The sequence below is a fragment of the Mesoplodon densirostris genome, chromosome 17, assembly GCF_025265405.1.
Source record: "Mesoplodon densirostris isolate mMesDen1 chromosome 17, mMesDen1 primary haplotype, whole genome shotgun sequence".
Lineage (NCBI taxonomy): Eukaryota > Metazoa > Chordata > Mammalia > Artiodactyla > Ziphiidae > Mesoplodon > Mesoplodon densirostris.
This window is the reverse complement of record NC_082677.1, coordinates 62,784,108-62,906,912: the sequence shown is the minus strand read 5'-3', so window position 1 is coordinate 62,906,912 and position 122,805 is coordinate 62,784,108. Positions and strand designations below refer to the sequence as shown.

Here is a 122,805-nt window from a genome sequence, read left to right as displayed (position 1 = left end):
TCTCAACAGTTGATGTCCATCCTTACTGAGCCACTGTCAGTTTGCTAAACACACTCCAAGTTCTCCCCTCTGGGCCTATAGCACTTGCAGATTCCTCCTGCTGGAATACTTCACATATTCTACCATTCAGCCTCCACTTCATCTCCTTTTCTTACTTTACTTTCCCAAGGCACGGTAAGAAGCCTTTCTCAAACCTTCAAATCTGTGTTAGATACCCCTGGTACCAGAATCCCTTACTGCCCTCCCAGGGCAGTTACCACACTATTTTGTAAATGCCTATTGATTTATCTGAATCCCTTACTATATTGTAAGCTCCAGCTGGTCAGAGACTATGTCTGTCTTGATGAGAGTAGAAGCTCAAAAATCATTTCATGAATAAATGTATATAAATTATTTTCATTTGACAACAAGCTTTTATTACATATAATCAAGTTCTCACAACAGACCTCATCATTTAGAAAAAGAAATCTTGAGGGAACATTTCATGTATACCCAACGTTTTCTATATCTCTGGATGACCAGGAATAAACTGGAGATATTAATATATGAGATTTTTATTTATTAAAATATTTTATTTATTTTTAATTATAAAAGTAATTCATGCAGCTTAGAAAAAAATTCACAGTCAAAAAAGTACGGGGAAAAAAAAGTATGAAGTAAAAATTGAAGTCCTCATTTCCTTCTTTCCCTGCTCATACGGATACCCAAAGGTAACTCCTTGTTAATAGTTTAGGGTGGATCCTTTAAGACGTGCATTTACAAATTATGTGGTGTTTGCAAACCAAGGACAGGAATAAAATTGGTCCTGAAAAAAATCTGAACATTGGCCTTGAATACTGTGACTATTTCTTCTTCTCATTCTTCTCTTCGTAATCAACTTTGTTTTTCTCTCTCACTGAAGACAGGCTTCTTGATTCCTCCTTTCACTTGAATGAGTATAGCTACCAACAAGTTGCAAATTTTTATAGGTCCTCAGAGTTCAAGAAGAGCAACCAGACTATGCTAAAACCTTAGTCCAATTCCAATCCCAGGAAGAGGATTCAGTTAGCCTGTGGTGAGTCAGATGCACATCCTGTGGTCTGCCTGGGTGGGTCAACTTGGGGAGATGATAAAGGGTAGGGAAGTCTGGTCCGATAGAACCGTAAGCATTCAGTACAATATATTTTGGTCCTCATTCCATGTTGGTACATTCTTTTTAAAGGCTATATATCAGCCCATTGCATTGAAGAAGTGAGACCATACTAGTAGGCATTTAGATTGTATCCAGTTTTTCATTATAGCAATGAACATACTTATGGTTTTCGGCAATTATCTATATTATACATCATGAAAGTTGGGGATCATAGAGTGGTGTGTACATTTGAACTTTTCATGTATGTTACCACTTGGCCCCCCAAAATGGTTGTAACAAATGACACATCCACATATACTGGGTATTCCCATTCTTCTTAGACTTTACCAGCACATTATGTGGAAAACAAAAACAAAAAACCAAGAGATTTATTCATCTGAATAAACAGTATTTACTGATGGTTTATTCTGTACCTGGCCTGGTCCTGAAGCCTTGGGATTATAGCAGGAAACGAAACAAAGGCCTTACCTTCATGGAACAGTAACAATGAGCAATTCAACATAAATGTTGAAGATGGCTATGGAGAAAAATAAAGAAGGGTAAAGTGGCTCGGCAGGGATCGGGTACAGCTTGCTATTTTAACTGGAGTGATCAAGGAGGGACTCTCCACTAGGGTGGCATTCAAGCTGATACCTGAGGGTAAAAACTAGGCAGACATCTGAGGAAAGGGCACCCAAGCCCAAGAGAAGAAGCATGCCTGGGAAATGCAAGGAAGACCAAAGGAGGGCAGGGAGGCTGAGGCAGGGTGAGCAAGAGGGAGAACAGTAGGAAAAGATCTAAGGATAGGATCTAGGGAACATCTTTACCACGACTGCAAGCGGCCCGCACTGTCTGTAAATGGTGCCGACGAGAAAGTAAAAGGCCATTTTGCAATTCCAACCTTCTATCTCCACAGTTTGCAAGAACAGAACTAAGAGAACTGGAGTTCTCAGCTCAACCGGTGAGTAATCTGTGGAGATCGCTGTAGTTCAAGAATGAAAAGAAGGTAATCATTCCTAACTCCGACCACATGTGTAGCTAAGTAAAGCCTAATCTACGGTGGTGTCATTTGCCCCGGAACCTTTAAGACTCTGCTTTCCCAGCTACCCTAGTCACTCCAATCCTCCGAGGTGTTGGCAGAGAAGAGCTGCGCCTGCTCAGTGGCGCTACGCGGCCCGCACACCCGGGGGCCCCGCCCAGCCGTCAGTGGGCGGGGACAAGTCAGCCCGAGCTCCGGAAGCGACCGCTGCCTGCCCAGTTAACGTGTCGGGGGAGGGACACGCGTCGCAAAAAGTCGCGGTGGTACTTCCCTACGATCTACAAACCTGGCGTTTTACGGTTCCAGTCCCTGCTGAGCTGGGAGATGTCGGCTGCGGGACGGCCCGAGCCCTTGCGTCCTCCCGACGGCTTTGCGAAGCGGGTCCTGGTGACCGGTGGTGCTGGTTTCATGTAGGTAACGGCGCCGCTGGCAGAGTAGTGGCTCCCCAGAAACCCCAACCTTTCCCTGCGCCTCTGCTTGCCCTTGGCAACTTGGGATCAGCTTTGGGGATCTGATTGACAGGGGGAGGGTCTTAACGCACGACTAGGATCATCCCACCTTCTCTCCACTTCCCGGCCTGCGAAGACGTGCCGTGGCTCCTTTGAAACGACTTCTTTTAAACGCCTCCCAAACGAAGCAAAAGTGCTGTGGTACTGTCCACCTTTCTACCTGGCCCGAGAGGTACCTGTCACTCTTCTGAGCGCGCCCCCTTTGCAGTAAGCTTCGCACCAACTGCCCCAACCCGAGCCCAGGGCCCACGATACACAGGCCTTGGACGTATAGGCTCCATGAACCGGTTTTGGGATTATGATAAGGGTTTCATTTATTCAGCAGACTTTAAAAAATCCTCTGTCGGTGTTTTGACCTGCACTAGTCGTTTGAAGCCTCTTTCCCTCTCACACCCATATTTAATCAGCAAGTCTTCTCTCACTCCTTCCAAAGAGACCCCTTCTCACCCTCCTCCCCTGTTAATGTCTGCTTTTGCCTAGACTGCAACTGTAGCCTCCTGATGGTCACACTGCTTCTACTCTTGTTCCCTTAAAGCCTGTTCTCACGCACAAGTCAGTGTTTATTAGGTAAATAAGTGCGTAATTTCACTCCAAAGATTCCCGCTGGACTTAGAATAAAATGCAAACTCTTTACCATGTCGAGAAGACTCTCAGGTGTCAAAGCTCAAACCAGATCTCCTGTCGTTCCACCTCTTGCTTTTCTGGGCCTCTTGCAGTTCCTGGAACCCTGGAGGCTAGTTTCCCCTATTTTGAGGCCTTTGCACTTGCTTCCCCTTTGCTTAGGCTGTGTGCATCACTCAGTTCAGATGTTTACGCAGAGGTCACCTCCTCCCGGCCTTAGCTGACCACCCTATCTAAAATAGCCCCTCTCCCAACTAACACACTTATAACTACCTGAAACTGTTTTGCATATTTGTGTTGACTTGCTTATTGCCTGCATCCCAACCCTAGTATGTAAACCGAGTGAGGGCAGAGACTGTGGTTTTCTCAACACCTGGAAGAATGCTTCCCCCCCCCCGCCGGCATTAGTATATTAGATCACCTCTAACAATCTGACAGTGACTTGGAGGAGGGTACCAGGCAAGTTTCATTTAATGAAAAGGAGAGCATGGGCGTAAAAGGGTGGTACAGTGCTGGTCCAGGAAAGGTACGTCCTAGAAAGTTCTGTGAAAGGGCTGTCAAGTACAAACTCTGAATTCATAATTTGTTCCTAGGAGCCCAACGTTTTGGTGTATATGATAAAAATCTGGTGGATCATCTCACTGAGAGATGCCTCTGGCTCCATTTCAGGGTCCTTTAAAACCCACTGTGCCACTAACCTCAGGATGGTTTCAGCAGTTCTTAGCCTTGGAAACCTAGGTTTACCACTTTACACCACCAAATTCTCATACCAAGAAATAGCAATTGCAGTAGGCTACTGTGAACATGGACAACTCCTATGCTCATAACAGCTTAATTTTTACATAGTTATACCTGCAGTCTCTGAAAAGGCACATTGTCGTTGAAGTCCATCTGCAGTGAATACCACCCATTGTATTTATGATACTGCTTTACTCCCACGCTCAAAGGATGCATGGACAGCATCATTTGGTTAATTATTTTCTTATACCCAAGACCAGTAAATTCCCTCTTCACCATAGTGTAAAGGGAGTGTAAGACTTTGTATATCGATACTGTTGAGAAGATTAATGAAAAGTGTGGATGTGTGTATATTCAGCGTAGTTATATCATTTCTGTTATCTTGCAACAATTTGAAGGTATCTTTGAATAGTTTCCTAATATTCAACAATTTAGGATAATGTTTGAGAATTTAAGGAAAAGGTTAAATTTTCTGCTAACAAGATACGCTTTTCTCTATAGTGCATCACATGTGATTGTCTCCTTAGTAGAAGATTATCCAAACTATATGATCATAAATCTAGACAAGGTAAGTTTTATAAAAATGAGCTCTGTGTTTAAAAAAAAAAAAGACCCCTGTGTGCTGAAACTTATTTATATTTTTTTAAAGTATTAGAGTCCTGTCCTGCTGATATTTTAGTTTTTTATTTAGTCATTTTAGCAGCTTAGGAGCCTATATAGTCATGTATTCATACAGTTTTAAATCTTACATAAAGTCTTGAAACTTTTAAATTTGTTATGATAGCCCATAACGTAAAGGTTTTAAGTGCAGTAATTTTACTAAAAGAAAATCTTCACTCTGAATTCAGTATTTAGTGTAATCTTGTGATTATTAACCTTTATTGGCATTGAGATACTCTGATTATTTTATTATATGATTTTATAACTGCCACCTCCTGAAAATTATATATTTATTTTAAAAACTAAAGTGCACATAAATTAATTTAGTTTTGAGAATTTTTCTGTAATAATTGGAAGTTCCCTGGAGATTCTGAAAGCCATGATTGGTAATCACTGTGTTGTTGACTTTAAACACAAGATACAATAGTTACCTTAATTTTATAAAACATAATAGTAAAAAATATATAGAGACAAAAAATAATCTGTAAGTCTTAATAATTTTTGCTTGCCATAATATCATGGGCAGTAATTTTTTCCTCCATCTGTATACACTGATTTACCAACAGTTAACTCAGGGAAAAGCATAATGAGTTACAATATGTGTAACACAGGTGTAATTGTATTCAATCACTAATTCCTTTTCAGTAAGGAATGGTGAACTCTTACAGCCCCCAGTGGCTGAAGGCAAATCTGGGCAGGAAAATTTTTTAAAGGGGGTTCTTATAAAATTTAATTTTTTTGTATTTGAAAAGGTAACAAAATTACATATTTTTGTTTGTTTTTTACTTTTAAGATATCAGTAACTTCTAAAAACACTGAGAGCAAACACTTAAAGAAGATGCGTTTTTGTGTTATCAGAAACCTATAGTATTTTAAATAAATTGATATTTTATAGGAAAAGCTATTATCACTTTTTGTGTTGTTTTTCCCCCATCCTTACTTATTTTAAGCTGGATTACTGTGCAAGCCTGAAGAATCTTGAAACCATTTCTAATAAACAAAATTACAAATTTATACAGGTATGGAAGTATTCTTATAGTTATATAATTATTTTATACTGTGCCTCTTTAGTCATTTAGACATTATATCTTTCTACTTTGTACACTTGTGTAATATGGGCTTGGAAGCACGCTTATTAAAGACCTTTTTAATTTCCAGAAGTACCATGTGCTATAGAGAATATTACTTGTAGATTGATACTGCATATAACGCTACATGTTATTTTTGGTGCCTTGGCAGATCTGTGAGTAGCTGACTGAAATTCCATGATGTGTGATTTTTAGGTCCTCACTAGCCTTTTTCATAAGGCCTTGCTGGTATTTAAAGAGATTGGTATAAAGTAGGGTATTACTCAGGCCAGTCAGTAGTCAAAAACCCCACGATACAAGCCCATGGTAGTTCAAAGTATAAACCGAGCAGCCAGGTCACTCATTCAGAAAGGGAAATTTTAATGTCAAATGAAACTACCTTATGATTTATGTTTTTTAAGTGATTCTATAAACTCTCTTTTTAACCACAAATCTTAAAGAATATACTAAGCAAACATTTCATAATTTTTTTCTTTTATCTGAAAGTGTCTCCTTTAGTCACTGAAGAATTGTTGAGAATATGTGTTTTTAGAACTAAATGTACATATAACATTAAAAATACTCATAAGTTTACTTAGTTGTGGTGAAATCCATCATTCCAGTTGTTATACTTACTTTGAATATATTTCAACAGTGGTTATCTCAAACTTTTAAAAGTATGTTTAAATTTTTTCCTGCTAACATAGTTACCTTAGGTTGGCAAGAATGTTAAGAAAAAAAGCTAGCACAGTCCACAGAAGTAGTTGGTGCTCAAAAAAATACTGTTTTAGACACTTATTTGCAAAAACATAATTTGAATTGAATATCTGGTATCCTAGGATGCTGAAGAAATACCTCATTACTGTATTCGACCCCTCAGTTGAATTTTCAAGATATTCTCTTTTATACCTGGGGGGGGATTAATTTTTTTTCTTATCATGTTTTTGTTCATGAAGTAAAATGTTTATTATGGTTGGGAGTGCTCAATGAAACTTAGTTTTTTCATGTTTGTTTTTTTATATAGGGTGACATATGTGATTCTCACTTTGTGAAACTACTTTTTGAAACAGAGAAAATAGACATAGTACTACATTTTGCTGCACAAACACATGTAGGTAAGCGTTGTTTAATGATGGGCAAATGTTTTTTTCCAGTGGCTAACTAGCCAAAATCAAGGTCCAATAACGGGGTTGAACAAGTAGGTACTTAATGTATGTGAAAGAACATAGACCATGTTTTACCAGAAAAGCCCGTAGTCACTCTGTCATCTAGATACTTGGCGCCATTCAGATCCCTTGTGTTAGCGTAGGGTAAAATGCAACCTTGAATGTTATCTTAAAACTGAGTTTAGCCAAATCCAGAATAGTGATGACTTCTGGGGAAATGGGCCTTCAGCTGTATTTTTATGTTGTTTTTCTTAAGGTGGGTGGTAGATACCCAGTTGAACATTATATTATTATCTGTACTGTTTTGTCCTAAGATATCTTCTAATAATTTGTCTAACATTTTATATTGTGAAATGTAATATATATTCAGAAGAATTTAGAAGTAAGGTTAAATGAATAATGATAATGTGAATACTCATGTAGCCATCACCTAAACAAAAGAATGTTGCTGAACCCTCTTTAGTAGGAGTATTACTACTGCCTTATTACCTGACTTTTAAGTTATAATTTCCCTTGGTGTTCTCTGCAGTTTTACTGTCTCTGTGTTTATCTCTAAACAGTATAGGTTAGTTTTGCCTGTTTTTAGATTTTATAAAAATGCATATATAAAATAACATGGAGGGTTTTTTGTCTTGCTTTTTCATCCTTGTAGATTCATCCATGCAGTTGGGTGTAGGTATAATTTGTTCCTTGTCAGTGACATACACTATTCCATTCTAAGTACATACCACAATTCCTGTGTCTGTTTTACTCTTGATGGACATTCGGATTGTTTGCACGTTGGAGCAGTTTTGAACAATACTACCATGAGCGTTCTTACACATGCATCTTGGTACACATAAATACACATTTCTCTCAATATATAACTGGAATTGTAAGATCTGCACACTTCAACATGGAGATAATTTCCAACTGTATTCCAAAGCAGTTATACCAGTTTCTTCTCCTGCAGGAGTATATGAGACCTTCTGTTACTCTAGATCTCACCAAAGCTTAGTTTTGTCAGTCTTCCATTTTTGTCAATCTGAGTAGTGTGTAGAGTGGCATCTGATTGTGGTTTTAATTTGTATTTCCCTGATTACTGATGAAGCTGTGTACTTTTTATATGTTTATTAATAATTTCAGTTTCTTCTTTTGTGAAATGCTGTTGAAATCTTTTGCCCATTTTAAAAATTTTAAATAAATTCTCATTGATTTGTTGGAATATATATATATGTGTGTGTGTGTGTGTGTATACACACACACACACACACACTGGATACTAGTCCTTTGTTATGTGTATTATATATATCTTCTCCCACTCTGTGGCTTATTTTTTCATCTTTTTGCTAGTGTGTGTTGATGAACAGATGTTCTTATATAAATTCTCAATGAATTTATATATCTTTTATGGTATGGTTAATGCTTTTTGGGTCTTAAGAAATTCTCTTTTACCCCAAGGTCATGAAGATATTCTTCTGTGTTATCTATGAAAAGCTTTATAGTTTTGCCTTTCACATTTAGATTTGTAATCCATCTGAAACTCATTTTTATATGCAGTATGAGATAAGAATCCAATTTCATTTTTTTCTATTTGAATACCAGTTGGACCTCTACCACTTATGGGAAAGTTCACCAGTTTCCATTGCGCTGTCATGTATCAAGCATCTATATGAGTATCTGTTTCTCAACTCCCCATTTGTCTATCTGTCTCTGCCTGTGCTGATCACACAGTATATTGACTAATGTAGTGTTTTCATATCTGGTAGAACAAATCCTTCCCCTTGGTTAATGATAAAGTGGTTTTCCTTCCTACAATTTATCAGATGCTTACCAGTACTTCCTGTTGTCAATCTTTGGTGGTTTTATTATATTTTCCCTGATTATTAATGATGTTAAAAACCTTTGCATTTGTTTACTGGATATCCTCCTCCCTTTCCTATTTGTATATCTCTTTAGAAAGTTCCTGTGTAAGTCTGTTTACCATTTTCAAGTGGGTTGTCAGTTTTTTCCTTACAGATTTTTATAAGTCCTTTATATATTCTGAATTCAAACCTTTTCCACTACCTTTTTTCCAATCTGTGATTTGCCTTTTCACTTCCTTTCTATTTTATTTTATCTCATCTCATCTCACCCCACCTCAACTCACGTCATCTCACCTTACCACACCTCAGCTGTGTTGTGCGATCTGAGTTCCCCAACCAGGGATTGAACCCAGGCCCTTGGCAGTGAGAGTGCTAAGTCCTAACCACCAGACTGCCAGGAATTTCCCTGCCTTTTCACTTTCTTAATGATATCTTTTGATGATTTGAAATTCTTCATTTCAGTGTAGTCCAGTTTATCAGCCTTTTCATTTATGGTTAGTGCTCTTTGTGTTCTGTGTAGGAACTCTTTTCCTACCTCCAAGGTCATGGAGATATTCTCTTATATTATTTTCATAAAAGTTATTGTTTTGCCTTCTACATTCAGATATTTTCCCCATGTGAATATCAGTTTGACCCAGCACCATTTATTGAAAGAATCAACCTTTCCCCATTGCCACCTTTGTTGGAGATCAAGTACCCATATATGCGTGGTTCTGTTTCTGGGCTCCTGTTCCGTTCCATTGGTCTTTGTCTATCCTTATGCCATTACCACACTGTAATTACTGTAACTTTATAATAATTCTTGATACCAGCAAAGCAAACCCTCCTACCTTTTAGTTCCAAAATTTTTTTAAATTTAAGAGCATTTTGAATTTTAGATGTATCATTTCTTTTTTGAATTAAAAACAAAAGTTTCCTGCAAGTATAGCACTGATAGTTTTCTAGGTTCTAAGAATTCACATGTACTGTGTAATTTGGGCTTAAAGAAATCATAAATAGCAATGCACCTTATGTTATTTTTAACACCGTTGCAGTTGTGGTGAATGAAGAAAAGTGAATAGAGCTTTCCTTAAGCCTGAGTCTACTGTTTAGTATTTGCTTTGTCCCTTGAGCGGAATTCTAGCTTTTTCTTCTTTTTTTTAGATCTTTCATTTGTCCGTGCCTTTGAGTTTACGTATGTTAATGTTTATGGCACTCACGTTTTGGTAAGTGCTGCTCATGAAGCCAGAGTGGAGAAATTTATTTATGTCAGCACAGATGAGGTCTATGGAGGCAGTCTTGATAAGGTGAGCTTAGAAAATGACTGTTTCAGACTTCCCTGGTGGTGCAGTGGTTAGGAGTCCGCCTGCCAATGTAGGGGACACGGGTTCGAGCCCTGGTCTGGCAAGATCCCACATGCTGCAGAGCAGCTAAGCCCGTGTGCCACAACTACTGAGCCCATGCGCCACAACTACTTTTTTTAAAAAATAATTTTTAATATTTATTTATTTATTTTTGGCTGCATTGGGTCTTCGTTGCTGCACACGGGCTTTCTCTAGTTGTGGCGAGCGGGGGCTACTCTTTGTTGTAGTGCGCGGGCTTCTCATTGCGGTGGCTTCTCGTTGCAGAGCACGGGCTCTAGGCGCGTGGGCTTCAGTAGTTGCAGCACGTGGGCTCAGTAGTTGTGGCTCATGGGCTCTAGAGCACAGGCTCAGTAACTGTGGAGCATGGACTTAGTTGCTCCACAGCATGTGGGGTCTTCCCAGACCAGGGATCGAACCCATGTCCCCTGCATTGGCAGGAGGATTCTTAACCACTGAGCCACTAGGGAAACCCTGCGCCACAACTACTGAAGCCTGCGCACCTAGAGCCCTTGCTCCACAACAAGAGAAGCCACTGCAATGAGATGCCTGCGCACCGCAACGAAGAGTAGCCCCTGCTTACCGCAACTAGAGAAAGCCCGCGTGCAGCAACAAAGACCCAACGCAGCCAAAAATAAATAAATAAATTAAATAAATAAAACAGATGTTATAAAAAGAAAATGACTGTTTCACCTACTTACCCTGCACCACCATACAAACCTGTCTTATGAAAACCTACTCTTTCACCTTCTGATTATACACACTTATGGGACTCCCCAGAATATTATTCCATTGTGTCTTCTGTTCAAATCAAATAATACCACCCCAGATGGGGAACCACAACCTAGTCTGGTACAGATTTATATATGTAATTTGACCAACATATTTTGCAAGCGAGCAGCAGCTTTTCCCTGATCACCCAGTCTTACATCATGAATGTCATTCCCATGGGCCAAAGCATGTGTAAGTTACGCTGCAGCATAAGGCCTGTCTCCCTTCTCTTCTGCTCAGCAAAGCATATTGTACTGTCAAGGAGTGAGTGTGAAATTGTTGTAGAAACTGGAATCTGTTCTCCTTTGTTAATCATTTGTAAACATTATACTTTTTATGCAAAGAGAGACTCCATTCTCCAGTCTGTATTTTTCATAGTCAGTGTTTTACAATGACCTCATTTTGTTTTGTTTTATTTTTTAAATGCATTTATTTACCAAAACACGTACATAGTGGAAAAAAAGCCAAGTAGTTTGAAAAGACTTATAATGAGAAAAAGCAGACCCTGACCACTTCTCAGTGCCCAATCCCACTTCTGAGGAACAGCCATTTGCAAACTCTCTTTGCAATTTTTATCAGGTAAGCTTCTTCCTCCTTGTACTCCTGTCAGCCTACATCAGATCTGACACAGTAGCCAGAATGCTTTTTAAAATATAAGTCAGATCATGATATTACTCTCATCAAAACCCATCAGTGTTTTGACAGTGGCCTTCAAGGTTCCACATGCTCTGGCCTCTGGCTTTCAGACCTCATCTCATATTTCTCTTCCCTCACACTAGCCTCCTTGTAGTTCCATTGGACACAGTCTGTCTCAGGGCCTTTGCACTTGCTGTGCTGTCTGCCTGCCTTACAGGGTTGTTGTGAACTTTAAAGAAGTCACTACATGTAAAGTGCTTTGAAAAATGCCAGGCACATAGTTGGGTTTCAATAAATTTTTTTGGGGGGGTGCTGCATTGGGTCTTTGTTGCTCTGTGGGCTTTCTCTAGTTGCGGCGAGTGGGAGCTACTCTTCCTCGCGGTACATGGGCTTCTCACTGCGATGGCTTCTCGTTGCAGAGCGTGGGCTCTAGGTGCACGGGTCTCAGTAGTTGCGGCACGTGGGATCAGTAGTTGTGGCTTGCGGGATCTAGAGCGCAGGCTCAGTAGTCATGGCGCACTGACTTAGTTGCTCCACGACATGTGGGATCTTCCTGGACCAGGGATCGAACCTGTGTCCCCTGCGTTGGCAGGATTCTTAACCACTGCACCACCAGGGACGTCCTCGATAAATGTTTTTTTAAATGTACTGATTTACATTTCAAGTTTGTAATATGTTCTCCAATTTTTCTACTTAGAAAGTATACATAATACTTATTTTTTAAATATATCTTTTTAAAATTAGGAATTTGATGAATCTTCTCCCAAGCAACCTACAAATCCTTACGCATCATCTAAAGCAGCTGCTGAGTGTTTTGTGCAGTCTTACTGGGAACGATACAGGGTAAGAACTGACCTCAGAAACTCTAGAATCATTTTTCTTTGGACTTTGGTGTTAAAACTCCAAGTTAGCATTAGCAACGTTTCATTTTTAGGATGGCAGACATAGATTAAGGAAAGTTATATACTAAGGAATTTTAAAAACTGATTTCCAATATCGTGTGGACAAAGCAGGGAACTACTTCTTCTATTCCAGTTCATCATTTAAAGGAATAATTTATGTATATGTTTTTTTCTGCTTCACTAATAGGTAGAGTGTTACAGCCAGAGTGAAAAGCCCTGTTGGAATGTCCTGATTCCCAGGAGTCCTCTGAGTGAAGGAAGGGAGAGGGAGGGCAGATTCCCTTACCAGCCGCTGCTCCTCTCGGCCCCTCGTGAAAGGGAGATAGGTTTACCCCAGTGGCTGTGTCAGTGTCCATGCAGGGGCCTTGCCCACTATGAATCATCAGCTGGAACCCCTGCACTTGGCTTCCCACCGATCTTCCAGAGTTATTAGGGACTGGGTCAGAAAGGCGAGCCAAGGAATTGCTTCAGCTTCTCTAGCCTTTTGTGTTCCAGTAGCATTGGTCTTTTCCCTCCACGGATGCTCTTTTTATTTGTAAGGGTTGGTCCAAGAGAGAAAGCCAACTTGAAGTTTAACATCTCAGGTGGTCTCTGAAATAATCAGGTAGAAACGTCCTTAATTTCCTGCTATCAGACCTAGAAACCCGCCTCCATCTGTATTCATCCTTCCCTTGTCCCAGTGAAGAGACTATTCCTCTTCTTCCTTTTGGAACCTCTGCCTTTATCTGAATCCCGTCCTCTCCTGTCTTTTCAGGAACCTTACATTAGAAAAAAAAAATCCCTTTGCTTCTGTCCTTAAGGTGTGTGGAATTATGCAGTCAAAAGTGCCCATATGGGGCCTCCCTGGTGGCGCAAGTGGTTGAGAGTCCGCCTGCCGATGCAGGGGATACGGGTTCGTGCCCCGGTCTGGGAGGATCCCATATGCCGCGGAGTGGCTGGGCCCGTGAGCCATGGCCGCTGAGCCTGCGCGTCCGGAGCCTGCGCGTCCGGAGCCTGTGCTCCGCAACGGGGGAGGCCACAACAGTGAGAGGCCCGCATACCGCAAAAAAAAAAAAAAAAAAAAAAAAAAAAAAAAAAAAAAAGTGCCCATATGTTAAAACTGCTTATCTTTAGATAATCATTATTATTGGACGCTTCCATTACCTTCATGTTGAACTCTCTCTTAAGTTTCCAGTTGTCATCACACGAAGCAGTAATGTTTATGGACCACATCAATATCCAGAAAAGGTACATTTTACTTTTGAATTCCTGATGTGTTTTAGTGATTGTAACTTCTCATTATTTAAAATAATCTCTCTTCAGTTATTTGTCCAAAGAATTTATGTTGCAATTAACCGTAATTATAAATGCTTTATAGGCCACATACAAACCTCATCATGTTTAGAGTTTGAAAACTTGAGTCTAAGTCTCAACTTGATACTCACCAGCTGGGATGACCTTAGGTCCTTTGAGCATTGTCTTTAAATTGACGGGTAATGATAATACTTAGGAAGGATTTTGAAGAGTCCAGTGAGATGATGTATGTGAAAATGCCTTGTACTTTGCAGGATGCTAAAACACTATAGAGTGCTCCCATCACTACTGTCACACCAGTGAAGACGCCTTCCTAGGATGCAGTCAGACCATATGTCAGGCTGTACAGAAACGTAGACGCTAGAGAGTGATGCAGGAAGCTTGTACATACACTTGTCTTAAAGGCAGCCGATTAGCTGTTCCCCAGCTCCTCCGTATTGTTGCAGGCCTGAATGTCGTCCAGAAAGTAGTTTAGCAAATAAAGAAATGTAGTTAAAAGGCTGAAAATGTGTGTGGTTGATTCTGTATCATTAAGCCCAATGTTAAGTAACTACTAGTCTCACTGCCTAAATTTATTTATTAAAATTTTTATTGGAGTATAGTTGATTTACAGTGTTGTGTTAGTTGCAGGTGTACAGCAGAGTGAATCAGTTATACGTATATCTCACTGCCGAAATTTAGAGCTGGGTTTTCTCACTTCTTAGCCGCTGGTTGCCTTGATCTCTCTGCCCAAAGGAAAGGGCCATATCATGATCTGCTGATATTAATATATATTTGGCTTAATTTTTTAACACTTATTATAAATTTAATAATTTCTTATCTCACCATGTTTAGCATAAATTTTCTTTGAATCCAGTGGCACTGGAATTACTTTTTATTAATTTCACAAGCAGTTATTGAATAGGTGCTGTATGTAAAGTAAAAAGTATATGATTCCTGCTCGTATGAAATCAACACAAAAGTGAGCTTGCAGTGAGAGCAAACTGTTCAGGAAGATTTTTTCTGAACTTTTTCACTATTTATATCATTTTATCTTCATTTTTATCTAGCAAATAACTGGTATTTGTGAAATAGGAAACAATCTTACAGTTCTTTTACTTATCAAAATTATAATAAGTGTTTCTTGAACTCCTGATAAGAATTAGAATTTGCCCATAAGTGTATTTCTTAACAATAATAATCTTTTAATCTTATGATGAGTTCAGGTTTATATTAATGAATGAATTTCCAAAGTCTGAAATGATAATTTAAATATTCTTTTAGGTTATTCCAAAATTTATATCTTTACTTCAACACAACAGGAAATGGTATGTTATTTACCTTTGTACCCATGTTTTTCTGGTATGCTAGAGTATTTAGTGTCAGTCTTTCTTGAAAATCATGAAGTGTTAGAGTTGGAGGCCTTAGGATTTAATGTCCCAACAAATTTAAGAATTCCTTCTACAGTCAGTGTAATAGTCTTAAAAATAATTATAATGTATAGTTCATCTTTATAAGTTGATTACTAAGATAATTTTAATTCTTAAATAATCCATCCTAAAACTTTGAGTTATAGCATTAAAATTTGTCATCTATCTTTATATAATTTTACTTTTTCAAAAGATTTAACTGAACTGTACATAGTCTTCAAAGTGAACTTAAGGTACAAAATTGATGAATAAATATTTCTGCAGGGGTCACTTACATGTTTGCCACTTCCTAGTGAGCACCCACAGTGGGTTTGGAGGTCAGTTAAGAATTATGGATAAAATCTGGAAGTTGTGAGAATTTGTATTTTCAGTAAGAGATGTCTAGGATCTTCATGGGAATTGCCTTCTCTGGAATTGTACCCAATCATTGCCTTACCCTGGTTTGGGAGAGCTTACTTTTTTTTACACTTTATGATTCCCTTTCATTTCATCTTTTTAGCTGCATTCATGGATCAGGGCTTCAAACAAGAAACTTCCTTTATGCTACTGATGTAGTAGAAGCATTTCTCACTGTCCTCAAAAAGGGAAAACCAGGTGAAATTTATAACATTGGAACCAATTTTGAAATGTCAGTTCTCCAGCTTGCCAAAGAACTAATACAACTGGTATGTATATATTATTAAAGGGTAGTATTTTCAAAATTGGCACTACATTAGTGACAGTAATCACTAATTTTGTCAAAATCAACAATTTACAGTTTACTCATTTGATAAGTGAACCAGTAAAAAAAGGAACTTTATAATTCCATATGTATGCTGAGATGTGTCATTATTTGAAACTGCATCACTCATTTAGTCACAGCTTTTCAGGAAGAAAATTCCACAACGTTAAATGTGCATACCCATTATAAGACATATTCAATTTCAGAACATCGAATGTTAAATTGTGTGTCCTGGAATCAAGGAACATTGATATATAGATAATAGTTATGAGTGTTTTTATTTACTAGTGAGCATCAACTATAAATCTCAGGATTCAGTAAAAAGAGCGACTGAACGAATGGAAAAAACTTGTTTTCCTTTACACTACTCACAGAACACTCTGTCCTCCAAACATGTGAGTTTTCCACGCCCAGCAATTCTCAGACACCAGCTCGGTGTCCTACAATTTAACTCAATTCTGACATTATCTGTCTGGAGATGGTGTCAGATCCCACAGGTTAAGGGCTCAGTCTCACAAGACTGCCCTCACTTCACATGTCAACCCCGAGACCTGGCTGTCACCTGTGCTTTTGATCAACGAGGTATAAGTCTGAGGTTATTTGCTACAGGGGCTCACAGAACTCAGGAAAACAGTTTACCCTCTAGATTACCGGTTTATTACAAAGGATGGAGGAGATGCATAGGGCAAGATATGAGGGAAAGGGTGTGGAGCTTCCTGCCCTCTCCGGGTGTGCCACCTTCCCAGCACCTCCATGTGTTCAGCAGCCTGGAAGCTCTCCTCTTGGGTTTTTATGGAGGCTTCATTAAGTAAGCATGATTGATTGAATCATGGCCACTGATAATTAGTCCCACTTCTGGTCCCTTTCCCCTCCCTGGAGGTGGGGGCAGGGAGGCTGAGTTCCATCTCTCCAATCACATGGTTGGTTCCCTTGGCAAGCAGTCTTCATCCTTAGGCGCTTTCCAAAAATCACGTATTAACCTGAACTCTGGTGTGGTTGAAAGGAACTTATGAACAGCAAAAGACACCTTTATCTCTCATCACCAGGAAATTCCAAAGGTTTTAGGAACTCTGTGCCAGGAGCAGGGATGAACACCAAATATATATTTCTTATTTTAAATCGCAATATCACACAGTAATAACCAAAAGCCAAAAAAATTCATTTTCTCCTATAGTTTATATAATGTGTATTCTCTCTGAGCTTCAGATGGAATTCAGGTTATAAAGTATGGAAAGTGTTAATAAAATGCTATTCATCTTAGCTGTCTTCCCCACTTGGAGGAGGTTGTTTTTCTTGTCTTTTGAATCAGTTGTTGAATACCATTTTATTCTCTGGTCTCACTTTATAATTTGACTTGAAGGTCTTCTCCATTTTGACAGATCAAAGAGACCAATTCAGAGTCTGAAATGGAAAACTGGGTTGATTATGTTAATGATAGGTGAGTAACAAGTTAAAACATTGGGGAAATGTTGTGAAATCTTAGGTACTTATAAGATTATAAAATGTACGGACTTACCCAGAAAAGTTTATCTTTTTTGAGTTTTCTGCTAAAATGTTTTTTCCTGATTATAAATGTCATAACAATAAACTGTAGCATTATTATTAGCTGTGTGACTTAAAGAAAGTTATTGACCCTTTCCAAGTCTGAGATTTCCTTGAGTGTGAAATAGGGATAATAATATCTTGCTTATGGAAGTATTTTAAAATTTAATTTGTAATGTATATAAACTACCAGACCCAGGGCATGGAACATGAGTCCTAACAAGTTTATGTGTATTTATTCATTCATTCATCAAACATTTAGGTATGAGACATTGCATTCATACCTAGATTGTGGTTGAAATGAGAAAAAGATAAGCCACAGTGAGGGTTAGGCTTCTGGATTATAAATGATTTTTAACATATACTTTATTTTACAAATATATAAGTGTGTCACAGGGAGAATTTTTTGAGAGAAAATTTGAATTATGGACACACATTATTTCTCTTAGTATTTAAATTTGTAAATAGGGAATTTCCTGGTGGTCCAGTGGTTAGGACTCCACGCTTTCACTGTCGAGGGCCTGAGTTCAATCCCTAGTCTGGGAACGAAGATCCCTCAAGCCGTGCAGCAGGGCCAAAAATAAATAAATAAATACATTTGTAAATATATATCCACAGTATCATTGTAAATCTGTTTTGTTTTCCAAGACCTACCAATGACATGAGATATCCAATGAAATCAGAAAAAATACATGGCTTAGGATGGAGACCTAAAGTGCCTTGGAAAGAAGGAATAAAGAAAACAAGTATGTTATGAATTGATCCTTTGGGGGGAGAGGGAGAATCAGAAAAATTTTAAGGCACAGGAATTTATTTTAGGACACTACAAACAGTGTCGTGGTGAATCACTTTCACTTTTCAAACTTTTACATTTAATGTATTTCTAACGTTAGTAATTAAGTATCCTGAATTTCATAGACTAACTTCTGATTAGGCTTCCTTTGTCTTACTAGCATTTATCAGATACCTATCTCATTGATTCTCAGATGCACATTTTTTCACATCCTTGAGAGGTATGTGTTTTACAATCACTAGTGTCTTATAATTACTATTTCAACTTTTTTTCTTTCTTTTTCTTTCTTACTAATATGTAAAGTAATGGTCCATCTTAAGATCAGGCATCTGAGATTTGGTGAAATAGAGACAGTTGCCGTCTTTGAGCATCTTGAGTCTTTTTATACTGAAACAAACAAATAAGAAGCAAATTTAGTATGTGCAGAAATAGTCATTAAAATAAGTGTATATATAGTCTGTGCATATGTTAAATTCTGTTTAGAAATGTACTCAAGAGAAAAGATACCCAAGTGTAGGAAAAAGTCTCAGTTCAGAGCTTGACATACAAAATATTTGTATTGAATTTTAAAAAGCAAATTCAGGGACTTCCCTGGTGGTCCAGTGGTTAGGACTCCATGCTTTCACTGCTGTGGGCCCCGGACAGGAAACTAAGAGCTTGTAAGCTGCGCACATAGTGCAGCCAAAAAAAAAAAGCAAATTCAAAGATAATTTATTATTTTTCAACTAAAAAAACTTTATTAATAGGATAGCAACATAAAATAATTTTACATATTAACAAAAGGAAGTTGACATCATCTCACTGTGCCTATCATGCAGCCTTGTGATGTTTACATGAACAAAATACTACACTTTTTTCCCCTATGACTTTAAAACCAGTACAAGTGACTTATCTCCCTTTCCCCCTGAATTCCCTAAAATTAGAATGTTTTAATACTTGTACCAGCAAATTCAGTATTGAAGGACTTTTGAAGTTAAAAAGAAAAAAAATTGTTGATTTGTAAATCTACGTTTTCAGGTGATGAAATATCTTCTGATTAACATCATTGGTTTGTTCAAAATCAAATTGTTTTCATCATTAGGCAATCCTTGCCTACACATTAGCTGATGGGCAAGGCTTTTCTTACTTAGCAGGAGCTCAGTAAATATTGGTTAACTGATGTTTAGTTTTTTATTTTTGTCTTTTTGTTTTATCAGTTGAGTGGTACAGAGAGAATTTTCACAACTGGAAGAATGCAGAAAAGGCATTAGAACCCTTTCCAGTACAATCACCGTTTGTGTAGTTGGGACAGTTTTCAGAGAAAGAAGAAACTTATCCTACCTCAACAAATGATATGAAATCAAGCAACCATGATATGAAATCAAGCGATGTCCATTTGTATACTTTTGTATACTTTTTTGTATACTTTTTTGTATAAAATTCAAATGTAAAATGCCTCAGTCTTTAGAAGAGGTTCAGTATTAGCATAGGATTTAAATATCAAAATTCTTTCAGAAACCTTTTCTCCTAAAAATTAGGAACCAGTAAGCATAGAAAGACTCTTCTGTAGGTGTGGGCCAGGAAGGAGGAATCTCCTGGTTCTGAGAACAAGGACAGGTAATAGCTCTGGGCAGATGACAGCCTTCACTGGCATTGAACTCAGCTTCCCATCCTTTCCCACTGCCTAGACAGTCTGAAGTTTTTTAGGCAGTATAGGATGAGCCTTTTGCCCTAATTTATCTTTTTAAGGTCTGATGTGCTACAATTGCTTTAAAAATGGAACAAATGGAAGGATATCTAGCACTTTTTATTTGATAATTTTGTACAATTAAGTTAAATATTTTTTAAAAGAAGGATGTAGTTTTTATATTTTCAAAATTGGTCATTGAACTATGTAAGTAATCTTGTATCAGAGAAATTTTATCATGTATTTACTGTTTAAAATGATTTTATTTATAAACTTATCAATACTTTATTAATGTATAATGTGGCTTTTTTAAAAGTAATGTATATTTTTGTTTTGCTGTAAAAAATTTTTTAAAATACTTGATTATCATGTATTTTTAGTTCCTCTCTTCCCTAAAGACTTTAAGATGATTTGAAAAGGTAACTGATTGGATATTACATTCAGAAAAGGAAAAGGGTCAAAGACTATGCCCAGCTTTCTGGCCTCAGTGTGTGACTGGTGCCTTGTTTTCTCTGGAGTAGGAAGCAAGGTTATTAACTCCGAGGTGGTTGAAGGAGGGCTATAGGAGTAGCATAAGGGCCTGGGGCATGTGGAGACTGGGAAAAGTGTAGTAAGCAGATTGAAAATTAGTAAGGGGATTTGCCAAACAGGAGTGAAACACAAACTGAGGCCAAACACTGTAATTGCAGAATTCTGCTGTGTCGAAATAGATTGAGCCAGAGCTGGGCTCAGTGTGAGTCCCAGGGACTAGAGTTGAGTGAGATCGACTGAAATGATGGTCCCCTGGTCTTAGGTGTGTAGGGAAGAAATGCTTCTTGGAGGTAGCCTGTAGCTCTAGAGAAAATGGAGAGGCGAGAGGGCCGAAGGGAGCAGGGGTAAGATCTCAGGGAGGCAACTGTAGGAAGTTACAAGCAGAAAATGGGACCAACTGAGAGCAAATAGTCTGTGATGGAGTTTGGTCATTGAGGGTAGCTGACAAAATAAAAACACTTGTTCTGTGTCATTTGTTCTTGCACATATTTTTGTGATCTTTCAGGCAGTGAAAATACCCTGTATGATAATATGATGATGTCCATATGTCAATTTACATTTATCCAAACCCACAGAATGTATATATAACACCAAGAGTGAACCCTAAGATAAACTATGTCCTTGGGGTGATTATGGTATGTCAATTTGGATTCATCCTTGGTAAAAAGCACCATTCTGGTGAATGATGTTGATAATGAGGGAGACTATGCATATGTAGGGACAAGGGAGTATATGAGAAATCTCTGTACCTCCCTCTCAATTTTGTGATAAAACTCTAAAAAAATTGTCTTAAAATTAAAAAAAAAAAAAGAACAACCTTAGAAAAGAAATCGGCTAAGTTGAAAGCTTTTGGTCTCCAAGAGCCCTCTGAAAGCTGCCCTTTCCTCCCTGCTCTATACTCAACTTGCCGCCATCTGCTTCCATTCTGCCTCCGCTGCAAGAATTATCCCTGTAGTCGCCAGCCTCAGAAACCCTCCTAAGAAGTGTCATCTACTCTCGCTTTAATTACCATCTTTTTTTTTCCCCAATTTCAATTCCTTATCTCTATACCAGGATCTCTTTTCTGAGCTTCTGATCTCCAGTTTGAAATCAGTTTGATAGGGCCTCAAAAATTTAAACATAGAATTACCATATGATCCAGCAATTCTACTCCTAGGTATATATCCCAAAGAATTGAAAGCCGGATCTCAAACAGGTATACTTGTACTCCAATGTTCACTGCAGCATTATTCACAATAGCCAGAAGGTGGAAAGTACCCGTATGTACATCTACAGATGAATGGGTAAATAAGATGTGGTCTATACAAACAGTGGAACGGTATGATTCCACTTGTATGAAGTACCTAGAGTAGGCCAATTCATAGACACAGGAAGGATAATAGAGGTTTACCAGGGCCTGGGGGAGAGGGGGAAAGTGGGGGGTTATTGTTTAATGGGTACAGACTTTCTGTTTGGGATGATGAAAACATTCTGAAAGTGGATAATGGTGATGGTTGCACAACACTGAATGCACTTAATGCCACAGAATTATACACTTAAAAATAGTTAACATAAAAAAATAGTTAACCTGGTAAATTTTTTAATGTATATTTTAGCATAATAATAATTTTAAAAATGTGTACCTAGACCAACAGCATTTTTATCAGTTGTTAGACCTGCAAATTCCTGGACTCCATCCCAGACTTACAGAATCAGAAACTTTGGGGAGAGACCCAGTGATTCTGATGCACACTAGTGTTTGAGAACCCTGCTCTATAATATGGGGAGCTGAAGCCAGAGAGAAATGTGGTGGCCCAGTCCTGGATGGCCTTGTCTGCCATGAAAAAAAGTGCTTCGATCTCATTCTGCCAGCAAAGAGTTAACTCGGGATTTTAAGGAAGAAATCGACATAGTTAGATTTGTGAGATTTATCTAATTCCTATTTTCAAAACTAATAACGTGCTCATTACAGAACACTTGGAAAATTAAATCAATAAAAAACGCACACCAGCCGTTGTCTACCACTGGAGGATAACCCCTGCTAATGTTCAGATGTATGTTCTTCATTTCATTTCTTGAAACATATATATACATTTTAAAAAACCAAAATGGGGGGACTTCCCTAGTGGTGCAGTGGTTAAGACTCTGTACTCCCAATGCAGGGGGCCCGGGTTCGATTCCTGGTCAGGAAACTAGATCCCACATGCATGCCGCAACTAAGAGTTTGCATGCCACAACTAAGGAGCTGGTGAGCCACAACTAAGGAGCCTGCCTGCCACAACTAAGACCTGGCACAACCAAACAAATAAATAAATAAATAAAAAACCAAAATGGGATCTTAATGGACGTACTGTTTGAGAGCCTGCTCTTTTTCACTAAGCAGTATATCAGGAACATTTTTACATGTTATGAGATCTTTTGCCATTTTTTTTGACTGCAGAATTTTACGTGTTTGATAGTTCATTCTGGCAACAGTATGAAAGATAAATTTAAAGGAAGGCAAGATTGAACTCCTGCAGGGATCCAAGTTATGAAGTTATTGCAGTAAATCAGGCTGGTGATGATAAGGCCTGAAGCACAGCACTGCAAACAGGTAGCATCGGCGACAGACGTGGGAACTCTTTAGATTAAAAAAACTCGTTGATTGATGATACGTGGGAGGTGCACTTTCTTGGGGGGTATTTTAAGGTTTTGAATATCGAATTGGAAAGAGTGGAGAATGGTAAGTCATATTTGGGGGATGGTGAGCTTTGGGGATCTGTGGGATATCCAAATGGAAGTATTTAGCAAACAAACCCAGGAATCTGATGTTCAAATTGGTGGGCAGGGTTTGAGATCTACAGATACATATTTGGAGTTAAATGGCAATTAAAACCCTAAGAGTGGTTTAAACCCCCCGAAAAAGAACATACAAAATGACAAAGTTGATGGTGGGTTGCATGATTCATAGGCAAGCCATGAGAAATACAAAGGTTTTTTTTGTGTGTGTGTGGTAGGCGGGCTTCTCACTGCTGTGGCCTCTCCCGTTGCGGAGCACAGGCTCTGGACGCGCAGTCTCAGCGGCCTTGGCTCACGGGCCCAGCCACTCCACGGCATGTGGGATCTTCCCGGACCGGGGCACGAACCCGTGTCCCCTGCATCGGCAGGCGGACTCTCAACCACTGCGCCACCAGGGAAGCCCCAAAATCCCTTGTTAATTAAAAAAAAAAAAAAAAAAAAGCCAGAACCAAGAAATAAATCAGTCTCTTCCTCTGCCCCACTGAAGATGCACAAGATGGTGTTAAGTGACCAGAAAAGGAGGCCACAGAAAAGGAGGCCACAGAGGCACCTGTGCTATTTGGTCCTATGGCCCTCCAACCTCCCAGGTGCCTCGCACTCTTGACTCTCCCCTGCTTCCATCCACTTCTCTAGTCCTGTTTGTTGTATCCTTACACCCCCAACTCCGTGTCCCAGCACTGGCCACTTCCTGACGCACCTCACTCGGGACCCTTGGCGACAAGTCAGCTCTTCTCTACCCTTCTTCCCTGTCTTCCTTGCACACACAGGCCGGAGTTTCTCTGGAGGACGTTTGTGGGTAGGAGGGATGCAGCTGCATCATAGAACCCAGGCAAAAAAGGGAGGTGCTGGGAAATGAAACGTGGCACTCGGGGTCATCACGAGGATGAGGAAAGAGGAATGACTGAGAGGGCACGTCTGCGAGGAGGCCGAGGAGTATGGGAGCATCATCGCACAGGCAGTGCTGCTCAACTGGGGGTGTTTTTGGTCCCTAAGGGGCATCTGGCAAAGTCTGGTTGTCATAACTGGGGGAGAGGGGAGAGGCCAGGAAGTTGTTAAACCTTCAGTGCACAGGACAGCTCTACAACCAAGGGAATAGACAGTAGAATAAGAAGCCAGCAAGACAAAGAGGGGGAAACTATGGCTTCCCTGGTGGCTCAGTGGTTGAGAGTCCGCCTGCCGATGCAGGGGACATGGGTTCATGCCCCGGTCCAGGAAGATCCCACATGCCACGGAGTGGCTGGGCCCGTGAGCCATGGCTGCTGAGCCTGTGCATCCGGAGCCTGTGCTCCACAAAGGGAGAGGCCACAACAGTGAGGGGCCCGCGTACCGCAAAAGAAACAAACAAACAAAAAAAACAAAACAAAAAAATGAGAGACAAGCAATTAAGCTGACAGGTATTTAAAGAACGCCCAAGCCTCTGAAACTCAAGCTCTAGAGTTCAAGTTTTCTGGCCTTTAGGGCATTGTTCAAAATCCACATGGTTAGGCGTTTGCATGATGGATGTGGGAGGATTGGATTAGCACATAGGAAAAGCTCTCTAGGTTGTTCTTGAGTATAATTTACTTAATTGTTTCTGGCCTTGTAAGTATACCCGGAGGCTTAATATTGATGTCTGTGATTCAGCAAAAACAAAAACCAATAAAGTCTTTATCGACTTGTGGTTTAATGGCTTTAAATAAATTAAGTTCTTTTCGATCAATTCAGCATACGGATGATATTTACAATCTATTACCTTTTTTACACTTCTCCCCTAAGTTATAACTTTAATATATATGTTTTGGAGAAATCACTATCTATCCGCCAAGAAAGAAATTATTTCTATACACAGAGAACTTCAAAAGGCATAAACATGCCCATAAAAAAGCATGTACAGAGCTTCCCTGGTGGCACAGTGGTTGAGAGTCCGCCTGCCGATGCAGGGGACACAGGCTTGTGCCCCGGTCTGGGAAGATCCCATATGCCACAGAGCGGCTAGGCCCATGAGCCATGGCCGCTGAGCCTGTGCTCCGCAACGGGAGAGGCCACACCAGTGAGAGGCCCGCGTACCGCAAAAAAAAAAAAAAGCATGTACAAGAAAAGCTGAGCCCTAACCCCAGATTCCAGGTTCAGATTTAGGCTCATGCCAATTTTTCATTGAAATGGGGTCTTTCTTTTAAAAAAATTAAGAGCATTTGGTGGAAGTTACAGAATATGCTTTATGGATCAGTAGTCCGTTCTGCACCAGATTAATTGTGTAACTGGTGTGGACGGAATTGTGTTCTTCCTCCACTTCACGTTGAAGCCCTAGCTGCCATTGTGACTGAATTTGGAGAGAGGGCTTTTAGGGGGTAAAGCTTAAGGTTCAGGAGGTCATAAGGGTAGAGACCTAACCAGATAGGATTGGTGGCTTTATAAGAAGAGGAAGATAAAGAGAGAAAGATCTCCAAGCGTGTGCACCAAGGAAAGTCCGTGTGAGCACACAGTGAGAAGACAGCCATCTGCAAGCCAGGAAGAGAACTCTCACGAGGAACCTAATCTTCAGGCACCCTGATCTTGGACTTTCCAGCCTCCAAACTTTGAGAAAATAGATTTCTGTTGTTAACATGCCTCACCCCACCCTCGCAATGTCCATGGTACTTTGCTATGGCAGCCCGAGCCAACTAAGACAGTGACCTTAAGCAAGTTGCTTATAGCATCTCTAGGCCTCAGTTTCCTGACATGTAAAATTTGTGGATCAGGCAAAATAAACCCCATGTTCTCTTCCATATCTAGCACTACTAGGATTCGAACTGAATTTGTCTGGTCCCAGAAGAGCAGCAAACTTAAAAAAATTTTTTAATTCTAAGTTTCCAATTTTGATAAAAGTTACAGAATGGTACAGACAAGTCCCAAGTATGTTTTACCCAGATTCATCAACTTTTATATTTTCCCCCATTTACATTTCCATATCCTCTCTGTGTGTGTCTGTTTCTCTCTGTGTTTATTTGCACACATATTATTATTTTATTTTTCTGAGCCATTTGAAGGTAAATTACAGATATGATATCTCTTTATCCCTGAATACTTTGGTATGTATTTCTTAAAACAAGGATATTTTCTAACTACAGTTGCCAACTGCAGGGAATTTAACACTGATATGACACTTTTATGTAATCTACAGGCCATGTTCCAATTTCTTTAATTGTCCTAATAGTATCCTTTAAAACATTTCCCCTCCCGAATAGAAACCAGTCCAGGAAAACATATTACTTTCAGTTGTCATGTCTCTGTAGACTCCTTCCACCTGCAACAGTGGCCCAGCTCTTCATTGCTTTCATGACCTTAACAGTTTTGAAGAATACAGGACAGTCATTTACTAGACAGCCTTTATTTTGCGATTTGTTTAATGTTGCTTCATGACTAGATTCAGGTTATGCATCTCTGGCTGGACCACTATGTAAGTACCAAGTTGTGTCCTTTTGAAGGAATCACATTAGGAGGCCCATGATGTCTCAGTGTCCTTCATTGGTGAGGTTCATCTTGATGACCAGATCAAGGATTTGTCCAGTTTCCCCACTGTATAGTTTCAATTTCCCCCTTGCAACTATTAAGCAATCTGTGGAGAGATACTTTGAGACCATGCAATGATCCTCCTCATCATACAAATTTCCCCTCATACTTAGCATCCATTGATGATTCTTTTTCTCGCGGCACACGGGCCTCTCACTGCTGTGGCCTCTCCTGCCCGTGGAGCACAGGCTCCGGACACGCAGGCTCAGTGGCCATGGCTCATGGGCCCAGCCGCTCCGTGGCATATGGGATCTTCCCGGACTGGGGCACGAACCCGTGTCCCCTGCATTGGCAGGCGGACTCTCAACCACTGTGCCACCAGGGAAGCCCCATTGATGATTCTTGACTGAACCAGTCTTTACTATGATGCTTGGAAAATGGCTGTTTCCAATGCTACCACCCCTTCCACATTTATCAGTTGATGACAGTTATCACCTGTAAGCCAGAACCCTCAATCTCATTGTCCCTCCATTATTGTACTCATAGATTTTTATTTTATTCAAGGGGTAAATAATCTATTACTTTTCTTATTCATTTTGATACTGGGATTATTCTAGATTTGGCCAGTAAGAGCCCCTTTAAACTGGCTCCTATGTCCTTTTGATATATTCTCATCTTTTTAACACTTCTGAGAAATACTGATTGAAATCAGAGGCCAATAAAAATAAGTGCTATTTTTTTGGACTGTGGGGTCCCAGGAGCAAAGTTCAGGATAGATTATCAATTGATAGCTGTTCAAAGATCTATTAGTTACTACAACTACATACAACATATTCTCTTCAGTTTTGTTATTCTTAGATCTTCTAGTTAGTTCTCATAATTAGTCTTCGTGGTTCTCATAGGTAATTAGACTGGAGTTGGCCAGAATCCTTGGACTAATTTGGAAGACAGGACTACAGCCAAAGCTTCTTTTCAACATGGAGTCCTTCTTCAACATCCTTTTCCTGACTTGAATGCCAATTTCTTTATCATCTGTTCCTTCCGACTGAGAGTGTGTTCATAGATTTTTCACTTCACTTTAGCCCTTGGCATTTGGTCTCTGTGGAAGTTCTGATGGCTCTTCTTGCCTCTGTAATCTTGCTGAACAAAGAAGATTTTCTCACAAACTCAGTAATAATTTTCATTCCTGCTGTCAACACTAAGGTTCTAAGCTAGAGGTTTCCAAACCTTCTCTGTTCATAAAGCTCTCAGTGTCTCAGTAAGTTTTTCCAGTGCTCCCAGGCCAAAAGAAATACAGAACAGTTCCTTTTATGAAGTACTCAGGCCCAAACAATTTATTAAATATTCATGTCCAATGACTCTGTTTGGAAAAACTTATATACATAAAAGAAAAGAAAGGTATATTTTTATTTCATTCTTAAACAACCAACATTGCTTAGCAATGGGCTGTGTGTACCTGTGTGTACGGGGAGTGCACAGTTTCTCCAACCTTGGAAGCAGATTGGGCACCACTACTCTTATTTCCTGTTACACATTTATTTTCACGTGCACTTGCTTTTTATCACAACTGCTGAAAACCTAGCTTTGCAAAGAGATGACATCATTGAAAGAACTGTAAAGTGTTGCAAATGGAGCAACTGACAGAGGATTAATCTCCAAAATTTATAAGCAGCTCGTGCAGCTCAATAACAAAAAAACAAACAACCCAATCCAAAAATGGGCAGAAGACCTAAATAGACATTTCTCCAAAGAAGATATACAGACTGCCAACAAACACATGAAAGGATGCTCAACATCATTATTCATTAGAGAAATGCAAATCAAAACTACAATGAGATATCATCTCACACCAGTCAGAATGGCCATCATCAAAAAATCTAGAAACAATAAATGCTGGAGAGGGTGTGGAAAAAAGGGAACACTCTTGCACTGCTGGTGGGAATGTGAATTGGTACAGCCACTATGGAGAACAGTATGGAGGTTCCTTAAAAAACTACAAATAGAACTACCATATGACCCAGCAATCCCACTACTGGACATATACCCTGAGAAAACCATAATTCAAAAAGTCATGTACCAAAATGTTCACTGCAGCTCTATTTACAATAGCCCGGAGATGGAAACAACCTAAGTGTCCATCATCGGATGAATGGATAAAGAAGATGTGGCACATATATACAATGGAATATTACTCAGCCATAAAAAGAAACGAAACTGAGTTATTTGTAATGAGGTGGATAGACCTAGAGTCTGTCATACAGAGTGAAGTAAGTCAGAAAGAGAAAGACAAATACCGTGTGCTAACACATATATATGGAATTTAAGAAAAAAAATGTCATGAAGAACCTAGGGGTCAAACAGGAATAAAGACACAGACCTACTTGAGAATGGACTTGAGGATATGGGGAGGGGGAAGGGTAATCTGTGCCAAAGCGCGAAAGAGGCATGGACACATATATACTACCAAACGTAAGGTAGATAGCTAGTGGGAAGCAGCCGCATAGCACAGGGAGATCAGCTCGGTACTTTGTGACCGCCTGGAGGGGTGGGATAGGGAGGGTGGGAAGGAGGGAGACGCAAGAGGGAAGGGATATGGGAACAGATGTATATGTATAACTGATTCACTTTGTTATAAAGCAGAAAATAACACACCATTGTGAAGCAATTATACTCCAATAAAGTTGTAAAAAAAAAAAAGAACTGTAGAGCGATCTATTGCTGAAACTATGAACTACCTAGCAGTTTGTGCAGTGTCCCACAGCTGTCCAGTATTACTGCGTTTCCCTCAAAAATCTAAAATATTCTGCAGCCCCCTGTGAAGGCACTGCAGCGTCCCAGGTTGCTTTCCTGCACAGAACGGAAACTATGACACTAAGTCCTGAAAACTTTCAGTCCCCTTTGTAAAACGCCAATGACAAATATTGAGTTGATTGTTAAAAATCTTTTCTCTTGTGGTGAAACTGGTAGAGTTCATTATGTAGTCCCAAGCTGTGACTCTTTTTCATAGTTTATAAGTTGGGTGATCACATCATTGATTTTCCCTTCATTCTAGGATACTTTTAAGAGTGAAAGGGGTGCTACCATGACAGGATTCTGGGAGGTAAACAGCGACTGTCCTGGGCAAACCAGGCTGTGTGACCACCCAGTTAATTCATGACATATGTCATAACACTTCTATTCTGAAATCCACCTTTAGTCAATGAATGGTCACTATTACGATGTAGTTTCTCTTATCTTGTAATTTGCTGAAGGATCTTACATTAAATTCTGACACATGAAGTTTATTGGTTGTGCTCTTCCTTCTCTTATCTCTCCAGTCCTCTTCTTTCCATTTCCCTTCAGACCCTGGACCTTTTCCTCACCCCTACCCGTACCCCAAATCCCATCAAAACTTAACTTTCCTAGTCACCCAGGTTCAAGCCTTGCCTGCGGTATTTTGAGAATGTGAAAGGTAGCTACATTCACGACACACAAGAAAGGCTGTAAAAGCCCCCTTTCCCCATCTCTTTATGTTTGACCCGCACAAGGCAGCTGCTCCAAGTTGCTTCTTCTTCCACTCCAACCCCCCTGCCCCCAAGCCTACACAGAACTCTGTTCATCCCCAAGCTCTCTTTGGTCCCTTTTCCTTCCTTAACCAATGACTTCTTTTAAATCTCAAGCTCTTCTGTTTGGATTTGACGCAACAAAGGAATTCAGAAAGGGACTCTACACCTTAGAGATTGCAAACACGTCCCATGTTCAAAACTTTTTTCTTTTTCTTTCATATTCGTATGCATGCATGCATCCATCCCTCAAAACTGGCTGTGAAACTTCCACTTACTTGGGTGAAAGGGCGGTGAGATTAACACCCCTGCCTTCAGAGAATTACAACTTAATTGGAGAGGGAAAAACAACAACAACAACAGACAATAGGATGTTCAGACATTGCAGAATGTCTGTGCTTGGCAGGTAGTTGGTGCTTCAGAAATATTCGTCAACTGGTGTAGGAAGCAGTATTGACATTGGATGACAGTGAGCTCGCCAAGCTTTTACGGTGTGCCTATCTGGCTCTGTGCCAAGTGGTGGTGGGATAGGGAGCATTTCGAGGACCCGGGATCACAAGGAGACTGCAGTCCTGCCTCCATGCCCTGGTCCACTTCTTGTCCACCTTATTCGTGAAAAGTGAGAGGTCAGAGCGGGAAGGGCCGACTCCTTGGGCAAGCCAAAGGGACCACCCCGCAAGGGGATCGCGGGGAGCAGCTGGGGGAAGATGAACCCGCGCCCCGAGGAGCCGCGGAGCCCTGGGGGCGGGGAGTGGTGAGCTGGGGGCGCGCAGGCGTCGCCCCCAAGCGCTGCCGCCATCACTGCTTTTCACTCTCCGCCGGGGCTGCGGGCCAGTCCAACCTCCGCCCCCCGAATCCCGCAGCGGGGACACCGGGTCGTTCACGACGCCTGCTGTCGATGATTATACCAAAGGTTTGGATTATACTGAAAAAAGTAAGTAACGTACAGTGCACTCTAAGTGCACTAACGTACAGTGCATTCTAAGTACAGTGCACTTAGAATGTTGATACGTATAACCATTAAATTTATTTTTCTTTTTTCTTTTTAACATATAACCATTTAATAGGACAAGGGAGAAACGCTGTAAGTGATTACTAGGAAAAGACGGAAGGGGCGGACACGAAGAGTTCAGTGATAGTTTACTCTAAACGCAGCAAAACAGGCGCCGAAATAGCTCAGTTGGGAGAGCGTTAGACTGAAGATCTAAAGGTCCCTGGTTCGATCCCGGGTTTCGGCAGAACCTTTCTTTTTCGATTGGAATTTCTCGTAGGAACCCTTATTTAGAGTAACCTGGCTCATTAATTCCACCCCAGGTAAAAACTGGGACTTGAAGGGCGAGCGAGAAGTGGAAACAGCCATTCTCAGTCACCCCTGGGAATGTGGCAGCTACTCACGGCTACTTCCCAGGCGCCACCGTCGGAGGCGCTGCTGCGCGTGCACAGTGGGACGCGTGGGGGTGGGGGGGCGGGGCCAGAGACGCCCTGCTCGAGATCCGGAAGTGCGGGGTACCGCGCTCACGCCCGGTGGTGAGAGGGGGCAGCACGCTGGTCGAGGTGCCAAAGGAATAGGTCTGTGTCGGAGGGCGAGAAACAAAACTTCGTCCCAAATCTCATTCCCAAAGCATCCCAATTTGAAAAGCAAAACCCTGCTGTTTAATCAAATGGTCCCCCTCTGGCCTTGCCCGAAGAGGGAACCGGGCAGCTAGGTACTTTTGGTTAGAAGCGCACGAAGCGCGGCCCCGGGGGTGGCATAGCCAGGGTTACTTAAACAGTGCGTAAAGGCATGGCAGCTTTACAGCTCTGTAAAATTAGTCTTGCATCGCAACAACTTTAATTAGAGTCTAGATCAGTGGTTCGCAAAGTGTGGTCCCAGGACCACCAGCAGTCACGGCTTCACCTGGGAACTACTTGGAAATGCAGATTCTCGCCCGTGCTTCACATCTACTGAATGGGAAACTCGGGGGGGGGGGGGCAGCCTTAGGTGTTCTAACAAGTCTTCAGGGGATTCTGAAGCAATGTTTGGGAGCCACTTACCTAGACATTCCTTTCAATGTTTAAAAGAGCCCTTTCCTAAGACCGTTTTTGTGAACAAGCTTTTATCTTGTGCAGTCTTTTGTCCTGCAAGTCTGAAATAAAATTTTGACACGTGCTCGGGATTAATTTTTCTGAAAATTTTTGCTTTCATGGTGAGTGTGTGTGTTGGTGGTGGGATGTGCTGGGGCATCGACTCTGGTAGCTATCTGTAGGACCCACACCAAGGCTAACCTAGGCGCTGTGGAGTAAAGAAAATGGAGCCCAGGGGCCTGATTATATATTGTGTTGGCTCCTGGGAGCTGAGCCAGGACCCAGAGGTAGAAATTGAAGGATTAAATTAAATTTAAATTTAATTGAATTGAATTAAAGAAGGAAGAAATTTCAGTCTATTTTGGAGTCACTAGAAAAGGGAAAATTTAGTTTAGTGAGGTGATGAGTTGCTGGTCAGCAGATGAGAGACAGTCACGTGGGATTTATGCATTAAATCTTGCATATATTCTGCTTCTGTTGGTTTGAAAGGGAAGGCCGCTCACATTTATGAGGTCTCGTGTGCCCTCAGGGTATTAATTCACTCATCAGTTGGACCTCAGTTATGTGCCTCCCGCTATGTGCCAGGCATTATGTGATCTTTGTAACTACCCTATGAAGTTACCTATTATTAGCATCTTCATTTTACACATAATAGTCCTTGTAGGAACGCAAGTATTAAACATATGTCAGGCATCTAACTTCTGCCACGTCGTAAACGTTATGAAAAGTTAATAGTTATTGGGATGTTTGTGTGCATAAAAATGAGAGTAGTTTTAGGAGGAAATAAAAGCTTTTGCTGGTGAATCAGAAAAGGCTCTATGGGCAAGAAGGTCTTGACTGGGCCCTCTGAGGAAGATTTCTTGGCAAGGGAAAAACCAGACTGGAGTGCAACCAGCCATCCACGTGTTTTGGGGTTCTTTTTCAATTAATTAATTAATTAATTAATTATTGGCTTCGTTGGGTTTTCGTTGCTGCACGCAGGCTTTCTCTAGTTGTGGCGATCGGGGGCTACTCTTCGTTGCTGTGCACGGGCTTCTCATTGTGGTGGCTTCTCTTGTTGCGGAGCACGGGCTCTAGGTGCGCGGGCTTCAGTAGTTGCAGCCCGCGGGCTCGGTAGTTGTGCCTCATGGGCCCTAGAGCGCAGGCTCAGTAGTTGTGGCACATGGGCTTAGTTGCTCCGTGGCATGTGGGATCTTCCCCGACCAGGGCTCGAACCCGTGTCCCCTGCATCAGCAGGCGGATTCTTAACTACTGCGCCCCCAAGGAAGCCCCATCCACGTGTTTAAACGCGAGGGGAATGGTGTGGGTGCCGGCAGTGAGAGTGACTGTTCATTTCAGGCAGCCTGAGGCCTGACTACCCCGTGGGCAGACACAACAAGACCACGTATTTGCTATAGGAATAGGGACATTTGTATGGGGGGAGGCTAGAGGCACACACCTGGTTAGAAGTCTGAAGAGGTGTTAAAAGACAAATTTTAACTGAGTAAATGTTAAAGATCGTTTTGGTTTTCTTCAAAGATTCAGGAATCAAGTGGCAGCCCATCTAGGAAATATAAAGGGGCTCTGAGGGGCTGTGCAAAAGACTTTTAGAGGCAGAAGGGGGCAAGACAAGGAAGTTATTCCAGCCAGCGGTCCCCAACCTTTTTGGCACCAGGGATCAGTTTCGTGGAAGACACTTTTTCCACGGACGGGGAGTGGCAGATGAAGCCGCCCACCTCCTGCTGTCAGCCCGGTCCCTAACTGGTTGTGGACCGGTAATAGTCTGCAGCCTGGGGGTTGGGGACCCCTGATTCTAGCAGAGAGCTGATTGTTTCAGGCAAGGCCACCTTCCTTTGGGGGGCAAGAGGGGTCTATCAGGAGGATTACCTCTGTGGGGGGGGGGGGGCGGGAATTTCCCCCCTACCCACCTTGAGTTCTTGTGGCTGGACTAATAATAAGATTGGCACAAGACACATTAACAGGAGAAAAAGAAACAAGTTTTAATCCATGCTCATGGAGGTCCCATAGAAACGGGACCTAAGAAGTGGCCAAAGCAGGTGACTTTTATATTTTTTAGATAAAGAAACAATACATTTGTGAGGAATTGACAGGACAAAGAAACTTAGGCTTTGGGCACTTAATTAGAGAAGAACCTAAGTGGAGTTTGGGCTTGGGGTAGTAAATTAAAGAAGTAACAAGGTTTGTTCATATAGGCTTCTTGGTCAAATTCCCTCTCTCTGGTGATAAGGGTGTCCTTCTACTTTCAGATGCAGGGAGGGCACCTTTTACAGGAGAGATAGCTTTTTCCTGCTTCAGGGAGATTTAGGACGGTCAGAGTCCCTCTAGCATCAGCCATTTCTTAAGTAACTTCAAAATAATCAATATGCCACTGAGGCACATTTTGGGGTGTCCTGCCCTGGGCCCCAGCACCTCACTATTGCTGACCAGGTAATGCCAGACTGATTGGAAGATTATGTTCCTGGAAGAGTCTGAAGCTGCAATTAGGTTAGGTATTAAGTCTCAGTGAGGTGATGGGGGACCTAGCACAAGTGACTCCATTTTGGGCCTGGTATCTCTTTTGTAGCAAGGGGAAGAGGAAGGGGATAGTTTGGGCAGACCTCCACTGGACCTGTGTTCGTAAAGGGTTTTGCTGACTATGTGGGTGGGAGGAATGATTAGGAAGAAGGTAGGCAGCATTTAAAAAAATTAAATATATATCTTATTAAAAAAATAATTACATATATACATATATTTTATTTAAAAAATAATTATACATATATATATATATATGTAACTTTTTAACCTTAAGATGTAAAGTCTAAAGATGTAACCTGATCCTGTTTATTGCCTATCACTGACTTGTGACATGCTCTGATAGATGTCAAATGCTGTCAGTTTCCAGGAGTGAAGGCTGAGAAAGACTGAACATGCATTGTCTCCTAGGAACCCTCTGATGCCAGGCAGCTCCAGGACAGCTCTTTATAATTTAGATGGGGTGTTTAGCTCTTTATAACCAAGAGGGGTATAAAGAGTGAAGAGTAAAGTGTGGAGTCAGCCTTTACTTTAGAAAAGAAATGCTTTCAGTGGGAAGAGCGCTACCAACATTAAACATTTATAAGAGTTAATGCTCAGCCCAGCTCTCTGCTGTCAGCAGAAAGGTTGTGAATATCTCCTCTTACTTCAAGCCATTTATCCTGAGGGGCAGGGGGAAGGCATCTGCTCAAGTCTCCTTGGTGAGCCTTTGGAAAGAAACCTGGGACCTCTGGCTCATCTGACAAACGTCTAAGGTGACATGCAAGCGTATTGCTAAATGACTGTTTATCTCTTAACTATTCCGGATACTATATTCATTTTAAGTCAGAACTAGGATATAATGAAGCTGTTACAATGGTTATATACAATATGATACTAGATGAGCATTTAATAATTTATTGGGGTCTTTTGTATAATCGATGTGTATGTTCATTAATGCCCATTATATGAGTCTTAGGTCATATTTCTACTTGTTTACATGTATAGTGGTTTATAGTTGTTTAGTTTCATGTTATATTATTTGTCACATCTTAGACTTATCTGATGTTGGTCAGAAATATAACTCCTGTTGGATTTACCTCCAATTCCAAGAATGTATGAATCCTGCACAGTCATCCTTAATAGGTGATGTCAGAAAGGAATACTTTGTTTAAGCATAGCTCACTTATCTAACTGGAAATCTTGGAGGGTTGTTTGCAGTCCCTAGCTTTTGGAGTGTAATGTTTGGGAGAGGGCCAGCATGCAGCCTGGGAAATGAAGCAGGACAGTTTGCTGAGGGGCAAGGCTCTTCATAACAGACATCCAGGTCTCACAGGAGTTCCATAAGTTGAAAATTTCATATAATGGGTTGGCTTAAAGCAGGGTGTGCAAATATTTGACTATTCACTACCTAAATATATTCTACAGTACATTTGGGGCAACCCCTGCCCCTACATACTTCACTGACTCTCTAGTCCAGAGGATAAAGAATGACCAGAGTTGCCATTTCTGGAGTGCTCTCTATGTGCCAGGCATTCTGATGAGCACACTTTATACATAATCCCATCAAACTTGTCAATAACTCTTCCGGGTAGGAGGCATAGTTGAATGTGAATTTTTTTAGAAGTTGCATAGTAGTGCAGTTTGAAAAGGCAGCATAATTCTGAGATGTATTAAAATGGAACATGAGCCATAATAATAAAGTAGCTCATTTATACATTGTGTTACTGAGGTCTGTGTTAGAGCATTTTGTTCAGTTTTGACTAACTCAGTTTAAGAGGAAAGGGTTAACAAAGAACAAAAACATGAGTAAGGAAGAGGAGATTTCTTTCAAAAACGACAATAAAAGGATACAAATTAGATTTGACGAGATAGAAAAGCTGAGAGTAACTTTATTACTGTCTTCAAATTATTGTTCTTCCAGGATATATAATTTCCAGGGAGATGCCAGAAGAAGAAATGGGTTTAGATGAAGGTGGGAGAGATTTCTGTTAGATAAAAAGGAATTGTGATAAGATACTTGATCTAGTTTTGTGATAGAAAATTGTCTGACCGAGATTGGTTAACCTAGAGAATTGCTGTTGAATAGATTTGTCAGTATTTAAGAGGACTACTAGCCAACTCTTGGGATGTAGGGGAGGAAAAAAACTTTTCCCCACTACCCTCCTAGGTTCTGGGCTGGGGACCTGTATATAAGATTGAAAAAAGATTAACAAGAGAAAAACAAACAGATTATTAACATGTGTATTGCGCATACATGTGGAAGTACCCAGTGATGAGTAACCCAAAAGAGTGGCTAGAACTTGGGTGTATATGGCATCCTACAAAAGAACAATGAATTTGTAGAGAAGTAAAAGATGAAGGAAGAAGGCAAAGTTTCCAGGGTGGCAAACTGCAGGAAGGTAACTATACGGGAAAACTAATGGTAAATAAAACTAGTTAGTAGGGCTTCCCTGGTGGCGCAGTGGTTGAGAGTCCGCCTGCTAATGCAGGGGACACGGGTTCGTGCCCCGGTCCGGGAAGATCCCACATGTCGCGGAGCGGCTGGGCCCGTGAGCCATGGCCGCTGAGCCTGCGCGTCCGGAGCCTGTGCTCCGCAATGGGAGAGGCCACAACGGTGAGAGGCCCGCGTACCGCAAAAAAAAAAAAAAAAAAAACCTAGTTAGTAAAGTTTATTACATAGGTTCTTTGGGTGCCAGTTGTGGGCTGATCAGGGTGTACAGTTGTCTCTGGGGATTACCTTCTGTCCTTCCTGGTAGAAGGGGAAGGAGGAACATCTTTACAAATTTATGTCCTGCTTTTAGGCAAATGGGGGAGGGCAGAGAACTTTTCTTGTATCTGCTTCTTCTCAATTGCCTTTAGCTCAAAATAATCCTTTTACCAAAGTGGCATATTTTGGGTGGCATATTCTGCTACCCTTTCAAAAAAAATCGACTAAAAAAGAAATCTCCTGAGATGTGGTTTCTCTGTTGTTATTGTTGCTGCTGAGTTCGGGAAGGAAGAGGGTGGAGTGTAATGAGGTGTGGACGTTGCTGGCAGAGACCATACAAAGGGTGGTGGCCTCAGTGGGATGGCTCTTATCTCTTAACCCTAAGTATGTCTAGAAGAAATACCTGTCCCTGCCTCAAAATGTTAAAAAGCACTTTGCATCCTGAGGTAGACCAAGACAGCCCCCCAGAGAATTACCGTCTGTTTAGAGTCTTCATTATAAATGAAACCATGAGCCTTTCCTGAACGTTATTGGCTCTGCATCAAAGATAATTTTATCCATGACAATCTCAGTATTGATGTCTGAAGGTATGTGGTGACCTTTGTAGATAAAATACTCTGACAAAATCACTGTTTTCCCACTATGAACAGACTAACTATAAGCTTGGTAACACTGCTCATCTTGTATATAGATGTGGGTGTGTTTTGATATTTTTTGGGTTTATTTCAGAGTTTCTTGTTTGTTTTTGTTTTCTTTTTAAGCTAGTCTTTTAAAAACTTGGATTTCTGTATTTAACTTCTTAGCAAGTAAACTAATTTTCTTTTCCTCTAAATGCTTTTCTCAGAGCAATGTTAGAAAAGAAAATAAAAACAACTCAATAGAGTTTCAGGCAAATAAAAACATGGGGAGGTGAATGCAAGAAGCACGAAAGTGTAAGAGGTGAGAGTTCAGAAAAGAAAATTGCCATCCCATCCTTGATGGGTTTGAATAAAGGGAACAGGACAATGTAAAGCTGGAGTGCCCAGGAATTCTTGGTCATTGTGAAGACCTGACTTATTGTTTCAAGTGCTTACATAGTAAGGCACACACTTAAATGAGCTTGTGGTGCCCTGTTAAAGAGGGGGTGGGGGGGGGGTCTGTATCCTGCCAGTCTGTTTCAAGTAAGTTTCATGACTGCCTGGAGGGAAATTTGATAGGTAAGCAGTAGTCCATGATGTTAATTATCTAGGAGATGAATCGTCATATAGTTACATGCATTTACTTGTGTGAAGGCAAATGATGAGGTTGGTGATTTTCTAAAATCCAGAGATCTGTGTCTGGCATACCTTCCAGTGTGAAGACAAGGCAGAGCCCCTTTCTCTTTACATTCGTGTGGTTCTTCAAAACCCATCCTCCCACAGTCTTTCTCATCTTCATAAAGTCTAAATATCGTTGACTCCACTTTTCTAGTCATCTCCTAACTGGGGAGCCCAGTCCCAAGAAAAATGTCTTTCAGACACGAGGACAACGTGAACACAAGTTTGTTCTCTTTCTACTTCCCTTCCCTTCTGGAGCACAGCATCTATTCTACAACTTCTTCCTTTTTTTCTTTCCCATCTTATCTTCTTTTTCAATCCCTCTCCCAACTCAGAGAGTCTATCCTCATATTTAAAAGTTGGGAATTTGAGAAAATGTTTTTAAAAATTTAGTGTTTTTAAAGAATTGATTGTTGAAGTCAGTGGTGAGGAATTGAAACAAAAAAGGAGGTACACAATGAAAAGTACATCTCAGGTTTAGCTCTGTGCCTAGTTCCCTCTGCAGAGACCACTATTCGTAGCTTCTAGTGTATCCTTCAGTAAATAATTGTTGTATATACAAGCACGTATGTCTGTGTCTCATTTTACACAAACAGTATCATTATGCACACAGTTGTAAAGCTGTTTTCTAAAGATGCACATTACTTTTCCTTTTCACATAACACCACACTTTCTTCTTTTTCTTTTTTCCTCAAATGACTGTAAACCTGAGCTGAACTTTTAAACCATATTTAATATCCTATAAAGTATTCCAGATAATCTCACCCAATAGCAATGATGTTTACATTCCCTAATTGAATCGAACTCTAAGGGATTTTAATATTAAATCCATAAACTGTATCAGGATTTGAATGGTCTGATCTCTTATGCTAGGAACAAATATGAACAGAAAAATTTGGTTTTGTTCCTTTTACAAAATGAAGGTCCGAGGTACAGGTACGCACAGCATAGAAACATCTCCCTTGTAAGCATTTTCTTAGGTCAAGTTGGTAAATTGCTTGGAGAAAAATATCATCAGGTGCCTGTTTATTCCACATCTTATTCTGTTAGTGTCTCCTCAGTTCATGGCCATCTTTCGAGTTCTCTCTCAAGCTTTGCCTCCTCTTGAAACCTTTCCCCGCAGGCTGAGCTCCTGTTGATCTCGCCATTTTGACCGCCCACAGCGCTCTGCGCTCTGCACTCACTGGGCATGGGATTCCGTCCCATCTTTCATTATCTGTTCTGAACGTGTGCTCATTTCCTTACGGCACAAGGCCACCTCCTCAGAAAAGGTGGTTTGCACGTCAGGAAGAGATACTTCAGAGTCCCCATGTTCCAGCGGGAACATGTAGTATCGAGGAGTGGGCGCTGAAAGAGGTCACGGGACCGGGAATGGCTGGAGGGATGTGAACTGATTCCCGGACAGGGTGTAGGAGGGCTGGGCTCACTGAACAAAAGGAAAAGGACAAAGACGACAGAGAAAACCAGGCAGGCTGGAGTAGGGGATGTCAGACCCTTCCCGCAACGGCATGGGAGTGAGGGTGGAGGTCAGACGGGCAGCTGGGACAGTTGCTCTCGCCCCTGAAGGCGGGGAATCCTAAGAAGACGGCTTTTATCCCAGACCTCGAGAGAAACTTCAGGAGGGCCTGAATGCAGCTCTATCCTTTTAAATCTGACTTCTCCATCGCGTTCGTGGTAGCAGTGGAGCGCCCGTCACCCTCACCCAACCCGGCTGAAGGATCTGAATTGAGAGTCACTGCACCAGTTTCTGGTTTATAGCCTTGAACTCTCACATTGTAAAAACAGACGGACGGCGCACCAAAGCCATGTGCTTTTTCCTAGGCAGTGGGTGGAGAGGAGGAACGCGGTCCAGCAGGAGGCGGAGAAGAAGGCTGAAACCGCGGCGCGGGCCGCTGCTCGGTGTACGCACGTGGCGTGGCGGGTGGCCAAGAGCACAGCCCCTGCAGGCAGGCTGCCTGGGCCTGAGCTCCGACTCCATCTGTTGGCTGTGTAATGTTCATAGGTTCTAGAACCCTGAGGTTTCAGCTTCTAAAAAATTACTTCTATTATAGGGCTCTTGGGAGATTTAAATGAGGTGATCCACGTACAGGGCTCAGCCTGTGGCACAAGGCATAGACTTCGTGCTCAGTTAGCGCCCCCTGCGGGCCGCTCTCTTCCTTCAGGAACGGGTTCAAGCATCAGCTTTTCCTGGCTCCCCAGGAAATCTTCCATGTTCTTTCCACGTGGTACTTCCCGCACCTCATCCGTTTATCCATCTATAGTTCCCGACCGGCTCCTGTCACCTCCTTAAGGTCTCCATCCATTCTATGTATACATGGAGCTGATTCATTCCACTGTACAGCAGAAATTAACACAACACTGTAAAGCAACTCTACCCCAATTAAAAAAAAAACTATCCATGTGCAAAGCAGAGAGCACACAGTAGGTGCTCAATGCATGTTTATCCAATGAATGATAACACTCCTCCCTTTTCATCCTCTCAGTGGTGGCTCATCACCACTGTCATAGCCTTTGCCTATACTTGTTTTTATTATGCTCGCTAATAAGACAATGAACTATTTTGAGGGTCTGGACTGAGATTCCTATTCCTTTTCTATGCCTTATGTCATCCAGCCCTGTGCCAGAAACGTTTTAGGTTCTCAAGAAATGCTTCTCGGGCTTCCCTGGTGGCGCAGTGGTTGAGAGTCCGCCTGCCAATGCAGGGGACGCGGGTTCGTGCCCCGGTCCGGGCAGATCCCCCATGCCGCGGAGCGGCTGGGCCCGTGAGCCATGGCCGCTGAGCCTGCGCGTCCGGAGCCTGTGTTCCGCAACGGGAGAGGCCACAACAGTGAGAGGCCCGCGTATCGCAAAAAAAAAAAAAAAAAAAAAAAAAAAAAGAAATGCTTCTTGACATCTATTGATTTGTCAATAAGCAACTCTTTCAAAAGAACTAAAAAGGGTTTGTAGTTAATTTAAAATTCTGGATGATTTTTAGTGTTTTCTTTTCTGTTCATGTGTTAAAATTTTTTTTTCCGCTGGCATTATTAAAAAAAGGATGAAAAAGGGGCTCTAAACCTCCTTCAACATAGGAGAGCAGGAAGCTGGACCTCTGAGTCAGTGTTCCAGAAAGAGAACGGGTTGTCTTAGCCTAACAGAGACAAGTTGAAGCCTTTTGAGACCAGGATCCACCAGGGCACTAACCCGCATTAATGCAGGTCATAAACCCATGAGGTGGATCACAGTCACACATTACATGGTTGACATTCAATAAATGTCTTAACAGCAACAATAACATTCTGTTCATCTTTCAACTTCCTTAAGATGTTCTGACTGCTATTCTTAAGTGAAAGATTTACATAACTTTCTAGAGAAACAGGTTTTAGAAAACCTTCCAGATATAACAGAGATTAAGAGCTAAATAAAGGTTTTGTGTTCTGAGAGATATAAAGAAAACAAACAGTCCAACACAAATAGAAACATGTCTTAATAATGGAAACGTTTTACTTAATCCACCAATTATGAGCTCATTCATTCTTGTGAGTTATGAGGCTGTGCAGGTGTTGGCCTTCAGTAGGTGTACTTGGGAGGGTCCCCCCCCCACTTTTTTTTTTTTTTGTGTGTGTGTGTTACGCGGGCCTCTCACTGCTGTGGCCTCTCCCGTTGCGGAGCACAGGCTCCGGACGCGCAGGCTCAGCGGCCATGGCTCACAGGCCCAGCCACTCCACGGCATGTGGGATCTTCCCGGACCGGGGCACGAGCCCGTGTCCCCCGCATCGGCAAGCGGACTCTCAACCACTGCGCCACCAGGGAAGCGTGTGCAGTGATGCTTTTAATTATGGAGTCACCTGAAGGTGTTACAGCCCACTGAACTTCCAGTGCCTCTGAGGAGCTTTGCTGGGCTCACCACAGCTTCCACGAGAAGTGAGTAACCAGTAGTTCTTGGTTACAGGTTGCGATCTTCTATGCCCCAGTCACAGCTGGTTTTGAGGGTCTTTCCTGGATAGAAAAAGACCCTCCTACAGCGGAGGGTCTTTCCTGGATAGAACAGTCTGGAAGGAAATCATCTTGTCCTGGTATAAGGGGGGAGGGGTCAGCTCATTGTGCTGAATTTATATCCACAGATGGATTCCAACCCCCTTTTTGCCCTCCCTCTCCGCTTCTCCCAAAGTGGTTTCCAGCTTTTGTATACACATCCATACACACTAGAGTTGGGTCCATGAATGGTTAGCGTTAACAAGTGACTCTGATTTGGGCTTGGGGGAAATGAAAAATGATTTTAAAAAATGAAGTTTTTAGAACATTTTCTGAAAACTAAAATAATTTGAGGTCATTTCTGCCTAGTCAAAGGGGTAGGAAAATTTACAAAACAGGAGGGAGTAGGCTACGTACAGTTTGCAGCAAAGCTTAGGGGGTTCAACTGGGGGTGTAAATACAGAAGAAGGAACTGATCCCTCCCCCATTGGGGCCAGGGCACATACGTGTCTGCTCACAATGGGGCTGCTTAGAAATGGCCTAGTTGTAAAACCTCAGAGAGGGGCCTGGCCAGGGAGATATGACGATGGAACACTTAACAAAGGGACCATTGTTTTGCTTCCTCAAGGAATGGGTCAACCCCTGTAGAAGCTGTGATACATTCAGTTTGAAGTTGGAAAGCTAAAAGTTGGAAAGCTAAGATCCTCCACCCCTGGCCGTGTGGTCGCTGGTGACTGCACTTGGGGGGCAAATAGAATTCATGGAGAAGATCTTTTATCTCCTCTCCGCTCACTCCAAGGCACAAAAAATGTATCCTAGGCTGTGGACCATTCACACACCCCTCGGCATGGGACAGGTTGATGCTCACTGCAGCTCAGCTGTATGAGGAAAACCAGGGATTCTGTTCAGAAGGTCTGAGTTTGAGTCCCAGCTCTGCTGGTAACTGCGTGGGGACATAATCTTTGCTAAGATGTCTGATTTCTTTGGGCTCGTCTATAAAATGTACAACAATGCCTGCCACCCAGGATTGTTGTGAGCTGCAGATAAAATCACTCCTGCTCAAATGAAATCACGTGTGTCAACACACCCTGCCAGATAGAAAGCTCCTCTATGTGGGTGATGGTTGGTACTATGTGTTATTATGCTTTTATTATTTAGCACTGAATTTACAATTATTCCATCAAGGAATAATAGCAATGGGTAAGCGAAATGGAGTATATCCACGCAAGAGAATATTATTCAGCCATAAAAAGAAATGAAATCCTTATATATGCTATAGCATGAATGAACCTTGATAACATGCTAAGTGAAAGCAGTCATTCACAGAAAGACTACATATTACAGTAAGTCCCCTATACACGAACCTTCGAGTTGTGACCTTTCAAAGATGCAAACGTGGAGCTTACTAATGAAGACCTGGTGGAATTGGAGGCCTAGAGAAAGGACGAAGAGAAACAAGAAGAACAATTAACTGAAGAACTGAGGAGATTCACGATGCAGGAAATGGCCAAGGGATTTTCTTTATTTGAGGAGGCACTGTTAGTTTTTGAGGCACAGGACCGGAACGCGGGACAGTACATGAAGGTTGCAGCAGCCGTTCAGAATGTAGTCCAGTGCTACCGTGTCATCTATGATGAGAAAAAAAGAGCCACTACCCAGACATCACTGGATCCTTTTTTCAAGAGCGTCGATAGAATTGAATCCAGCAGGGAACCAGCACCTGTGCCATCCGCGTCAGGCGTGAATGACATTGCAGCTTGCCCTCTGTCTCCTGTTGCTGACGACCCTTCAGCTCTACCATCTCCCACCTCCTCTCCCTCCTCCAGTCAGTAACTCTTCCTGCCTGTTCCCTCGATGCCAGCCCCTGGATGCCAGCTGTTGTACTGGACTACTGTACTTTTCAAGGTACTGTACTGTAAGATTAAAAATGTTTTCTTGGGCTCCCCTGGTGGCGCAGTGGTTGAGAGTCCGCCTGCCGATGCAGGGGACACGGGTTCGTGCCCCGGTCTGGAAAGATCCCACATGCTGCGGAGCGGCTGGGCCCGTGAGCCGTGGCCGCTGAGCCTGCGCGTCCGGACCCTGTGCTCCGTAACGGGAGAGGCCACAACAGTGAGTAGGCCCACGTACCGCAAAAAAAAAAAAAAAAAAAAAGTTTTCTTTATTTTTTGTGTTTGTTTATTTTTTATGTAGTATTTATGTGAAAGGTATTATAAACCTATTACAGTACAGTACTATATAGCCGATTGTGTTAGTTGGGTACCCAGGCTAACTTTGTTGGACTTATGAAGAGATTGGACTTACGAACTCGATCTCGGAATAGAACTCGTTCGTACGTAGGGGACTTACTGTATATGATTCAATTCATATGACATATTCAAAATAGGCAAGTCTATAGAGACAGAAAGTAGATTAGTGGTTCCTTAAGGCTAGGAGGAAAGGACGAATTGGGGAGTGATAGCCAATGGCTATGGGGGTTTGTATAGTAAAGAAAATGTCCTAAAGTGGATTGTGGTGATGGCTGCACAGCTCTGTGAATGTGTTAAAAACCATGGAAATGGACACTTGCAGTGGGTTCATTGAATGGCATGTGTATTATGTCTCAATAAAACTGTTACCTCAAAAACAAACAGCAGCAGTTGGAATCACCCAAGGGTTCTGAACATGAAACAGTATCTTTCTCTTTATGTACTCATTAAAGGTATCTGGGTTCCTCTAGCAACAATAGTAGCAGCTAACCTTGATAAGCACTGTGAAGGGCCAGGCTCTCTGTTTCATCCTCACAACACAAGTTTTGGTCCCCAGTTTAGAGATATGTAACAAAAGCTCAGAGAGGTGAAGCAGCTTGCCCTAGATCACACAGCTAGTGAGTCGCCATGCTGGGCTTTGAAAGCAGGCAGATGGACTCCACAGCCTCCATCCTGCCCCTCACCTCCTCATATCTTCATTGAGAGCATATGTTGAAAGGTTTGGGACTCTATTTTGTCTCCACAAACTTTCCACTAAACTTAGATGGTTTTGGCTAGTCCTATCTAAATATTTACCATGTAATTTGCCATCTGGGAGGGAAAAAAAGCAGAGTCTAACTCTTTTGAGGAATAATTATTCTAGAAAGGCATAAACTCAGTACCAGTGACTCCATCTGACTTTACTGCCGGGCATATATTTGATCTTGAGATCATGCCAGGAAGGTGTGTGTTTGTTTCTCAGCCTTTTCTTCCACCTTCCTAGAAAGCCAGAGCTTCATATATTATTAAAAGTGTGTGTATGTATCTGTTTTCAGAGAAAAAAAAAGGGGGGGAGGTTAGGTCAATTAACTGGGGAATCGCTTAACATTTTGGTAAGATTTGGAGGCCCAATATGGTTTTGTGATCTACACTGTCGTGAACCCGGAAGGCTATCGGCCAGGCGTCTGCCATTCCCCACACGCTCCAGATGACTTTCCCCTTTGACGCAGGGTCGGAGGCTGTTTCACAGCACTGTGGCAGCCCTTGCCACTAGAATAGATTAATTTTGTCATTACCCTTTCTCAATTTCTGCCTTTGACCAGAAAAAAAGAGGTTAATTGTGTGCCATTTCTCAGGAGAATGAGGTATCAGCATTTCAATTCCTGATATTTTATGAATTGTGGGTAGCTAATTAAAACTTAAAGATTAGAGGAGCTATTTTGGCTGAGGCCTTTTGCAGGATTGTGAAATGGAGAGAACAAAGGGCTGTCTTTTCTTTTTATTCGGACAGCTTAAATGAAACTTCAGGCTGAAATAGAGCCTTGAATTGTTTTACAAACTGAGTATTCATTGTATTGATTCTAATTTTAATTTGCAGCGAGTGGTGTGGTATCTGAAAGCTGTGGACGGGTGAACGCTGAGATTATTGGGAAAGTTAAACAGCAGGATGTGTGTTTGGAGGCTCCGTTTGATCCTTCTTGACTTCTGAGAGACATCTTAAAGTCAGATAGGAACCACTTACAGATTCTATTAGATGTCCTTAATTGCCGTCTCAGAACTCAATAGGAATTTAGATCTCTTCTGTTGTCCCGCACAGTTAACTGTTTGAGTTGCTCCATGGTTGATTAATGGATCTGCCACAAGCATTGGAGTTTTCTTGGTTCCTTTACTCCCTGGTTGGCTTTCAGGCTATTCCATTTGTTTGGATACCACCACCATCACCGAAAACCTACATCTTTGGCATGTGAATCAAGGAAGCCCCCAGCCCCTACCCTACTTTGTGCAAATTAGGAAGGGCACATCTTCAGCTGATGCAGTCCCCACAGACGCGTAGCTTGGAAAGTCAAGTGTGGCTGGATTTTAGCACCTACCCACCTCCTGACTATGTTCCCTTGAGGCGGGTAGAATGCACACAGCAGATTACAGTGGTCATGAGTCAAAGGACTCTTTCCATATTAAATTTCTTAGCCATGTGTCTCAATATGCTTCTTGATGTAAAATAATTTCTTCTCTTTGAAATGAGATCAGGTTAGATGAGATTGAACAAGTGTCCAGATGCGAACTCCTTAGATGCAAAACCAGGCTGTGCTCATTTTTCATATCCCCGACCTTCTAGTTTTTTCCTTCTATCCAAATTGAATAAGCAGCTACTAGGGCCAAGAAATAACCAGATTGGGGGAGGGAGTGACGATGGGGCAAAGGAGGAAGGGGTTTCCATCCAATCAGAAGAATGTGGGCAAAGACTCTGAAGCTGGAAGGAATTTGGTGCATTCTAGGAATTGAAATAAGACCAGCAAAATCGAAGCTTAGAGATCAGGAAGAAGCACGAGGCAAGAAGAAACTGCAGGGAGGGGAAGAGGAGAAATCATGGGGGGGCTTTGAGCCCATGCTAAAGATTTGGGACTGTATCCTATGAGGAACTGGAATCTATCCAGATACTCAGTTTTAGGCACAGACATAAGCTGGTCAAACTTGTCTTTTAAACAATAACACTGGTCATGAAAAATGAACCACCTGGAAGGGAGCAGGACTGACTATGGGAGATCTGTGCAGAGGTCATGGCCCCAGGTCAGGCAACAGACCCTGGTGAGTTGAACGTGGCATTGGTGGCAAGTAGGGGAAAGTGAACAGTTTTAAGAAACCTGGAGAAATTAAAATCAACACGATTTGGTGATGGATTGACCAAGAGCACCAGAGGAGAAAAGCGCCGAGGGTGACCCCCTGGTTTCGGCATGGGTGACTGGACAGTATTAGTGCCACATCTTGAACTGTGGAACCCTGAGAAGTAGGTTTGGAGAGTGAGATCCTGAGATGGGTTTTGGATGAGTTGGATTTAAAGTCCCTGTGTGTCCTCCAGGTTGAGCTGGCAGTTAAATACATATGCTCTGGCATGTGACTGAGGGTAAGTAGTGTGGAAGGCCCGGTGGAGGCTCGCACCAACAATTTTTGGTGGCGTCAGTCTGCCTGGCTGAATCGTTGTTTAACAGTTGCTCAGGTGCTGGCACAGAGATGGCCAATGGTTAGGTTAATCTAGGGTGGAGAGTAAGTCAGCTGGTTATGGAAAGGGAATTATGAGCATCTGCATTATTATAATGATGGAAAATGGAATTTAGGGTGGATAAAGAGGGAAGAGAAGACAAAAAGGAAAGTGAAGAGGGCAGGGGGAAAGCCAGTAAGCCAAGGGTCTGGCGGTCCCATAAGACTCATGTAACATCAGGTGACAAATAAAGGTTAACAAACATAAATAAGATGACGTTTATGGGTTCCAGGGCTTAGAACCTGTTATCTTTGGGGGGCATTACTCAGCATACTACAGAGTACTCGAGCAAGGAAGCAGGAAGGATGGGAAGTTGTGATCACAGAATTGGGTATTTACATGTTTTCAGGACTTCACCTCCAAAATTACAGAGTTGTCATTTTTGGAAGCGACACAGTTTCAAGTGATACTAAAGGCAAGAAGAGGACCATGAGGGTGGTGTCTAAGCTAGAGGAAAGGAGGAATATTGGAGATGAGGTCAAGGAGATGAGAGCCCGGATACCAGATGGGCGTTCACACAGACCTTGAGGTCACACTGGATGATGGTAGAAATGGCAGCGGTCAATGGTCAAGGTCCTCAGAGAATGAGGAAACGCTATTATAAGTCAGAAGAGGACAGAAAAGGAGATGTTGGCAGGTGGAATAAAGCTAAAAGAGCAGAAGAGAAATTGTCTGGAAGCTATTTCCAACCTATATCATTCCCCTTGATCCCCTACTTCACCACTTACCCTCTTGTGATTTAGCAAATGATCACATTTTGGGGGGAAACTTTACAAACTAGGTAATTAGCATGCCTCGACATTTACTTGCAACAGCGAATCTTTGTATAAACTTTGCTTTTTTGGACATACTTTCGATATTGGTTTATTTTGCCTTTCTTTGAATGAGCTCATAAATTACTTGGTATTAACATGGATCGCTTCTAAAGATTTATTCTTTTGAAAAGTTTTTCGTTCCTTCCACTGCAAATGACGCAAACCATGAAATCTTGAGCACAAAGAAGCATTGCTTAGTTCCCTCAGCTTGAATCATGTGGTTTTCATCAGACATGTTTCTCCTCTGGGCGGCAGTTTTAGGAGGGTTTAGATTTAATGTAGAAAATAGTCGACCCAGCTTGTACCTCAAGCCCTAACTCGGCCCGTTTTCCTCTTCACCCACCCACACTTGACCATCATCTCTTCCTCCTTTGAGCTAAGCCAGGCTCACAGTACCTGGCAGGAATGCTAAATCAGCACAACCCTTCCCATACACAGGCCTGGTTAATAGGAGGCTTGGGAGCTCCTGGGACCAATGGAATCTGGTTCCTGAGTCCTGCTCTGTGAGATGAAGGTGCTCCCGTGGTTAGGGTGGGTGGACGGCATCCAAGAGCTTGGGTCGCTGCGTATCACTGCCTTGTATTCCAGCCACCGTGGATGGTGCCCTATTTCTCATTTTCCTCTCTATACTCTCTCTCGGAAAGGCCACTTTTTAGCCCTACAACTCTCAAATCTGTCCTTTAGTTCAGAGCTCGTTCTTGTGGTCTGGATGCATAGACCAAACATCCCACCAGGAGACCACACAGCACACGCCAACTCAACTTTTCCTTCCCCAGCCAAGCTCCCAGGTGAGCCCCTGCTACCACATGCTCTGGCTGTGCAGCTACGGGCCACTTCCCGGGCATGACCTGCCCTGGTGCTGCAAGCTGAGGCCCAGGCTCTCCTGAAGTTCTTGAGATTTGAAGTAGCTTCTCTTCTGGGTTGCAGCTCTAGAGCTTCCTAGAATCACTGCTAACCCTTCTGGAGATTTTATAAGCCTCTAGTTCCTTGTGTCCAAACCTACCATGCTTGGAACACAACCAGGAAGCTTCTGTTTCCGGAACAAGTGGTCTCCGAGGCAGTAATCGGTAGGTGGCCTCACCATCTACCTGTTAGCTAAGCCTTCACTGTGGGGATGGTCCCTCACCATCCCATGCCACACCTCCCACATCCAGCTGGTTTCCAAATTCTGTTTATTCTTTTGAAACTTCTTTACACAGTTTGAATCTATCCCATCCTCTTCATTCCCCAGTGTTGTCAACTTGGTGTAGAATCGTATTTATTTAACAATTGGATTATTGCAACATTCTCCTAACTGATTTTGCTGCCTTCTGTATCCTCTTGAACTCAGTCAGTGTTTACCACACTGTTGCTGGATTAATCTTTTTTTTTTTTTTTTTTTTTTTTTTTTTGCGGTACGCGGGCCTCTCACTGCTGTGGCCTCTCTCATTGCAGAGCACAGGCTCCAGACACGCAGGCTCAGGGGCCATGGCTCACGGGCCCAGCCGCTCCACGGCATGTGGGATCTTCCCGGACCGGGGCACGAACCCGCGTACCCTGCATCGGCAGGCGGACTCCCAACCACTGCGCCACCAGGGAAGCCCTGGATTAATCTTTTTAAAATATAAGTCTGGTTCTGTTACGTCCTAGCCTGACATCCCTCCAAGTCCTCCCTTCCTTCAGTGTAGCATCTACGCTTCTCTACTTGCCACATAAGAGCATCTGTACTATTCCACTTCTGCCCTCCCCCCTCACGCCAGCCACACTGAGGGTCTTGAAAGCACCAGGCTTCTCATTGCCTTTTTTTTTCCCTCTGTGGTCTTCCCTTTGCCTACCCACTCCCTGCTCTGCCTGGTTAACAACTGTTTATCTTTCACAAGTAAGCACGGCCTCTCCTGACCCGGCCCTGAAGTCTGGGTCACACGCCTCATCCTGTGCTACGGCAGCCCCGGAACATACCGAGCCTTCCAGTGGCTCTACCAGCCAAAGGAGCCCCAACAAGTGGCCTCCAGGGCTGCTAACTGTGCTTGTTTCACTTAGACTGCAGTGGTTGGTGCAGCCTGTGTGGACAGGCAGTGAAACAAGAAGGCCTGGTTCAGAAAGTGGGCTTGAATTCAAAGGCAGTTTGCCCCATCTGCCTTCCAGGTTTGGTGGTCTGGCCTGAGCGCCAAAAGTTTTCCATAGAATTCGTATTTGACTATGTCCTCTTCCTCAGGCAGCCCTGGTCTCTTCCTGTATTTTATCAGGAGGGAAGTGGAGAAAGTATCCTTGAGGCTTGTACCTAGATGTGCCACCTCCCATCCTTGACCTTTTTATCTGGATCAGGAGGCAAGATAGGTATAACCAGGGACATACTGCTTTATCCTCCAGCCTGACTCCCAGGGAGCTGGGTAGAGTCTTCAGAGCCTGCCTAGTCCCACGTGGTGGATCTGGGGTCAGGCCTCGCCCCCGTCCTCCCCCACCCCGCTGGTTTTACCACCCTGTAATGGGCCACACCTGAAAAATCTCAGAGGTCTACAGCAAGTCCTCAAGTTCTACCCATCATTTCACATGTTATTTCTGAAAAATTGATGATCGGGGGTTGCTGTACAAATTGCTTGGTGTGCTGAAATTTACTCTAAGCTCAGGATTATTCCATAGATGTCCGTAAAACTGTAACAGACCATAGATATCTCCCCATATGGTAAATCCTGGCCCTCTGAATTTATCAAGCACCTGGAGTGGAGAGAGTAATTTACATGCCCAGGTGGAACCAGAGCAGGAACCCACCAACCAGCAGTAACGTGGCGCGTGAGCTGGGACGACACAGCCTGGTCGCGTCTCAAGGGCCCCGAGGACCTAGACAGCATCGTTCTCATCTCTGACAGTGCCGTGTCCTTGGGAATGACTGGTGCTCATCAGAAAGGCACATTCCTTACCCCGTGCCACAAAGGAGACAAAAAGCACAGACGTGAGGCAGGAGCAATGAGGAAAACAGCCCTTCGCGTTTTTTTTTGTTTGTTTGTTTTGTTCTTGCGGTACGCGAGCCTCTCCCGTTGCGGAGCACAGGCTCCCGACGCGCAGGCTCAGCAGCCATGGCTCACGGGCCCAGCCGCTCCGCAGCATGTGGGATCTTCCCGGACCGGGGCACGAACCCGTGTCCCCTGCATCGGCAGGCGGACTCTCAACCACTGCGCCACCAGGGAAGCCCTATTTTTTTTTTTCCTTTGCATTTTTTAAAGACATGAGTAAGAATTCGACTTGGCAGAGATGTCAAACCAGCGGTCCCTAAACGCGCTCCTGGCCTCTCCATGCTTGTACTCCCCTCCACCTGGGAAGCCCTCCTTCCTCCTTCCTGTGCTTTCAATCCTCCCATAACTTCCTCTTCAAATCTTCCTGCCTGCATGAAGGCTCCCTGCTTACAGTGGTCCACACTAACCTCTCCCTATTCTGTTCTACTGGATTGGATACTTTGGCTGTTTTTGTCTTAAATGTTTCATGTTTCTCTTCTATCTAAAAAAAATAAGATATTTATTTTCCTGTGTATACACACATTAGTGTATGTATGCGAACGTGTATGTATATGCATATGTACATAGCTATATATTTAGGGAAATATAATATTCCTTGGAATTTTGTACTATAAATTTTGCATAGATCATTAAACTGATAAACTAACGTGAATTATTTAAGATTGGGTGGGGAGTTTCCCTGGTGGCTCAGTCGTTAAGAATCTGCCTGCCAATGCAAGGGACACAGGTTCGAGCCCTGGTCCGGGATCGCACAGGCCACGGAGCAACTAAATCCGTGCGCCACAACTACTGAGCCTGTGCTCTAGAGCCCACGAGCCACAACTACTGAGCCCATGTGCCGCAACTACTGAAGCCCACGTGCCTAGAGTCTGTGCTCCACAACAAGAGAAGCCACCGCAATGAGAAGCCTGCGCACCGCAACGAAAAGTAGCCCCCACTCGCCGCAACTAGAGAAAGCCTGCGTGCAGCAACAAAGACCCAATGCAGCCAAAACTAACTAACTAAATAAATAAACTTATAAGAAAAAAAGCTACCCATTAATTCTGACATGAAGAGGGCCAAAGACATAACTCTGGAGAATGGTATGGATAATAGGGGAGTAGAAAGAGGAGCTGGAAAAGAGATTGCAGAGAGGCCAAGGAAGAGGAGGGAGCCAGTCCAGAGTGGTAGCTTAGAAAGCAAAGGGGGGAACTTCAAGGAGGAAGCTGCCACGAGTGAATATTGTTCAGTGGATTAGCACCAGCTTGGGATGCATCACTGATATTCTTGTCAAAACAACTTAATTTACTTTTTCAACAAACTTTTATTGAGTGCCTGCCATTTGCCAAACCACATGGTTCCTGATCCAATGGAGCTTATAGGGTAATTATAATAGTAGAAGACATTTTTGAACATTTACTTAGAAGCTAGGCACTGCTTAACCACTTTCTGTGCATTAACCTGCTCATGTGATTCCCATAGCAACTCCTATGAGATGGGTGCTGCTATTCTTCCATTTTATGGATGGGAAGTCTGAGGTTGATAGGTGTTAAATAGCTGGCCCAGAGTGTGTGTATCAGTCAGGGTAGGTCAAATTATGCTGAAATAACACCTAAGTGTTTTAAAACAACAAGAATTTGTTTCTCATTCACACAGTACATCCATCGTGGGTGGTCGGGAGCGCTACACCATCCTCACTTTGAGACCAGGCTGCACATCACACACTGGCTTTACAGCTTTCACATCACTGGCCAGAGTGAGCCACATGGCTTCCGCCAAGTGTGTGGTGGTGGTGGTGGTGGTATGGGTGTCTAATTTTACCTTGAAGGAGAAAAGATCCGGAAATATTTGGGTGAACAGCAGCAGTGGCCGCCACAGTCAGGAAATGGGAGCCAGGATTTGCACCTGGGCAGGCTACCTCCAGAGCTGACCTCTGACTCACCACACTGCCTGGCCTTCCACTTACAGGTGGGGGCTGACCAGGACCACTGGGGAGAGAACCTCACAGAGGTAAGGGTCTTTCAAATTTTAGACCTCATGTAGGTCTCTTTTGACTCTGAAAGACTTTGACATCAATCCACTGGTTGTCTAAGTTGGCCTCTTATCCCCAAACACGTATTCACTTTGCTTCTCTACATTCAACATAGAAACAGACTAGAGCTATGACACCAGAACAGGGAGCTGGGAATTGCCATCTCTCAAGAGGGTTCATCCACTGGCAAAGTGGAAGCTCAAAATTCCTCATGGAGCATCTTGGCTGGAAGAGACTTTCAAGGTCATCTAATTTAAGTACCAATCCCCTGCTTTTGTTCTTCTTTGAGAGTTGGTCATCCAGGTTCCTCTAGAGCCATCTCCTGGGACAAGGAGCTCACCAAGTCCTCAGGCAGCCTCGCCTGTAATTGGGCTTCCCGGCTAGAAAGCATTTCTTCATAATGAGCTGAAATGTGTATCTCTAAACTTCCTTCTCAGACCGCACACAACAATTCAGATCCCTTTCTCCCAAAAGCCCTTCACATTTTTAAAGATGGCTTTCATGTTCCCCCTGAGTCTTTCTCCTCCAGTTTGAAACTTTTCTCTAATTTAAAACACATTGAACTGCAAGTTTCATTTTTGTGACAATTGAGATTCTTCATGCAATTTAAGATGTTTCTTCTCTTCCTCTCCTCCTTCCTTCCCTCCCTCCTCCCCACCACACCAATTCTAGCAGGGTAATAATCTGATTTAAGAGATAAATAAAAGGGGACTGATCAAATAATGGACACAGGAGTGGCAACTCGGTCACTTCCCCAGGTCAGAACTTGCACGGACCCAGTGTTCACCCACCCAGCTCTTTCTCTGAAGCCAGATATTACAAGCGAATGTATGTTTCTGCCTCATCTGTGCCTACCTCACTGGGCTACTGAAGGATTAAAGGGAATAATCCATAAAGTGGTCTGCTCAGTGCCTGATATATATTAAGAATAAAATGTTAGTTGTTACAAGTAATTAAGGCAATGTTAGATAGCTTCTACCACCAACATAATACATACTGATTAGTAATAATTACTTTTTCCTCATATCATTATGAAATGTAGCATGCTATGTACATTTTGGACATATTTGCAAGTCACTGAGGCTTGACTATGTAAGTTATGTGAAAAACATGTAAAAACATGACTAAAGAGCAGTGTATGGGGCCTTGAAGTGCCTTTTTCTTTTGCTAGTGATTTGAATTAGCAGTTCCTTCAGTCATGAATGATGTGAAGGACAGAGACTAAAAACCTGTAGACTCTTGACTCTGTTAAATTAGAAGAGACTAATTAAAACTGAGCTAATGTTTTCTAGGGATTTAATTCAAAATAGTCAATATAGCAGAAGTGCAAATTCCCCCCGTTGTTCAAAAACAAGGCGTCCTTGATATGGTATGGTACTTATGTGTCATCCGAGAAGAGACTCTTTTATAGCTTAGATCAAAAGTCTCGTGCGTGTTAAATTGTGGTGGGAGGCTAAAAGACCATTAGATCCAGTCGTAGAATGCCAGGTGGAGTTTTTAATTTTCAAACTTTTTATTTTGAAATAACTTTAGACTTGTAGGAAAGTTGCAAAAAAGAGTAGAAAGACTTCCTGAGTAGCTTACCCTTATGTAACTATCTTATAGAACCATAGGAAAATGATCAAAACGAGGGAATTAACATTGATACAATGATCCTAACTAATCTGGAGAGCTTATTTGAATTTTACCAGTGTTCCCTCTAAAGTCAGATCCCATATGGCATTTAGTTGTCATGTGTCTTTAGTCTCTTGTGATCTGTGACAATCCTCAGTCTGTCTTTGCTTTCATGCCTTTGACATTTTTGAAGAATACTTATTTTCCAGATAAAGAAACCAAGACCCAGAGAGCACCATACAGTAAGGTAATAGTAAAACTCTCAATGTGTATCTGTCTGATTTTTTTCATAAATAGATAGAAGTTAGGCAAGAATTTTTGGCAAGAATACCATCTAAGTAATACTGTACCCTTCTCAGTGCATGATATCAGGAGGTACATGATGTCGGTACGTTTTGTCTTATCGTTGGTGAAGTTAAATTTGATCACTTGATTAAGGTGGTAGCTTATATGTGTCCCAAGTTTTATTTTTGCCTTTACACCAAATAAATATCTTCTAGGAAGGATATTTTGAGATTATGTAAATACACTGTCTCTCATCATGCAGCAAAAGCTACTGTGGAATTTGTCTAGTAGTTACTTTCTATTTGCATCATTCTTTCTACATTTATTGGGGCTTCCCTGGTGGCGCAGTGGTTGAGGGTCTGCCTGCAGATGCAGGGGACACAGGTTCGTGCCCTGGTCTGGGAGGATCCCGCATGCTGTGCAGCGGCTGGGCCCGTGAGCCACGGCCACTGGGCCTGCGTGTCCGAGGCCTGTGCTCCGCAACGGGAGAGGCCACGTCAGTGAGAGGCCCGCGTACCACAAAAAAAAAAAAAAAAAAGACCACAAATAAGAAATGTTGAGGATCTGGAGAAAAGGGAACCTTCGTACACTGTTGGTGGGAATGTAAATTGATGCAGCCACTGTGGAAAACAGTATGGAGCTTCCTCAAAAAAACTGAAAATAGAGCCATCATATCATCCAGCAATTCCTGGATATATATATATCCAAAGGGGAAAAAAAACCCACTAATGTGAAAAGACACATGCGCCCAATGTTCATAGCAGCGTTATTAGCCGAGATATGAAAGCAAACTAATTGTCCATCAACAGATGAATGGATAAATAAAATATGGTGTGTGTGTGTGCGTGTATATGTGTGTGTGTGTTTGTGTGTGTATATATATATTATATATATATATATATATATATATATATATATATATATATAATGGAATGTTACTTATAAAAAAGTATGAAATTTGAAGCAACATGGATGGGTCTAGAGGGTATTATGCTTAGTGAAATACTATGTGTTTTCACTTATATATGGAATCTAAAAAATAAAACAGATGAATGAATATAACAAAACAGAAGCAGACTCACAGATATAGAGAACAAACTAGGGGTTACCGTGGAGAGAGGGAAGGGGGAAGGGGCAAGATAGGGATTGGGGATTAAGAGGTACAGACTACTATGTACCAATATATAGTAAATAAGCTACAAGTGTATATTGTACAGCCAATGAATATAGCCATAGTTTATAATAAAAAATACTTTATTGCTAAAAAATGCTAACCATCATCTGACAAGCAAGGTTGTGACAAACCTTAAATTTGTAAAACACAATATCTGTGAAGTGCACTAAAACAAAGTGTGCCTGGGAAGAAATTTGTAAATGATACTTTAATTCTTAATTTAGCCTAAGATGTCTGCTTGCAATGGGGGGAAAATAAGCATTTTTCCCCGAATTAACCTGATTCAATATTCACTTCTGACTGGCTATTTCAAACAGATCTTAATGCCGTGAATTGCAGGCAGAGACACGAGGGGAAAAATAGCAAAACATGGGCGGTTGTTCCCCCTCCTCTGGGCTCCCATAGCCCTTCTCAAGTGCTTCTACTTGAGGGTCTCACTTTTGTACTGTTATGTGTTTTTCTCTGTTATCAGAACCATCATGGTGCCTGGCACATACCAGACTCTGTATGTGTTAGTTGACTGAATAAATGAGTGAATAGTCAGTATGTTAGGGTCTGCTGATTCTCTTTAAACATCACCAAGGGAGAAGATGGGTATAGTAAGGAGAAAATTACTCAGGAAACACTTTATTAGAAAGGTATTGAGAAGGAAACAGGTGAAGGAAAGAAAAATACAGGCAATGTGCAAGTCCAGTTGGCTCCGTTCCTGAGATCCTTCTCATTCTGGATGATTTTCTTGGGGGCTGGCCTGGCTCTGGTCTTTTCTTCTCTCTTCATCAGATCTTCTAACACCTCTGCAAGTTGGACTACTTCCAAGAAAGCTTGGGAATTTTTCTTTGTGAAATTTGGAGACCTAGCTCTAACTATAATCTGAAGGGTCCACCTATGTTTTGGCAAACAGCATGCCAACATTTGGCGCGGTGGTTTTGGAGCCTGTCTGGCTGGCCCAGGGCCCTCGGTATCATGGTGATCTGGGGTTGTTGGGAAACCATCCTGAGATAGTTTGGCTGGTATACAACCAGTCATTCTACTGAATTGGTGACCTTTGGAAATCTCTGAGCAATTGTAGGGAGCAGTAGGTTCTATTTTGATCATTGAAAGCCAACCTGATCTCACACAATGTTGTAATCTTAGTGCTTTAGCAGGTAAAAGGGATGCTCCGCACATCAAAATATAACACACAAAATATTTTTTCTCCTCACATCTATGCCTTAGCACATCCAAATTCTGTATTTTACCACCAGTCCATACTTGAAGAAGATCAGCAAGGTCTGTTCCTGCCATTGTAAGATCTCTGAGATGGGTGGAAATGTCGATGACACGCCAGAATCCGTTCCAAAGACAACTTGTATAGAATACACCTCTTAAGTTCCAAGGTGATTCATCTGGGTTGCACTTTATAGGGTTCAGAAGATCAGAAGATAGGGTTGGGTAACAGCAACATGTCATTGAAGATAAGTGAATGTTGACGACAGAGTGAATGGGGGGATGAGAAAGGCAGAGAAGAGTCAGTTGGCAATGCTCCGAGGCATGCAGTATATTGTTCCTTTCTGAGAAGTGCCTGCCATCTGGCTTCTTTTATACAACAGACTTACCATGCAGTGTCACTACACCTTACAGAGTAATCTTTGCATGAATTCTGAGTAGGTGCCATAGTAAATTATGTATAACCAGATTTAAAAGAAATTCCTCATAATTGAAATATGGAATCATGTTAAACCTCTTATTACTCCAAAAAGGCTTATACAGTTAAACCACATTTCTCTCTCTTTTGAGATACTGTCCTATCCTCTCTCCTCTACAATTGTGGAGTGATTAGTATAGTTAGAGAACGGGTAACCATGAACATTTAAGAGAAGTATTATAATATTAGTGTTGTGACATATTCGATGAAGGTCTCATGTTATATTCTTATTTTCTCTTCGAATTTTTGCATCTTGCATTTTGACGCACAGTCCCTAATCCATTAAAATTTAAACTGTAATGACATGTGTAATACATTTTTTTCTGCAAGTTTTGTCCTTAAAGATGAATTTATTTCTTGGGCACTTGCATGCTATGCTTTTGGGAGTGGAGATGCTGCAGTCTTTCTGGAAGGCTGTTTGGGAACGTGTAACAAAAGCATTAAAATAAACGTGTACTTTGACACAACAGTCCTACTTCTAGGAATTTAATCCATGGAAATGATCAGAGATGAGTACAAAGATTAAACAAGGATGTTTGTTGCAGAATTCTTAATACAGGTGAAAAACTGTAAACAACTCTAAATGTCCAAAAATAGGGAAATCGATTACACCAATTATGATAACATCATAATTATTTATGGTGCAGTGAGTTATTATGTACCTTTAAAAATCATGAGAAAAATTTGAATAATATATTGCTAAATGTAAAAATTATAATATAGAGCATGATATCACAATTTTGTTTAAATTTATGTGTATATACCAAAAACAGATTGAAAATATAAATGTCAAATAGTGAGCCATGGCTATCTCTGAATAAAGGACTTATCAATGAATGACTTTCTTCTTTGGCCTCCTTAATAGTTTAGAAACTTTCTATAATGAAATGGATCATTCCTTCATAAGAGGATAAATGCTAGGATAATGCTAGGGAAGACCCCCAAGAAGCCAGACAGCAAAGGGTTAAACAAGATTTTACACATAGTTGCTCTACTTTTGCCGCACAGGGTAGAGTCCATGAGTGATGGTGGAAGGAACCAAAGATCAATGAATAGTATCAATTAGGCATTCTGGAATAGGACGCAGCCTATGAACTCTCCAACGACAAAGAGGAAGAAGTAGTCTCAGGGAACCCCCAGTGAAATGAGTGACCCGAACTGCACCTAAAAGAGACTTACAGAACCCAAACAAAAGGATAGAGACTGAGGAAGAAGTGACAAAGGAATAAGAAGAGATCTCTAAGGAAATATTTCCTGGGGCCTGCCAGGAGCCAGGATCCTGAGAGGCCATCCACCCCCAGAAGGCAGGTGTCACCAACCGTGAGACCTGGGGGGGCAGGTGGGCAGTGTATGTGGAGCCAGAAGAACTGGCCAGGAGAGTTTGGGGTATTGGGGTGTGTGTTTAATGCAGAGTTGCTGGAGCTTCTAGTCTTTCAGAGTAAGCTTGAACTTCTAAGTGGAATCTCCTAAGTTTATAAACGCTGGCACATTAAAATTAAAAAAACAAATTAATAGGCTTTATATTTTTAGGGCAGTTGTAGGTTTATAGAAAAGTTGAGCAGAAAGTAGAGCTCCCATATACCCTCTTACCCCTGCCCCCCAGTTTCCCCTATTATTAACATCTTGCATTAGTGCAGTACATTTATTACAATTGAGCCAATATTGATACATTATTATTAACTAAAGCCCACAGTTTACATTATGGTTCACTTTTGGTGTTATACATTCTATGGGTGTTGACAAATGTGTAATAATGTGTATCCACCATTACAGTATTGTACAGAATAGTTTCACTGCCCTAAAAATACTTTGTGCTCCACCTATCCATTCCTCCCTCTCTCTCCCTGAACCCTGATCTTTTTACTGTCTCCACAGTTTTGCCTTTTCCAGAATGTCATGTAGTTGTAATCATATAGGATGTCGCCTTTTCAATTGGTTTTGTTCACTTAGCTGTATGCATTGAGGTCCCTACATGTCTTTTCATGGCTTGATAGATTATTTGTTTTTATTGATGAATAGTATTCCATTTTATGTATGTACTACAGTTTGCTTATCCATATATCTATTGAAGGGCATCTTGGTTGCTTCTAGTACCTTTTTTTTAAAGACAGCTTTGTGGAGGTATGATTGACATATAATAACCTGCACGTATTTCAAGTCCAAAATTTGATGAGTTTTCACACACCTATATATCAGTGAAACCGCTGCCAAAATCAAGCTAATGAATGTGTCTATCAGCCCCAAAGGTTTCCTTATGCCCCCTTTGTAATCCCTTCCTCATACCCCTACCTGCCACCCTGTCTCTAGGCAAACACTCACCTTTCTGTCACTTGAGATTAGTTCGCATTTTCTAAACTTTATATAAATGAAATCATGCAGTGTAAACTCTTTTTGTCTTGCTTCTTTCACTCAGCACAAGTGGGGGCAGGTATTTCCCCTGGATTTTGTAGAAGTCTAAATTTCAAGAAGCTGGCATGTCTCCTGAGGATGGTAACTAAGAAGATGCAGCCAGAGATTTGCCCTAGTGTCAAATGTCCCCTCTTGCAATATCTCCTTATACCCTATATTAGTTATGAAAAGAGCCCAAGCTGTTCTTTCCTTCAGAGTCATGTTGCAAAAGAGTCTCCGCTCTCATTAGGCCACACACACAGCATTTTCACAATCTGATGCGAAGAGCTGTCCAAGCACAACGCCCTGCCCTCCCCCCATACCACCCCTCCCTGTGACTGCTGTGTTTTGATAGGACTGACCTGGTTTTGATGGAGTGAAGCTTTCAGCCATCCTTTGCTCTCTGTTTTAACAACTGCAGATTATGGAGAAGCATTTTTGACATATAATTACATGGAGGATAAAGTAGATTATAAAAATGTGTATTCTATAATTCCAGTTTGATTTAAAAAATGACTATTGAAGGAATGACTCATTACATTTCTCTGGAATGATAAACAGCAAAAGAGTAATCAGAATTACTTCCGGATGGTGAGATGATGAGTGATTTAAATTTTCTTCTCCGTAGTTTTCCATGTTCTTCAAATTTTCTGAAATGAATGTGTGTATTGTGATCAGAAATAGTGTGAAAAAAATTTATATTAAACCCCAAATTGGGGCTTTTGATTTGCAAGAAATTACCAAGTTATTTGGAGTAAGTTCCCACGCCCAATTAACTTGAACCCTAATGTTAGAGGAACCACTGACTGAAACTGCCCACCTTGGCCAGGCACCACAGTAACCATTTGTATGAGTTATTTTATGACAGGAGATCCTGGCAAGGAACACAGAACTAACAAGCCACCACCAACCGGAAGAATTCGGGCAAGGTCAAAAGGAGACCCCAGTCTGTATGTCCTACCAACCTCTCAGAATCCTTCTCGCTGGAATCCATCTTGGCTGAGTGATGCGTGTGCCACCAGGAAGGACCCTGAGTCAGAATGATTGGCCAGAGACAATCCGGAAACTAACCCCATCACCATAAAACCTGAGACTTCGAGCCACATGGCAGAGAAGTTCTCCTGGGTTCCCTCACCCTCCTGCTCTCTGCCCGGGCGCCCCTTCTCAATAAAGTCTCTTGCTTTGTCAGCACATGTGTCTCCTGGGTCAATTCATTTCCAAGTATTAGACAAGAGCGCACTCTCGAGCCCCCTTCCTGCAACACTAAGGTAGCAATAGTCACTGTTTATCATTCATTCACTTACTCCTCCAGCAAACATTTAGTACTCAGTTATTACGTGTTAGGCTCTGTGTTAGATGTTGGATAAAAAGATGAACACGATAGTAATCCCCTTCCCTTGGAAAGATCCCCGTTTGGCTGATTAGTTATTCAGGTCAGTGTACTGATTTGAAGAGGTCGGTCAAGTTGGGGGTTGGGAGGCAAGTGGTGGTTAAGAATTCAACTAGGAGTTGGTTTTGAAAGAGAAGGGGAAGTGTATTGCTTTTGGTACTCAAGACTGTGGAATCCATTCCAATGACAAATGTCAGCATGATTGTATTAGTACCTCCATCAGTGAACTGGGAGGGTCATTAAATACTTGAGTGTAGTAGCAACTGCGGTTCTACCAATGTGTTTTCTGACTCCATTATTCTAGAGATTTTTTAAAGTTAACTTCTTACTTTGCAATAATTGTAGACTCACATGCAGTCGTAAGAAATAGTACAGAGAGATTCCATGTGCCCTTTACCCAATTTCCCTCAATGGTCACATCTTGCAAAACTATATTATAATATCACACATTCTCAGGATCTTAATACCTAGGAAAATGAAGAAGAAGCCAGTCTGGCTCCTTTACCAAACTTCATATATAGCTGGTCCCTCTGCCATTCTTGGCAGGATTCTGCAACATTGGCTTTTCCTCTTACACTTTAGTAAAGGCCTCCCTGAAGGCAGATTTTTTCTTTATATCTTAAAATATTCAAGTATTTCCTTAAAGGGTTACATTCAAATATTTCCTTAAATTAGATTATTTTCTTGGATGAAGTCAGTATATAAATGTGAAGGAACAGCTTTTAGTCATTAGGTTATGGGGACCCTGTGAACAGAAATCTTTACCTATGAACAGTAAGGATGTTTGTAGCCATGGGCGGAAGACTGATGGAAAGATTGTTCCCAAAGGAGACTATTGAGCAGTGCACAGTCTCAAAGGGTCTTCACAGGGGCATCTGGAAGTGAATGTAATCTCCAGCCACAGTGCCATATACAAGGAAGCTTCTATTGCTTCTATAAGAAGAGGAGCAGCCGTGCTCAGAGATTCAAAAGACTTAAAGTTCAAGGGAAAAATCTGAGAGGGGAAGAGATGGAAAGTTTTCCCAGGAGGAGCCCAACCCACCTCCCAACTCAGAAGGAAACAAAGGAGCTCCCTGGACCTTTCCATAGAGATGGAGGGGCCAGTAAGTCAGGAGACCATCTGGATGTTCAGCTGACGAGTTTATCCTTTAAGGCACAGTGCTTCCCTGTTCTCATTCATAAATTCATTTAATAAATATTACTGAGCACTTTTTATCTGTCCGTCCCTAACTGTTGAGTTGGCAGAAAGATGAGAATTGAGTGACTTTTTTGGGGTTTTTTTTTGAGGGTATTGCATTTTTTAAAAAAAAATTATTTATTTATTTTGGCTGCTCCGGGTCTTATTTGTGGCACGCGGAATCTTCATTGAGGCATGAAGTATCTTTTAGTTGTGGCATGTGGGATCTTTTTAGTTGTGGCATGTGGACTCTTAGTTGCGGCACGCATGTGGGATCTAGTTCCCCGACTAGGGATCAAACCCGGGCCCCCTGCACTGGGAGTGCGGAGTCTTACCTACTGGATCACCAGGGAAGTCCCAAGAGTGACTGTTAAATAAAAGATAATTGAGACAAAGATGAGAGGGAAAAAAGTGTCCCTATCAGGAAAGAGGTATCTTATATTTGACTCATCCTGGTTGCCTAGTGTCAGGAAAGAGCACTGTGCTATGAGTCAGGAGGCTGAGGCTCTGTCACTAACTAGCTCTGTGATCTTGGGTAAGTTATTTTTGACTCTGTGTGGGCATTGGTTTTCTCAGATGATTGGTCCAAACAATTTTTAAACTTCTCATCAGCTGAATAATTTATGAGATAGTATGGCTCAAAGAGATCATGTATAGGACTAACTGTAGGATAATAGGAGTGGTACTGCCCGACAAATGCTAACCTTTAAAGAAGTAGGCTGCTAACACCCAGTTCGGAATTTCTGATGAGATTAAGCAGAATTCTTCTCGTCACTAGAAAGCAGCTAAGAAGCTAAGGCTTATAGTGGTGTTTCCCCAACATCTCTTCAGTGTCTCTCTCCCACCCACGTGACCCACACCAACCCTCCTTCAAAAGCCAAAAGGTGAATGGCCGAGGGTGACCTGGTTGTGAAAAGAGATTGGGTTTATGAGTTTTGATGTCCAGTTTCACCATTTACCATCTGCTATGAGTTGAACTGTGTTCCCTCTGTGTTTCCCCACCAAATTTATGTGTTGAAGTCCTAACCCCAGTACCTCAGAATGCAACCCTATTTGGAAACAGGATCGTTGCAGATCTAATCAGATGTAAGATGAGGTCATGCTGGATTAGGGGGGGACCTCTGGACTTGTGTGGACTTAGGGTGGACGTGTGTCCTTATAAAATGGGAAATTTGGACACAGAGGCACACACACAGGGAGAACACCATGTGAAAACTGGAGTTAGGCTGCCACAAGCCAAGGAACTACCAGAAGCTGGGATACAGTCTGCAAAACATCCTTGCCTCTTGCTTTCAGAAGGAGCATGGCCCTGCCGGCACCCTGATCTCAGACTTCAAGTCTCCAGAACTGTGAGATAATACATTTCTACCACTCAGTTTGTGGTACTTTGTGTTTAAAGTAACCAAACAAGGAGGCCATTGGTCTGAGGTGCCTCTAATGTTTTGGTCGTTCATGCAAGCAAATCAGAACCTAAGCCAGAGTGAATTCCTGTAAAAGCCTCAAGGTTAAGAACAACCCAATCACAAACAGCCAACTAGGATTTCCCCCAAAATGCAACCACTTAAGCTATAGCCAATCAGATAATTTCCTTGCTTTGCCGCTGCATCTTCTCTGTAAAAACCCTAACTCCTGCTGGTGAAGCACTCCTAACAACTTCTGGTTTGGGGCTACCCAATTCAAATCACTGTGTGCTCAAATAAACCCTTAAAAAATTTAATATGCTTTAGCTTATCTTTTCACAGTTCCTTACGACAATGATAGCAAGCTAATATACCATCTGTGTGATCTTGGGCAACTCAGATAATTCTGTGAGGTCAAATTTCTTCAGTGGAAATTGAAGTCATAGAGAGAGGTTTATTATTTTTTTAATGTAGGTATTTTTTAAAGTGTATTTTACTCCTTAATGCTTCACCCTCTGTAGTTCCCAGTCCCCATGTGCACCATGACTTTGCTTCTTCACTTACAGCTTTGTGTTTCCTTGAGTCTTCAGTGAGGAAAAACATGTTTCCACCCAGAAGACTGCTCACCCCTCCATCATTTCTGAGTTCTGACTTGGGCTTTGAATCATCCTGCTCAAGATGAAATCCATTTCTGTGGCATAAATGGACAGTTGGTGTTCATAAATTTCAATTGATTTTTATGACTATAAAATATTATGTCGGGGCTTCCCTGGTGGCGCAGTGGTTGAGAGTCTGCCTGCCGATGCAGGGGACACGGGTTCGTGCCCCGGTCTGGGAGGATCCCACATGCCGCGTAGCGGCTGGGCCCGTGAGCCATGGCTGCTGAGCGGGCGCGTCCGGAGCCTGTGCTCCGCAGCGGGAGAGGCCACAACAGTGAGAGGCCCGCATACCACAAAAAAAAAAAAAAAAAAAATTATGTCATTATAAGCACCTCTTATAATTGAAGTAAACCAAAATCTCCAATAAATTATCTTGCTTTGCACAATTTTCAGTCTGTTCTTCTTATATTAGAACACTTTAAAAAAGAAGAATTCATAACAGCAAAATTTAAATTTAGTAGGTTGCTGTGTGCTGTGATTTGTAAGAACGTATTTCTTTTTTGTAGCTTATAAAATGAACTGGAAGTTTAGAGTTATTCTTTTGGGTTATGTATAGTTGTGTGTTCCTCTGTGTGTGTGTGTGTGTGTGTGTGTGTGTGTGTGTGCACTTGGCCTATTAAAAGTAACTGAATTAATTTAGATGAGATTAAATAAGAAGAAATCTTTTCCAAAGATGGCGTCAGGCACTATGGTTAGATGCTTTTGGACAGCAGTGATAAAATAATGAGCTTGGTATAAAGTATCAGATTCAGGTCAAGTATTTTTTGAAGATGTTTTTTAAATTTTATTTTTCTTGTTTTTAATGATAGAATTCATCTTTGTCAGCTCTTGAAATTAATGAGTTGCCTCAAATCTGGTTTACCCGGTCTCTGTGGCTTATTTAAGCTTTGTCCACACATATATTTGTTGTAATTAATGATGGAGATTCCTAAGTTCTAAGGCTAAGAGAATAGCGTACCTGTAAACATAGCACATCCTCATTTAATTAATTCAGCAGAATCTAGGAAAGAACCGTTCCCTTCATTTCTGGGTAGTAATATTGCATAATAGATAAGAATATTTTCCATGTGCTGAAGTTAGAAGTATTGATTTAGTTTCCAGAGGAAATATATTATGAAAAGGACTTCTAATTAGATTCTTGGATTAGATGTGTGTATGTGTGTAAGCGTGAGTGTGATTTATAGATGAGGAAACTGAGGCTGAGAGAGGATAACTACTTTGTCCAAGGCCATTGAATTCGTAAGTAGCAGGACCAAGACCGAGAAAACAAATCTGTGATGTGCCAAAGCCATATTGTTTCTACTACTTACAGGAGGTTCCTTTATATAGTGTCATCCTAACAAGTACCCATCATTCTAAATTTTTTAACTTAAATTTTTAAATTTATGATTAAGAAGTAAGTACTACATGTGAGTGGTTCAATATTCAAAATGTACAGAAATATAGAGTGAAAACAAATCTCCTTTTCTCTCTGGTTCCCCATCTCTTTAGGCCTCCTTCCCAGAGAAAGCCACTCCACCAGTTTCTTGTGTATATTCTATATATTTACACACACACACATACACATACACTCCCTCACTGTGTTAGCATAGTGAATTCACAGTTATGTACCTTATGATTTCTCTTGACATTATATTTTGGTGATCCTTGCAGATCCCAAACTGTCTTAATTGTACATTTATAGACTATGGTGGATCTGTTAGTACTAAAATTGTGTAAAAACTTTACATTTTCAGGCCATACAGCCTCTTACAAATGTATAGGTGGTATTTGCTGGGTTTGATCAGAAGTGGGCAGAAAGGGGAGTGAATGTCTCCCTTCCACAGATCTGTATTTTGAAGGGGGAGTAGCTATATTACTTGCCCAAGTTAGTCATTAAATTATAGAGGTACACATAAAAAAATCCATATTGAATACCCATTACCAGGATGAAGGATAAAAGCCAAAGTGATAAAATAAAGATTAGAAGGCACAAGTGTGCATAACAAGGAACTGAGACAGATGTAAAAATGAGTGATGCAAAATCTGAAATTAAAAAACCTGTATGATGTATAAAAACAGCCTTAAGAATAGACTATCAAAAAATACATGCAAGAGGGAAAAAATGCATCCAACTGAAATACCAGAAACCACACAGCCCGTTCCTAACCCTTGATTCCTCTGAAGAACAATTCACACCACGAAGAAAAGAAAAGCTTTTAGATGTAGAAAGCAAAACCCTTATCAGGACAGATACCCAGCATTTACGAAACAATTTGGACACGGGTGAAAAAAATAATCTCTTTTCCCCATGATGTGGCTGCAGAAAATAGATCAAAAAGCATCAGACAGAGGAGTCCAGCAGGGCTAAAAAAAAGGAGGATTTTCACATTCAGGGGCATGGAAAAGGAGCAGGCAACTCGCTGACAGGCAGAAGAAAGAGGCAGATGATTGATTTCTCTGTATTAATCTTAGCTATGGCTCTAAAATGTTTACCACCTCATTTGATTGCTTACCAGGCTCTGAGCCGTCTCTTCCTCCTTTGAATGTAGCGAAGGCATGGTTTGCATCCTACCTCCAAAGTTTTGCATGTCCACCCTGCATTGTCCACAAATTCTCTAAAGAATCACGCATTGAGTCCTTTTTATGTTCAAGATGGTACTAGATGCTGAGATGCAAAACTAAAGTGTGCAGAACATCAATTTTCATTCAGATTCTTGCCTCAACTGTAAAAGAAAAGGGTAAAATATATTGCTTTCTGATAAGGCACTTTTCTACTCAGATTCTTTCCCTCTGTGATATACAGCTGCCTCTTTTTACTGGCTTTCAGAACATTCCATAGAATAGTCCTTGATTTTATGGCTTCCGGTGACAACAAATGGTCTCAATGTGCCCAGGAGGTATTTCCTCCTGGATTCTGCTCTTTGGTTTCTAGCAAAGACTTTCCTTTTGGTAAATAAGGCAATGTTTAATTACAGCCATACTCATGATCTGAGATCTTCTAGGCTTATGTCCTTAGATGTCTGATTACTTACACCAGCTTCTCAGGAATTCTGTTTGAATTCTTCTCTAAGCCTCGGCTTGCTTACAAACAACTTGGCTGGGAGTTTATTACTGTTGGACTTACACAGAAATGTATGTGTGCATCTATACATCTCTCCGCCTCCTTTTTCAAGGAACTTGAGATAGAATGGAGAAATACATAAATTTGCAAAAGGATAAAATAAGAATTTCCATATCTAGGAACATATGGGAAGGCAAATATCAAACAAAACACTGTGTGAATCAGTTGCTAGACATGGGGCTATGAATTTGGTTCTAAGCGTCATAAATGGTCAAGGCAAAGAAAGAGACACTATCCTAAGATTCATAGGATCTAAAAGTTCAGGACAAACTAGTTGCTACGGGGAAGCACCGTTTTTCTGGAAATTGAACGCTGAGAGAAATCTCTCCCATGGATCCTCATAAAAATGACATTGTGATGTATATGAGATGATATAAAAACGCCTTACAAGTTTCACATGATATTTTGCGATGACATGCCTTAATGTAGGCTTATGGCTTGATACTAGAAGATAATTCAGTTAATGTAATGGGAGGAGGGACCCCAAATTATTACTTTAGCTAGGCTCCTGTATCAAGATGAGGATTTCTTAACTCTATTCTGACCTGCTTAGGGCTTCCATCTAGGGTAGCGATATTAAAGCACAGAGAGGAGGGAGGCCACGTCCTATGGCAGAGATTAGAATGATGTGGCCTCAAACCAAGGAAGCTGAGGAATGGCAGCAGTCACTGGAAACTGGAAGAGGCAAAACGGATTCTCCCCTGGAGCCTTCAGAGGGTGCGCAGTCCTACCGACACGCTGAGTTTGGACTTACTGGTCTTCAAAACTGTGCGAGAATACGTTTCTGCTACTTCAAGCCACTCAGTAGAAATTTATTAAGGCAGCCCGAGGAAATGAACACACATGGAATATTTCAGTTGACTTGATTCCAACATTTCCTTAGGAGCCTTGCTTTATTCTGACCCAGTGATTCTCACGTGCACATTAGAATGGCTTAGAGAACTTAGAACAAATGCTGACGTCTGGGCCACACCCTCAGAGATTCCACTTCAATGGGCTTGGGCTTGCTCTACAAACTGGCAACGGTGTACAATCAGAGTTGAGAACATTCATTTCTGTGTAAGTCCAACATTTAATTAGTCACAGCAACTTAATATCATAGGGGTGACACAAAAGTACATGGGGTGGGGGCTTCCCTGGTGGCACAGTGGTTGGGAGTCCGCCTGCCGATGCAGGGGACACGGGTTCATGCCCCGGTCTGGGAAGATCCCACATGCCACGGAGCAGCTGGGCCCATGAGCCATGGCCGCTGAGCCTGCGCGTCCGGAGCCTGTGCTCCGCAACAGGAGAGGCCACAACAGTGAGAGGCCCGCGTACCACAAAAAAAAAAAAAAAAAAAAGTACATGGGGTGGGAACGGCTATATAAAATTTGTTTTAACTTAGGAATTTGCTTTGGGACGTAACATTCTGTATCTTCATGCCCAGATAGAAAGCATTCTTAGACACTGTCTGAAGCAGTTTTGCATCAGCTGTCTGCACAGACCCATATGGCACTAAGAGAGTCCTGTTTCTACCATGAGGAGGGAGTATGGATGCTCTCACAGGTGGCCACCGCTGCCCATCTGGACGCCCCCCTCGCTGCCTCTGGAAGCACTGGGGAGGCATTGCCTTCTAGACTGAAGCTGGACAATGCTTAACTTTAACATAAATCAAAAGACATCATTTATTAAGCCCTTGCCCCCAATTGTCCCACTGCCTCTTGACAATTAGACGATGACAATTTTGAATTTCTGGTGGCATGGTACTTTGTGTAATTAAAAAAAAAATCTGCTGCAGAGACGTGCTGAATAGGAGAATAGTACCTTATTATCTGAAGGGAAGAGGGTCCTTCACTGTGAATTGTGGAACAAAGCAATTCCTTGTTCGTCAGCCCTCAATAAATGTTTCTTTATTTGTGAAGTTGTGTGATGGCCTGTAGTGGTCTTTCGCGCACATCAGGGAGCAGTCAGGAGTGAGCTGCAGTTAGCAGTGGGGCTGGTCTATGAAGGGCCTTTGACGACGAGCTCACTGCCTCTATTGACTCCCCAGGAAGTCTGAGGTCACAAGCTTGGCTGGAGCACATGAGCCCAGATAATGAAGATGGTTTGGCCTTCTTGAAACAAAGCCAGAAACTTTATCTACTTCATTGTGCACTTTGGGTCATGTGCTAACGATGAGGATTTGTCTAATACTAATCCCCCTAATGAAGGCTTCTCCCAGCCCTTACACAAACCCCACAAGGCCCCGTGATTTGGCAAGCCGGGCAGAATAAAGGCAAAACGGCGTTTGGCTTTTGAACTGAGTTCAAGGCAATTAAAGCCATGGACTAAGGAGGGAAGGAGGGGGTTTAGAAATACCAGTATAATAAGTAATATGACTGGAGCGGTCCGTCAATTAACTCAATTAGACAAAGCCTGATTTCACGGGGGAAGGTGGTGAGAAGCGCTACCCTCATTAAATCTGGCCATTAGAGGTGCTTCTAATGGAATTAACTTCGTTTTAGTGATCTGAGTCATATAAAGTAGTCTGTGCATGTGCACGTACACACGTGCACACAGGCAGGTTCTGTAATTCTTGTGGATCTTTTTTTCAAGAGGAGAGGAATAGAACGCGAAACAAAAATACACCCCCCAAACTGCAAGTCAAAAATCCAAAACTGGGTGAATGCTCCAGAGCTCAAGAGTGGAAGACAAGAAGGAAGCAGGAGAGAGGTGAGGAGTGGAAGGCGAGAGAGAGTCCTCCCGAATATAAAGCCATGAGCCCCCTTCGATGGGGCCTTCTGCTCGGCTGCCTGGGCTGTGCGCTCCCACCCCGTGTGCGGGCGCAGTTCCCCCGGGTCTGCATGACGGTGGGCAGCCTGCAGGCCAAGGAGTGCTGCCCGCCACTGGGCGCCGACACGGACGACGTCTGTGGCTCTCGGGAGGGCCGGGGCCAGTGCGCGGAGGTGCAGACCGACACCAGGCCCTGGAGCGGCCCTTACGTCCTGCACAACCAGGACGACCGAGAGCGGTGGCCACGGAAGTTCTTCGACCGGACCTGCAGGTGCACAGGTGAGGAAGGCGGGCAGACGTGCGCATGCGCCCAGCTGGGTGGGGCAGGCCCGCTGGGAAAGGAGCTCCTTCCAAGGGAGAGATGGGACTCTTGAGATGCTTAGACTAGGCTTTGAAAAGCAAACCAAGTTGGTCCATCGTAGGCAGGGAATTGAGTAAGGCTGATGTCTTGGTATACTCTTCACACCCTTTGTATATCTAGGTATGAACACTAAGTAAATATTCTGTGGGTCAAGCTTGGTTATATGAACGCATGCCGACACACCATGGGCTTGTCTGTTGGAGGGGGAAGCTAAGGAGCCCAAGAGTCAGCTTTGAAACTCAGAGCAAGTCCTTTCACGATGGATTCAGTGCCCTCTCCTTCTGAAATGGGTTTGCACCTGTTGAAGAGGGTGGTGGGTGAGGCTTGGCATCTGGAAGACAGACGTCGAGGATAGGTGTTCTGTAGTCCGAGTCTCAGCGCTCCTAATGATTTCAACAGGTCTCAAGCAGGATACGTCTTGCTCGGGAAGGTTATGACTGGGTTGTAATTTTGCCAGCATCGGAGAGATGTGACATGACAGAGCTTTCTCCGCGAGCTGAAGAAGAGAGGCTGGCTATTAGATAAAAATGGCTTTTTTCACTCTTACCTGGGTTTGATGTGAGCATTTCAAAATTTGCTCAGTGTCTCTTTTTTAGACCTTGGTCTCTCTTATTACCTGTTTCTTTGAAATCTCTGTGTACTTCTTAATCCTCCGGCTCTTCTGAGCCATCTCAAATCCTCTTTAGCAGGCCTCCCCTCCAGTGTTCAGCAAACATGCACAGCAGTGATAAACACTCAAAGGCTGGCAGGGCATGTGGAACACAAAAAACATAAGCCGTAACTTTAGCAAAGCCCTTGGAAACTGTTCTACAGTGTCTAGCCGCACAAGAGTTTTTTCCTTTTGAAACTATGTTTTTATTGATGTTCTTATATGATGCTGGAACATAGGAAAATACAGATAATTGAGCTATGTAAGGACATAAAAAGGTGAACTAAGGGAATGTACAAAGGGCTGTGATGTTGATATAGGAATGATATCAGATTTTTTAAACTTAAATTATGAAACTACTTTTTATACAGTGGATAAACAAGATCCTATTGTCTAGCACAGGGAACTATATTCAATATTCTGTAATAAACCATAATGGAAAAGAAAAAAAATTCTGGCTTTATAATCATTTTGTAGTCATATTGTTAATTCTGTGATTCAAAGGAACTGTTTTGTCTTGGGGTATTATTGTGACAAAAAGTTTTTAATAGCATGTTGAATATATGCTGTTCATTTTTTCTAAGCTAGTTGAGCATTTGCTTCTGTAGACATTATCTTGTAGATCCTCGTGATTTTTCAGTCTAAAGAGATGCAGCAGGTTTCATATTACTTGTGGGATTGGAAACCACACTACACAGTGACTTCTTTGTCCATGACTCAAAAATTCTTCTAGAAAACTTATTTCCAGGTCAATTAATGATAGAGTACCACAAGTTACAAAGGTTGGGAATCTCCATTTTATGGAATCTTGGGGGCAGAAGACATTAGGAACTCAGATGTAACTGTTAACTCTCCTTATCACCATCTACTCTATATTTCTGACCTGACTAGCAAGTTTTTTAAAAAGTGGAGACCCTGTCCTGAGGGTATGGTTATAAATATTCCTCTAGAAATGGCAGTAAATTAGGGTCACAGTGACCTAAGTTATCTCCCTCCTCCAGGATTTGATCTGTCTAGACTCACTCAGGACCATAGCTCTTTCCATCCCAACTTTGGATGGCTCCACTCATGTTGGCTAGATGGTCTTTGTCTTTGAGCCTCAGCGTACCAGGCTAGGTCCTTAGTGACTGAGCTGGACAGCTATTTGGTATACATAATAATCACCGTGATGTGTCATATGCCTCAAAGCAAGACACACGTCTTTCAGTTTATTCTCCCTAAAGAGTGAGTTGCTTACTTTCTTAGAGTAATTTCTTCATGATTTAGAAGGCAGTCTTCAGAAGTTAAACCTGATCTCTGGTAGCCTCAAAATTCTTTTGTAAATAGAATCACTGGGATTCTTTTGGTGTTACCCAAAATTTATTAATGAAGAAATGTATATTAGCAGCCAGACTGTTGATGACCTTGAGCTTTGTTAATTCAGTGGAAAGATAAACACACCATTCATCTCTTGATGGACATTTAAGTTGTTTCCACATCTTGGCCATTCGGAGTAATGCAGCAATGAACATGCGGATGCCAATATCTTTTTGAGATCCTGATTGAAATTCTTTGGGTTAAATACTCAGATATGGGGTTGGTGGATTATATGATAGTTTTATTTTTAATTTTTGAAGAACCTCCATACTGTTTTCCACAACAGCCGCACTAATAGTGTGTAAGGGTTCTAATTTCTCTGCATCCTCGCCAAGTGGTATGTATTTGCAACTTAATACCATTCAGCCCTACAAAAGAAGGAAATCTTGCAGTATGCAACAACATGAATGAAACCAGAGGACATTATACTCAGGAAATAAGTCAGTCACAGAAAGATAAATACTGAATAATCCCACTTATATGGGGCATCTAAAATAGTCAAATTCATAGAATCAAAGAATGGAATGGTGGTTACCAGGAGCTGGGAGGAAGAGGAAGTAGAGGGTTACTAATCAATAGGCATAAAGTTTCAGTTAAGCAACATGAATAAGTCCTAGAGTTCTGCACAACAGAACTGTACAACATTCTACCTAGAGTCAACAATAATGTATTGTACCCTTAAATATGTGTTAAGAGGATAGATCTCATGTTAGCTATTCTTATCACAATTTAAAAAACCACACACACAAAAACCCATAGTCTCCACGATCTTGAAGTTGGTAAAAGATTTTAACTCAGTAAAAAGAAATAAATGCAAACTCTGAGGGGAAAGAAACCCCCGAACTTATGTGCTCATATTCTCTAGAGAGAACTTCTCTATTCTCTGTGGGGATAAATTGAATCCCCAAAATTACTGAACTTAATTGTCAAGAAGTGGTAAATTTCAGGAGACTTTGGCATTAGCCATTCACCTTCTAAGTCTGCCAGTTGGCATTGCTGAGCATAGACCAGCTGCAGCTGGGTCTTTGGATTTTTGAAAAATATGTGCACCAAATGGTTTACGAACAATTATCTGAGAACTTCTTGTTTGTACAAGTGACTAAGTGCCTCCATTTTCCAATCTCGGAAATGGGGATAATGATGAAACCACATTTGTAAAATCCTTTTGAACTCTGTAGATGAAAGGCCTCATGTGAGTATAAAGTATTGTTATTAATATAATAGAATCTCTAATTAAAAGGAATAGGCTATTTAGAGCTCCTTGTAAATTCACTAATTGGTGGTCTTTAAGCTTAATTAATCTAATAGCCTTTGGAGGTTGAGCTGATGCAGTTCATGTAATGTGCATTGTTTGGTTGTTCTCATTCTCTTTCCACTTTTTCCCCAGTCCTAAGTAGGTATAAGACTTTGTCTTTTTAAATTTAATTTTTACTCAAGGACATACTCAGTGATAGACTGATATCTAGGGATCCTTTCTTTTTTCTCTCTCCATTTCCCAGTGAGATAATGCAATCCTTTCTAAAAGGGCCCCATTCATTTATATATCTATATATCTATATCTATATCTATATCTTGGCTGCTGCTATTGGTGGATTAATGGAAAAATTTAACTCATTAAGTTGATGTTAGGAAATACTAGGAAATCTAAATTAAAGAAATAAACACTTTGTGTGCTAGGCTTTTATGTTATTGCACTTTTCAGTTGTCTTCAGCATTTTAACAAATTCTTTAAATCAGGTTTAGAAGCTCAAATATGAAAGGGATCGGACTGCAGAGCTGTGGGGTATATTTTCTCTGAGACATGCTGGAAAAGGGATTTTTTATCAAATACATTTATGGGTCATAGGTGAGCTCAAATCCACACAAATGCTTTCTTATTAGCATTTCTACGTTGCTTTTCAGGGGCAACTCTGGTTTCATGAGATGTCTTTGTTCAACATAATTGTGAAGCATCTCTGGTCTTCTGAGTCAGAATTAATCATTTTGTCTTTTGTCATTCATGGTGTTTGGTTAATTCTTGTTTTCACTTTTCCCACAGTTAGACTTGTGTTGATATTTCATTCCACCCATGTTCCTCGTCCCACTAGATGAAGGCACTGTGCCTTATATTTGTATCCTCTAGGGCTTAATGCCTTTTATTTAGTTATTCATGACTCCTTCATCAGCCACCCAATCAATGTTTATTTAGCACCAATTATGTTAGGCCCTTCAGGTACAAAGGGGAAGAAACCCCAACATAATTTTTGATATGTCCACAGTGTAATGGATGAGTAAGACAAGTATGAAAACAAATACTTAGACCATACGACTTGATAAGTGGTATCTGGTAAAACTAGTAATGGGAACACTTCATATAGAACTTAATATGTACCAATACTACTCTATATTAACATGATTGCTTCCCATAAGAACCTGATGAAGTAGAACTCTTATTCCAATAGGACAGGCTTTGAGAGGTCAAGTCCAAAGTTACCACATGTGGCAATTGCATGAATGTACATAAAGCTGTGGGTGCACAGAGCAGGGCATGATTAGTTTTGACCTCCTTTTAGGTATTAGGTGTTAATAAATTATTTGTTGAATAAATGAATGAGGGAGATAATTAGTTATTGGTAATTTAGTTTCTAGCAACCAAAAAGAAACATGGTAGAGAAAATGCAAAGATCTTAAAACTCATGGCCTAAGTTATGAATTACTCAATTTTAATAATGAGACCCCAAAATTCAAAGACAAGTTTTATGCCTTTAAATCTAGCAATGTATCGAATTTACTATTTTGAAATGTGTGTGTGCTATTTCTTAGCATTTTGGAGGAAGGAATTGCTCTTCTATGGTAGAGCTATGACTACACATTCACCTCCAATCACCTGGCTGTAGGTAAACAGCTGGAAGTTTAGGTATTTAGTATTCTTCACATGCATTTTGTTCAATTGCTTCTCAAAAAATACTCTATTCCTATAGAAGCTGCCAAAGTAGGGGATACATTTTAAACAAAGATGTTTTAAAAATAGATATTATACAATTTTAGTAGGTACCCCATGGGAAAATAAATAGACGCCAAGCTCCGTGAAGCCTGAAGTACCTTGCATAGCATTTGATACTGTAGTAGCTGTTGAATAAATATTTGTTAAATAATTTATATTTAATAGCTTCACTCCAGTGATCAACATACATTTTAATGTTTAATGCACACTATTCAAGAACTTGATTTTCAGTCTTGGGACTAGTAGAATTTTCCCTTTTAAGTATTTTTTTTTAAACTTATGTTCTCATTTGGTGTTGAAACAGGAAAATACAAATAAGCTGTGTAAGAGTAGTAGAGTATTTTGTATGTTACAAAGAGCATAGAACCCAAATTAAAAAAAAATTCTTCCTACTTATGATATTTTTAAGGACTTTTTCTTTAACCATCAAAAAATCCATTGGGTTAACAGAGAAGGAGGCCTGTGCATTTTCTTCACGTAGGACACATGCTAATCGTTCTGTTTTCATGTTATTGGAAAATTTTCTTTTCCTTTAGAGATCCAAATAACCCTCTCTTTACTATGGTCATAGTATGTTTTACTTGCATCTATTTTGCTACTTATAGTTTATCAAAATTATTTGCAGGGCCTGCCTTTCCTTCTAATTCACAAGGGAGAGAAAGAAAGAAGAAAACTGAGGCTTATTGAATCATCTACTACATGCTTTATACTCCTTTTTTTAATTAAAAAACTTAAATTTCAGCTTTATTGACATATAATTGACAAATAAAATAGTAAGATATTTAAAGTGTCCATTGTGGTGATGTGGCTTTATGCTCCTTTCATTCATTAAAGAAATATTCATTTGTACAAGGCCAAGCATAGGCCTAGGCAGCAGGATAACTGCCTTCCAGTTGCCTGTAGCTGAGACCACTAGATGTCTACAGTTGGCACGATTAATTCAATGAAAAAGGAAATATGAGGTGTCATAGGAGCACAGCATGGGATCATCACCCTGGTGTGTGGGACCAGGGATGACCTTGCAGAGAGCCCATCGTGACGCTTAAATGTGGAATAGGTAACCCATGCAAAGAGGAATGTAGGGAGACTGTGAGGGAAAAGTGTTCTAGACAGAAGGAAGAGCAAGTAAAAAGATCTGGGAGGGGCTTCCCTGGTGGCGCAGCGGTTGAGAGTCTGCCTGCCGATGCAGGGCACACGGGTTCGTGCCCCGGTCTGTGAAGATCCCACATGCCGCAGAGCGGCTGGGCCCGTGAGCCATGGCCGCTGAGCCTGTGCGTCCGGAGCCTGTGCTCCGCAACGGGAGAGGCCACAACAGTGAGAGGCCTGCGTACCGCAAAAAAAAAAAAAAAAAAAAAAAAGATCTGGGAGGAGGGTGGGGAAGAGAAGCATTACGTTAAATGCTTTACGTAACCCCTCTCATCCCCTAGGAGATAAGAGTTATTATCCCTTTTTGTTTCAACATTTCACGCCAATAATATTTAAATGTTTATTCTAACTTATTACTACCTAAGGAATGAGGTGCTGGTCACACCAAAAGCAATAATCAAGGCTAAAAAGGGAAAAGTCAAGCTAAGATAATTTAAACTTTAGATGCTAATCAGAAACATGCCTAGAGCTTGGTATGACTAGTACTCAGTCCCTGGGGTGATAACAAACAAAGCAGAGCCATTTGTTTGCGCTTCCTGACACCATGGCAGCTAATTCACCTGCCAGCCTCCTTTGATTTTGTCTTAACTCTGTCTTCTTTGTGAAATAAACCAGCTTTTTAAATGTTGGAGTTCACCTCAATTCCTGGAAGTCAGCTTCTTTATTTTGGTTCCACCTTTAGCTTGGTGTATATTCTCTTCCTTCTCTAAATCAGTGACCTATTTTCATCAGCCCTTCCGTATGTGCTGCAGGGGAGGGGGACTCAGCAGTGATGACATCCAAGGCTGCAGCTCAACCCCAGGAAGGGACACCCGGCATGACCTGTGAGAGGAAGGGAACGTGGAAGGCAGCAGTGTTTTTGTTTGCTAGGGCTTCCATAACAAAGGACCACGGACTGGGTGACACACAGAAACTTATTTCCTCACAGTTCTGGAGGCCTGAAGTCCCAGAACAAGGTGTCGGCAGCTGGGATTCTTCTGAGGCCTCTCTTGCTGGCTTGTTGATGGTGTCTTCTCCCTGTCTTCACATCATCTTCCCTCGGTAACTGTGTCCAAATTTCCTTTTCTTATGAGGACACCAGTCATATTGGATTAGCCAATGATCATTCCCCGCAATGACTTCATTTTAACTTACTTTTTTGAAGACCCTATCTCCAAAGATAGTCATATACTGAGGCACTGGGGGTTAGGGCTTCAGCATATGAATTTTGTGGGGACTCAGTTCAGCTCATAACAGCATGGATTCATTTCCTGTCCTATTTCTTTGCTGGGAATATTTCTAGGAATTCTCCAGTGTTCAGTCCACTTGGAGAGACAAACATTTCAAGAGGAGAGTAAGGAAAGGCAATTGATCTTCTCTTCTGTTCTACCCCAGAAATGTCTTCCAAACTACATAAGCTTCTTTTTCCATCTTTCCCTTAATTTTTATTATTTATTTATCTATTTATTTTTACATATGATACATGTATTTATTGTACCTACTAGGTGTGTTCTCTTTGGGAAGTACAAAGCTCTTTGAGACATAGGTTGTTCATTTTTTTGTTTTCCCACAAATACTGTGACCTTTTGAGCAGCAAGGTCTCTGTTTTACTAACATCTAGAACCAGCAACTAACACGGTGTCTAAGATGTAGTCAATACATATGAAATACATAAATGAACACATTTTTAAGGAAGGGCCAGGACATGAACAAATAGAAATTTTTCATTTTCAGTCACAAAGCAACCACAGACATAAAAATGATACAGACAACAAGTGCTATGGTCATTCAAAGAAGGCATAGAATAGATACAACAAGAATCTCCTCTATGGCACAGGGAACTCTACTCAATATTTCATAATAACTTGTATCCCTTAATTTTTAAAATGCACTAGGAAACTTTGCCGGCTATAACTGTGGAGACTGCAAGTTTGGCTGGACTGGCCCCAACTGCGATCAGAAGAAACCCCTGGTTGTCCGGCAGAATATCCACTCCTTGACCCCTCAGGAGCGCGAGCAGTTCTTGGGCTCCTTAGACCTCGCAAAGAACACGCCGCATCCCGACTACGTGATCACCACGCAACACTGGCTAGGCCTGCTCGGGACCAACGGGACCCAGCCACAGATCGCCAACTGCAGCATTTATGATTTCTTTGTGTGGCTCCATTATTATTCCGTTAGAGATACATTATTAGGTGAGGCTTTTTTTCCCCTGAGTCTAAGGTATTTTATTATAGGTTTAGGATTGGGGTTGGGTGGGTGGGTGGGAAGTATTTTCAGGCAAGTTAATTGACAAGAGAAAAACCTCTCAAGGAATCAAAGAGGAATTAGGTTTATGAAAGTCATTGAATTATCAGATGCTGCCCGATGTTAGAATGCAGTGGTTTCTCCCTGGACGTTGGCTGCAGACATTTGAAAATATTCTCTCCTATAGTTGGTGTTTTTGGTTCAGGGTCTAAACTTGTCTCTCCGAAGCTATTCATCCTCAAAGGGAAGAGTTGGTGAAGTGGAGGCAAATTCCTTTTGATTCCAGAAGAAAACATTTCTAAATCTGACCATGGAAGCCTTCTCTGACCTGTTCTTCAAATTAGAGGAATTAACTGAACATGTGCTAAACGCACGTGAAGCTTCTTTGTGCAGAATTAGAGTACTGGTGTTGGAAGTGTGTATCGCACTAAACTCACACGTATTAGTTGTGAGACTTCCAGGTCATCACTCATGGTGCCCATGCACTGCTGTAATTCCCAGAGTTTTTGGAGTTGAACTGTCAAGGAAAAGCATGTGCTGAGCCACAGCAGTGTAGCTTGGCTTAGCCCTTTGAACCACAGTTAGGCTGGATGCTTGAGAAAATGGCACCCTGCTCTTCCAGATACTAAAAACTGGGGCCTGGGATGGGAGCTGTCTGTTAGGAATGTCATTAATCTGGTTCATCAAACTTTATCCTCTGTTATTTTCAGTCAGGGGAAAGCCATGGCCACCGGTTCGCTCCAGGAGGGCTGGAGTCCAGTCCAGATTCTGCTCAGTGCTGTCCTGAGCTTTGGCTCTATTTGCAATTATCCCCACTTCTGGGGCTTCTCTTTGGGGTCAGGGTGAATGAAGATACAGAGTTCACTTTGAATAGTAAGATTCTCATTTGAAATCATCTGTCCTTGTGTGTATCGCTCACTCCCCCTCACTTGATTCCCCCTCATCATTTTTTTTTTTTTTTTTTTTTTTTTTGCGGTACATGGGCCTCTCACTCTTGTGGCCTCTCCCGTTGCGGAGCACAGGCTCCAGACGCGCGGCTCAGCGGCCATGGCTCACGGGCCCAGCCGCTCCGCGGCATGTGGGATCTTCCCAGACCGGGGCACGAACCCGCGTCCCCTGCATCGGCAGGCGGACTCTCAACCACTGCGCCACCAGGGAAGCCCCCTCCTCATCATTTTGTTTTGAGAACTTTAAACTCTGTTTTGCATTAAAACATTTACAAAGGGCTGCGTAGCCAATATCAGTGACAGCAGTTTGTTCCCCTCAGTGTCTTTTTAAAACTTGCCTCATAGGTAAGCGTCTGTCTTTCTTTATCGGTAGATAGGGAGGCTCTTCTGGCTATAAACCTTTACAGTTTTCCTGTCATCACTCTGAGGAATTGTTGCTTTATGAGAGGGTAGTCTCTCAAGAGGAAAAGAAAACTATAGTTTCTGGTTGCATCTAGGAATTAAATTTATATTCATTTCTGTTCATGTCTCTGAAGTTATCATGGGTATTTTGAAAAAGAACTAAAGTTAGCTAAAATTTCTACATAACCATCAAAAGCTGTTATGAGAGGGAGAAGAAAGATGGAACAGGCAGTAAGGAGGTCATTAAATCTCCCAAAGCTTTTCACTAAAATTGGCAGTTCCAGAGGCCAGCCAAATTGGTTGGAATGTATTTTTCTCTCTTCTGGGCTCGGCGACCATGCTTGTCAGCTAATAGTTGTAACTGATTGATGTCTGAGGCAGAATCCGTGGAAGTGCCTTTTGGTTACATAAATGCTGAATTTGGACTAAGTGCAGTTGAAGTTGCTTTATTATTCATTAATCCCTCCCTATAAATACATGCTTTTGTGAGGAATAGGTTAGAAAATGTCTTTTAGAAATATATGTCATTTAGGTCTTGATCTATTTTGGGGGATACTCGTTCTATCTTCACGAAACATTGCTTAAAAATTAAATTTATAACAGGAGCTCTTAAGATGACCTGAATTTCTCTGGATCTCTGCTGTCAATCAAACTTTCGAGAGATGAAGGAGAACTTATCCTAAAACTCCTAGTTGCTGCTGAGATTGTTTTGTTGTTGTTGCTTTCAGAGAGATAAATGACAAAAACAGTTGTTTTTCCTTATGGTTACCAGGAGGGAAAGGGGGGGATAAATTAGGAATTTGGGATTAACAGATATGCACTACTATATATAAAATAGATAAAGGGCTTCCCTGGTGGTGCAGTGGTTAAGAATCCGCCTGCCGATGCAGGGGACACAGGTTTGAGCCCTGGTCCGGGAAGATCCTACATGCCATGGAGCCACTAAGCCCATGAGCCACAACTACTGAGGCCCAGGCACCTAGAGCCTGTGCCCTGCAACAAGAGAAGCCACTGCAGTGAAGCCACTGCAAAGCCCACATACTGCAACGAAGAGTAGCCCCTGCTCACTGCAACTAGAGAAAGACTGCGCACAGCAACGAAGACCCAACGCACCCAAAAATAAATAAATAAATTTATCTTAAAAAATAGATAAAGAGCAAGGGCCTACTGTATAACACAGGCAACTTTATTCAGTATCCTGGAATAAACCATAATGGAAAAGAATCTGAAAAAGCATATATATATATGTGTGTATATATTTATATATATACACACATATATATATAAACTGAATCACTTTTCTGTACACCTGAAACATTATAAATCAACTATACTTCAATTAAAAAAATTAATTAATTTAAAAAAGTTGTTTTCCGACTAAAACATCACGGACTTATTGGCTCTGCAGCACCTCCCAGTTAACATTTAACATTTAAAAAAAAATCTATTCTGTGACCTCTAACATGTTTCCCTATTGTTTTAGGACCAGGGCGCCCATACAAGGCCATAGATTTCTCACACCAAGGCCCTGCCTTCGTTACCTGGCACCGCTACCATTTGTTGTGGCTGGAAAGAGATCTCCAGGTTGGTCCAAACATTAGTTTCTTTTAATTTTGCTATGTATTTTGTCAAAACCCATATCAGTCTTTGCTTTATACATTTTCTTGTTGTATCTGATGACATGAATTAAATGACTGGTCATGCCCTTTGCTTTTAGCGCCTCACTGGCAATGAGTCCTTTGCTTTGCCCTACTGGAACTTTGCCACCGGGAGGAATGAGTGTGACGTGTGTACAGACCAGCTGCTTGGGGCTGCAAGACAAGATGATCCGACTCTGATTAGTCAAAACTCCAGATTCTCAAGCTGGGAAATTGTCTGTGACAGGTAATCACATGTGTACCTGCAGCAGAAATCCAGAGATTGTATTTTCTTATTTCTGAGAGATGGAGAATAACTTTACAATTCTGTTTCTAATGCATGTTGGATTCTGTTTACATGTTTCTGAACATTATTTTCCTGAGGGAGGTGGGATTTTCAAAAACCCTGAGCCCTTTAATAAAAAAAAATAGAGGTATGGAAATCACACTTGTGAATTGAGTATGCTTGGCCATCACTTTGAGATCAACTGTCTTAAAATGAGACGTAGTTCCTGTATTCAGACAACACGTCTTAAGCACTGATCATATTCTAAGCAGTTTAATAGTGCTGGGAATACAAGGATGAATAAAATATAGCTTCCCTCTGGAATATCATTTTATACTTACAAAGGTAGAAGGCTGGTAAACAAATTACAATATAACGTGAGAAGTATTTTAATAGGTGTATGTCCAAAGCCAAGAAGAGAATCAGTGAAAGTCTTTAAGAGGTGGAGACATGAGTATCCTGAGACTTCAAGGAGGCACAGATCTCTCAACCAGAGGCAGGGGAGGGTAGTGTGTCCTAGATGGAGGGGACATCATGTATGAAGTTAGAAAAGTCCCTAGAAGCAGTCTGATATGGCTGGGCCATAGGGTGCTGGGGAGTTGAGGGGAACAGGAAATGGGGTGGTGAGACGAATCTCTAAAGTACTAAAATCGGGTCATGTGTATCTGGTGTAGAAACTTTTTTCTACCATAAGTGACACCAACAAATGTTTGGTATTTGAAAAAAAAAAAACAAAGTACTAAAGAACACACAAGCAGCTCATACCCTACAAAGAATTCTGTCCTAGTGATTCCTTGAATTTGTTTCTCTTTCCTGGCTCACATCTCAGGAAGAGATTCCCCAAGAAGCTCTTCTGTCTTCCTATATTCATTTGTTTCCTCCACGATCCTCCTGTTTTGAACTCCACTATATTAGAACCCTTGTCCTTTGTCTTTCGACCGCTCCATGGCACAGAGCTTCGTGGTCCACACCCCAGGCTGGGCATGTGCTTGTTTTCGGGCGTCTAGGTCCAGCTCACTGTGATCCCATCTTCTACATCCTAAGCTTTTCCTACAGCCCTCCAGGCAGTGCTCATAGGGATGTAGTAAGTGTTTTGTACATGACTTAACGTCATTCCATAAGGGCACCATTTCTCATAGTGCCTTGGGCTATTAATGGGTGGTATGTGAAAAGAGATTCCTCTGATCAAATAAATTTAGAGAATGCTGAGTTAAAAGGGTTTATAAGATTTTAGAATGTCTCAGAGCCTTTCATAAGTAACCGTGTTCTTATTTTTCAAGAGGGGCTTAAACTTATCTGACCCTGACACCCTTATTTCACAGACCATCTCACTGGAACACACTTGGGAAAGGCTGCTTTGGAGGCTGTTTTTTGCCTAGTTTTTAGGTACTGGCGTCTTTCATCCTCATGTGTGTGCTGATTCTGTTCTCACACACCCAGTAGGATCCCCTCACCCATTAAAATGCACGCAGAAACATCTTTAAAATTTGATCTCTACCAAATGAACTACTGTTCTGATGGTGGAATTCCAGGCCCCAACAGGCATGTAGGATATAATCTTATGGACACGGGACCTTCCCAGCATCCCCATTTACCAGTTAACCATCCCTTCTGCCTTAGAACATTTTCTAATACAGAGTTTCTCCTAATACTTCTCCTGAATGTAGTTTCATGTGTTTTCACTCTGACCACCTTCATTTGCCTTCAGTTTGCCTGATATGCTTTCCTAGCTTTATTTCTGCCCAAACTGGCTTAGCTCAATATTAATACAGTCTAGCCTGGTCTCTCCTCAGTTACTCAAGATTCAGATGCACATAATAGGAGTCACCGTCTTGCCTAGTAAACCCTCTTATGTCTTTCCAACGGAATGGTAATTTTTCTTCATTATTTATGTGTTGATTCATATTTCATGCATCTATGTTTTTGAAAATCCTTAATCCATAATTGCTTTTGGAAGCAGTACTTTTACCACAAATTTTTGACCCTTGTAAGGTAACTGTAGTAAAATTTTACCATGACTATAACTTTGATTGTTTTACTGGGCTCAAAGTTATGATACTATGCATATTATTTCTAATCTCTTTACACATCTTAGCTTGGATGACTACAACCGCCGGGTCACCCTGTGTAATGGAACGTATGAAGGTTTGTTGAGAAGAAATCAAGTGGGAAGAAACAGTGAGAAATTGCCAACTTTAAAAGACATACGAGATTGCCTGTCTCTCAAGAAGTTTGACAATCCTCCTTTCTTCCAGAACTCTACCTTCAGCTTCAGGTTGGTGCTCTGAGCTCAGCGACCCTGGCGTTTTACAATACGTTTAGATTTTCACGCCTGCGGTTGTAATGAACTGGAAGGAAATCCAGGTGTTGGGAGACATCAAGGCTCAGTAATAGGGTAGCACTTGGTAGAAGAGGGTAACAAGGCATCAGTGTCAAGAAAGTCATCATCCACCTACTATCATTAATAGCGTAGTATCAATATCTTCTAACTCAGCCATTCAAAACCACCTTTTGTATTTCTAATTTCTGTACACATATAAGTACAGTCTTCAGAACCAAGGCACCTCACTATATAGAGTATTTTTGAAATATTTGCTCATGATTTTTCTTTTTCTTTTCTCCCTTAAAAAAATGTCAACCATAGACCTTAATATTGGGGTCTGAGATCTCAGAGGAGTATTACAGATTAAATGCAACTCAGATTACAGCACAGCAATGACATTACAATACTTGAAATTTAAAGGCCAGCTAATAATTTTCTCCCTCTAGAAAGACAGTAAGCATGATGAGAAATATGTATGGCTATAAATAAGATTTTAAACAAACATCTTTGAAGCTCCAAAAAAGAATGGCAGATAGACTCATGGTCTTCTCCCAAACTGAATTCTCTCTCTCAACTGTGTGTAAATTATACAACTGATGTGTTATTTGGGGCCAGGGGCAGGGTAGGCTGAACTTACTGCAGAGGCTGTGCCAAGTGTAGCAGAGCCCAGAGTCTGTGCTGGGGTTGGACACATCCCTTAGAGTAGTGTCAAAGGTGAGGTGAAGGGTGACCTTTACCTTGAAAAGGAACATGCATTAGTTTTTCCTTGTGATACAAGTGCAGTCGACACAGATTGCATTCCATATAGATTTTAGTTAAGCGAGTGGTTTTCAAAGTATGGTGCCCAGACCACCATAATTGACATCACCTGGGAGTTAGGTAGAAAGAACCACAGATTGTTAGGACCCAGCCTGTACCTACTGAATCAGAAACTCTGGAAGTGGGGCATGAAATATGTATTTTTATTTTCCAGTGATTCTGATGTATGCTTAAATTTGAGGATCACTGAGTTAGGGTATGGACAATGAAAATTTCCTGAAAATGAGGAGGGGAAAAAAGAGAAAGATAAGGGGAATTTGGGGATATGTTTAGAATGCTGAATGTATTACAGTCAAACAGCAGATTTATTTAGTGGAGAAATAGGAATATAAGATTATATGTTAATTCAAAAAAAATTTATTGATCTCAGACCATGTGCTTGGCATGGTACTGAGACCTGGAAACACAAATTTGAAGAAACTGCAGTCTCTGTCCTCTAGGAGTTCATATCTGGCATGGGAGACAGATATGATGGTAAATAATCTTCATACAGTACACAAAAGATATAGACTCCAACCGAGCAGGTGTGGAAGTAGCATGGATTAGGAGTTCCCTTCTCTTTAGAAGATCTCATTAAAGGTTGTTGCTAATTCTTAACTATTTAGCTACAACAGAGCCTCCCATTTCCCGACACAATCTCAAAATAGAAGACTATTGTCTAGGCTGGAAACAATACAAAGGGACCTTTTTCAATTCATGACTCTTGTCGCTGACATACTGATTTCTCTCAGGAATGCCCTGGAAGGATTTGATAAAGCAGACGGGACCCTGGACTCTCAAGTGATGAACCTTCATAATTTGGTTCATTCCTTCCTGAACGGGACAAATGCTTTGCCACATTCTGCTGCCAATGATCCTGTTTTTGTGGTATGTTCAAAGACTCAGAAGAGATGAAAAATTTTCTAGATAATGTGTTGGATTTATGTGCTTTACAACAAGATTAAGGTTTGGCGTGTGTTTTATTCTCTGTGTGAATGGGCTGTATGCATATGTAAGTTAATTTAAATCTCCAGCATAGGGGTGATTAGATAGCATTTGAAGTTCCCTCATCAGAAACCTGTACTTTAGAGATGGTTAGCTTTGGAATGACCCTAGATGGGAGTTTACAGTCCAGAGATGGATTCATAAATTAGCATAATAATATTATAAATTATACCATAATTTAGCATAACATATCGTACATTAGCATAATGATGAGTGATTTTTCATTGGTGGGATGAGTGGTGTTGAAGGTAAGTGATGGGCTGGAAGTACTGTGCAGGTACTGTGACCCTTGCATGATGCCCAGGTACCTGAGGTCCAAAACTCTGTTTGGTGTTTGGTCCTGGCTTCCCTCACTTCACAAAGGATTCTGGCTAAAAATGAGCTGCTTTTGTCATCAGAATATCAGAAATGTGGACTATTGGTCTCAACTTCTAACAAGGTGGGGGCTTGTCTGGGAGTCCTCCATTGCCATCTTTGTTCTTCTGTAGGATGATCCTTGTTCCCTAGCTCTAACTTGGTATCTCACATCACTTTTCAGGCTATCATTTCAGCCATCAGATTATGCCAAGCATTTTGATGTCTACCTCCTCTGCTATCTATCTACACATCTATTGACACCATATGTCTCTAAATAAGTTTTTATTAAAACACATTTTAAACTATATAATTTGTACATACAACTCATATTCATAAGAAAAAATGTCACTCCTACCCAGTACTCCAAAATATTGAGTAGAACAGCAGAATCCTCTGACGAACTGAGGATTAAACCCAGACTTTCACTCCTACCAAAGGTAATGCCAGTAATTTTTTTAAACAACTTTATTGTGGTATAATTGCTTTACAATGGTGTGTTACTTTCTGCTTTATAACAAAGTGAATCAGCTATGCATATACATATATCCCTATATCTCCTCCCTCTTGCATCTCCCTCCCACCCTCCCTATCCCACCCCTCTAGGTGGTCACAAAGCACCGAGCTGATCTCCCTGTGCTATGCAGCTGCTTCCCACTAGCTATCTATTTTACATTTGATAGTGTATATATGTCCATGCCACTCTCTCACTTCATCCCAGCTTACCCTCCCCCCTCCCCATGTCCTCAAGTCCATTCTTTATGTCTGCATCTTTATTCCTGTCCTGCCCCTAGGTTCTTCAGAACCACTTTTTTTTTTTAGATTCCATATATATGTGTTAGCATATGGTATTTATTTTGCTCTTTCTGACTTACTTCACTCTGTATGACAGACTCTAGGTCCATCCATCTCACTACAAATAACTCAATCTCATTTCTTTTTATGGCTGAGTAGTATTCCATTGTATATATGAGCCACATCTTCTTTATCCATTCATCTGTCAATGGACACTTAGGTTGCTTCCATGTCCTGGCTATTGTAAATAGTACTTCAATGAACACTGTGGTACATGACTCTTTTTGAATTATGGTTTTCTCTGGGTGTATGTCCAGTAGTGGGATTGCTGGGTCGTATTGTAGTTCTATTTTTAGTTTTTTAAGGAACCTCCATACTGTTCTCCATCGTCGCTGTATCAATTTACATTCCCACCAACAGTGCAAGAGGGTTCCCTTTTCTCCACACCCTCTCCAGCATTTATTGTTTGTAGATTTTTTGATGATGGCCATTCTGACTGGTGTGAGGTGATACCTCATTGTAGTTTTGATTTACATTTCTGTAGTTGCTAGTAATTTGATTTCCAATCCTAAATCTCAAGGATTGCCAAATCTTATGTCCTTATTTTGAGGAAACCCACTAAGTGTGCAGGGCTTGACAACATTTTTCTGTCAATGGCCAGATAACACGTGTTTTAGGCTTTGCAGGCCAGATGATCTCTGTTGTAGCTATGCAGCCCTGCCACTGTAACATGAAAGCAGCCATAGACAATACATGAACAAGTGAGTGTATTACCCAAAGACTGGGTTCAGTCTCTTGGCAGACATCGAGCCAAAAGACACAACCAAGCCAAAGATTGGTCTGAAGAAGGAAGGATTTATTGCTTGCAGCAAGTAAGGAGAACACTGGGGATATTTCAGGAGAACACTGGGGATATTTCCCAAAGCAGTGTCTCTCGGAACAGCAAAATTGGGGAAGTTTTAAGCTAAGGGTACATGAATATTCATGAAGGGGCTTGTGCAGAGGAGATTCAGCATAGAACTGGGGCAAAGGTCGACAGAGTCCAAGTCACAAGTCAGAAGTCACAAGTCAGAAAAGGTTAACATCATCATCTCCTAGGTTCCACTGATCAGGTGGTTGAGCGCTAGAGGGGGGTTTAGATTCTTCAGAACAGCTCAAGAACATGCTTCAGGCTAATCTTTACCATTGAAACGGAACTGAGAGTTTTTACAACTAATTTGTTGTCTTTGCTATAGTTAGTTACTTCTCTTGCCTGATAACAGTCAGTTTGTTCTTTTGTTTCCTTAAAATTGTTATTACTGAGGCCTGTTCAAGGGCAAGCATTGAGGACAGGCTTAGATCACAAAACGGCTTAGGCTTAAAATGGCCTCTCTTATGTCGAAAAGCTGTATCTGGTTCTTTTCCAGCAGGGATCCCCCTCCCCTAGCTGCCTACAAGTGTGGTGTTCTAATAAAACTTTATTTACAAGAACAGGCTGCGAGCCCTATTTACCCAGCAGGCTTTAGTTTGCCAACCCCATCTTGAAGGGATCAGTGTCTTCTCTGCTGTACAGATGTCTCTTTAGTCATCTCTCTCTTCCTGCTCTAGTTAGAAGCCATATTATGACTTTATGGATGAGGAATTTCGTGACTTACATGTAGTTCAAAGACACTAGATGTTTAATCGTCCTTGTCTTCATTACTTTTAATACCTTTAATAGTTAAAATTTTGTTTTCTTTGGTATAAGTTATGTATATATAAATAGACAAAAAGCCGCAGACCTTCTCTGAAGGCACAGAAGGAGTACTGTTTTGGCACCAGGTCCAGAACTCACAGTTACTTTAGGCTGTTTACAAAGAGTTTCATGTTGAAGCCAATTCAGCTTCAACAGTATTGAAAGCCAGGTTAAAGCACTTAAGTTAACAGAGCTATAGCTTCTGGAATTTCAAATTCATGAGTCAATTTATGCAAAAACATTGCATATAACATTTATTAAATTTATTTTTCTGAAATCTCTTCAAGCAAGAGAAATACAAAGTTGTATGTGATCGCAATATTGAGTATAAGAAGGTATAATGCTAAAATGCAGGAAGAACTCTGAACTGATCTCTGAAATTCTAATTTTAAGGTAATTGAAGGAAATGCACACATTTATCATGGAAAATAATATTAAGTCACAGGAATGCTAAGTAGTTCTGTTTTCAATATTAAATGCAGGTATAACCTAGAAAAGAAAGAAAAGAGGGAAACCAATAGACTATAAAGTTAAATAGTTAACTGCCACAAAAGAAACTATGTTAGAGACTAGTAACTTTCTTCCCAATTCCTAAAGATAATATTCTTAAAGTGTATTTGGATACTGTCCTCCTAGAAAGTTACATTTGGCAAGTTATAATTCTTTCAATTCCACAGTAGCTAGGAGACTCATAGGTTGCATGGTTAGTACTCACTGAATAGCTCATGTGTCTGTTCTTCACCTTATATGCTGAAATTCTAAATGGAATTAAGATATACAAGCAGCCTTATTACCATTTGTATTTCTTTCTTTTTTTATTGAGCTATAGTCAATTTATTTACATATAATATTGTGTATATTATATATGTAACTGAATCACTTTACTTCACACCTGAAACTAACACAATATTGTATGTATATGTATATATATTCTTTTTCAGATTCTTTTCCGTTATAGTTATTATAGGTTATTAGATTATTACAAGATGTTGAATATAGTTCCCTGTGGTATACAGTAAAACCTTGTTGTTTATTTGTATTTCTTAACAATGACAATCATTTGGATAAGAAAGGAATTTAAGAACATAAAGCAAGAAAAGAGAAAATGAGTTTCTAAAAACAAAGATCTAATGGATTACACTAAGTTAAGCCTGTAAAACCTTATCGGACTCTACTTTTCTAGGCTGCAATAAAATTACTAAAATTAATAGGTCATAGTAGCAAATATAAAATACTTCTGAGTTAGTATGAGTTTAGTTGAAATTTTACAAAAGAAGTATATAGGACATTGCTTTTCCCCCATCAAGAGCAAAGCACTTACATTGCTTTTCTCTCATCAAGAGCAAAGCACTTAAAAATGGGTCTATTATATTTATCTTCCTTAAAAAGTCATAGAGTATATCTTGAGTAATTAAAATAACATTGTTTTGGGCTTCCCTGGTGACGCAGTGGTTGAGAGTCTGCCTGCCGATACAGGGGACGCGGGTTCGTGCCCCGGTCCAGGAGGATCCCACATGCCGTGGAGGGGCTGGGCCCGTGAGCCATGGCCGCTGAGCATGCGCGTCCGGAGCCTGCGCTCCGCAACGGGAGAGGCCCAACCCCATTTCATTTTCGAGAAAGTTCCAATCAGATTGGTCTGATTGGAACAGACCTATCAATGTTAACACTGTGTTCAACTGTCTTGCAGGTCCTTCATTCCTTTACTGATGCCGTTTTTGACGAGTGGATGAAAAGGTTCAATCCCCCTGCGGATGCCTGGCCTCAGGAGCTGGCACCCATTGGTCACAATCGGATGTATAACATGGTTCCTTTCTTCCCTCCGGTGACTAATGAGGAACTCTTTTTAACTGCAGACCAGCTTGGCTATAGCTATGCCATTGATCTGCCAGGTAACTAATGCAACTTCTAAATGCGTGATTCGTTCATCTTCTAAAGAAGCTTTCTTTCCTTTTTCCTTTCTTTTTAGTGTAAACCACGACCTTAAATTGAAGTACTCAGGTCTAGTTAAGTTTATTGGCAATTTTATAGAGTATCTATATTTACCAAAATGAGCCTTTAAACTACCAATTAAACATCAGAAAAGGGACTGGTTGGATGACTCTTGTTTTAGAAAATTGAAAGTTGTTAAGAGAACTTATTTCACGGGGAAAGTATCTACACCCGATTTGACAATTCTACTTGAATTAATTGAAAACTGGCCGTGGTTTGAAATGCCTAAGCAATAAAATCAAAATGCACTAGCCACCCATGAATGGATACTAGCAGGAACTGAAGGTAAGGCTGGGCTTATGGTGAGGCAGGTGCAGCACGTGCCTCAGGCACAAAGTTCAAGGGCAGGCCAAAAACTCAGTAATTGAGCTAAGGAGTAATATTCTCAAAAACCCAAATTCATGCAAAAAAATCTATGATGAATACACTATCAAAATTTTAAAGACAGGCTGTCGTTGTTTGTTTGTTTTATACCCCTGCATCAGTTTGTAAGTAGACCAATTTTTTTTTTCCCCCAGTTAGCCAGTACCACACCTGCTGAATGGGTTTGTGAAGATGACAATGGCCTGCCAATAGATTGGGCTGCACGGGGCTTCATGTGTACATTTTTTTTTTTAATGAATTTTTTGAAGTCATGTTTTTAAGTTGTAGGTTTTTTTGTTAGCTTTTCCACCTGGTTCAAAATATGGGAGGATATTTTGATAAGTGTATGTATGGGCATATATTTTTTTTATTTGCCTAGGCCCCAGTATAGCGCCATGTGCCATTTAAAGAATCTTAGGACAGGTTGAGAAAGGAAGGTAAAACAATTTAAAAAATCTCTAAATTTGTCAAGAAGCTGAAAAACATACGGCCTATCTGCTGGTGGCGTTTCCCCATTGGTGCAAAGTAATCAAGATGATTTCTGAGGTCACGTATCTCTCTCTGTCTCTCTCTAACTTTCAAAGCCTTTCAGACCCTGGACCCTGTCCTTTCTTTTTCCTTCCAGTTCTATATCTACTGCAGCTTGTTCCCCTTACTGATTTGAAGTTTCTGTTCTTTGGTCAGCTAAGGATATCTCTTTGAAACTTTTCTATTTTCTCTGGAATTGAACATAATAATAATCAGAAAGTTTGGAATGTGCATTTTGACCATGCTTCCATGTCCTCTGACATCAGCCAATTAACAGGTACAGACCAAGAGTCTAAATATGCCCAGAATGCACTAACTCATTAGAAGATACAAATTACATTCATTTATTGGTTTGACAAAGATATTTACAATCCTGCCTGGGGAGACATAACTATAACAAAAGGTTGGAGAAAGGAGAGAGGGATTTGAGAAAGGAGCTGGGTCTTGAACTAGACTAAAGAGCTGGTAGGTCTTAGGTAGGTGAGGGGGAAAGAAGGGGGCATTTTAGATTGAAGAAGGCCAAGGAACAGGGCTGTGAAAGACACGTAGTCTATATAGAGGACCATGAGAAGAAGGTCTGGTTGTAGTGGAAGGCTTGGGTAGATAACTGTGAATTAAAGTTGGATTTGAGAGAAGGGCCTGGTTACTGAGCGCTTTAAAAGCTGGGCAAAAACCACGAGATGCCACTCTACACCCATTAAGAGGGTTACTACTCGGAAAGCAGAAAGTAACAAGTGTTGATGGGTTTGGAGAAAATGGAATCCTGGTACACTGCTGGTGGGAATGTTAGCGTAGGCTGTGTGGAAAACAATATGGCAGCTCCTCAAACAATTAAATGTAGAATTACCATACGATCCAGCAATTCTGCTTCTGGGCATATATATACCCTCAAAGAATTGAAGGCAAGTAATGAGATATTTGTACACCTCTGGTCATAGCAGCATTATTCACAACAGACAAAGGTGGAAGCCGCCCAAGTGCCCAATGACAGATGAATGGATAAAAAAATGTGGGCGATACATACAATGGGATATTATTCAGTCTTAAAAAGGAAGGAAATCCCGTCACATGCTGTAACATGGGTGAATCTTGAAGACTTTATGCTAAGTTAAATAAACCAGTCACAAAAGGACAAAAACTAGGATTCTACTTCTATGAGGCACCTAGAGTAGTGAAATTCATAGAGACACAAAGTAGGATGGTTGTTACCAGGGGCTGGGAGGGAATGGAGGGTTGAGGAATTACTATTTCAGTTTTGCAAGAGAAAAAAGTTCTGTGGATGGATGGTGGTGATGACTGCACAATGAATGTATTTAATGTCACGGAACTTAATTTAAAAATGGTTAAGGTGGTAAAATATATGTAATGTGTATTTTCCCACAATTAAAAAATAATAAGTAACTAAAAAAAAGCTAAGCAGAGGAGTTTGGACAATAACAAAGGCAATCATTTTTTGCTCCTGAACCAAGAAATGACAGAATAAAAATCTGTGTTTTAAGAAGATGAGGATGGCAATAGATCCTGCCAGATTGCTGCAGGAAGAGACAAATTAAAATCCTCTTGGAGAAACACCATTGTGATGAGTCAGGGTCCTCTGTGGATTGGAGGGAACTAACTAGAAGGACAATCTTACATTTAGAGAAGTGTAGAGTATAGAACAAGAACCCAGTTCAGAGAAACTGAATTTAAGAACAACTGGCCAAGGATATGATAATTTTTAAGGAAACAACAAAAAATGAAATCCATTAATTTTGTGGAAAAGTGCTTATAAAATATATTTGAATAGAGGATTGGATTTATCGTGTGATGATTCAGATTTTATTCACAACTATTTAAATGGGTCCAAATTCCTTCTGCTCTTGCTATTGAATGACTCCTGTTATAATAGCCAATCTCATATGTCTTACTCACTTATCACCCCATAAAAAAGAGACAATGGAAGAATTTCTAGACCTGAATGTTGTATGTTTTGCAGTTCCCTGGTACCATTTTAGCATGCATTTTTTACAAATGAGTTTCTAACTCACAAAAGTAGTTATCTACTTCCTTGGAGGGTTTATTCTGTATAAGTATTTATCATAAGAAATTTTTAAAATGCAATAATCTACATTCAAATAATGGAATGCCATTTCCCACTTCCTCCAGAAAAACAATTGTGGATATGATAAATAGTTGGTAAGGAAGGAGAAGATAAATTTTATTCCAGCCCGTGTAGTTTTGCTTTATCAACAAAAGTGCATGTGAAAGGCTAATAGGTTTATTCTTCCCTTTTCTAAGAGTATTCAACCGATGAAAATCCCTGTCATAGACCCTTCTCTTCTGCTTTAATTTCAGTTGAAGAAACTTCAGATTGGACCACAACCCTCTCAGTGGTTATGGGGATGCTGGTGGTTTTCGTTGGTCTTTTTGCACTGTTGCTTTTCCTTCAATACAGAAGACTTCAAAAAGGATATACACCCTTAATGGAGACACAATTAAGCAACAAGAGATACACAGAAGAAGCCTAGATGCTCACGCCTTACCCTAGGGAAGAGGCTGGCCAAGGCTTAGTTCTGACCCTGACAGTGAGCAAACGAACCCTCACTGTTTTTCCTTTCATTGAAGATCTTTGGCATAGATCCTTCTGCTGTGGTGACGATCCCAAATACGGAAGCTGCTTAGCTGTAGTTTCTGGTTTGCCTTGTTTATCTAACAAACAAGCTAAAGTGCTTGAGGGTGTCTCTACCATCAAACGAAGGTAGAGCTGATGATGATTGGTGGTATTTGTTAATAATTCCTCATATTGATTAAGCCTCCTCGTGTTCTGAGAGCACCCCAAAAAATCGATAGAGTGGATTCATTGAAATTTGCAGGTCAGTGTAATTTGAGAGCTGGCCAAGATCATGGTTCAATCTTTCTCAGCCCACACGTCTTCAGTTGTAAAGGGATGGGGGCAGGAAGGCGCAGGCGCTACATGAGTCTCCAAGGTCTCTTTTAGGTGTAAACATCTATGATTTTAGGTGTCTTGCTGATCATCTTCCTGCAGGTTCTTTTCTCTTGTTCTCTTGTTAAAATGGCCTTGAAGATGAAAATAGGCCTTATTTTCCATACAGGATGGAGAATGAATGAATGAATGATCAATTTGGTTCTCTTTTCTAAATTAGACTTTACAGAGTTTATAAAGAGTCTGCAGTTCTTAACAGCAGAGCTATCACCAGAGTCAATGGCTGAATAAACATTGATCCTATAGTGGTAAATGAATAGATGAGGGATTAAATTCATTTAAATTAATCTGGTTGATTAATATACTGTTTTGAACTTATTAACAAATATAGAGTCACTCTTTCCAGGAAAGTCTGACTGGAGAAGGCTGGTGAGCCTATAATCCTGAACATGATGAGACAATTGGAGAGTTCCATTGCTCAGCTCATTTGCTGACCCCAAACCAATTCCTTTGCTAGGGAGCCTCAAATGAAAACTTATTCACGCATTTGGCTTATTTTTAAGAGTTGAATTTAAATTCATTAATGCTGCCCTGTACTGACGTTACTTACAAATGCGAATTGAGTCTTATCATTTAAAAGCAAACCATCCATACAGAATATGACAATTTAGAATTAAGTGGTTATGATCCACTAAGTAATCATGAGATTATGAGAGATGAGAATGAGGCAGTCTTCACGAGAATGTTTAGACTTATCAAGATGATCCCTACTTCTGAGGAGTTAATGGTTTTTGAGATCTTAAGGCAGTTTCATCTGTTCATGTCTGGTATCCATGCAGTAGGGGTGAAGCCACAGAGGTGGCCCTTCTGTCTGCTCACCTCAGCTCCTCTCTACTGCAATGGATGTGTGTAAAGAATGGGGGTTAAGAGCACCCTGGAGCCTTCTCCATATGGGGGGGCTACAGGGTGCAAGATTTACCAATACCCAGTGTTATCCCCTGGAATAAGACTGCAGAAGCCAGAGAAATGGACAGAGCTCAATCTGAACTGAATTTGAGTGAGTCTCATAAAGCATATCTGAGAGTAGGCTCAGCAGAGGAGAATCAAGACAGCCCAGAGTCCTTCATGGGGTGAAGCCCTGCTTGGACCTCTTTAACTGGCGCCACATGCACAGATCTCAATGCCTGCCTTTAATAGAATTCATGGAAAATTCAGCAATGTGTTATTAACATGGTCCACTCTGGCAGGTTTACTTTCTGAACTCAGGGTTGTTGGGGGACACATTTTTACATCCTGTTTTTAAACCAAAATAGAAATATCTTAAAATGAAGATATAAGTGCGCATGGTAGGTATGTTCCTGAAAAGTTGTGTATAAATCAATTATACATTAAAAGCACCAGGGGAAATTACTTTTTATGGATGAACTATTATGAATAATTCTATAAAGCACATAACCACCTCTAGCTTATCCTTCAAGTATATCAGAATTTTCATACATCATATTCTCATAAGATTTGTTTAAAGGCAAGATCTGCAGCAGAAATAAAGACTAACCATTTATACTTAGCTCCTTTTAACTATAGTGTGTTCAACTTTTCATAAATATTATGTTTTATGATGCCTTCCTAAGAGAAATAGTTTCCTAATTTTGTAGTTCATATTAGAGTAATAAAATTTTCTAGCATTTTCTAACATTACAATAAATCAATGATGACTGCCTTTCAGCAAACCTAAAGGGAGAATAAACCTGTAGAGTAAAAAAATTGGTATTTACTTACAGTGAATACTATGCAGATAAACTCAGAAAATATCACCAAGCATTGTACAGCCATACGTCTCAATGATGGGGAGAAATATTCAACCTTGAAGAAAATGAACAGATTGCTTTATATGCTTCTATCTGTAGTATTAGAAAAATTGTGTGTATATGAATTATGATTTTAAAAGAAACGCTTTTTAAAAACTAACATTCAAAAGTGAAATGAAATCCAATAACATCTTTCCTTTGTGAATTAAATTCTCTTCTAATTCTAAAATTCTTTGACATAAATTTGTGTCTTGCTTAGGATTTAACATTGTTAATTATAATAATCCTAATGAATAATTCTAATCTCACATTAACAAGAAGTAGAAAACTTACTAAAGAGGAAAATAAAAATAAATATTGTTTTCCAGATTACTGTTCATCTGTTGGGGGCTATTGTTTTTTCATTTGTGAACATCAATTCCCATCTTTTTGGCACTTGATATATACATAAAATTTTATGTATATACATAAAATACATAATAACGACTTCACTTTTGAAAATAAATCCTTAAACTTGGACGGCATTATGCTAAGTGAAATAAGTCAGATGGAGAAAGACACATACTGTATGATATCACTTATACTTTGAATATAAAACATACAATAAAGTAGTGAATGAAACAAAAAAGAAGCAGACTCACAGATACAGAGAACAAACTAGTGGTTACCAATGGGGAGAGGGAAGGGAGGAAGGGCAAGACAGAAGTAGGGGATTAAGAGGTACAAATTATCAGGTATGAAATAAGCTACAAGGATATATTGTACAACACGAGGAATACAGCCAATATTTTATAATAACTCTAAATAGAGTATAACCTTGAAAAATTCTGAATCACTATATTGTATACCTGTAAATTGTGTAATATTTTATATCAATTATACTTCAATTAAATAAAAAAGAAGTCCTTAAATACGCTGGTGTTTCTATTTTCTATTGAGTTTCTATGCAACTGTTACTTCCTAGCTCTCTATGACATAGGCAGGAAAAGGAGATACTACCCCTTTTCCCAGGCAGAGTCACCTCTGATGTCCCTACAGTCTAAAGACTGAAATTGGAGTGGGGGGTGAGTAGGGAAGCAACTTGAAGTCACCGTCCAGGGATGCAGGCTCCTCTTAGAGGAGACTTCCAGCTCAGTCAGCTTGTTGGAGACGCCCCGAAGAAGGAAATTAGAGCCAATAGAGGTAATGGTTACATGGCATTCGCTTCCACTTCTAGACTTGAAGCTTCTAGAGGCCAGGTTGTACAGCTCTCTGTACAGCTCCAGTGCCATTGTATCAAAGCACTTTAAGCAAATAGTTAGAAAATGGTGGTGGTTAATTGATACAGGCACATAAAAGAGCCAATTCACCTCCCCTCCCCTACCCCCTGCCCCCTCAGTGGGAGATAGCTACTCTCTTCAATGCAGTGGCAAAACCCAACTCTTCCTATTTCTCCAGGGCCTTGCTCATCCTGAGTACTCTAAATATTTTTTGAATGTATAAACTAATCTCAAAGTAGAACTTTAAAATAAAAATTTTTTTTCAAAGTAGAACTTTTCATTCAGGGCTCTGGCATGTGTTTTGACATGTACTGGATAAAACATAGGATAATGGGGTCTTGTATTGCTGCCATGGAATGAATAGCAGCCCCTTTCAGATTCTGAGTTGTGCCTATGCTAGATAGAATTTTACTCCATACAACCTCATACGAGGGGCTACTTCTCAGCCATATTTTCTTCTTGGATGTGTCTTTTCCCCACCATTGGTGGGCCCTAATTCTACCATTTATACGGACAAGAGTAGAAAGTTAAGACCTCACAGTATCATTATAGGGCCTTCCACCATCTGATGTCTTACAAGCCTTGTTTCCGTGGAAGGAGTTAGTGGGCAAATGACTTAGCCAGGCAAAATCAGTGCCTTTCTTATATGGATGGACCCACTGGTGAAACTAAAGAAATTCTCAAAGATAACATGATACTTTACTTATAATGGCAGTTCAAGATGAAGATAATTCCTGTGAATTTAATTATACCTGGGTAGGTAGTTTAATGAAAGCTTGAAAGCAACACACAAGAAAATTGTGAGCAATAGGATAAAATTTTTGAAAGCTAAACAAAACAAACAAACACAAAAGCTTCCTATTCAAGGCCTGAATGCTCTGTATATTATCACTAACAGTATTTCTATTTGGCAGAAACCATTAACCCACTTATGTTATTTGCCACGTTGATTCAAGCCAGAATTCTTGGATGTAATATAATATGATGGAATTTGGTCCTTTCTTCTAGCCATTCTCTGCTCCTTTGCTGGTTTATAACAAAGCTAAAACTATCACAGTGTCTCCCAAACATAACTGAGAGAAGCTTAAACTTGTCCCTTTTTATTAAAATACTAGAGATTTCACTGCCAGAGTAGACACTCTGATTACTCATTCACTTTATATGTTATTGGGTGTTTCTGAATTTGTAATGAGCACAAATGACCATTTTGATTGAGAGGAATTAGGCTCACAATAAAGCAAAACCTGCCCTCTTGTGTTGTATTAGAAAATTGCATGAGTTTGGTAAAGTTCTTATAGTTATTTTCCTATACCGTGGTTAATTGCCTGGGGTCAGAGAAAAAAACAAATGCTAGAAGATTTGCCATCAACTAAAAAATCAGAACAGATAAAGCACAATATTTAGAAGGAAATGATTTCCTGTGCAGGCAAGGTAATCATATAATTAAAGCTCTTAGACTTTCCTTTCCAATGTACTTTGAAATGTTAAATGTTCCCCTGCAAGCCATAAAAATCTGGGTGAACATTTCAGGCCACTGGGAAAAACTCTTTTATGCTTGTCATATACGCAGAGGGTATAATTTAATCAAATATTATTTATATGATCATACTGCAGCTGGAGATAGGGACTATTTCTTTTTCAACTAAAAACAGTTATTGAGGGCTTCCCTGGTGGCACAGTGGTTAACAATCCGCCTGCCAATGCAGGGGACACAGGTTCAAGCTCTGGTCTGGGAAGATCCCACATGCTGCAGAGCAACTAAGCCCACATGCCACAACTACTGAGCCTGCGCTCTAGAGCCCACGAGCCACAACTACTGAGCCCACGTGCAGCAACTATTAAAGTCCGCGTGCCTAGAGCCCGTGCTCTGCAGCAAGAGAAGCCACAGCAATAGCCCCCACTAGCCACAACTAGAGAAAGCCTGTGTGCAACAGTGAAGACCCAATGCAGCCAAAAATAACAAATAAATAAATAAATAAATAAAATTAAAAAAAACTGTTACTGAGAAGGTGGTAAATTTCGGTAAAGTTTTTAGGAAAAATACTGGATCAGTGAATTGAAACCAGATATAAATATCTGAATTTGGGTGTGGGTGTGAGCAGTGTCAGAAAATGTCCTTTACTGTGGAAAATTCACTTTTCAAGACTAGACTATTGGCATGGTGGTACCAAAAGCAAATGTTTACTTGGGTGCCCACAGTGGCTTATCTTATATTAGGTGATTGAAAAGATAAAGAATCTCAAATAATAAAGAAAACATGGTCTCTATCTAGTTTTTGTGAAGCTTTTTCTTCTAGTATGCACACCCAGGTAAAGATTAGAGGGGGGAAACAGGCAAGGCATTTGTTTGCTTATTCTGAGAAGTTTTGTTTAAGTGAAAAAATTGGGGCTTAAATTTTCCAGCTGGCTCTATCTGTTATTCTCTTTCTCTGGTGGTTCTTTCTGAATGGGGATTCCAGACATGGTGACAGTAGCTGTTTTTATGGTGAGTAGGAAAAAGGAAAAAAAAAAAATCCTCAAAGCAGAAATGGGGAGGTCAGATTCAAGACACTTAGAATGCTGCAGTCTTCCCCGGAGGAGAATCGTTCATTTACTCTCTATTGATACATATGTTATTATGTGGCACACTTTGCTGAAAACTTAATTTCCAAAGCAGCAAATTTATTATTTATATTTCTACTTAAAGTCTCATTTCTAATATTTCTGCTTCTTTAAAAAAGCAAGTTTTGGGGACTTGCATGTGGTTCCCCATAGTTGTACGTCCCAAATCACGATTCTTTGCTATTTGAATAAACCTTGCTTTCCTGGTTTAAAAAAAAGGGGGAGGGGAGTTTTGTCTTGACTATTGCTACTAATCAGCTTTTTCCTTCTTAAAAGAATATTTGTGTTTCAAAAATCTTGCATTACACATCAAGGAGTGATGCTCAGCTAAGCCACACATGTGTTGATGCTTTGTCTCACAAGTAACTCAAGCGACTGATCAGCCTTGAAAACAGAAATGCAATCTCAGTCACGATCCGAGCAGTACTGTACCACTTTCTCCTCTTCATTTGTGGCCAACACATAACTTCCAACCTTTTCAGCTCTGAAACTCTGATTTGAGCTGCACATTTTCTTTGCCTTTCAGGCATTTTACAATTCTGAGGCTTGTTAACATTTTATAGACTCAAGGTCGTTTTTCTTCCTTTCTGTGCATTTCTCTTTGCAGCCAGGTGCTCTTATCAAGATGCGGGTGTCTTTGTGTTTTTAACACTTTTCTTTGAGACAGTCCCAACTCTTTGATCCTGTGCTGACTCAGAATCGTTTGCTGTCAGCCGTCCCAAGCGGAGATCTGGTGCGTCCTGGTGCTGCTGTCTTCCAGCGCCTGACAGCCTCGTCGGGCCTCTCCGACAGTCAAAGAGCCCTTCCAACCCAGTGACATGCAAATTTGCTCCTTTTCTTTTGCAGTTTGTCACAGCCCACATTTTCCAGCTTAGCTGCACAAAGGCGGGCAGGATAAAATCGTTCTGGGGTTGATGCTGGCCGTAATGTACGTGAATCCATTGTTTTTAAACAACAGCTACTCAGAACATCAAATTACTGGGAATTCACCTTGCAGCTAGGTGGCAGGAAACTACCTGCTTTTCTGCTTGCTGGAGAGAGGATGCCACCGAGTGGCTTTTATCACAGGGCAATCTGCTCACCTGTGTTGAAGCTGTCAGAGGATTAGAACTCCATGCGCTCTGGAAGTTTTGCTGAGACTTCTGGGTATGTACCTAAGTACACAGAGTCACAGGAGAACAGGAAAACTCTGCAGCTCATTTCCTGTTTATATCTGTCAGCTTACCCCCACTAGAACTTATTCCCTTCCTCTGTATACTAAAAAGGTCATGAAAAAAATATGTTACTTAAAAAGCCCACTATTTTTTCCCCTATTCAAACCACCAGAAAGTGATTTGACCTCAATTATCTCCCTGTGTGAAATCTCTGGCAGTTGAAGATAAGGGTTCTCAGCTCCCATGAATAGCACCATGTTTCCTGAGCCCGGTCACAAGTCAGTGTTCTGTACAATCCGAACATAATTCTCTGTTGACACTTGGCAGGTACCTTTTCTTGCCCTTGGCACTGGTTCAGTGGTTAGGGAGGGCTCCCAAGGGCTATTTTCAATGGCAAAAGGGCACTCTGGGGATGAAACACGAACTGACCTTGGCTGGCATGGAAGTGAAACACATGAAGAAAGCTACTTTTTTAAAAATTAATTTTTGTGACAAAACATATATAACATAAAATTTTCCATTTTAACCATTTTTAAGTGTACAATACAGTGGCATTAAATACACTCACAATGTTGTACTACCATCACCCCCATCTGTTTCCAGAGTTTTTCATGATCTCAATCAGCCACTCTGTACCCACTGAACAATAACTCCCCAATCCTTCCTTTCCCTAACCCCTGGAAAATTTAACAAGACTTTGGGAAGCCTCCACCGTCTCTCTCCTGATACCCTCAGCTCTGTGATTTTGGTGGAAACCGAATGGTCTTAAACCAATTGCTCTTTTCCATAACCTTGGCTGCAGTGTTTCAGCCGTGAATGCAAAACTGATAGCCGAAACATCAGAAAGGGACTTTTACTGAGGATTCTAGGAAATAAGGCCAAAGGTCATGGTCTCATCCCTGAGTTGATATGGTGGGAAGATGTGAGGTCTGTAATCACAGCAGCCATTTTGTCTCCTTGAGGGAGTGTTTGAAGCAGTCAGGGAGTACCCCACTTTTTTCTTAATTTAGGCCAGTTTAAATTGGTTTTTCTCTTACAATATGAAAAATCCTGACTGATAAACTGATCTTCAGGGAATTTAAAATTAAAGTGAGGAAATAGAGGAGTTCATTTATTTAATATTTATTTCCAGATACCATAATCCATGCCTTCAGTTGAGTAAAAAGAAATTCTTCTTTGTTCTTTCAAGATTGCAAGAGAAACATATCAACGCCTAAGGAAGGGCTCCTCTGAGTGTAAAGGGACAGTAGAGTGCAGTCATTCAGTATGTGGCATTTAAATTCCAGGTCAGTCACTTATTCGTCACCTAACCTTTTTTGACCTTTTAATTTTTAACTGCTCTGAGCTTTAGTTTCCTTGTCTGTGAAAGGATATTAATAATTTTCCTCCTGCTCTGTACACACATAGGTTGTTTTAAGAATGAACTGAGTTCATATATTTAACTTCTAGAGAATACTGCCTATTTATTAGACTAGGGGCTCAAACAACAGAACTTAATTTTTTCACACTTCTGGAGGCTAGAAGTCCAAGATCAAGGTGCTGGCAGGGGTGCAGACAACCACCATCTTGCTGTCTCTTCACGTGGTCTTTCCTCTGTGTACTTGTACCCGTGGTGTCCCTTAGTGTGTCCAAATTTCCTCTTCTTATAAGAACACCAATCAGATTAGATTGGGGCCCACCCTACTGGCCGCATTTTAACTTACCCCTTTAAAGAGCTTGTCTCCAAATATGATTACATTCTGAGGTTCTGGTGGTTGAAATTTCAACATATGAATTTGGGGGGATATAATTCAGTCTATAACAGCCTGGAACGAAGATATCACTCAATAAATGTTGATATTATTTGTCAAATCCCTTTGGAATGCCTGGTGTGTGAAAGCAATGCTACAGGTTTCAATTTCATCAATCAAGACAGGAAACCATGGCTCCAAACTCAAAAGAAGGCTCTGCAGAGTAAGCAAAGATAGCTGAAAAACTAAGCAGGGCTCTGCGGAAGGATCGCTGCTCTTATATTCATGATGGAAGGAGCTGTGCGATCTCCTGATGCTCAGGTGAGGGGTGGGAGTGTCACTGAGCCACAGATGGTTTCCATTGGCATGAAGACCTCTCACCCCTGGAGAGGAAGAAAGGGAAGGAGGGAGGGACACAGAGAGAGGGGCACTTCAAGCAGAGCTAGCCATCCTGTTAAGCCCCAGAGGACATCACTGCCTTTTTCACTTGGTGGAGAAAGAACCAGACTGTAAATGGGGTGTATTTCACACCCCATTTAAATGTGAGTGAACTTTAATCAATTGACATGGTGTTTCTGCTTCATTACCGATTTCATTTTTTCTGCTCCTGAAGCCAGAGAAAATGTTCCCAGCTACCAGTTCTTTCTAAGAGATGAAGAACTTTAAGAATGGACTCAGGTTAGATTTCCCACAGATATTCTTTGGATCCTGCCCTTTCCTTGGTTTTCATCCCTTGGTTTGGCTTTGAAGTGAGAGAGAATCAGAGTCAGGAGGGAAAGGGCTGACTCCCCGCCTTAGGCTGGAGGGTGAGCTATTTCCTGCCTCACAGGGAGGAGAAATGAAGAGATTCCCTGCCTGCTCAGCCCCATGAGCCCCACCCCATTGCTTAACGCTTGCCTGGATCCTTGAAGGTTTAAATTTGTCATTTTAACCTTCCAGAGGTCACTTTTTCGTCTTTGCATATTTTGTTTGTTTTTCACATATTTGGCCATTGTAGAACATATTCTTCCAAAAATTATGCATTGATACTCTTAGCCAGCCTTACAAATTGCACTTTGGATTTGCATAGATCAGCGAACCAATGAAAATTGTGAGCTGCTCCACCCTAGGGGTTGCCTGCCAGGCTACAGCTCAATTCAAGAATTGTTAGGTTTTTCTCCCTGCAGTACTTGCGCGCTTTTCTGAGTATTTAATTTCATGTTTACTCCTTAATATTTTAGAAAAGTGTGTAAAAAAATGAAGCAAAAGAAAGATTAATGCTAATGATAAGTTTCACAAGTTTAGTACATTGGGGACAAAGATGGAAATCTAGTGAGGGTTGATGTAGCCTCGATGGAATGTAAGCTGGTCATCTATGGGTTTAATTGTGAAGGAAAAGAACAGAAAGAAAAATATAAATTCTGAAAAATACATCATTAAGATTGTGTGGAAATGGTGAGGTGTAATTAAAAATTTGAGAATGTTTTTCACTCTCTGGGAATCTATATCTGTTGTTGGATTTTCAACTTCAACGTCTTTGGATATTGACTATCATTGAATCAGCTGTTGTCAGGTGAATGGCACTTGGCCGAGGCTAATTTTAATGTGCAACCCCAGTCAGACTATTCTTTTTCATTAGCCCATTAACCAGGTCAAAATAATGCCTATTTATGTAAACTTAAACCTAAGCAAGATGAACTCTACATCCCCCAACCCATGACCCCCAACCCTGGAGATTGTATATTTACTGAACAAAATTTAAGGAAACAAAGGCAAATATACTTTGGCCCTTTTATCACTCATCACTGTTGCCAATTCAACTAATAAATAGAAATTTGTATTCTTAATCCTAATTAAAAAGTCCTTTTCCAAAAGTAAGAGGCACGACTGAGGTCACAACCTTGGGGTCCAGATATGACCGTGTTGCTTTTGTTTCAGGTTAAATGACATCTGACCCACTAGCAAGAAATGTGGGATTCCCATCTCAGGGCTTCCCCCTTCTTGAATGACTCAGCACTGCTGGGGCTTATGCAGTCTTCAGTCTGACTTCATCCAGGAGGAAAAAGGCACTGCTAATTCAACAATTATTTTTGTGGTAACTTCTCATGATCCCCCCGGTATGGATTTTGAAAACTGTTTGTAAACAGTCCACAGATTGCCCTTGTCCCCTCCTAGCTAAAGGATCCGTGCACAGTTGTCCACTGCTGTCCCTTTCCCTTTAATACGGGGCCCCCTCAGGCTGCTGAGGTGACCGCAGCTCTTCTGGTGCCACACGCAGGCATCTCCCAGGGTACCGGTTGCCCCAGGAACATGGGGTTTGGCATCTGGCCAGTCTTGTTTCTGAACTCACTGTCCCCTTTCTTTGCAGAGGGAAGGGATTATCTCCCCTCCAAACCTGGCAACTTTTCCTTTGCAAACCTTGGAACTCTGCAATATGACTCTAGAGGTCAGGAAGATGGGGAGGATTAAATTGCAGGAGGGTGGTAAAGAAAGACCATGGGGAGATCCACGGTTGTGGGCCGGGAGACAGGAGACTGAGATCTAGCCCCAAGTTCTCCATTTACTGGCAGAGTGATTTTGGGTAACCAACCTGACCTCTCCGAGGTTCATTTTGCCATTTTGTAAAGTTGGTGGGGGGTGAGGGGGTGTGGATTAAAGGATCTTTAAGACTCCGCTAAACTAAAGAGGAGAAACTATAGGATATAACAGAAAGAACACTGAACTAAGAAACAGAAAGCTGGCTCTAAATTCCCTTTCTAACATTTGCAGGTTCTAGATGTTGGACAAACTATACATGTTCTCTGACCCTCAAGTTTCTTTCACAAAAGGACGATAGTGCCTCCTTCATAGGTTGGTTGCAAGGACTGAGTTAGGTAACACATGTGAAGACACTAAAAGTGGTGCTGGCACATAGGTGTTCAGCAATCATTCAGAGAATCTCAACTAATGAACCTGAAGTTCATGCTTGGTGATTATAAAAAGGACTGGAGGACCGTTTCATTTCCGTGGGATTTTTGCCTTATCTTCAGAAACTTTGGCTGACAAAGGCCAATAAAATGTAAAACGGAGGAAAATTAAAAATATCAAAAGGATAAAATGAAGCAAAAGGAGAGAGGAACTGATAACATCTTTCTGGACATAATTTAATTACAGCGTGGGATACGAAATTTAGCGCGGAGTTTCTTAGCTAAATAAAATCTAGGAATACATTGGCTTTTATAATTAGCAGTCGAACCTTCAAGAAAACATGCATACTCACGTGTTGCGTTTGGTTTGTAACATATAGTTGATTATGCCAGTCCTTACATCATTACAAAGGGAGCACAGATAACCTTGGGCAGTGCCTTCATCTATGGTTTAGTAATTTATTGTGAACTAAAAAACTCAAAGATGGAGTGAAGATTTTTGTTCCTTTGTTTTGTTTTGTTTTGGGGTTCAGAGAGTGGGAAAATAAGATTGGTTTCAAAATAGAATGATAATAAACTGGCATTGCTGTCAGGAATTTGGATAAAAGAATGGACATGGATTGTGTAATGTCAGCGATTTCTGCCAGAGTCAGCTACACTTATATTTTCATTTAGAAGTGTCAGTGCACAATATAAAAATGACCAATACAACGTATGCTGTAGTTTCATTTTTTACAACATTAAATGGTAAATTGAAAAACACCACGACAAGCTGGGAGAGAGATCATGGAAGAAAGGGAAAAGGTTTCTATTTTATACGTGTAACTGCACTTTTTTCCTGCACAAGGCACCCGACATTTTCATTTTGGGATGGGCCTGGTAGATTATGTAGCTCTTTCTGCTGGAGGTACTGACTGAGGTGAAAGAGGGATTCCCTCTACCCTATACATGCATATGGGCAACAGTGGAGTCCCCAGCCTAGCAGAAGTCTGGAAGAAGGCTTCCAAACATTCCTTACGATAGCTCATCTTAGCCTCTCTTATACTTCGGAGCAGAGTTAGAGGCAGGCCACCATATTGATTTTCTCAGCCCTCTGGTTGTGCGAAGGGCCAAAGCTGGCCAGGGCTCTTCCGGGCTCAAGTAGCTACATCTATTGACATCAGAGCAACACATATATGGAGGGGAAGGTTGGGAAACATGGCCTTAATGAGGTCCAGTTGTGGCTGAAATCAAAAGACTTCTTAAAAATCTGTAATCAAGATGCTGAAAGTAGAGACCAAAAACAATACCTCCTTGAAAATGGATTTGATTTACCCTCAAGACCGCTGCAAACATTACCAGTTTTGGTTAGAGCCAGCTGAGTCGGGAAGAACATAAAGGTAAACAATTTTGATTATACAGTTGATTCTTGTTATTCATGGTGGTTATGTTCCATAAAGTCACAGCAAACCCTGAATTAGCAAATACTGAATCATTGCTTCTGGGGGAAATACCGGGTTAGGTTTCTATGACCCTCTGACATTTTCATCAACCCATCTACATACACGTAACTTTGTTTTATGTATGTTTTTGTTTAAAGACTTCTTATTTAATGTAAATTGTCAATTCATTAATATTGAACTCACAACCCAGAACATTACATGCCTGAACGAAGCTTACCTAACACATGCATTTTGTCTGTAAGACACATCATAGACTCCTTGAGTTTAGGAATGCTAGACAGTGGCGGCCATTAAACAGCAAAATCACCAACCAAAAGCACAAAAATGTGAACAGCATGGCACTAAATAGACTGCAAAAAGGACCGTCATTTATAGTAGGGGAGCTGAAATGAGACAGCGGAGCATCATCCTGTTCGACCTCAGCTGGGATGTGTGCATCAAGGGACTCACATATTTCACTTCTCTGTGCATATGCATGTCTGTGGACAACTGTAGAAATGCCTGAGTGTTGATTTGGGGCTTTCAAATAAATTTTAGCAAGTAGACAAATTTGCAAATATGGAATCTTTGAATCACGAGGATTAATGGTGCCGAGGAGGAAGTACAGAAACACCAGTTGGGTACTTAACTCTAGTATTTAATGTAAAGTTTCGAACCAAAAGATTTTGGCCTCTTCCGGGAATAAGACATCAAATGCAAGTGAAAAGATAAACAATACGAAGTGTGTTGGTGGCATGGTGGACTTATTCCATCCAATTCTTACGAGAATGAAAATCACAGATATAATGGCAGAGCAGATAGAGGTTTTTTGGGGTGTGTTGCTAGTGTAGCTATTGTTAACAAGTCATTCCATAAAATTAGGTCACCTAAGGCATGAGTAAGTTTTTCACAGAGGTGAGAAGTGTAAAAGACTGTTCCAGAGTGAATTACTAGTGTTAATCTCAGAGTTGAATAAACATAGCAGGGACAACTACTGGGTCAATGGCCTGAAGAGATAGCAAGTTTGAGTTGCAGTGCTTCTCTGGGGAGCTCCAGATTTGCTGGTAAGGAGTGTGTCAGGGGTTCTGAGTCCTAGTTTCAAACTAGGGACTAGAAAGTAGCTTTAAGGATTTGGGTGCTCACCTTTTTGAAGATTTTAAAGAGGGGCGTTGCCAACTGGTTTTGAAACTGCACAACTCAGATTGGGACTTGAACCCACGGTCCTTTAACTGAGGTTATACACCTGGTCTCAGGACTTAATAAAGCTCAGGTTCTTTATGTCTCATCGAAGAAAGAATTCAGTGAGAGATACAGTGATAGGTTAGAAGTGGATTTATTTAGAGAGACACAGATTCCATAGACAGAATGCAGTCGTCTCAAAAGGTGAGAACGGCCTTGGGAAAAACACACTCCACAGACAGAGCGTGGGCCATCTCAGAAGGCAAGAGGCCCTGAAATATGGGGTGGTTCATTTTTATGGGCTGGGTAATTTCATAGGCTAATGAGGGAAGGATTATTCTAACTATTTCAGGGAAGGGGTGGAGATTTCTAGGAACTGGGAAGAAAAGATTTCTTTATAATAGCAATAAGGCACATTCAGAGGGAAATTAGACACCTAAGGATCAAGAGGTACTTAACACTTTTCCTTTTTTCATGCTTTAGAACTGTGATTAACTCAGCACAGACCACCCTCCACCATTTCTTATTGCTTAATTAAGAAACATTTTAGAATTTTCTCCCTATTAGTTTCAGGCAGATTAGAAGGAAAAAAAATTTTAACAGATGCTAAAGTGTCTTTCCAACGATTTGAAGATTAGGAGAATGCCTTTTATAGAGCTTCCAAAGTGTTCCCTGGCTGCTTCTGCCAGAGTTGAAAAGAATTTAGTGGCTGAGTACTTAATGAAAAGCCAAGAACGCTCTGACAAAGAACTCCTGGGCAACTATTACTCTGGCTCCAAAGAGTTATTGCAAATTAAATTTTATCCTTGTCCTGTATGATCTATATCAGGCAGTAGGTGTAACAACATGACTGAAATATTCTTGTCTTACACTGTTAATAAAAGCACACGTTCACTAATATATGTGTACCAGCAGGAAATGTGAAACGGTGCGCTCCAGTTGGAAAGCTGGATAGTGTATTGGCAACTTGGTAGGCAAAAGACAGGGTAGATACACTTCGAGTTTGGGAACAGGGTATTTACTGTCACCATCTGGTAACACATTCTTTATCTGAACTCAAACCTCTTATGTATTTTAAACACTTATGAGGCATCTTGCTAGGCAACCAAATACAGGATTACTTTTTAAATGTTACCTTGAAACCTTTTCAAGATTGCTTAAGATTGCTTTTGTCTAAAAACACAATGTCACATCTGGCACGATTGCCATCACCATAAAGCAGAAGTTTTTAATAGTATTTATTAAGCACTTTCCAAAGATACATAATCACCAGCATGAGTTGGTGTTAATAGTCATTAGTCAGCTCCAGCATCAATATTTGTGGAAAAGTCAGACTCAGCAAGAAACATGTAATGAATGGAATACAAATACAAAACACAACATCCCTGCAGCCTACTGTTTCCCCTGATGGATGGGAACACTGTATTTCACAGTGGAGCTGCCTGGCGATTTCTGAGCACTGTCTCTCAAATATTTGGCATGAAATATCATGAGCTAAATAAGCACAAGGAACACAGCAGCGAACGGGAACCTTATGGGGAGAAATGGCATTTACCGTAATGACGACAGCTTAGGAAATTGCCACATTCCACGCTGGGTTAATAAAGGCTTAGGGCGAAGTGGAGAGTGACTGGGAGCGTGGAAGAAATGTCAAGCACCTTCTTCTAGCTGTCAGTGGACGTCAGAACTCTCCTCTCCCCTCTGTTCCTGATTCTCTCCCCATGGCCAGAACAGGGCCGGGGTAGAAAAGAACTGTGATTAGGCTAATTCAGCCGCTGGGATGGGAGTTTTCTGACAGCACTCTAGAGGACGAGATGCTGCACACAGAGTAATAAATAGGAAAGTGTGATGATAAAGCTGTAATTCCGTCAAGAGGTTAGATGGTCTCTTAAGTAGCACAAAGCCACCGTGGCTTATCTCGATGTCATCAAGACCCCATAAGCTTGAACAGGAACTTTGCTAGTCAATATTTTGCCTCATTTGTTTCTTTGGAGTATGTGGAATTGGGAAGAAAAGAAAGACCCAGGTCTCCTTTGATCGATTATTCTAGCCCGTATATATTTATGTGCATATACATATGGCTTAATGTATATCCTTCCAGAACTATGCATTCTCCCCATACCCCAGGGTAGGTACAGGAAACACAATCTGAAAAATCCTGACAGAGTAAAAGCATATATGGAAATGAGATGATCACTGACTATGTTTCATGTACGTTGCCTGCAGTGGAGTCCACACTAGACCATCCTTTCCACAGGCAGGCTCTCTCCTTCCTTCAGGCTACAGCACAGCAGGCAGAACTTGACCTCTGTTCTATCGGAGCTGTGGACCTCTTCAAGTAACCGCACTGTGTTTCCAGCTCTGGTGATTTCAGCATTTTTCTTTTTCTCCACCTTTTGTTGAGATAGAATTGACCTATAACATTGTGTAAGTTTAGGTGCACAAGGTGTTGATGTGATACACTTAATATATTGCAGAGTGATTGCCACCATAGCCTTAGCTAACGCCTCCATTGTCACATAATAACCGATTTTTTGTATGTTGAGAATATTTAAGATCTACTCTCTTTGCAACTTTCTAGTATAAATACATTATTATAAACTATAATCACCATGCTGTACACTAGATGCCCAGAAATCATTCGTCTTATAACTGAAATCTGACCAACATCTTTGACCGACATCTCCCCATTTGCCGCATCCCTAGCCCCTGCTAACCACCATTCTACTCTCTGAGTTCAACTTTTTTAGATTCTACATATGTGATATAATACGTTGTTTGTCTTTTTCCTTCTGACATTTCACTTAGCATAATGACTTCAGAGTTCATTCATGTTATTGCAACTGGCAGAATTTCCTCCTTTCTCATGGATGAATAACATTTCGTTGTATATATATATATATACCAAATTTTCTTTATCCATTTATCCACTGATGGACACTTAACGTTATTTCCAAATATTGGCTATTGTGAATAATGGTTTCAGCATGTTTCTGTATCTTCTAAATTTTATCTATGTGTGACATTGGGAGAGTGATTTAGCTTGTCAGTGCCTCAGTCTCCTCATCTGTCTAATTAGGACAATAAGAGTACCTACTATTTTTAAAAAATATTTTATTTTTAGAGTAAGATGAATTACTATATGGGAAGGGCTTAGAGGAATTTTTAGGCATTGTCTTTATTGGTGTTTCTGCTGTTAGTCTTTTTTAGTAAGTGTGGTTGTTTTGTCCTTGAGGAGAGGGAATATGTATTGATCAATTATATATCTTCCCAAACATATATTATAGTATAAATATATGAATTGAATTTAGATCACTGGCTAGATCTTGCAAGTCTTATATAATATCATTTGTATCATATTTTTAATTCTACTAGGAGCCTTCATATTTATTCTATAGACAATGCAAATCTACACATTTATGTCCAACTGATCCTTAAAGAATATCTTTAGAAATAAATGAGCCTATAAAACAGAGCCTGAATTAGCCTTTGAAGGGCTGACTGATTTAATCAAAAGTAAGTTCCTTTCTTCCAGGGACCTTCAATCCAAGGGGTACCTTTTTATATGTTGGGTGTCAGCAGGTGGCACTTTTTTACCACACTTTGTTCTCTTTGGAACACATCCTCCCAGATGTTAAGGGAACAGTGAACAGTTTCATAAATCCAAGGTAGGAATCAATTGGAGAGTGCTGCAAGTAGTTAGAAATAATAATTGAATGAGCAAAATTTGTGAGTTAGGGTGAATTCCTCATTAACTCTATGATAACTTCATACCCATTGCTTCCTTGCATTCTGATATGCTCATTTGAGAGGGAGAGAAAGATGGAGGGTACGTTTAATGCATAGGAAGTTATTGGTACCACATCATGTGTCACGTGTGCTGGGGCAGGAGATAGGTTGAGAGCTATAAGTTGAGAGTTATTCATCAAAATATTGATCGTGCATGTGACTCAAGAAACAAAAGGAAATGATGGTACTTGTTTTGGGACTGCTAAGATCGCAAATGGAGAAAGCATGCTTCCAACTGCCTCCTTCCAGCAGCAGCAAATGGAACCAGAATACAACTTCTGGGGCTGCACCAACTGTCAGAGGTTTTGTTCACTGACATACCCAGCAAAATTACTGAAAAGCAGAAGGGGTCATTCACCTGGGATCAAGTTCCAAGTATGGTCCATTTTGAGATGTTGAGAGGTGGGCATTTGTGAGCTGGGATTATTTAGTGTACTTGATGATGTCAGAGTTATTTTTGGATTCTTGATTCTAATTCCAGATGTTTTTCAATAGAAGTAGGCAGGGTGAATTTAAATAGGAAGCTTAGTTGTCAGTAATATTACCCAGTACGTCTTCAGCTGGATGGATATGTTGTAAGACTATAAGGTGTCATGAACATTTGAGTGCAAATTGCTCTTGTGAATAGCCATTATTCATACTGAGGGTGACCGTGTAATTTATCATTCAAACAAGGGATACTCTCCAGAGAGTGAAAGGGTGCTATTAATAATTATATTGGGACAACAGATATAACTGGGACCGTCTCAGACAATTTGGGACATAGAGACCTCTTATTTATACCTTGTGAGTGGAGAAGCGTATTTAATCATTCAACGTACCACAGTTCCTCTGAGGTTTCTTGCGTGGTCTTTTTTAAACCAGTTTTCTTTCCACAGTACCCCTTTGCCTTTCTCTTTACTCCATAGTGCATGGTGAAAGCCTGTATTTATTGCAACAATTATACAGTCAGCTGTTCATGAGTTTGCTCTCTATTCCCACGCTTACATTAGACCCTGGACTTCTTGGAAACAGGGCACATGAATACTTATCTATCTATCTATCTATCTATCTATCTATCTATCTATCATCTATCTATCTATCTAATCATCTAGCTACTTATTTATTTATATTGTGGTGAAAGCCACATAACATAAAATTTACCATCTTAATAATTTTTAAGTGTATAGTACAGTCTATGTGTCTCCTTGAGCAATAGATCTCTAGAAATTTTTCATCTTGTAAAACTTAACTCACTGACCAGCAACTCCCCTTCCCCTTGGCACCTCCACCCCCCCACCCCTTAGCAACCACCATTCGTAAGGTCCTCCTGTTTCATCCATCTTGTAGCATATGAAAGGATTTCCTTCTTTTTTAAGGCTGACTAGTATTCCATAGCATGCTTCCACCATGTTTTCTTCATCCATTCATGCACTGATGGACGTGTAGGTTGTGTCTACCTCTTGGCTATTGTGACTAGTACTGCAGTGAACATGCGAGTGCTAATCTCCCTTCAAGATCCTGTTTTCAGTTTCCTTGGGTATATACCTGAAAGGGTGGTATTGCTGAATATGTTTAGTTTTTTTTTTTTCCTATGTTTAGTTTCTAAAGGAAGCTTCATACTGTTTTCCACAGTGGTTGCACCATTTTATATTCCCAGCAATAGTGCACAAGGGTTCCAATTTCTCTGCATCCTCACCAACACGTGTGACTTTCTATTTATTTATTTATGTATTTGACGGTGGCCATCCTACCTGGCATGCGGTGTTAGCTCATTGTCATTTTGATTTGCATTTCCCTGATGATTAGTGATGTTGAGCACCTTTTCATATGCTTGTTGGCATTTCTCTGTGATTCCTTTTTAAGTTGTTCATTATCTGCCATTATTTTATATTGTCTGTAGGGAGTCTTCCCTTTGAGAGGAGACTTTCACAGTGAAGGTTCAGAATTGGTCAAAATAACATAGACAACATCATGTGTTTCATTGTTTGTGTGTGTGTGTCTGTGTGTGTGTGTGTTTTGTTTTGTTTTGGGCCACACCTCGTGGCATGCGGAACTTCCCTGACCAGGGGTTGAACCCGCACCCCTTGTAGGGGAAGTGCGTAGTCTTAACCGCTGGACCACCAGGGAAATCCTCATGTGTTTCAAATGGCACTGGATTTCTATTCTTTTCTCTTGCTTCATTTTACCTCCTTCATGACATCTTATATCACTCTCCCTGCTCGTGAGGCCCCATGAGGGGAAAGGTCATAGGATTTCTCCAGTGGAAGAAAGATTTTTGGATGTAGGGGAAGGCTTTTTTATTTCTTTCCTGGAGAAATTCATTTTGCCTTCACGTTTCTCATGGCTCGTGCTGTATGTCTACTAATACGCTGCTCAATGTAAAATTTTCTCTTTTCAATTAAACATAAAAGGCCCTCAAGCTTAAAAACAAACACATGCACAGAATCTGGGCTTATCTTTGGCTGTAGGAATATAGCCTTAACATGCTAATTCATATGCAATGGTTCAAACAAACAAATAGCAGTAAAATCATTATGGTGTTATCAACAAGCTTTTTAATAAAGCTGTTTGGGTGAAATTTCTTTGGCTTGATATAATTTGAGGACATCTAATTTTTCACACACAAGAATTCAGTATACGCTGATTCACAGTATGTGATTCAGGACCAGAGATGAATTAGAAGACTCTTTGGGGTATCATTCTACTAAGACTCGGCTTGGAGGATTGGTTACTGGGTTTCTGTGGCTGAGCTACTGGGGGCTGGTTCTATAAATTAGTGAGAGGCTGATAGGAGCCAGAATGATTCACATTAAAGTCCTTAAGATTTGGGTAGATTAGGGGTGAGGGAGAGAAAAAGCAGCAGAAAGGGAGAGAATAAACAGACTGAGAAGACCGTGGCACCACCAGGAAGTGTCTCTGATCTGGAAAATAAGGATGATAATTCCTGCCTATTTCATGGAGGTGTGGTGAAGATTATCAAAGAAAATGAATTCGAAAGCTCCCTTGGGTGAAATGCTTTATGTAAATACAAGGCATTTGATATCATGAAAGAGTAGGAAATAGAGTTTTGTGAAACAACCTTTCTCTAACTTGATGTTCACCTACCTTTATGAAATGTCCAAAGAGTACCTTTTAAAGTGGGATAAAACCTGTCATCAGTAACCTCAGTTCTCTCAGGTAAGGAGGGCAACGACATGAGGTGGAATCCAACAATAAAAGGAGCTCTAACTCCATGAAGAAGAAAGACACAGGGTACTCCACGATCTGGTCCTTATTTTAACTGAGAAAACCGTTGCAAGGACTTCGATTCAGCTGGGTCTCAATGTCATACTTTCAAAGTTAGACAGCAAAACAGCCAGACCAGTTGTCTGTTTGCATTGACTAACAGCTGGATAGTTCTTTTTTTTTTAAATTTTTTAAAATTTTATTTTGATTCTTTACTCTTTTTTAAAAAACTAATTAATTAATTATTTTTTGGCTGCTTTGGGTCTTCGTTGTTGCCCGTGGGCTTTCTCTAGTTGCAGAGAGTGAGGGCTACTCTTCGTTGTGGTGCACGGGCTTCTCATTGTGATGGCTTTTCTCGTTGCAGAGCACAGGTTCTAGACATGCGGGCTTCAGTAGTTGTGGCACATGGGTTCTAGAGTGCAGGCTCAGTAGTTGTGACATACGGGCTTAGTTGCTCCACAACATGTGGGATCTTCCTGGACCAGGACTGGAATCCATGTCCTCTGCTTTGGCAGGTGGATTCTTAACCACTGTGCCACCAGGGAAACCCTTCGTTGGATAGTTTTGATTTATTTTTTGGGTCCACTTGACTGTCTGAACGGACAATAAATTATAGACAAGGCTAATGTATAGGAAGAACCCCTGAGAGTCGGGCTAAGCCTCATTTGCTTTCTGTGGATGATTTGCTTTCTGTGAATATGATGTTTAAGCCAACTTGACAAACAAGAGGAAAGCAGATTTGGTACGTATGTTCCTGTCCTAGGCATCAAACTTTGGTTCACAATGGCTTTAAGTTCAATGCTATGCAAAAATCCCAGAATCAGTCGTTTGTCTACTTAGGATTTTAATTTTGAAAAAAATTGAAAACAGAGAGCAACTAAATGGCACTACATCTTCGAATAAAGTTTTAATATATATCCTCTGTGCAAGTAAACATCTGTGAATGCCTGTTCGTATACTTGTTGCCAATTCTCAGAACACCCTCGGAAAATTCAATTGTGTGTGTAATAAAAAACCAAAATTATCCTTATATACTGCCACTTTTCTGCCGACTTTTACAGATCTCAGTTCCTATCATGGCCTCGCCTGTGTGGCTCGGCAAGTTAATTAATCTCACTGTGTTTCATTTTATTCAGTATAAAACGAGCATTATTATTCCTACATCATAGAGATCCTATAAAGATTAAGTATATACATAAAGACCTTAGCATACTTCTTTGCTAAAATGTGCTTTAGAATACTAATAAGTGCCACCAGCAGGGCTGCTGTGTAGGGATGGGTCCTTTTAGGGCTCTGGCTTCACCAGGTGGTAAAAGACCAGGGTTTTTAAGCTTGCCTTCCCCTGTTTAACTTTCCGTCCATCTCCCGCTATCCAACAACTCACTTACTCATCCTCATTTCTGTAGACCCTTACATTTGCTTTTACTCTGCCTGGAAATCTCTGTCCCCATGTCTGCACATGGCATCTTCTTCCCATGATTAGGTCACAGCCTGAGTATCACCCAGGGAGGCTCTTCTGGACCACTGGTCTCAAGGGGCATCTCCTCCTTAGTCACTACTCCATTTCGTCTCAGTTCTTCATGGCGTCTTGCTCTGGTACCCAGAACTGTGTCTGGCACGTGATATAGAGCTCATCACATTCTTTTTTAAAAGAATAGATGACCGTTACTGCTTAAGTCAATTTTTTCTTTTATTTTAAAACTCTGCAGACATTGGTTCCTATCGAAGTGCAGATGGCTTTATTCAAGGTAAATACTCTTCTGCTTCCCTTGAATCCAGTTTGTTTGTCTTTTTTCTGCTTCTCTCCAAACTTGAACACTCACTGGGTAAAATTTCCGTTTTCTTGCTCTGCTTTCTATTTCAACATGTGCAAGAACATGACCTCCTTAAGTGAGCTACAAAGGCAGGCATCTAATTCCTCCTGGCTTCACTGTGTGCTCCATTTATGAGCCGACAAAATATGTTTGGCCACATGTTTATATCAGCAAATAAATGTGTCTGTGGAATGGAGATGTATCGGCACTAAATTGGGAATGTCTGTTTGAACAGACAGAATTGTGGCTACATCTTTCTAGCTATTTCACAAGTTAGTATTTGAAAACTCAATGTCATTTTTCGTATTTGTGTGTATATTTTGACTATAGTCCATTTATCCGAAGAGTGAATTAAAATAGATATTGTTGATTAGAGTGGCTGTGGTTTTATTATTTTTTTCTCAAAACCCATTTGGAAGTTTTTCCTTTCGATGAAATTGGTTCCAGTTTATTTCCAAATAGCATTTGTTAGATTCTGCTTTTTACATGGAATTTTCCTAAAGTTCTTTAACTGTTTTGTAGAAATCACTTTGCTTAATAGAAATCAACATAGTAGTAATGTGAGCTAAATTATAATGTTGCTTACAGTTAAATGTTATATTTGTGATAACTTTATTTACATAGGTTCCTTTATTTAAAAGAGCATTTTTGAAATAAGTGATGTATTTGTAATAATCATGGTTAACTGTAGTAAAGAATGAATACTTCTGGGCTTCCCTGGTGGCACAGTGGTTGAGAGTCTGCCTGCTGATGCAGGGGACACTGGTTCGTGCCCCGGTCCGAGAAGATCCCACATGCCGCGGAGCGGCTAGGTCTGTGAACCATGGCCACTGAGCCTGCGCGTCCGGAGCCTGTGCTCCGCAATGGGAGAGGCCACAACAGTGAGAGGCCTGCGTACCGCAAAAAAAAAAAAAAAAAAAAAAAAAAAAAAAAAAAAAAAAAAAAGAATGAATACTTCCCAGCTGGTGGTTTTGACAACCCGTGACTGGCACCTAGACAAGGTTTAGCATTGAGCAGGTGTTTAATAAATATCTGCTAAGTGAATCTTTAGCATGCTATACAGTATTTAGCATTCCTGAGAGCATGGATATTTCAGAAATAAAAAAGCAGTGCAATTTGCTAAATTTGGAAATTGTTAGTCCTTTTACACATTATCTTAGTTTTTGACCTCACTTATAAAGTACTGACATCAGTCAAGCTACTAATTTATTTTACAGAAGAAACCAACACAAAAGAAGAGAGGTATAGTATCTTCTATACATGTTTGGAAAGCTCTAAATGTTCTAAAGTTCTAAAAGTTCTTGATTTCAAAGGCCAAGTGTACTTAGGTGAGTGGTGCTGATTTAATCTATGGTTCTTTTTCTTTTCTTTTTTTTCAAAAAAATATTGCAGCTTCTAAAAAGTTCTCAAACAAAAAAAAAATTCAAAAGCTCTGAAATTTAGACTATGACAATAATTAAGAAAATGCAGAAAGGGCACTGGTAGATTTTTAAAAACTATTTTAATACAAGATTAATAGCAATTTTCTATCCAAATCAGAAATGAAAAAAATCTTAACCCAAATAATATTCATTTGACAGTCACATAAAATTTTAGGTTTGATTGGTGCACACATTTGTCCTGCATATATGTTATGCACATGCACACAGAGACCTCACTACTACGCCATCTTGAGGTGTCTTTTCACAGAAGTACCTCATTACAAGGCAATGTCAAAGATTCCAGTACTTTTCAACTTTCACTGAGGCTCAAATAGCCCCATGCTAGGCTGAGTCCCGTGCTGTAGCAAACTGTGTCATAGCAAGGCTCTAGAATGCATACAAATCAATACTCTCTTTGTAGAACTTGGCCTAAAACTAAACACTGGCTAATGTCTCCACCGAGGAGGAACACATTGCAAATTTATAAGTTATGGTCTCCTTACTCTTCTCTTGGCAAAGCTAAAGTGCCCCTCCCCTCCCCCCCCCTTTTTTAAGTTAGAAGTCAGATTTGTTAGTGACTGTAAGTAAATGAAAATGAGTTTGAATTTCTGCAAGTTTTGGATAAGTCAAAACTTGCATTTGCTAACCCTTCCACCTTTAATCAAACCACCTGATAATTAGCCTTGCAAAGAGAAGTAGTAAAAGAATCACAACTCAGGAATTGTTAAGGTTTTATTCCTCCTTGGGGACTTTAGTTGGTGTTCAGTGTGTAGCCAAAACATATATGTAATGGCTAAAGAATTAAAGTAGGCTAATGTCTGCAGCAGGGAATATAAATTAAATATCAGGCTTCTGCGTCCAATAATATTTTCAGTGTGTCTGATTTATAGAACGCTACTTTTTTAATTCCTACTGCTTATCAATGAATAGTCGTGTTTTTCAGTGTAGACAAAGTAGTATTATCTATCCCTTACAACTAAAGCAGGTAACACAAGATATTGATCTGGGTAAGTCACTGTAAGGGAGTCAGATTGCTAGTGCTAATGTTCTATGATGGCTCTAATCAAAGTCCCGACTTGACCTTCATCCAAACGAGAGAAGGCTGTCGTGGCTGTCGCTCAATACAGAACCATAAATGGAGCTCAAACTCGTGAATTTGCAATCTATTCTTCTCTGCTAAAGACTTTAGCCTCTGTTTAGCTTTCGTTATAACGTATACAAAGTATAATATACACCAATTACAGACGTGTATTCCTGTTAGAAAAATACATATTATAACTAAAGAACATGTAAATAGAGGCACTTCAATAAGCTAAGTGTTTGCAGTTATAAGCATCACCCAACAATTCCTAGCATCCAATTTCAGTGAGCCCATCCCTCTCTACTCATAACAGAGGTTATGATGTGATTACAGAATTTAGGGGACATCAAAGCAAATGAGGACAGGTCAGGAAAAATAATGGAGCATCACTGCATCCCCTATCACTATGTTAAAATGAGAGAAATTACTTTAGTGAGGGGAGGGGGATATTCCAAAATACTTATTGAAATGGGTTAACTAGATTAAACTAATTCCTTCAGGGCACAAACAATTCCCACGTGAAATTAGTCTGAAAATCATATGACATAGTAGGATGATGATAAAAACCAGGAAGTGCAATTTGAATAATATTTTGACCACATCCATGCAGGTGACTAATACTGTGCCCTCATTAACTGACAGTGATTTCAGTTCTCTGTGTGGCTCATATAGATCACCTTAGCTCACCAATATGAATAGTATTGATAACAAAGGTGTTGAAACAAATGAAACAGGCATTTATATATTGTCTGTGTGGTTAGTGTTTATAGAACATGGGTTCACATTCATTAATATAATGTGTATTCACATACATGCACAAAACCCTTTGGGGGTGAAAGTACAGGGAAAACAAGGCATTCTGATCTATTTCACAGAAAACAATGCAGATATATTTTAAAAAGGAAAGACTTGGAGCTTAAAGCTATAAAAACAAGTTATGACTCAAATATTTTGGAAAATCAAGATTGATTTAATTTGTATTGCACCTTAATTACTGGAGAAAGACAATCCTGATTTCGGAACATACAACACAATGAGCAACATAAATGACTGGTCCTTCATAGAGATGTTTTATGTGTACTTGGTGATAGGAGGCCAAAGTTTGGCAGTGAAA

General features: G+C 40.8%; 2 protein-coding genes and 1 non-coding gene across 6 annotated transcripts; all 3 read left to right on the top strand.

Annotated features, from left to right (window-relative positions):
- Positions 1 to 2,360: 2,360 nt before the first annotated feature.
- TGDS (TDP-glucose 4,6-dehydratase) lies at positions 2,361 to 20,831 on the top strand. Of its 3 annotated transcripts, XM_060079822.1 has the most exons (13): positions 2,483 to 2,560; positions 2,673 to 2,831; positions 4,520 to 4,586; positions 5,629 to 5,697; positions 6,770 to 6,860; positions 9,899 to 10,041; positions 12,247 to 12,345; positions 13,572 to 13,631; positions 14,961 to 15,004; positions 15,606 to 15,771; positions 17,207 to 17,265; positions 18,018 to 18,115; positions 19,359 to 20,831. In XM_060079822.1, the coding sequence occupies exons 3-13, from the start codon at positions 4,566 to 4,568 to the stop codon at positions 19,442 to 19,444; spliced, it is 936 nt and encodes a 311-aa protein (XP_059935805.1). In that variant the 5' UTR covers positions 2,483 to 2,560; positions 2,673 to 2,831; positions 4,520 to 4,565; the 3' UTR covers positions 19,445 to 20,831. The 3 variants fall into 3 exon arrangements, with proteins under 3 accessions (XP_059935803.1, XP_059935804.1, XP_059935805.1); XM_060079820.1 differs by lacking the exon at positions 2,673 to 2,831 and having other exon boundaries at positions 2,361 to 2,560; XM_060079821.1 differs by lacking the exons at positions 2,673 to 2,831; positions 5,629 to 5,697 and having other exon boundaries at positions 2,361 to 2,560.
- A 10,460-nt stretch (positions 20,832 to 31,291) lies between these two features.
- On the top strand, positions 31,292 to 31,364 carry TRNAF-GAA (transfer RNA phenylalanine (anticodon GAA)). Its single transcript has one exon. It is a non-coding gene; the product is annotated as a tRNA-Phe (tRNA).
- Positions 31,365 to 71,542: 40,178 nt separating this feature from the next.
- DCT (dopachrome tautomerase) lies at positions 71,543 to 95,927 on the top strand. 2 transcript variants are annotated; one of them, XM_060079920.1, is made up of 8 exons: positions 71,543 to 71,837; positions 79,928 to 80,227; positions 83,112 to 83,212; positions 83,346 to 83,512; positions 85,647 to 85,826; positions 87,425 to 87,560; positions 92,228 to 92,429; positions 95,749 to 95,927. In XM_060079920.1, the coding sequence occupies exons 1-8, from the start codon at positions 71,543 to 71,545 to the stop codon at positions 95,925 to 95,927; spliced, it is 1,560 nt and encodes a 519-aa protein (XP_059935903.1). The 2 variants fall into 2 exon arrangements, with proteins under 2 accessions (XP_059935903.1, XP_059935902.1); XM_060079919.1 differs by having other exon boundaries at positions 87,425 to 87,564; positions 92,133 to 92,429.
- Positions 95,928 to 122,805: the final 26,878 nt, after the last annotated feature.

What these genes read in the sequence shown, in the direction of transcription:
- TGDS (XM_060079820.1), top strand. Translation starts at nt 2,475, where the DNA reads ATGTCGGCTGCGGGACGGCCCGAGCCCTTGCGTCCTCCCGACGGCTTT. An exon ending in CACATCAATATCCAGAAAAG is followed by an intron (nt 13,632 to 14,960) that starts GTACATTTTACT and finishes ATATTCTTTTAG; the next exon opens with GTTATTCCAAAATTTATATC. An exon ending in CCAAAGAACTAATACAACTG is followed by an intron (nt 15,772 to 17,206) that starts GTATGTATATAT and finishes CCATTTTGACAG; the next exon opens with ATCAAAGAGACCAATTCAGA.
- DCT (XM_060079919.1), top strand. Translation starts at nt 71,543, where the DNA reads ATGAGCCCCCTTCGATGGGGCCTTCTGCTCGGCTGCCTGGGCTGTGCG. An exon ending in CGTTAGAGATACATTATTAG is followed by an intron (nt 80,228 to 83,111) that starts GTGAGGCTTTTT and finishes CTATTGTTTTAG; the next exon opens with GACCAGGGCGCCCATACAAG. An exon ending in TGGGAAATTGTCTGTGACAG is followed by an intron (nt 83,513 to 85,646) that starts GTAATCACATGT and finishes TACACATCTTAG; the next exon opens with CTTGGATGACTACAACCGCC.